This window comes from Mauremys mutica, chromosome 4, assembly GCF_020497125.1.
Source record: "Mauremys mutica isolate MM-2020 ecotype Southern chromosome 4, ASM2049712v1, whole genome shotgun sequence".
Classification (NCBI taxonomy): Eukaryota; Metazoa; Chordata; order Testudines; family Geoemydidae; genus Mauremys; species Mauremys mutica.
The window spans coordinates 121491874-121633508 of NC_059075.1; the positions used below are offsets into that span (position 1 = coordinate 121491874).

General features: G+C 48.5%; 5 protein-coding genes across 9 annotated transcripts in view; 1 reads left to right on the forward strand and 4 right to left on the reverse strand.

Moving 5' to 3' along the window:
* Nucleotides 1–11167: 11167 nt before the first annotated feature.
* Nucleotides 11168–28964, reverse strand: LOC123367951 (membrane-spanning 4-domains subfamily A member 12-like). Of its 2 annotated transcripts, none has more exons than XM_045012336.1 (6): nucleotides 28933–28964; nucleotides 18181–18300; nucleotides 16122–16178; nucleotides 14831–14962; nucleotides 13513–13623; nucleotides 11168–13165 (listed from the first exon to the last, which is right to left on the reverse strand). In XM_045012336.1, exons 2-6 carry the CDS (start codon nucleotides 18286–18288, stop codon nucleotides 13028–13030), a joined length of 546 nt encoding a protein of 181 aa, XP_044868271.1. In that variant the 5' UTR covers nucleotides 18289–18300; nucleotides 28933–28964; the 3' UTR covers nucleotides 11168–13027. The 2 variants fall into 2 exon arrangements, with proteins under 2 accessions (XP_044868271.1, XP_044868270.1); XM_045012335.1 differs by lacking the exon at nucleotides 28933–28964 and adding an exon at nucleotides 19837–20115.
* An 11839-nt stretch (nucleotides 28965–40803) lies between these two features.
* Nucleotides 40804–63191, reverse strand: LOC123368255 (B-lymphocyte antigen CD20-like). Its single transcript, XM_045012878.1, has 7 exons — nucleotides 62984–63191; nucleotides 55852–56004; nucleotides 54565–54684; nucleotides 46179–46241; nucleotides 42718–42939; nucleotides 42117–42191; nucleotides 40804–41985 (listed from the first exon to the last, which is right to left on the reverse strand). The coding sequence occupies exons 2-7, from the start codon at nucleotides 55954–55956 to the stop codon at nucleotides 41872–41874; spliced, it is 699 nt and encodes a 232-aa protein (XP_044868813.1). The 5' UTR covers nucleotides 55957–56004; nucleotides 62984–63191; the 3' UTR covers nucleotides 40804–41871.
* A 9660-nt stretch (nucleotides 63192–72851) lies between these two features.
* LOC123370061 (membrane-spanning 4-domains subfamily A member 4A-like) lies at nucleotides 72852–88120 on the reverse strand. 3 transcript variants are annotated; one of them, XM_045016274.1, is made up of 9 exons: nucleotides 85354–85481; nucleotides 85020–85033; nucleotides 76585–76708; nucleotides 76218–76328; nucleotides 75871–75927; nucleotides 75057–75212; nucleotides 74539–74661; nucleotides 74079–74161; nucleotides 72852–73314 (listed from the first exon to the last, which is right to left on the reverse strand). In XM_045016274.1, exons 3-9 carry the CDS (start codon nucleotides 76642–76644, stop codon nucleotides 73257–73259), a joined length of 648 nt encoding a protein of 215 aa, XP_044872209.1. In that variant the 5' UTR covers nucleotides 76645–76708; nucleotides 85020–85033; nucleotides 85354–85481; the 3' UTR covers nucleotides 72852–73256. The 3 variants fall into 3 exon arrangements, with proteins under 3 accessions (XP_044872209.1, XP_044872211.1, XP_044872210.1); XM_045016276.1 differs by lacking the exons at nucleotides 85020–85033; nucleotides 85354–85481 and adding an exon at nucleotides 87789–88120; XM_045016275.1 differs by lacking the exons at nucleotides 85020–85033; nucleotides 85354–85481 and adding an exon at nucleotides 83601–83951.
* A 2127-nt stretch (nucleotides 88121–90247) lies between these two features.
* LOC123370363 (membrane-spanning 4-domains subfamily A member 4A-like) lies at nucleotides 90248–108270 on the reverse strand. Of its 2 annotated transcripts, none has more exons than XM_045016883.1 (8): nucleotides 108157–108270; nucleotides 101572–101741; nucleotides 101062–101179; nucleotides 100371–100481; nucleotides 100061–100117; nucleotides 93358–93507; nucleotides 91757–91879; nucleotides 90248–91067 (listed from the first exon to the last, which is right to left on the reverse strand). In XM_045016883.1, the coding sequence occupies exons 3-8, from the start codon at nucleotides 101119–101121 to the stop codon at nucleotides 91020–91022; spliced, it is 549 nt and encodes a 182-aa protein (XP_044872818.1). In that variant the 5' UTR covers nucleotides 101122–101179; nucleotides 101572–101741; nucleotides 108157–108270; the 3' UTR covers nucleotides 90248–91019. The 2 variants fall into 2 exon arrangements, with proteins under 2 accessions (XP_044872818.1, XP_044872819.1); XM_045016884.1 differs by having other exon boundaries at nucleotides 101572–101861.
* A 30673-nt stretch (nucleotides 108271–138943) lies between these two features.
* The window catches only part of LOC123370310 (transcobalamin-1-like), a 3891-nt gene continuing 1199 nt past the window's right edge, over nucleotides 138944–141635 (forward strand). The window contains exon 1 of the mRNA XM_045016733.1: nucleotides 138944–139040. Coding sequence (XP_044872668.1) covers nucleotides 138962–139040 — 79 coding nt within the window. The 5' untranslated portion in view covers nucleotides 138944–138961. The remainder of the gene's footprint in view (nucleotides 139041–141635) is intronic.

The window sequence follows — 141635 nt, forward strand, 5'->3', positions numbered from 1 at the left end:
TATGTAACATCTTTGTGACATGTACTAGTAGTCCAGCCACAGAAGCTAGCTGGCTGCTGCTTTTCCCACTTAATAGATACAGTCCTGTAGCTCAAGTAGGGGCAGGTACTGCAATGCTGAAGGCCCCACATTCAGATCTTAATGATAACCCCATGGCTTCCAAGCTGATTTCAGCAGCTGAAAGTGAAACTGCCTCTGCATTTTTTTTGCCAGTAATAAAGATGCTGACAGCCAGTTTTTCCTGTTATTTACACTGCCACAACCCCATCGGCTTCAAATTCTTCCCTTAGCTATATTTGTGTGCCATTCCTGCCTTCAGGGATATGGCACCAGGGTAAGTGAAGACAGAATGTGAAGACAGCAAAGCGAAGTGAAGTGAAGACAGTCCCTGCAGTTGGGACTTAGGCCTTGTCTACACTACACAGTTTTGTCAGCAAAAGTCAACTTTTATAGACAAAACAGTGGAGGTGTACACACAACAATGCTCCTCCTGCTATGCTGACAAAACAAAACCCCCTTGACAAGCAGCATAGAGTTCTTCGTGATATAGTTAGAGCGATGCAGTGTCAGTATAGACAATGCACTTGCTTATGTTGCCCTAATTGGCCTCTAGGATGTGTCCCACAATGCCCATCAATGACCGTTCTGGTCAGTAGTTTGAGCTCCGCTGGCCTACAGGTACATAGGCATGCACACTCTCCTCCCTTTAAAGGCCCAGGAATTTTTGAAATTTGTCTTTCTGATTGCTTGATGTGGACTAAAAGAACAGGAGTACTTGTGACACCTTAGAGACTAGAATAGATATGTGGACAGAGCTGGCATCGGGCTTTGTTGCAAGGATAGGTTCCTGGGTTAGTGTTTATGTTGTATGGTGTGCGGTTGCTGGTGAGTATTTGCTTCAGGTTGGGAGGCTGTCTATAAGCGAGGACTGGCCTGTCTCCCAAGATCTGTGAGAGTGAGGGATCATCTTTAAGGATAGGTTGTAGATCTTTGATGATGCGCTGGAGAGGTTTTAGTTGGGGCCTGTAGGTGATGGCTAGTGGCATTCTGTTATTTTCTTTGTTGGGCCTGTCCTGTAGTAGGTGGCTTCTGGGTACTCTTCTGGCTCTGTCAGTCTGTTTTTTCACTTCAGCAGGTGGGTATTGTAGTTTTAAGAATGCTTGATAGAGATCTTGTAGGTGTTTATCTCTGTCTGAGGGATTGGAGCAAATACGGTTGTATCTTAGAGCTTGGCTGTAGACAATAGATTGTGTGGTGTGTCCTGGATGGAAGCTGGAGGCATGTAGGTAAGTATAGCGGTCAGTGGGTTTCCGGTATAGGGTGGTGTTTATGTGACCATCGCACATCATACAACATAAACACTAACCCAGGAACCTATCCTTGCAACAAAGCCCGATGCCAGCTCTGTCCACATATCTATTCAAATGACACCATAATAGGACCTAATCACATCAGCCACGCCATCAGGGGCTCGTTCACCTGCACATCTACCAACGTGATATATGCCATCATGTGCCAGCAATGCCCCCTCTGCAATGTACATTGGCCAAACCGGACAGTCTCTATGCAAAATAATAAATGGACACAAATCTGACATCAGGAATCATAACATTCAAAAACCAGTGGGAGAACACTTCAACCTCTCTAACCACTCAGTGACAGACTTGATGGTGGCAATTTTGCAACAAAAAAACTTCAAAAACAGACTCCAAAGAGAGACTGCTGAACTCGAATTAATATGCAAATTAGATACAATTAACTCAGGCTTAGACTGGGAATGGTTGGGTCATTACACTAATTGAATCTATTTCCCTATGTTAAGTTCTCCTCACACCTTCTATGGGTCATCTTAATTATCACTTCAAAAGTTTTTTTTCTCCTGCTGATGATAGCTCATCTCAATTGATTAGACTTTTCCTGTTGGTATGCATACTTCCACCTTTTCATGTTCTCTGTATGTATAAATATCTCCTGTCTGTGTGTTCCATTCTATGCATCCGAAGAAGTGAGCTGTAGCTCACGAAAGCTCATGCTGAAATAAATTTGTTAGTCTCTAAGGTGTAACAAGTACTCCTGTTCTTTTTGCGGATACAGACTAACACGGCTGCTACTCTGAAACCTGTCATTGATGTGGACGGTTCACACAGCATCTTCCCAGCTGACCATGCCGGCTTGCTGCTACAGACATGCCCCCTCATGGAGCTGTTGGATCTCCTGGGTCTGTGGGGAGAGAAGGCTGGGCAGTTGCAGCTTTGCTCAAGCTGTAGGAATTTTGATATTTACAGGCAGATTGTTTGTGTCCTGCAGAAGAGACATGAAAGGGGCACGCAGAAGTGCCGTGCTAAGATCAAGAAGCTGAGGTGGGCATATCAGAAGGCAAGGGAGGGCAACCAGTGCTCTGGTGCAGCGCTGAAGACATGCCACTTTTATGAGGAGCTGCATGTCATCCTCAGCAGTGACCCCACTGCCATGAGCACCTGGACACTTTGCGGGGACTGGAGGCAGCAGCCAGCACAGTCAATCCCGAGGATGAAGTGGTGAACAAAAAAGTGGACCTGGAGGAGGATGTGGGACATGTGACAGGGTTATCTGGCGACAGAGCCTGTTCAGCTGTGCAGTGAGGGCCTGGCAGAACAGTTTGTTAATGTACATCGGGCTGTCTCGGGAATGCTCCACAGAGATCTCTAGAAAACTTTCCTGTAGGCATTCTGCAATCCTCTGCCAAAGGTTCCTTGGCAGTGCTGCCTTGTTTCTCCCCCCGCTGTAGGAAACTTTGCTATGCCAACTGGCAATTATTTCTGCAGGGACCACAGCGGCACACAGGCAAGCAGCATAGTTTGAAGCCATACACATGCAGGAGATGCACCCTTGGATCCTGGGTTACTCTCAGGAGTGAGATATCAGGTTCAATTACCCCAGCCTGTGGAAAAGGGTGCCAATATTCAGAATATTCTCTCTAGGTGCATGTAGTGACCTTCTTTGCAAACCACCCAGACCCTTTGTCCCTTCTTGCCTATTGTCCCTTCCCCATTTGTCAACCTCCCACCCCTTGCCGAACTCACCATATTTGGGTCTTTCACCGAGCTGTGTGGTAGCAAAAGGAAAGTGAAAAAGAGGTGTGTGAGACTTTTGTGACTCACAGCTTTGAGTGCACTCACAATACTCTCGCTGTTCATTGTTTCTTTGGCTTCTGCAGATGTGCCCTGGAGGACCAATGCCTATACACCAGTGGAGCACCTCTGTCAGATAAGGATGCGAACCAGGACGAGTAAGGAGGATATGTTTAGAGCCATTCTGCAGTCAACAGATGCAACACATAGCAAAACAAGCATGTGGAGGGAGACAATTAATGAAAAACTCAGGCCTGACAGTCTGGAAAGGAGACATGGGCAGGAGCAGATAATAAAGCTACTGGAGGACCAGACAGAGATGCTCAAGTCCCTTATTGTGCTGCTGTCTGAGCATATCCGTGCATGACTCCCCCAGCAGCCAACCCAGAAAAGTGTTCCATGCCCTCCCCAAACTCCCCCAACACATTCCTCGCATATTCCGTCACAGTACTCCTTCAAATCCACCCCTAGAGACTGGTTTCATGATGAAAGCTGGAGTTACACACAGCTGTGAGAACCTGAACCAAGAGACCATTCCTCATTGCCATGTCCCCTGTTCGGGACAAAAAGTTTTATCCTCTAATTAGGTCTAGTCTTTTTTTTTTTAAAGAGTCTTTATTTGTGTCATCAACAATAGATGATCTGCACAGATTTGTCATCATCGGTTCGATGGACTACCAAGAAGATTTGTGTCATGCACACAGTAGTTGCTGGTAAAATTCAAAGACAGTGGTTATAGGCAGGAACATTTGTTCACTACAATTAAAGCTCAGGAAGCAAGAATTACATGGGTCATTTAAGGTAGCAAGTAAACATTGCTTGACAGAATGTATCACATACAGACACATTACTAGTGCTTATTGTCAAAATGCTCCTTCAGAGCCTCCCTGATTTTAATAGCCCCCTGCTCACCCCCTCTAATTGCCCTGGTATCTGGCTGCTCAAAACCAGCAGCGAGCTGATCAACCTCAGCACTCCATCCCTGGGTGAAATGTTCCCCCTTTGCTTTTCAAATATTATGCAGTGCACAGCAGGCTGCTATGACCATCAGAATATTTTCCTCATTGAGGTCTAGCTTGCCAAAAAGGCAGCGCCAGCAGCCTTTTAATCTGCCAAAGGCACATTCAATGGTCATTCAGCACCTGCTGAGCCTGTTGTTGAAATATTCCTTGCTGCTGTCTAGGTTTCCAGTGTAAGGCTTCACGAGCCATGGGAGCGGGGTCTCCCAGGATCACTATGGGCATTCGCACATGCCCCATGGGAATCTTCAGCTCTGGAAAGAAAGGCCTAGCATGCAGCTTTCTATACAGTCCAGTGTTCCTAAAGATGTGTGCATCATGCACCTTCTTTGACGAACCAACATTGATGTCAGTGAAACAGGCACAGTGATCCATTCGTGCCTGCATGGCCATGGAGAAGTAGCCCTTTTGTTTGATGTACTCTGTTGCAAAATGGTTTGGGGCCAAAATTGGGATACGAGTGCCATCTATGACCGCACTGCAGTCAGGGAATCACATTTCCGTGAAGCCATCAATAATTTCCTGCACATTACCCAGAGTCACAGTCCTTTATAGCAGGAAGCAATTATTGGCCCTGCACACTTGCATCACTGCAAGCCCCATAGTGGACTTTCCAATTCCAAATTGATTCATGACTGGCCAGTAGGAGTCTGGAGTTGCCAACGTCCCCATAGTGATTGTCTCTCACCTTTCAACTGTGAGAAAAGTTCTCATTCTGGTGTCCTTGTACTACAGAGCAGGGAGGAGCTCTGCATACAGTTCCAGGAAGGTGGCTTTGCACATCCGAAAGGTCTGCAGCTACTGCTCATCATCCCATACATGTATCATGATGTGATCCCACCATTCAGAGCTTGTTTCCCACACCCAGAACTGACGGGCATGTGCAGCTGCTCCGTGAATCCCAGCAGTAATCTTGAATTGTTTCTTTCCATTGCACAAAGCAGGGCAGGCACTACAGATTCACATTCTGTTTCCCACTCATGTTTCAGAGTAGAAAACACCCTATCACCTTTGGGGGAACACGTTTCACAAAGCAATCACTCTATGGCTATGTTTAGATGACTTCATTTACAGTAGTGCAGCTGCTGAATCTCTTCTGGTGAAGACATTCTAAACCAACAGAAGAGCTCTCCCATCGGCTTAATAACTCCTACCTCTGCAAGGGGCAGATTGCTATGTCTACACTGGCGCTTAGGTTGGTATAACTTACATGGCTCAGGGGTGTGGATTAATCACACCTCTGAGTGATGTAAGTTATATCTAAGTACTTTGTAGTGTAGCCATAACCTATATCTGACCTATCAGTCCTCACCCTCAAAGGAAATCTGCACATTGCCTTCAAAAGACAAACTTGGGAACTTAAATTCATAGCTCTGCTAGGCACTAAAAATCAGGAACTGAATAGAGACACTGGATTTATGGCTTATTACAACAACCTGCAACCTATTAATCCCCCTTTTTGTCTTATGATGCAGAGGTGTTAGCTGGCCATTCTGCCTTGAATGGTCCCTTGCAATATGCGCTAATTACTTATGCTAAACAATCTATTCCACCTTGCATTTTGCTGTGACACTGGGAGTACCTTGTGGAGACTTGAAGAAGAGCTCGGTGTGACTCAGAAGCTTGTCTCTCTCACCAACAGAAGTTGGTCCAATAAAAGATATTCCCTCCCACACCTTGTCCCTCTTTTAACATCAAGAGATTCAAAAGTGACTAGCCGTGTAGAGGCACCCAAATGGAAACCTCTTAAAAGACACTCACCCTTTTAAAATCAGGTCCCTTTAAAGGATTTCTCAAGGGGGGGCACCAAAAATCAGTAGGCACTTTCAAAAATCTTGGTTGTGGCCTAGTGTACTGGATTGGGACTTCAGGAAACCTGCGTTCTTTTCCCAGCTCTGGTGTGCTGGGCAACCTTGGCACGTCACTTCCCTTTGCTGTACCTCAGTTTCCCCAACTGTAAAATGGAGATAATGATACTGACCTCCTTGGTAAAGTGCTTTGAGATCTACTCCTGAAGAGTACTAGGTATTATTATTGACTAGACTTGCCCCGAGGAGTTCCTTACTCTGTAAGGAGTAAGCCCAGGTACTTGAGTCCTGAGCTGTCTACGCTGGAACATGATACCTGTCTGTCTAGTGGCTGTAAAGTCAGTGACATAATCATGCCAACACTAAGGTTGTTTACTATCACAGAGTACATATGTTGCCCTAAATCTAGTTGCTTATGTAACCGTACCACTCTCTTTCAAATGCCGACTTGCTGCTCAGCTGATAACACACACTGTGAGTTCTGTGGGTTTATTGTACTGATCTACTCTGCTGATTGCTACTGGCTCTCTGGTGCATTAGCCACTGGTTCAGCAGAGGTCCCCATGGGTATTTACAGGAGTCCGGAGCTTCCAGGATTCCTTGTTGTCATACTGAGTGAGAGCAGTTCAAAGGTCAGATCCTCAGTCAGTAGAAACAGGCATAGCTCCTTTGCAGCCATTTATATCAGCTGAGAAGCTGTGCCTATGTTTCTATATATAGCAACCCGCCTTCTGATATATCCTAGAAATCATATTTAATGCTGTAAGCAGGACTCATCCCTCTAGTGTCTCTGTGGCTGGGTGCAGTACTATAGTCCTTTCCCTGCTCCCGGTGTCCCTGTAGGTTGTCAACCTCACCTGGTAGGATTTCAGTGGCTCAGCCCTCTGTCCAGGTCACACAGCCAAAATGAACCCTTTCTGGGGTGGCAGAGTCCAGTAAATAATCTATCTGCTCTCACCAAAGTCTTCAGCCCTGGCTCTGAACCCTTTAAATTCCTCCCTTCGCTCTGGCTTCCAAACAAGTCCTGTCCATTTCTTGGGGCTTAGGTTAAGCTTGTCCCCTGCTTCTTGGGGTTTACACTACTTCGCTGGTGGGGGAACTGTTAAAGAGTCCTTCACTCTCATACTTCCCTGGTCCTTCTCGCATGAACAGAGAGCAACAATACCTGAAGTCCAAAGGTGCAAACAATTCAATGTTTATTGGGGTGAACTTCCAGCAAGCTTAAATTCAAATTCCTTTTCCTTATTTTAGAATTCCAACTTACTTCCTGCTTGCCCCTAATTTATATAGTAATATTCTCAGCTATACCTTTACCAATCATTCTACTAAAATGTACCTAACCAATCCTAATGTATTGTAACGTGATTAGCTAAACAATTATATCTCACCACCTTAATTAGTTTACACCCAGCAAAATTAATTATACAGCAGACAGAAACAAGTACAGAACCAGACAGAGACCATGCAAATAAACATACAAAACAATACAGAAGTGAGGATTTCACAACTACATTTATACAGACATAAGGGTTCTCCAGCTGTGTCTATTGATGTGAGTTCTTACCAGACAGAAAATTATCAAACTAATTTTCCTTTTACATGTTTTAGGCTCTTCCCTTTCTCTGGAGGTGATAGATCGAATCACCTTCCTAACAGCCCCAGATTGCCTTATTTTAATATAACTAGTTTGGAATGTGAGGATGTGATCATACATTTCCCAGTTTATGGCTGCTTAGCTGAAGAACCAGGCCTCAGACTGTCACAGTAAGAGAAGACCATTACACAGGCAGTGATTTTTTATTCTTTCTTTTATACTTCTATAATTAGCTAAGTGATAAGAATACACCTAAATTCTTAAAGTATAGGCCTTTGCAGATAGGCCTGAATATCTATATCCTAACACTCCACCCCTTTTTTTTTCTCTCTTTTTTCTTTTGGGATCCTCCTGCCTAGGTATCCCTGGAAAAGCATAGGACATATGGCGACACATTTCCTGATAGGGCCAGGCATCAAGGTGGAAGGTGTCAATAGTCCATTTGTCCCACTGCTCCTTGTGTAGTATAGTGCCCTGCACCTTCTCTCGTATGGGCATACCACACCTATTCCAATTAGTGTTCCAGACTTCCCATTATAGTGGGACTGAGAAGCTTGGGTCCGGGTTATCTAGTGCACTGAGGGGGAGGGCTTACTACATTATGTATAGGTTATAATTAGTGGCTATTCGCTAGGGGGTTATGGCCCCCTTAATCGTTTCCATATACAACGTAACACAAATACAGTTAACAATACACCAGCTGCTATGATAATCCACAGCAACACTGAGAGTCCTGACCACTGCAGTATGGTCCAACATCCTGGCCACCACCAAAAACACTGCTTCTCCTCCTTCAATAGGGTTAAAATTTTGTCAGCGACATCCTGTAGTGTGTATTGTAAGTGTGTCCAAATGTTGGCACTTGCAGCAAGTTGCTCTTGTAATTTTTGTGTGCTTTTGTCCATATTGTGTGTCCATTGAAAATCCACAGTGAAATTTGGTATTGTCCAAACCAGTTCAACTACTTGGTACGGCCTGGGGTAGTAGGTGCTGGTTTGATTGTTTACAATGATTAAGTCCACTGACTCATTGGTGCACCACAGTCCAGGTGGCAGTGTATAGAAGTTCATAATTTGGTCATATACTGGAAGGATTTTGCCTCCTAGTGTTGTATTGCAGGATTGCATACATTCCCAACAGAATACACCATACCCCATATACATTACCCCTAAAGGCCCCAACTTTGCAATAGGCCATTGATCCTGCTCCTCCATAGTCATAGGAGAGGGGCACATCCATATTCCTCCTCTGGATATACAACTGCTTAATGTGATGACAGTCCAATTTACCCCATTCCACCCCTATTTCCTAGTGGCTCCCAACGTGCTCCCCCCTTCCCTAGTTACTCCCATAGGGTTGAAGGGGACCACCTTATTTGCATTTCCTTCCCATGGTATCACAGTAACAATTACACAAGAACTCCTCCTACAGGTGGGGGATGTTATTTTCCAGGTAGATTGGGTATGTTTTTGCAATTGTGGATAAATATGGGCTAGCCTCACGATTTAATACCGAAAGCCATTGTTCTGACCAAGCATCTCTCATAATATCCATTAACATTATCAACTGAGCACTTTGAATACCCACACACACTTCTCCCCATGTTAATCTTCTGAAGCCATCCCCAACCCATGTCACCAGGTCCCCTGCCCAATGAGTTAACTGCAAGTTTACCTCTACTGCTGTTCTCCACCCTGTGGCAACTGCCGATAGTTGCTGTGCCATTAATTCATTAATTTGTTGTTGAAATTTTACATTTTGGCTTACTAATTGTTTGGTTACCCACTCGTCCCCCAGATTCCATAGTGTTCCCCGCTGCCCACAGTCCCCTTTTCCGACGATTCCGGGTGTGTCCCCTCACCCACCAATTAAATTGTTGTTTCAACTCTTTTATGTACATACTACAATTAGGATGAATTTGGTCCACCCACCATTCCTTGGGGCGTATCACCCATGTAATAGAGTGAAAGGACACATTAAAAAGTGCTGGTTGCACCTGCTCCCACAATGGCTCCCATACATTTGCTTGTCAGGGAATATGGCCTGCCCACTACTCCAGATCCCAACCCAGGGACCTGATAAACATCAGCCATATACTGCTGAATTCAGTTTGTGGTTGCTACTTCCCTAGAGTGAACACCTTTTCAAAAGACAAAAGTGGGACACATGCAGGAGCCCCGCCTCCCTTTGTGGCTCCACCCCTGCTCCTCCTCTTCCCCCTGAGGCCCTGCTCCCTAGCCAGGCCAGAAGCTGGAGCTGGGCATGGTAAGAGCCACCCAGGACGCCCCAGCTGCTGTGGAGAGCCCTGGACTCTCCACCTGCCCTCGGTGTGGGACTGGGGTGCCCGAGAGCAGCCCCCAGCCCATGTCCCTTCCCTTCCAGTGTCACTGCCCAGGGCAGCTGGAGGGTCCAGCACTCCTGGTCAGGTCCCTCTCTCCCTGCTAACCCAGCTATACAAGTGCAGCCACAGATAAACCCTGGCTAATTCTCAGGCACCTGTGGCCAGAGAGAAACATTTCCCTACTCCTCTGCTCCCAGCCAGCTTCCACACTGCCCTGCTAAGGGCCTGAAGGTCCTTTTACCTGAGCCTGATGGGCTCTGACTGGCTGCCACTAGCCCATGGAAGGTCACGTATCTGTAGTTTCCAAGATGTCTGCTCCAAACAGGCCTGCAGGAGCTCCTTTGCTGCTTCATTCCTCCCACTTTGCTGTTTCCTGGGGCAGGGTGTACCAGGACCATGAGGCCCCCTGTAGAGAGCCCTAAAGGCCAGGTGCACCCTGTCACAAACACCTTCATCTCAGTGAATAGGCTGCTCATACAACACTTACCCGCAATGCTCACCTTTAAGAAGTTTCCCTGTTGTCCTCTGGGTCAATACAGACAAATCTTTGAGGCTGGTTCCTGTGAAACACAGTCCAGAAAGTCTGGCACAGCTGGACTTCAGACTGCAAAGTCCTAGGGAGTAGCTATTCCAAAAGGCAGGTGGTATCAGGGACCACTGCCTTCTTGGGTCAGTCAATACTGGCACCATATTTGTGGTAATAGAAATAATGATAAATTCCAGAGGGGAGAAAGGCATTGGCTTTCTTTGTGCCATTCAATCCTTGGCTCTCTGCTAGAGTTGGGTGAAAATTTTCACACTAAACTATTTTTTGGTGACAAATGCAGATTTGGTAACACAAAAATAGTTCGTGAGTTCATGTCAACTTTGCCATATTGTTCATTTTGGGGAACCTCTCTCCCCAAATTTCTGAAAAAAAACCATCAACAACAAATTGTTTTGATGTTTTCTAAGTGTAACCTTTCAATGTTTTGACTTGAACCAACTTTTCATTTCAAAATTTTCTTTCATTTTGTTTTTTAAAAAAATCTAAAAATGATCAAAATCTAAATGAAATGTTACAGTTTTGTGAAAACAAAACATTTTGTTCAACCCTAAATATTGATTTTATCTTTGTGATTTGTGTTTTTGATTTGACCCCAAACAAAAATTTTTCTTGACTTTTTGAAATTGCCAACAAACGGAAAATTCCATAATTCACCCAGCTCTAATGTCTACAGAGACTGGCTGCAAGGGTGTATCTCACTGCAAGATGGCACAAAATACCCAGAGATCAGGATTTAAAGTTTTAAACAGGTGGTTTATTTAAAAAGTAAAATAAAAACAACCAGAAATACAACCAAACATAAAAAGATTGAGTCAGATGCAGGACATTTAGGCAAGTTTCAATATATCTTAAATGTTCCTATAAGTTACCAAACTTACAACTACAAGGGTACGTCTACACTGCGTAAAAAACCTACGGCACTGTGTCTCAGAGCCCGGGTCAGCTGACTTGGGTTCTCAGGGCTATGAAACTGCAGTGTAGATGCTCAAGCTTGGGATGGAGACCGGGCTCTGAGACCCTCCCCCTTTATGAGGTCTCAAAGCCCAGGCTCCAGCATGAACATCCACACTGCAATTTTATAGCCCTGCAGCCCAAGCCCCACAAGGCCTAGTTAGCTGAGCCAGGCCAGCCGCGGCAATGCTTAGGGTCTTTTATTGCAGGGTAGACGTAGCCGAAGGATGACTGTTATAAAGGTCACCTCACGCTAAGGATCCCTGATTTCCAGATAGGCTTTTTATAGCCGGAAGAAGTTTCCCATGATTGCCCTTAAAGGACCTGATGCAAGGTCTATAGAAGCCAGTGGGAGACTCCGTCACCCCACCCAATCCTCCCACCCACCTTTCCCCTATAAGGCTCTTCTCAAAAGAAGCCAATAAGCAATTAGAGAAAAATCACTCAGTCCACACGACAGGGGAGAAAAAAGCCATGCCCATCTGTTTGGGGACTGGCTACACCATGAGGAGAGAGAGACTGGTTATAAACCAATGGCTTCCTTCTTGCGGCAGCCATATTTGCCTGGGAGGCAATGACCCCTCTGTCTAGATAGGGTTCTCCAGCCTTTTAGCTGTGGAGGAACCGGGAGATGAGGAATTTCTCATTATGGCCTGGGCCCCTTACCCCCCTGCCCTGCTCTGCAGAGCAGTTGCCAACCCCTTGGGATGGTGTGTCATAGGAGTTGAGGCCATCATAGTGGGGTTTTTGTTACCTGGCGGCCTTACCTACTAAGAACTAGGCCTCATTTTGCATGGGACACCGGGCTGTCAGATGATAATGCTTTCCAGCCACTGCTGACCTGCGGCTAAATTAACATCAATGATCTGGAGGCTCCAAAGTCTGTGCCCTGCACCCACCCACAGTGAAGGCCTGTCTGGGTCGCTGCCTGGGGCAAAATCCATTGATGGAGAGAGAGGGGCCATAGTCACTCTGTAGCGATTGGACACTAGCTACCCTGTTCCAAAGCTGTTCAAAGCAGCAACACCCCGGCTGTTACCCCAGTGCAGCAGACCCCTGGATCAGGACTTTCCAGGGTGTGTGGCCAGGGGCAGCCAGGTACAAATTAGAGCATCCCTCAAGGCTGTTTTAACTAGATCAGGGTCAGGATTCCAAGCTGCCACTCCCTGTTTCTGTGCTGGGTTCTGTGCTGACGGAGGGCAGAATGGGGGCCTGGGAGAGCACAGCTAGATACACGGGTGATTGTCACATGTTTGTTTGGAGGTGCTCCTGCCCCGTGTTTCACTCTGGCCCCCTGCCTGCTCTCAGATCTCTCTCCCCAGGGGGCACTCATGCACAGCTGACGTGCTGCCCCTTTGACAGATTCATTGACCAATTCCCCATGCAGCCTACAAGGAGCACGGGCTAGATGTTACCTCTTGGTTCAAGGTAGAGTAGGCCAGGAAACATGCTTTAAAGTCTCATCTATGGGCAACACACAGGCCTGAGCCCATCCCAGAAGAAGGGGAGAGCAGGTCCCCCGGAATGCAAGACAGGGACCAGGGGTGGGAAGAACATTGGGCAGCAACTGAAGGAAATCTGTCATGCAAGCAGGGGGCCAGAATTTGCTCCTCAGAGAAGGAGCAGCTGCTGCTTCTGCTCTTGGGCCGACTTCTCCTCAGGTTCTTTCTTGGGCTCCCCACTCAGACTCGTCCTTCGGATCATAGGCCACATCATTGTAAGTTGGCGGATGAGGCAATTCTGCAGCGGGCACCATGAGGTCTGCCCTGATAGTGTTGGGCACAATCAGCATGGACTGGAAAACAGGGAAATCAGCCTCTCATTGGCATCATCATCACCACCACTATCACCTGCATGCAGTCTCGGAGGAACTGAGCCAATGCCCACCGAGGTCCATGGGCATCTCTCCAATGATTCCACTGGAGCATGTCCTGTTCACCAGCAGCATCCGCTACACCCACTGCCATCTTCCTGGCATCATCTGAATCATAGTGGCCACCATGCCCATGTTACCCAAGCCCCACTACTGCCTCCCTGAGATATGCTCTGCTAAACAGGGATGGGGTTAAATGGAAGCAAACCTCTCGCCATGCTTCCCAGACATGGAGCTGGCCAGCGTCCCCGTGGGATCAAAACACTCACCTCATGGGAGTTGAGGCGGGTTGCCCGGCACCAAAAGAGTGCGGTGGCGACTGCAATGCAGAACTCCAGAATGGTGAAGATCAGCAACACGATAGAGATCCCATTCCCGGCCTGCTCGAGAACAGAAAACCACAACAGTATAGCCATTAACACCATATACCCCCGACCAGGGCAGAGGCTGCGCTGTGCTACATACAACTCATGCCCTCTCCTGCCTCGAGCTGCCCCCCAGAGTCCATTCCTGAAGGCACAAAAATCCAGTTCCACTTCTTCTCCTCGTCTAATGGGGTATACCAAGATCCATTCCAGTGGGCTTCCCCAGTGTCAGCTCAGACTTTTCTATCTGCCAGGATGCTGCACCCCAAGGGCCAGATCTTCACTGGTATAAATCAGCTTTGAATTGGCTTCAATGGAGCAACACTGATTTACACCAGCTGAGGATCTGTCCCCAGTGTCATCCTCAATCCATGTTTGCAGGGTTATAGCTGTGTGGGCCCCAGGATATGGGTGAGGCAAAATCTTTTATTGGACTAACTTCTGCTGGTGAAAGAGCTAGACAGAGCTCTGCTTCAGACCAACAGAAGTTGGTCCAATAAAAGAAAGATTTTGCCTCACCCACCTTGTCTCTCTCTAATCCTCAATCCATATTATTTAGCATCTAGAATGTCCTGGGCACATCCCCTTCAGATTCTTGACTTAGACTTCAGCACTAACAAAGAGGACGCCCCATCTCTTCTCCAAAGGAATCTATCTCAGGGTTTACACCTTGCCCAGTGCATGATGGGGCAAGGACTTGGGAGTTTTGCTGGTGCTGTGTGAAGATTCAGGGAGTGCAGTTTAGGGTCCCACCTCAACAAAGCACTTTCATTCCAATGTTGACCTTTTTATACTTTTTTTCTTTAAAAAATATAAAAAACAATGAAGTTTGTTTTGAAATAGTCCTTTCAAAACGTTCTGTTCTGTACATGCTGAAATGGGACATTTCGACATTTTCAAAACTGCTTTCCCCCAATTTTTCTTCCTAAACAAAACATTGTCACTGCTGGCACGTTTTTAAATGTTTCAATTTTGACTAAAGCAGCATTTTTTGTCTAAAAAGGGGGTCACTCAAAATACCAACCAATGCCAATGTAATTTGTGCCATGCTCATCACCTTAGCATCTCAGCCCCTCGCCACTGTTCCCATACCTACCCAGAAGGCTAGATCCTCCTCTCTCTCCATCTCTCTTAGAGCAACAACAGATCTCCCCAAGATGTTCATTCCAAACCAAAGATCTGTGAATAGAAAGCTGCCGGCAGGATCTAGACAGTCGCTTACCATCACTAGATAGTTGTAGTAGTCATAGTTGGAGTGGTACAGTCCATTTATATTCAGGTCTATTATAAAAGCCACTATCCCAAGTAATGCAAAGATGGCACTGATGACATTCATGGTCTGGCTTCCTTTCACCTGGAACATACACACAGAGGGGGGAAGGCATATTGCTATGTGTGGATGAAATAAATAATCATCTGGAATCTGGTTAGTAACTTACAAGTTATCTTGCAAGTAACTTGAACCAATCCTCTAATCTGAAACCATGCATCTGTGTCTCCTGGCTTTGTCTGGACCCGGGGGGTAAAAATCCACATTCTGGAAACCCAGCCTCTGAAGCATTCCTGAGGGTTGACCTACAATAGGAAGCTCCAGAAATCACGAGACGATGTTCCCAGCCTGGGATCTTGCAGACCAAAGAGCTCAGTAAGATTAGATGTTAATATGGAGAATGAGAACATCCATAGCCACATTAGACAGGATTAAAATTAATTTAGACTAGGTATAAACTCTCTTACTACAGAGAACAAACCAGACATCAGCTATCTGTGGGTAGAAAGGAACTTTCCATAGGGGCAGGTTATGGGGTTTCTTGCACCTTCCTATGAAGCATCTGATATTGGCCACCACCAGAGACAGGGTTCTGGGCTAGATGGCCTTGGGTCTGATCCAGTGTGGCAGTTTCTGTGTTGCTCAAGTTTGGAGGAGCATCTGAACTTTGGGTGTATAGCTGGCCCTCATAAGGTTGGTCCATAATTTGGTTATAGCTCCTCATAACATGGCTGCAGCTATGCAACTGAGAACTGTTATGGATACAGAGGGGCCAATGAGTTCTATGTAGGCTCGTAACTGTAGGTTACGAGCCTACATAGAACTCATTGGCCCCTCTGTATCCATCTCCGTGTTGTATCCCTCTCCCTGGAATAGGTCTGAGATGATGGTTTTCATCATTCAGACAAACATCTCAGGACTTAAGAGTGAGGGCTTTTCTGATCTTCAGACAAACCTACCCACTGGACTGCAACATAACCTTCCTCTCCACTCCCTGAACTTTTAATGGAGGGCAAACCCACACCACATGCTACAGGGGGATGCCCTGAAATAGCATCAGATACTTCATGTGAACCCCACCCCTGCCCTGGAGAGGTTCCTCTCTCACACCAGAAACCACACCTCCTGGGGGAGAGGAGGAATTCAGCCTTTGTGTTCACCTGCTGCCTGGCATTCTGCTTTCACCCTGGTTAGAGTGGAGTTAAACTAAAGCCTCCAAAGGGAAGGCAGTGCTAGGACTTACCGCGCATTCGGTAGGGCTCTTCTCGGCTCCAATAGAGAGGCAGCCAGAAATGATGAACTGTGTGGGGAAGGGGAAATGAACATTGTCAGGTACACCTTGTTCATGGCTGGTTGCAGGGCTGCTACTAGCCGATCAGGCATCTTTACCAGATATGGCCTAGCTACAGAACTTCATTATATACACCAGATGCATATGTTGTAAGATCCTTTAATGCACTGTCAGGAATGGCTGCTGTGAGCTTAAGTAAGGCATGTCACCACAGCGCTACCTACTGGCGGAACAGTATAATACAGTTGAGCATGCCATTACTGTCTCATAGACTTTAAGGTCAGAAGAGACGATCATGATCACCTAGTCTGAACTCCTGCATATCGCAGGCTACAGAACCTCACCCAACCACTCCTGTCATAGACCCATAACCTCTGGCTGAGTTACTGAAGTCCTCAAATCATGATTTAAAGACTTCAAGTTACAGAGAACCCACCATTTACACTAGTTTAAACCTGCAAGTGACCCATGCCCCATGCTGCAGAAGAAGGCAAAAAACCACCAGGATCTTTGCCAATCTGACCCCAGGGAAAATTCCTTTCTGACCCCAAATATTAGACCCTGAGCATGTGGGCAAGACCCACCAGCCAGACACCTGGGAAAGAATTCTCTGTAGTAACTCAGAGCCCTCTCCACCTAGTGTCTGATCATCAGCTACTGGAGATATTTGCTGCTAGCAGTCATAGATCTGCTACATGCTGTTGTAGGCAGTCCCATCATACCATCCTCTCCATAAACTTATTAAGCTCAGTCTGGAAGCCAGTTAGGTCTTTTGCCCCCCACTACTCCCCTTGGAAGGTTGTTCCAGAAATTCACTCCTCTGATGGCTAGAAACCTTCCTGTAATTTCAAGCCTAAACTTGTTGATGGCCAGTTTATAGCCATATGTTCTTGTGTCCACATTGGCACTTAACTTAAATAACTCCTTTCCCTCCCTGTATTTATCCCTCTGATGTATTTATAGAGAGCAATCACATCTCCCCTCAGCCTTCATTTGGTTAGGCTAAACAAGCCAAGCTCTTTGAGTATCTTTTCATAAAGGAGATTTTCCATTCCTCAGAACATCCTAGTAGCCCTTCTCTGCACCTGTTCCAGTTTGAATTCATCTTTCTTAAACACGGAAGACCAGGACTGCACATAGTACTCCAGATGAGGTCTCATCAGAGCCTTGTATATTGGGTATTAACACTTCCCTGTCTCTACTGGAAATACCTTGCCTGATATGTCCTAGGACTGCATTAGCCTTTTTCACAGCCTCATATTATTAAGCTATGGGTCTCTTTCAACTTTGGGATAACGTCTGGTTCCCCTAAGGGATCCGTCTCTGATGGAAATGAGGCAGGAGCACGGACCCCTTCTCCCTGCTAGGGCAAACAGGATGGCAAGCTCAGGAAATAGAATTTACTTCTGCCAGAAAGCAGTTACCTCTCTGGACTCCTGCAATCAGGAATCTTTGCTCTTTGGCTGGAAGGTGGGGTTCTCCAGGTAAGTAGACCCTATACTTCCAGGCACAGGGCCACTAAGGCCCAGACCGTCAAAGGTAAGTGGCTGCTTGACTTCTGTGGAAATCAGTGAATTAAGTCCCTAAATAATCCTGAGGATCCAGGCCTGGGGCATGGACCATCTTTTTGTTTTGTGTCTGCACAGCACTTAGCACCATGGGGTCCTGGTCCAGGACTTGGAGCCCCAGGAGATAATCTGACATAAATAATAATAATCCATCTAATTCATCAGCATTCCGATCCTCTGCATGTGCCTCTAAAAGACATTGCAAGTGAGAGACAATACCCTCTGGGTAGGCCATGGGACAGTCATACAAACCCAGTCCTTGGTGGGTAGAGAGGAAAGAAAAATGGGCTGGTCATGTGATGCCAGTCTGAGGTGGGCTGAGAGGGGAGAACACAGGATGGTCATGGAAAGCCAGCCCAAGGAGAGAGGAGAGGGGAGAACATGGGATGGTCATGGGAAGCCAACCCAGCCTGGATTCATTCAGTTCTATTTATGCTACTCACAGACACTCCTCCCAGGAAGGGGATCTCTCCAATCACAAAGACAGAGGTGTAAACGTTGGTGATGGTCGTCAGGACAATCCCAAAGCCAATGTGCATGAAGCCCATCATGATCTGGATAGTCTGAGAGAATGATCACAGCAATAAAATGGGTCACAGTCACCCCTGCCATCACGTTGCTGACTTTATAGAGGGGTGCCCAGCAACTCTGCATTTCAAAAGCACTGTGCAAATGCAGCATGTGCTAGGTACAGGCCATTAAGGGCACTGTTGCAGCTTATCACTGAGTAGCTTGTGCTTTTTAGTTCTGAAAGTCAAGAGTTCAAACTCTGCAGTTGACTCAAGCAGGGGTCAGTGACACAAACATCAACTAACCCTCCCATATTCTCCCTGTTTGATAGATGTAGAAATTGAGGCAGAGCAGTGAAGTGACCTGCTGTAGCTCTTCCACTCAGCAGTGGTTGACTCCTAGCCACACTGAGCTCAGGACCATAGGCCAGAGCCAGAGGAGAACAAGAGAAGGGGGAAGGCTGGAATTGCTGTGTGATGAGTTCTGACATCCTCAGTAGTGTCTGGGAAGAGCATCATGAAAGGCCTTGAAGGCAGGACAGTGCAAGGGCTGGATTCCTTCTTCTGCCATATTCTGGGACTGTGGGTGGTCCCCATGTTCCCCCAGCATCTCCCCCTCCATGCATGGCCAGCACGCTTCCTTTTGGGGGTGCTCTTTACCCAGCCAGAGGAGAGCCCTGCAAAATATGCTCTTCACAGCCCCAAAGCAAAGCTCTGTAACCCCCTAGCTAGGACGCAGCTCTGCAGAAACCTCAGCCTCTGCCAGCAGGAGAATGGGCCTATGAATCTGTCATGTTTGGGAGCTGTGCTTTGCTCTGTGGAGCTCCCGGCAGGAGAGAACAGGCCCCAGGGGTTCTGTGGGGCTGCCAGCCTCTGCCCTCCCAAGCAGAGGGAGGGAGCAGGACTGGCCATGGAAGCCAAGGCAGAGCAGAGTGCCCCCAGGTGGGCAGGCCCTGGAACCCTCCCACTATGCCCGTGCCGGCTCTGGGACTCTGCTCTCCTGACACTGACCAGAGCCCCTGCTGCTGCCAGTGACATGCTCACCCTGGCCAGCTGCCAATCCCACGTCTGGCAGCACCTGGGGGTGCCAGCTGGAACAGGTGTCAGCCTAGGTCTGCCTGCCCCTCGGTCCGGCTCCCCCTGCACTCTCCACCAGCTGGAGAATCAGGCTTGCAGGCCCCTGAGCAAGAGGCAGGGTGACCAGATAGCAAGTGTGAAAAATCAGGATGGGGTGGGGGGTAATCTGCCCCTACATAAGACAAAGCCCCAGATATCCTGAGTGTCCCTATAAAACTGGGACATCTGGTCACCCTTGCGTGGGGGTCACCTTGCCACACAAGTGCCTCTCAAGGAAGAGCAGCCCAGGCAGGGGGCCCCCCGAGGGGCAGCTGCAGGGGGGCTTTGGCTGATGGATTTCCAGCCCAGGAGGAAGCGCTATGATCCTCGTCTGACAACCCGCATAGCACAGGCCAGGAGCGGGAGGCGCCCCACCACTCCCCGGCACTCGGAGGCGGCTCAGGCCCTGCCAGTCCCTGCACCCCCCTGCCCAGTGCAGCCCCCTCACTTTTGCCATCTCTCAGCCACACTCACCCCCATCACTCGGTTCTTCCCCTTGGGAATCGTCTCCGCCGTGTACATCACGGCGCGTCTCCCCAGCCGTATGGTCCCCTCCCCTGGCATGGACGCCACCGGGGTGTTCGCTCCCAGCCCTTCGGGGTCCCCGGCGGCTGGACCCGAAGCTGCATCAGCCCCCCACCCCCCCGTTCCCACGCCTGGCTGAGCCTGGACCACGAGCGCCGGCCCGGCTCCCCAGCACCAGCGCTCCTCGGTGGGAAGGAGCCGGGGCGATCCCATTGGCTGCCGCGCAGGATGAGCTCACGGAGACAGAAGTGCTGGAGGACGCGCACACAGCTGGGAAAGGCGCGCGCGGGGGGCGGAAATTCATTCACAAGCGCGAGCTCCAGCCCTGATTATGCAGGAGTAGCGACTGGGGTGGCAGCCCGGGGGCGGGGGGGGGAAGCTGCAGAGCCCCCTGGCTGTGGCTGCGGCTGCCAGCACTTCAATCCGTGCCCTGAGCCGAGGGAAGGAAACGCCAGTCCCGGGGCTGATGGGGTCGTGGGTCAGAAGCGGAGAGCGAGAATGGGAGGAACCGGTATTTACAGAGCCGACCAGCTGGAGCCTGAGGTTTCGGAGGAAAGTGAAAACTCTCGTTTGCAAGGAGCGAGAGCAGGGAAGTGTCTTCACGCAGAGGCGCACAGGCTCCGTGGGTCACCACTGTGCTCCCTGAAGGGCTAGATGTGAACACTCTGTTTCAATCTCTACAAGTGGTCATGGACAATCAGACAAAGGAAAAAGCCAGCCACAGCGCTCAATGGCCTCATGTAGCACAGAGTCCCACAGGCCCTGAGACTGCTTCCTTTCTTTTCTTGAAAATGACTCGGCCATTCATTTCATTGGGTGACTCCCTTGCTCAGTATATATGGTCAGATCTTGGAGGCAACAGACTTCCAGCAACTTGGTGGCCACTAAAATCCAGCCCCCAGAATGCCTATTTTCTGTTGCAGCAGAAAGAGCGCTCTGACACCTTAGTCTTAACTTAACCTCTACCCTCACCCTGAGGTCACTGCCTCAGCCCAGTATCCAGAATCTATATAACCATAGCAATCAGGATTTTCTGGTTCCCCCATTGTCCCCCAGATTAATTGTCCCCCATTGTCCTCCTGCCCATGGAAACCTACAACATTCCCTGCAATTCTGGAATGGAGCAGATGCAAACACAGACAAATATCAAGTTGAGCATAAGGCCTTGCTTTGCATCCTTATGCTGTGCCTGAGAGGTAGGGAAGCATTAGCCCTCCTTTTATAGGTGGGGCAATATGGAAAAACTTTCTAACTCTAAGGGTAGTTCAGCTCTGGAACAGGCTTCCAAGGGAGGCTGTGGCATCCCCATTGTTGGAGGTTTCTAAGAACAGGTGGGGCAAACACCTGTCAGGGATGGTTTAGGTTTACTGAGTCCTGCCTCAGCACAGGGGACTGGACTTGATATCCTCTCACGGTCCCTTCCAGCCATACGTTTCTCTGATTCTGTCATGGCCCTGCCCTGCCTCCCAGGGATACAGCGAGAATAAATACAATAAGATGGTGATGCACTTTGAGATCTCTGCCTGAAAAACGATAGCATTGCATTATACCAATAAAAAAGCCCAGATAGGACATAAGCACAGACAAGTTTGGTGTCATTCTTGCATGGAAACCCTAACTTGTGGGGAAACCAAGACAAGAACGGTAGTGCAGAGCCAAGGTTGGCCAGCAAAGGACTGCCACCCCCTTTTCCTTTCATCTATTAAGGCAAACCCAGGCCCCCTCTGCTGATCTGGCACTGCTCTCTCTCCAGGGCTTTAACCGATAGCCTCATCACACTATTTACAATGCTCTTACTCTGCTTGTCATGCTGGGTCTATTCCCGGCACCCTGCTAGCTGCAGGTGTCTCTTTGACAGGAGGCTCCCAGCACAGCCACCTGGATGGCTTTATTGCTTTCACAGCTGGAATCCCCTTTGGAGTGTTTTACCTGATTTTAGGAGGTTAATATTATTAATTTGGATAGTATGGCTTATAGACTCGCCAGTTAATCTGATCAGCAGATAATAAAAGGTTCTTGTCTCAGAATCAGGCTACACAGAGTTTGCAAGGACCCTTGGGATGTATGACAGGACACTCACACAGACACATGTAACCTTAACGACTTTTATTAAGATAAATGGAATAGTAATCAAATGGTAAAATAACCAGAGTTACAAATGCAATAATATTGTTCTAGAGATACATGTGAGATTATATACTAGAGACAGGGGCGGCTCTAGGAATTCCGCCACCCCAAGCAGGGCGGCGCGCCGCGGGGCGCGCTCTGGCTGTCGCCGGTCCCGCGGCTCCGGGGGACCTCCTGCAGACGTGCCTGCGGAGGGTCCACTGGTCCCGTGGCTCTGGTGGACCTCCCGCAGGCATGCCTGCGGAGGCTCCACCGGAGCCGTGGGACCAGCGGACCCTCCGCAGTCATGCCTGTGGGAGGTTCGGTGGGCCCGCGGCTCCGGTGGACCTCCCGCAGGCATGACTGCGGAAGGTCCGCCGGAGCCGCCTGCCACCCTGCCGGCAAAATGTCGCCCCAAGCATGCGCTTGGCGCGCTGGGGTCTAGAGCCAGCCCTGACTAGAGAGCTTTTGATTAATATACTCATCCTCTTCCTTGATAGCCTGGTGGTAAGACACAAAGGACCAGCCTTACCTCTGGCATGCCAAGAGAGTTCAGGTCCATGTTCTGCAATTCTTGAGCGGGAAGTGCAGAGCTTAGGAGATGCTGAAGAGCTATCAAAGCTAACTTAGTTTTACTTAACTGACTTAAAATTTACAATTAAGAACTAAGACTAATAACCAAAGAAGCCTGGAAACTTGAAGCCTAGAAATGCCAGAAGCTTCCTTGGCGTGGTGGGTTACTCCGCTTATAGAACTTGAGTACCTGACCCTTCCTATGTCCAAACTTAGTTTCATCATCCACAATCTGTTGGAGGTACACTTATCCCATAAGCTGGTATGTTTGTATGTATTGATGACATATACAAAAATATTAATGACATTGGCTCATTGTCACATTTGTTATTTCTGTCCTACTCGGTTATTTCGGTTCTTTCCCCGTGGTTTACCTGTTAAGTTTAAAAGGGTATGAACTTAAGAAGCCTCCTATGCCAACCTGCTTCCACATATCCTTTATCTATCTATGGTAAAGGTTGCAGCCATATGCTTTGGCTCATCACCACCTATCTAGGTGAAAGATTCCCCAGACATATGTATGCTAACTTTGCCTTAGCTTAACATACAGGATGTGGCCTGTAGGTCCCTTGTGTTACAGCCAAAATACTTTAATATAAACCTATAAATATATTATAATAAAACAAATAATCAAACCCATAAGAAAATAAGAAATCATAAGAAAAGATATATAGGCAAGCAAACAGGCTAGCCCTATAGGCTATAAGTGCGACCCACTTTCACCCCTCTTCTTCCAGCCCCAAAACTCCCCTCTCCCTGCCTCACACCAGAATTCCCCTTCTTTCCTGTCTGCACACCTGCTCCACAATCAGCGTTTCATTTTAATTTTAGCCACTTTTAAACATTTTGGATTGATTTCATTACAAAAGCAAAGGGCACAGACACAAAGTCATTTTGAATCAAAACACCAAATTTTTTCAGAATGTATTTTAGGTTTTTGTTGTCCCCCTCCCCCAACTGACACCATTTGACAAAACCAACATTAATTCCCAAAATGTTTTGGGGGTTGCTAAATCAGCATTTTTCACTGAAAAAAAGTTGCAGCCACAAAATGTCACCCTGTTCTAAATCACACTTGAGAATCAGCCTAAGCCCACTGGGGAAAGAGGGTGTTCTGATCTGTGATGGAGGGACTGATGCTGGTTTCTTGGTGAACTCCTGTTTCCCCTAAAGCTGTAGGTTGCTTCTCCAGTCCAACACAAGCTTGGACCTAATTACTAGAGAAGGGAGTGTCCATCACTACAGACTGAGAGGAGAGTTCAAGGCTTGGTCCATCCCAGGCGTTTCTGCTCACATTACCCAATGAGGGGGACCATGGAGCTCACCCCCCTGGATAGGGTGACAATAGCATGACCCTCATGGTGGATGGATCTTGCTAATGTATGGCAAAGAGCAACCAGGGATTGGGAATGTAACATTTCAAATGGGGGTGGGGCACTAATTGTAAAGCAACAGACCAAAACTATATACTTCCAAGAGCAAAAACTGAGTCAGACTCCAGCCATCTGCTCTGGTCTCAGTGGACAACCTATACATTGTTTCCCCATGAGGGACCAAATATGCAACAGCAACACTGCTGGGGACCTCTCTGCCTGACTATCCAACCCTGTTCTCCAGCCAGGCTTTTTATAGCCACTGGAGAGATCCCATGAGCACTTGCTCTTAAAGTGACAGTCTTTTATACACAGATTGTCTTCTTAACTATGAAGCAGTTGATACCCACATGATTTCCATTGGAGCCTTCTTTTTGAGTCAGCAGAGCAGAGTTCTGTTTGAGTCAAATGGAGGATCAATATCTAGGAGCTATCAGTAGAGGAATGCCCTTGCTAGCTGGATCAGTGGAGATTACAGAGAGAAGGGTGGAAATGAATGGATGGGTGCTGAGGGGGGAAGGGAGCATACAACTTGATCTTTCCCATGCTGGGGAAGGAGGACAGGGATGTGCCCAGATCTGTAAGGCACTCACTCATAGGTCCATAAAACCAGAAATAAAAGTCTAATAACATCCTATTAATTTGGTTCTGGAACTTCTATTTGACATCAGGCACTAAATCTGAACAGGGGCATCTCAGGAAGGGCTGGTGATATTTTTTGTCTGAAACTTTTTTAGGTGAAAAATGGAGATGGGGTGACCCTGAAACGCTTTATGAATTTGTGCTGGTTTTGCTGAACTGATTTGGCAAAACAACCAACCTCCCAACCCTAAAAATAGTCTGAAAAACTCAAGGTGTTTCATTGACATTTTTGAATTTTTTTTTTGCGCTTTGAAAGGTCTTTTCTTTTAGAAATTTACTTTAAAAAATTTTTTTTTTAAATTCCCCAAATCAAAATCTAACATTTTGTTTGACCCCAGACAATTTTTTTAAAACGTCTTGATTTGCTAAACATTTTATTTTTGGCTCGGCCCAATTATTCCCCCCAGACCCACCCACCCCATGGTATGGAATTACCAGGGAACTGAAAATTTGGTTATTCACCCAGCTCTAATCCCAGCGATAGACATTTCATGTGGAAACTGCTCATGGATAATACTTTTCCTAGATCTGTGCAAAAAAGCACTGTAGGAAAGCTGAAATGTGAAATTGGGGAGGGAGGCTCAATGACCTCAAATTTGTGCCACAATCTCTATCCTGGCTCTTGAACTGACATGCCAATGTTCAAGTCAATCTGGTGTAGAAGGTGGATTTTAGAAAGGTTTGCAGAGTGGATGATAAATAGAAACTCTGGTGCGGTCTTGGCTGTGGTGGCCTGTGATGAGTGGGTGGATGGGTACAGGGAGCTGGAATAGATGGAGAGTTTATTCTGTGGGGAAAGTTTCTGTAAATGTAAAACCAACAAGTAAATCCAGGATTGATTCCTCCCTTTTGGACAGTTCATCACTTCTGGATCCCTCTCTGTTGCAGCTGAAAAGAAACTCAAAAGGGGCTGGGTAAGTTACAGCATTTTCTCCTCTTGTGTGTTTCAGAGAGATATAAAGCCAGATCCTCAGCCGTGACTGAGGAAGGAAGATGCGTGCGCAAAACTGCCCTTGCCCCCAACCTGAGGTCACTTTGTTATTGGACAGTCCCTCTCCAGGCTGCTCCAGGCTTAAGGGGATATTCTGGCAGCTGTGGATTGCTGGATACAGACATGAGCCCTGACTGATCACTCTTCCTTGGGCCATGCCCCCTATGCCAGCAGATAGAGGGCATAACAGTAGCTATAGGATATCTAATTATTTCTCTATATGGATGTGATGGTGTCCACTCACCACAGCAGCATTTCCTGCTGGCTGTCATGGGGATTAGCTATGCCAGTTGGTGCACCCTCTCCTGGTGGTGCCTCTCCCATTGTCTTCTCCACCTGCAGACCTCCCTCAGTCCAAGTACCATTGCATCCTCTTTATGACTCGGCTGTGTCACAATTTGTATTTCCCCCTTCCAGGGTTAGGTATCACTGTCCATCAGTCAAGCCACCATGGCAAATGGGGGTGGGGGACTCAGGCCTGCCCACTACTCTGGGTCCCAGCACAGGGACCCTGTAGATAGAAGCCTCCTGCTGCATCTCTAACTTCGTTCAAAGCTGATCCAATTCCCTGGGCCACTTCCCTGCAGCCCCAGCACCTTCTTCACCCTCTTACCAGGCTTTCAGTAAGTCCCAGCAGCCAGCCAGGAGCTCCCTTTTGCTCCCCCAGTCCCTGCCAGCAACTGCGCTGTTCAAGGTGCTACCCTTGCTGCAGCCTGCTAGGAACACCATCCTCACTCCTTGGTTTCCCCATAGCAACTGCCACTGTTCTGCCCTGCAGCTGCTTTTGTACTAGCCTACTGGGCCCCGATTGGCTGCTCTGTGCTGTTTCTCTTCCATTGGCTGCTTTCTGCACAGCCTCTCTAGGCTGCTTGGAGGACTCACCTCCACTGCTCTTTTCTGGGATGGGATGTGGCAGGCCCACAAGGCCTCCACTAACCCCTTTCACTCCTGGGGCGGGGTGTAAACACCCATCACGGCATGGACAAATCTTTGCAGAGCTGGATCTGCAGGGTTTAGAGCTGCTTGTGCTGGTAGAACTTAGTGGTCTGCATGTGGCCCAGTTTTGGGGCCTTATAACTTAATTCTGCTCTGCTCAGAATGTTCCCCAGGGAGAGAGCAGTTTGGGGAGAGAAGCAGAGACCCTATCTGTCACAGCCTAACTGGACCCTGGATGCTGCTCCTGCTCTGATAGAAAGGGACCCCTGCTGACTAAACCTGGGATAGTATCCATGAGATCAGTTGGGTGGTGTTACAGGGTGGTGCCTGTAGGAGATAGTGTGTAGAGGTAGGACCAAAGCCTGAACACACAAACCCCAGCGGACTCTGGGGGAACTCAATAAAGAGCTTTCAGTTACTCTCTTTCTGCATTGGGGGCAGGAACCAAGTGGAGGAAGATCCCTGTGCCTAGGCCTACTTGGCTCTTGTTATAAGTTAGCGATGCCTCAGGGCTGCTCAAACTTAGCCTTTGTTTTCCATGGGGCCCCTGGGGGGTTTGAGAAGCAGAGAATAGCCAGAATGCAGTGTACTCAGGTCATGCAACTGATTCTACATCTTATGCCAGGGGCTGAAGTCAGGACTGGTGCAGCATATTTATGCCTAAACTGCACCAGCTGGGGATGCCCCCTGTGCAGCTGGTGTCCTGAGGGGACATTCCCACCCCATTCATGCTATCAGAGGCTTACGGGGTCTTAAACTCAGACTCATACTTTAAGGCCAGAAGGGACCATCATGATCATCTAGTCTGCCCTTCTTCATATTGCAGGCCACAGAACCTCACACACCCACTCCCGTAATAGACCCCTAACCTCTGGCTGAGTTACTGAACTCCTCAAATCATGATTTAAAGTCTTCAAGTTACAGAGAATCCACCATTTACACTAGTTTGAACCTGCAAGTGACCCATGCCCCATACTGCAGAGGAAGGTGACCTCTCCCTGCCCATCCCATGGTCTCTGTCAATCTAACCCAGAGGAAAATCCTTGGTGCAATAGCTAACAAAACCTTTTCTCTGAATTTGAACTTCACGACTCAGTCCAGTCAGAGCTTCACCTCTAAAGAAGCCCAGAAGGTACAGTCATGGTGCACAGCTGGAGCTCACGGCCTTTTTTAGCTCTAAAGACAGGAAAGATTGTAGAGTGGATGGAGGATGAGGACATGAACAGGAGTGACACTGAAGGGGTGTCTCTAAATGCAGGAAAATTCTCTTTTCTAAGCATAGCTCTGCCAAAATGAGTAATTAATCCCAGTTGCTCTGGGCATCCTTTAGCTATGATTTATATACTCAGAGAAATATTGGGCTGGAAGGAACCTCGAGAGGCCATCTTGTCCATCTCCCTGCAGTGAGGCAGGACCAAGTACACCTAGCCCATCCCTGACAGGCATTTGGCTGCCCATTTTAATGATATGGTCACCTTTGATGGCTCTGATTCACCGTACAAGCTTTGCAGGGACTGAACCAAGAACACCTCATCTAACATGTCCCATCAAGACTTTCCCCATGCAGCAAAGTCAGTCACATGCAACACAACCTTCCTAAGGTTCACAATTCTTCAGCATAGCAAGAAATCAGGCATAAAAATCTACACCTATGTCATTTTCACAACAGCATAATGATGAACCCTTGGGGCATATCGTCGTAAGCAAGGATCAAACCTACAGCCTCTATAACTTAAGTTTACTAGCTGAGCTGGAAGTCTCAGCTTTTCTAACTAAAGCTGTCAATTGCTAGCTGTGGCCTAGCCCCCACGAGAGAGGGGCAGAGGGTCACACTGAGCATGGGTTACAATAACCATACTAGTTTTTCCCTACAAACATAGAGGCACATGGGTAGCCCATGTAGCTAGATACAGATCAGTGGCAGCAGCTGCATGGTGCTCTGTGCATGCTAGAATAAGTGGGAGTCATTTACAACATTGCTAAGTGGGGGTACAATTTTTCCACATTGGAATGAACACATTTTATACAGGTGCAAATGACACAAGTTAACCTTTCTGCTCAATGTTTTCAGCAGCATCAGAATCTGGTTCAAATATCTAGGTATGTCTCTTAATACACACACCACTAGCTCAAGCCCCCACCCAGATTTTCTGGGATCATTACATACTTTTCCTGGATGCTTTCAATAGGCAGTACTGCTCTACTCACAAGCAACTGAGTCTCTACATGAAGCAAGGAGAACTTAATTTGGGGAATGGAACCTGCTCGACTTGGGAAAACATATTATATCTACATGAATGTTCAATAAAAGATCCCCCCCCCCACGATAACTTTGGCTGTAGGCCATTAACTCAGTTCTCCACCCACAGGTGTGAATATCCAACAGGCAAATGTCCTGTACCCCAGCCCTTCCCACTTTCCCACCTGCTGAACCCCACTCAAGGTTTGGAGTCAGCTGTTAGTGTAGTCCCGCAGTCCAGGCATCCACTCAGACAGTCCTGTCCCCAATCTCTTGGGGGAATGCTGTTTGATCCTCTCCTGAGACTCCACCCCCAACCCAGCTGTGATGACTTCAGCTTTATTTATTGGTTGGACAGAAAGAACCTCACCTCTCTTTCTGCAGCTTCCTTCATTAGTTTCAGCAATGAGCATTTTCTGTGTTGCCCCCCAAACAAGTACCTGCTGCTACATCCCCTCCAATAAAAAAATAAATAAATCCTCTCAACAACTAAGAATGTTCAGTGGTAGAAAAATTAGTAGCACATAGGATCTTTGAGCAAAATCCTCCATAGGATACATTCCTTGCCAAAAACCTTTCCTTTTTGCACTCAGTTCCATTATGCAACCAATTCTGAGTTTTTGTACAGTTATGGTGACTCCTGGACAGGGCCAGCTTAATCTGTTGTGGGCCTGGCACCAAACATATTTGTGGGCTCCCACGGGACACTACAGCAGGAGCACTGGAACCTCCCCCCACATCGCATCTTCCCCCCGTCCCGAGGCCTTGCCCCGCCTCTTGTTGCTTTTGCTCCTCCCCCCTCTCCATCGCTCAATGCTCTCCACCACCGTTCCCCCCACAGGGGTTTAAGCAAAGTGAATGAAGTCACTGTATGCTTTGCTTTATATGTCCATAGACTTCCTTTCTGACAAACAAAAATCTTCATCATGTGGATCAACTAGCCACTTCCAAGAAATGCAGGCATAAACATGCATGACATTTCCCTCCATATATGAGCCTAGTTTGGTCCTTCATAACCCCATACAATTTTTGACCACTCAGTGCATGGCACTTTCTAAAGCCAGACCTTAATTACATTTATTACTAAATAATGTCTTAACGTGATAAATAACAGTAGTGTTTAATGTCTTTGGCATCCAAAAATCAAAGACTTCTGGACATGGTAACAAATTCTTTATAATAGTAAAATTATAAACCAAAGCTATAGATTGTATATATACCAGAGCAGGATTAGAATTAAAATCCTTGAGATTTCAATATCTGCACAGAGTATAAAATGCACAATTTCCAGTAACAATAGAAAAGTTGTGTCTAATACTCTTCTCACCATGTTGCCTTCATCTATAACTATTCCTTAATTTCTGGGGGAGAGCCCAGGGCTGGGCTGGTAGGGGGCTGCAGGTCAGGACTGAGAGGCACTGGCAGAGATGTGCGGGGAGCCCAGGGCTGGGCTAGCAAGGAGCTGCCCAGTTTGGTCCCCGGGGAGAGGCAGGGGTCAAGAGCAAACAAAGTGGGGCGGGGAGGGTGCAGATAGTATCCCCCTCCCCCGGGGTGGCGTGGAGCCAGTACATACCTCTCTCCACAGAAGCCAGGTCCTTGGGAGCCAGTTCTCTCTCTCTCTCTCTCTCTCTCTAGCTGAGCTGTAGCTCCTCCAGGCAGCAGCAACTGCTCTTCAAGCCCTCTTGGCAGGGACACTGACTGTGGTTACTCCTGTAACCTGACTTGCAATGTCCAGACAGCAGTGCTTACCAGCACTGCCAGGTCCGCTGTTTGACTGGACTTTCCGGTAAAAACTGTACACCTGGCAGAGGTGCCAGACCAGGGGACTATGGCCTCATCACTTTTAAAGGGGAAAGTGATGGGATTCGGAGGGGACAGAGATGAGAGAGCAGAGAAGAGCGAGTGGCAGATGGAGCCTTGAGGGGGGAAGAGGCCAAGCGGGAGTGGAAAGAGGCAGATTGAGGGCGGGGCCATCGTCCAGGTACTAGGGCCCCTTCTGAGTGTGGGCCTGACACCACAGCGCCATTGTAAACCTGGTACTGCTCCTGGAGTGTCTGACTGAATTCTGGGTAGAAATCTTATGCAAATGAGCCAGCCCATTGGCCATCCTTTCCCCTGTTCACCAACAGATGGGAGTAGAGAGCTTCAGACCCTCTAGAACAGTGGTTCCCAAACTTTAACAGCTGTGAACCCCTTTCACTAGCATGTCAAGTCTCGTGAACCCCCTCTTAAAAATGAATATTTCCAGGGATTTTCTCCTATACCTGAGTGTGTGAGCCATTAGGGAATTTTTTCCCAAGAACCCCCTGTAACATTTTGCAAACCCCCAGGGGTTCACAAACCCCAGTTTGGGACCCACTGCTCTAGAACTTTAGGCTACTGGGCTTATGCAAAGAAGCAGGGAATTGGACTCTAAATACATAACAGGGAAACATGTTTAGTTGTGAGAATTTGCTGATGTATATAGGCCATCTAAGATTACAGTTTACTTGGCTTCACAGTGGTGTGATTATTTCCTGGGATTGCCTATAAGGAAGGCTGAGCTGCTGGTTGAAAAAAAAGGGCCAGTACTCACGCGGTAGAAATTGGCATTGCTTCTTTAACATCAATAGAACTATGCTGATTTTCACAAGCCAAGGATCTTTCCCATTATGGGGCTGACATAATTCTTAAAGCAGAGACTAAAGAGAAAATGGTAGCCAGTAAGGATCAAAAGAATCATTATGGCTAGCACTGTTCAAAATTTTGTCCAAAAAAGTTTTCCCCATCAGAAAAAGCTGGTGTGACTACATTGGTATTGGGGGGGGGGGGAGGTGTTTGTTTTTTTGGCAAAACCTTGTCTATTTTGATTAACTTTCCCAAGAAAATTATTTTCTACACAATTCTTTTTCATGTTGGAAAAGTTTTATTTCTGAAACACTTGAAATTTCAGTTTGGAAAGAAACTGTTTTGAAATGTTTCAGAGTGGTAGCCGTGTTAATCTGTATCAGCAAAAACAATGAGGAGTCCTCGTGGCACCTTAAAGACCACACCCTGCTACAAACCCCAGTGCCAACTCTGTCCACATATCTATACAAGGGACACCATCATAGGACCTAACCACATCAGCCACACCATCCAGGGCTCGTTCACCTGCACATCTACCAATGTGAAACATGCCATCATGTGCCAGCAATGCCCCTCTGCTATGTACATTGGCCAAACCGGACAGTCTCTACGAAAAAGAATAAATGGACACAAATCAGACATCAGGAATCATAACATTAAAAAACCAGTAGGTAAACACTTCAGTCTCTCTGGTCACTCGATAACCAACCTCAAAGTGGCAATTTTCCACCAAAAAAACTTCAGATGCAGACTCCAACATGAAGCTGCAGAACTGGAATTAATTTACAAACTGGACACCATCTGGGAGTGGTTGGGTCATTACAAAACCTAAACTTAATTTTCCCAACACTAAATTTCTCCCTACTGTTACTCAGGAGCGATGCCAGGGTTTTTGGCGCCATAGGCGGGGGTCCTTCCGCGCTCCCGGTCGTTGGCGGCAATTCTGCGCTGGGGGGGTCCTTCTGCGCTCCCGGTCTTCAGGGCACTTCGGTGGCGAGTCCCGGAGCGAGTGAAGGACCCGCCGCAGAATTGCCACCGAAGACCAGGAGCGTGGAAGGACACCCCCCCCCCCGCTGCGGGCAGCAAAATGCCGCCCCCCCAAATCCTGGTGCCCTAGGTGACCGCCTAGGGCGCCTAAATGGAAGCGCTGGCCCTGCTCATACCTTTCCTCCCTTGGTATCCTGCTGTTAATTGATTTATCTCGTTAGACTGACCTAACACTTGGTAAAGCAACCCCCATCCTTTCATGTATTTATACCTGCCCCTGTATTTTTCACTTCATGTATCTGATGAAGTGGGTTCTAGCCTATGAAAACTTATGCCTAAATAAATTTGTTAGTCTCTAAGGTACCACAAGGACTCCTCGTTGTTTTTGTGTATTTTGTTGCATTTTTTAAATCATTAAGGGCAGCTGCTAGCTAGTACTGATGGAAACATCTTATTTTCTAACAAAACATCTCCTGTTTGTGCATAAATGACACCTTGTAAGGTAAGGCAGGGTGTTACAGGTAGGGAAACTGAGGCTCAGATGCTAAATGACTTTTCCCAGGTCACACTTTGTGACAGAGCTGGGAATTAATTCCAAATCTTCCCAGTCATGTCTTCATCCTCAAGGGACTCTGGTACCTCCTCTTCTGCATTCCTATGCCAAGGAGATAAAATAAACTAGAAAAAGTGACTTAAGATCCCCTTTGAGTTTTTAATGGAACAAAAAACATGATTTCTAAAAACATTGGGATCCAGACACCACTAAACGGGGGGGGAGGACCTCAATGTAGATCACCTGCCAAAACCATCCCTCCAACACAGGAGCCTACCAGGCTGCCGACAATGTTAATTTATCAGCTACAACGCATCTGACTGAGTAAGGCAAACGGTGTGGGCAGTTATTACTGCAAGTGTTTAATGGGCGGGTGAGAGGGAAGGATATATAATGGAGGTAGGGAGTGATGGAGAAGAGGTAGCTGGGAGCACGTAGGGAGAAGGACTGGAGATTTCAAACTGTTCTTTTAGGGACCTTTCAGCTACTTTTAACTCATTTTTTATTGCAAACTCATTTAACTGGCAATCCATTCCTACTGTATTCTGAAGTCAATGGAATTGCCCACATGCATTAAGAGAGGCATCTTAGCAGGGCTGGTTGAAAATTTAATTGTTTATCGATGGAAAATTGGGGTTTTGATTAACCTAAATTGTTCATGAAAAGTGTTTTCTAGAAAAGCAAATTTCATTTTTTGATAAATAAAAAAAACCCCCAAACTGAAATATTTTGATTAAAATTCACCACTGTGGTACTTCCTGGGAGTTGTAGTTCAGTTTCCTTATATCCCCATTCTCCCCGATGGGCCAGGCTCCCCAGCTGGACTACATCTTCCATGATGCACTGTGTCCACTCACCAACAAAGGAGACCTGGAGTAAATGATACACCATGATTCACACTGTTGTGAGTACAGAATTTGGCTCATAACACTACCACCTAGTTCTTTTTACCCCAGATCTCAAAACCCTTTACAAAGGAGATTAATATCATGAGCCTCATTTTACAGTAATGGAAACTGAGACACAGGGAAGCAACATGACTTGCCCAAGGTCACCCAGCAAAGGCAGGATTAGAACTCAGGTCTCCTAGCCAGTGATCTAGCCATTAAACCACACTGCCACCTTGTTTCTATGCAGGAGTCAGGGCATGAGAAGCCCTTGCCTCCTTCACTGAGTGGCAGTGACTCCTGAAGAGCACATTAACTGGAAGCAGGGCTCACAGTTTTTTGCTGCAATCCTAAATTAGCAAAGTTTATATAGGCAGTGCAGCCCCCTCCCTTTAGGACTCTGAGAAAGGGTTGCCAAGCAGCACTTGCGCTGCTAGAAACAACTTCCACATATGCATGAATTATGCTTTTCAAATCTGTATGATTCAGCTAAATCAAAGCCAGTTTGCACCAGGATCTGAACTGTTTCGCTGACAGATGTCAGCTCCCCCTCCCTCCCACTTCAGCACTGAAGCACTCCAAAAAAAGTTCACAAAAGAGAATGGATAATGAATGATGTTTGTTTGGGTTTTGTTTTCTTTCTCCAGAAAAGCCAGTTTTGTTCAAATTTTGACTCTCTGGACATGGATCAGGGCTTGAAAACTTGACTCCAAAGCTTTTATCTTTCAGCCTGATCAGAAATACTGACAAGATGTTCTATTGGAAATGCTTAGGCAACCTTAGCTGTATTACTGCCACTGATGCTCCAACTATTGTAAAATGTCCATCTATGTCATAGAGTCTTAGCGTTTAAGGCCAGAAAAGACCACCAGATCATCTAGTCTGACCTCCTGTAGATCATAGGCCAATAATACCACCCAGCACCCACACACCAACTCCAACAACTAGGCCAAACAATTACAGCCCTCTGGACACTAAACTATTGTGTGCCACAGGCAGAGAACAGGAGCAACAGAAGTGTTGAATAAACATTTCTGTTCTGTATTTGAGACTAAACGCTAGTCTCATCATACGGTACCATTCCACTGGTATCTCTGGAGGGTGTTAAACAGCAACTACTAAAGTTAGACACTTTTAAATCAGCAGCTCCAGATAACTTTTATCCAAGGGTTTTTAAAGAGTTTACTGAGGAGCTCACTGCACAGTTAATATTGATTTTCAGTAATCCTGAATCACCAGGGACGTTCCAGAAGACTGGAAGAAAGCTAGTGTTGTGACAATAAAAAAAAAAAGAAAAGAAAAAAGAGTAAAGGGGATGACCCAAATAATTATAGGCCAGTCAACCTGGTATCGATCCCAGGGAAAAGAATGGAGTGGCTGATAGAGGACTTGATTAATAAAGAATTAAAAGAGGGTAGTATACTTAATGAAAACCAGTATGGGCTTATGGCAAGAAGATCCTGTCAAACTAATGTAATCTCATAAAAAAAATAAAGTTTGGTTGTTAAAAGTAATAGTGTTCAGAGCACCCCAAAGTGGGGACACCTTAGCCCCTGGCCTAAGTGAACATGACATGATTGGGGGTCAAGACCCCCAGGAATCGTGGGCCCAGCCTTGTCGAGAACTCTGCCACACTGGAGACTGGAAGAGGAATCCTCAAGGTCAGGCAGGCATCCGAGTAAAGGGAAATGGAGTGAGGACTCAGATCCTTCTGCTAACCAAATCCACTGAGGTAGTGGATAAGTCAGGAAAGTTCCCCCAATAGTGGGATCATTCCCCCTGCTTACATCTGGATGCTCTACAGGAGGAGAACAAGGCAATAATCAATGAAGAGACAGATCGTTGGTTTCTAAATCAAGCTCAGATATTTCTCAAAGACATGTGCTAGTTCCAACAGGAATTTATCCAGGGAAGTCTCTGGCCTGGATTATGCAGGAGGTCAGACTAGATAATCACAATGGTCCCTTCTGGCCTTAGAATCTATTTATATCCAGGGCTGAGTCCTGCATCTCCTGGGAGCTTAGAAACCCCCATCACAAGGCGCTTCTTCGGCTACCCAGTGAGCAGCCCTGCCTCACCTGTTTTCATAGTCTCTCAGTCAAATAGGCTGGTTTCCTTTCACCACATGTATATTTATTCTTCAGTTCCATAGGCACCGACTTCCTCACTTTCCCACGGGTGCTCAACTCCCACATCTGTCCCCAGCCCTGCCCCCACTCCACCCCTTCCATGAGGCCCCGCCCCTGCCCTGCCTCTTCCCACCCCTTCCCTGCCCCCATTCCAACTCCATCCCCACCCCAGCCCCGCCTCTTCCCCTGTGCACACCACATTTCCGCTTCTACCCTTGCACCTCCCGGAGCGTGCTAGCGTTGCCAAACAGCTGTTTGGCGGTGGTCGGGTGGGAAGCGCTGGGAGGTAGGCGGAGGAGCAGGGACACGGCACACTCAGGGGGGGAGGAGGAGGTGGGGGGGAGGGGAGCTTGGCTGTCAGTGGGTGCAGAGCACCTATTAATTTTTCCCCGTGTGTGCTCCCAAGCAAGACAGAACCTGACACAGGTACACAGCGGGAGAAGACTTACCTGCAGCCTTCTCTCCTCTTCCAACTCACCCTCTGAGATCCAGTGCTTTCCGTTACTCTCAGTTACATAGCCAACTGTCTCATTACTCCAGCAATTACCACCAGGTGTCAGCAATCTCCCCAACAGATGCCGGCTAATTGCTTCCAGTTAACTTCTTCATGCTGCAGTCACCTCAGCCACCAGGCTGCTACAGCCAACTCTCTGTCACCCCTCCCCCCGCCATGTAACAACTTCTGATGTTCTCAGTGGTGTCCAATGCCAGTAATAGTGCAGGACCTGGGAGCCTGCCCATCAGGCAAAATTCTTACCTGGTTTTGGTTTGAATTCCCTTCCTTAGCCTCCCTCACAGGGCATCCCTCTCAAAGCTGTAAAGGCCACTTGGCTCCCCTTCCCTGCAGTGTGCAATCATCATTCAAAGGTTCCCCACTTTTGAGCCTCTTCTGTGTTGTTCCTCAACTAACTTGAGAGCGTCACGTGTGATGCAAGAGTCTCCCTATAGATTTTGCCAGTGCAGGCCCTTCTCCTGAAAAATGGCTCATGCACATGGACTTGTGTTTGGGAATGGGAAGGGGAAACAGACTCACCAGTCATAACACTGATTCCTTCCCAAAGAGCTTCTCCATGTTGCAGAGAATATGGGCTGACCTGGCTGTTGAAATCTGGAGGAACGTCCATGACTATACCATTAGCAAACGTTGATAGTTCCATATGGACAGTATAGGATCTTCAAGAGATGAGGAGGATGAAGAGAAATTTGTTTACAAGCAGAGCGGTTCTCAATGACTGTGGGGCTTTTCCAGTCCCTCATTTGTGCATGGATTAGTGGAGTTCCTCTGGGTGGTATCTATTGATTCCTTCCCAGGGCAGTGGGGGTTGCCCTGGGTTCTACGCTTTGTGTCACCCTCTGGATCCTTTGTTTTAATCCTGTGACCTGCATTCCCATTCCTGTTTTTCCATTCGTTGCCCCCCTAATCAGTTAAATTCTGGGTTCTCTGGACCCTCCTTCATCTGGAGGGGTGGGCCTTTGGTTTTTCTCATGGGCTCCACCCACCATCCCAGGATTCAAATAGGTTCATGCTTTGCAAATGGGTTCTTTGTTTCCTTTCCCTTTGGAAAGGGGAGAAACAAACAGAAGTGAGTGAAGAGAGAGAGACAGAGAGAGAGAGGCAGAAGAAGAATGGAAGTAGAGAGAAAAATGGAAAGATAGAGAAGCTGGCAAAAGAAAACGAAGGAAGTATTTTTTCCTCCACAGAATAGCCAAATTATTTTTGCTAAAACTTTATACTAAAATTTACCTTTGGCCCAAAATATCAGCCTGAAAGATAAAAGTTTTGGAAAGTTATGACTGAAAACAGGGGATTTGAAAAATGGAAACAGTTAGGCAACCTAAACTAGAGGGATCACTAGTGTTCCACCTATAAAAGTATATGATCCTCAAAGCACAGACTAATGTAACAGCACAGGCACTGAAGGTATGTCTATATGCGACAAAAGCCCACGGTTGAGCCTGGGCTCATAGACTCATAGACTTTAAGGTCAGAAGGGACCATTATGATCATCTAGTCTGACCTCCTGCACAATGCAGGCCACAGAATCTCACCCACCCACTTCTGTAACAAACCCCTAACCTATGTCTGAGTTACTAAAGTCCTCAAATCATGGTTTAAAGACCTCATGGTGCAGAGAATCCTCCAGCAAGTGACCCGTGCCCCACTCTGCAGAGGCCCTGGAGGAAAATTCCTTCCCAACCCCAAATATGGCGATCAGTTAAACCCTGAGCATGTGGGCAAGACTCACCAGCCAGCACCCAGGAAAGAATTTCTGTAGTAACTCAGATCCCACCCCATCTAACATCCCATCACAGACCATTGGGCATATTTACCTGCTAATAATCAAAGTTCAATTAATTGCCAAAATTAGGCTATCCCATCATACCATCCCCTCCATAAACTTATCAAGCTTAGTCTTGAAGCCAGATATGTCTTTTGTCCCCACTACTCCCCTTGGAAGGCTGTTCCAGAACTTCTGTAGTGGGAGGCGGTGGCATAATTGTTTCATCCGGGGATGAGAATGAAATACAAGTGGGTGGCAGTGTATCACCTTCAGGGGCCTCTTCGGGCTCCTCTCTCTCTTCCTCCTGGACTTCTGATGGCGGTGGTCCTCTTGGTGATGGGGACTAACCCAGGGCTTGCAGAAATTTAACTTTGAGCCATTTGGGGTGAGGCACATTCTGAGTCCCCCCCCCACAGCAGCTCGCTCTTCACTTCCTCTCTCCCCACCACCATGACCCCAGGGGCTGGAGGAGTTCTGTGCCCCCAATGATCATTTGAGGCCCATCCTTGCACCGCCCCCCCCCGCTTTGTGTACGCCCCTGGCTTGAACCCAGGGTCCAGGACCCTGCAGGCCTGGACGGTCTGAGCTTGAGTTAAGCCAGGACCCAGGGTATGAGCCTTGTTGCTTTGCAGTGTAGCCACAGCCCTGCTTGAGTCGGGCCCCAGGAGTTGGCTGGAAGTATCCCACAATTCCATGGGACAACTTCCTTAGTCCTCTCTATCTCACAATCCGCAATCTTCTCTATTGAAAATAGAAGCAACCCCCACTTTTTCAAGGGCAGATCTCAGGTCAGCATTAACCCATTCCTTTCTGACCTCTGATCTGCAAGCACACTATGAGAGAGCCTCCTCAGTTTGCAATGAAGAGCGAACTGACCAAGCCTTTTGCAAAGCGAGCTGCTTCCTGATAACATGCAAGTCAGGCAGTAATGTTTTCCCACTGTGCACCACGATCCTAGGGCTAGAGTAGCCACATTTCAGAGTCAGGATGAGGGGTGCTAAGGACTCTGGGCATGATTACTTTGACTCAGGTTTGCACACTGCTGTGTGGACACCAGAGACCTAGGCTCAAGCACAGATTAGAAGCACCCCCCAACAGCCTCCCTATCAGCTCCCCCCAGCTCCCCCTAGCCAGGGCCGGCTTTAGGAAGTGCGGGGCCCAATTCGAATACTCAGTGGCAGTCCAGGTCTTCAGCAGCACTTTGGCGGCGGGTCCTTCACTTGCTCCGGGTCTTCCGTGGCACTGAAGGACCCGCCGCCGAAGTGCCGCCGAAGACCCAGACCACCGCCGGGTGAGTAAAAATTAAAAAGTTAGGCGCTCTTCTTTAGGGTGCAGGGCTCTCTTAGGTGCGGGGCCCAATTCGGGGGAATCGGCCTAAAGCTGGCCCTGCCCCATTGATCAGTGCCTCCCCCTCCCTCCCAGCACATTCCGCCCACCGTGATCAGCTGTTCTGCAGCATACAAGAGATGCTCAGGTGTGGGGGCCAGAGGGGAGGAGTGAGTGTGTGGTGTACTTGGGGAGGGGCAGGAAGAGGCAGGGCCTTGGGTAAAGGTGTGGAGTGGGGACAGGGCCTGGGGCAGAGCCAGGGGTTAAGCACCCCTTGACACATTAGAAAGTCAGCACCTATGATAACAAAGGACAGAATGCTTTCCTGTACTTTTAATCACACAGTTGTGATGCTGATTCTAGCTTTCTTAAAGGCCATTCACATGCCACAGGAAAAAACCCACTGCTTTCCAAGTTTTTTATTAGACAAATAACATGCTGATTGTGATCATTCCCTGCTCATCATTAAAGGCCCAATCCTTCAAAGTTCCCAGCAGCTCACAGGACTGGGTGCTGTGATTCCATGTGCCAGCCGGCATCATTAGACACAGAGCTAGTGTGTTTACATTGGAAACATGAAACCAGTTCTAAACCAATTCTCTCTGGAGTACATTTCTCCCCTTGCACCTGGGCAGTCTACCACTACAGCAGCTATACACATTTTAAGCAATAAGCAAAGCTGGTGGCTTCGAGTCCCTGATACAGAAGCAGGCCTTATCATCTTGATATGAAGGCTGGAGTTTTCATATGAGCTGAAGGCAGTTGGTGCTTAACTTCCTTGGGTTCCTTTGAAAAAGAATTCACAATCAAAAGGAACAAGGAAGGGATGATTAAAGATCTGGGTCTCTCAGATCAAGATTGTGGCTCCCTTACACAAGTGGCGAGTTGTTCCATTGGAACCAATAATACTACAATAAGTCTTCGTTAGTAGAAGGGGGGGGAGGAGTTTGGTGTATAGTTAATTTTCCAAAGAAAATCAGTTGCAGGTTGACTGAAACTGATGGCAAATTCGGGTTGAATTTGGCAGAGTTTTGGCTGAAAAAAATTGGGGCGGGGGTGGAAATGTTTCAAAGTTGAAACGTGTCAACATTTTATTTAGAAATTCAGCTAGATTTAACTAAAAAAAACCCCAAAACACCAACAACTAAGGGCAAAAGACCCCAAAACAAACATTTTGGATTGAACAAACATTTAATTTGACCCAAAACAAAGTTTTTGTTGGCGGTGGTGGCGGCGGCGGCGGCTTTGGTTTCTTGCTGAAATTAAAAAAAAAAAGAGAGATTGTCATTTTGGGTTGATCTGAAAACAAAAAGCTTGTCAGATTTTTTGGGCCAGCCACCAAATAAAAAAAAAGGCAATTAATCTCCCAGTTCTACTCACTAAATTAAAGGCTCCACAAACTGCCCCTAAGGGAAGCCAGACTTAAGGTAGTTTGGGTTATTTAATAGTTACTTTCCACATTTTCTAATGTTGGGTTTCCTGTAAATTTAACCTTAATATTGAATTGCCTGGCTTTTAGGTAACTAAGACACCTGTTGGGATTTTTACCCTTGTTTAACTGATACCTACCCTCAGCCTTTGCTGCCAAATTCAAGCTGATCTTCACCAGAACTCTCCAGGGTCCTTCTCTTAAATGAAGGCTATTTTTCAAGGAAATTTCATCTTTCTAATGCTACCCATTTGGGCAAGAGAACCATTCAAAAGAGTGGCATAAGAATTATTTTATAATTAAGGAATATCAGGTATTTGTCACTCTTACAGTCTGAGAGGTAGCGGAGCTACTTCCCCTTTTAAACTCCATGTACACCTAAAAACAGAAACCGGGGATTAGAAAATTTCAGCCTAACAGGGTGAAATTTGGGAGCAAAGGGAAAAAAAACCCAATAACTATCAATAGAGGTTGCTGCTGCTATAATAGGGCTCTTCTGTTCTTCTGTTCTCTTCTGTCTGGGAAACACAACAGCTCATCACCATGTGACATTTCAACACAGTCACAATGGCTTCCAGGATTTCTAAAGTTGCCGGGAAATCCATCCCATTTGGGAGATGAGAGGTAAGCCCACCACCCCCATACACTCAGATCAAGTGAGATTGTAAGAACCAACTCACGATCCCTTTTCAACCCATTATTGAAGAAGCTGGCATAAGAGTCATTTAGGAGGCGTTTTCCAAGAGGCTGGATAAAGCTAGTAAGTAATTATTGTCCATCTTCCCTTCTGCGTACTGTGAAAACACATGCGATCCCTGGACCAGACTCAAGAAGAGAGAGAAGGGCATCTTATCTGCAATGGGAGGGAGAGATTCAGGTACCCTGCATATACGCTGTTTACCCATGAAAGCTGCTTGGAGTTTGTTAGATGCTGCTGATAGACTGCTGCCATGGAGGACTGGTTCCATTGCTGAACTGTGGTTGTGGGGGTGACAGCAAAGGAAACACTTGCTCTGCCTTATGATCCTGTGACTTATCCTGGAAGAAAAGACAAAATCATTACCTGGTGGGTCTCCTTGCCACCATCTTCCTTCTCCATCCACTCCCTCAGCCCAGACAAAGAACCTCCACCCTGATACAGGCACTGACTTAATATCTTAAGTCCTCACCGAGTCAGAGGAGACAGCAGCTTTAGAAACAATGTTCTGGATTACAGAGAAGATCAGCATCAAGGCCAAGATGCCCTATGCCACACCGCCAAAAAGAGAGAGATACAATTAGTGACACTATCCTTTATGGATTAATAGGGCAAAATCTGGTGTCAGCTACACCAGTGTAAATCCAGAGTTAATTCCACTGAAGTCAATGCAGTTTGGCTTCAGAGGAGTTACACCAACATAACCAAGAGCAGAATTTAGCCCACAGAGAGAAAGTAACACAAGGGCCTGAATGGGGAGACCAAAACCAAAAACCTATCAGTTTGCATAAAACAAGACTTGAACCTTCTCTAATGTTTCAGAGAATTTGATGAGCATTTACTAAAATTATTTTCTAACAATGTTTCTCATGCTACCATGCATCCAAGTTCCAGGCAGTGCCTGTTGTCTTTAAACATCTCCCATGCTAATACTAAGGTCAAGGAGATTCCAATGAATGTGGATAACTCTCCAAACCCAAGCGTTGACCCTCCTTAGATGCTGAGCCATCACCAGTTCTAAATAGCTCAGAAGACACAGAATTCATAGCACCTTGTGGAACCTCAGCACTTACCGTATTGTAAGAACTGATGCTCTGACAGTAGTCCCAAGGGATGGGGCTTTCTTCACAGCGAAGAGGGAGAAGGAAGCTGACTAAGCGGATTTTATCCAAAATCGGGATGGAAACTTTATACTTGTTTAGAATGCAAATATTAATCAAATCAATTCCCAACATTATTCCTCCAGCTAATGAGGCAAGGAAGCTGATGGCATTCAACATATTGCTGCCTGCCTCCTGAAAGAGACATGCAGAGGGCATAAGTTAGGACAGTCATATCAATACCCAGACACATGGCCACTGAGTTTTGAGCCATGTACATACATAAGCACAGCAACCCATATTTGCAACATTCCAGCCTTCTTTTGCCCCGTTCCCTCTGACTTCATCCCTCCACACACAGATTAAGAGATCAACAAAATACACATATGGCAGAGAAACACTTCCTTTTAATAGACAGAGTGATTAGCAATACTCTATAGTTAAGGTTGCCTGAGTGTGAAAGGGCTTTTTCAGTTACTTAGAACTTTGTCAAACTTTTCACTTTCTAGGCTGCAATTTTCCATATTTGTTTTAAGCCCATGAATGAACTTTTGGGGAAAATGTGAACAAAAACAGTTCAGCAATTTTTTTTAAGTACTAAGAGAATGAAAAAAAAATACATCTTACCTTGGCCATCGGAAATAAATGATTAAATTGTTAAATGAAGGACAGAGAAGTCAGGAAATGGCAAAGTTAAGTGTGCTAATCACACCTGGATTCTGTCTCCTTAATGGGACATTTTACATAGTATCACAGGATTAGAGTTGTGCAAATCATGGATTTTTTGGTTCACTGGCAATTTTCAAAAATAAAAAAAATTGTTTTGGCATCAAATTGAAATAAAAAATTTTCAGCAAATCAAAAAAAATTCATTTCGAGCCAAATGAAACGTTTCATTACAATTGCAAACATTTTAACATTTTTTGAAAATTTAAAAATAAAATTCGAGGATAATTTGATTTGAAAAGTCAGTTCAAACCATTTAAAATATGTCAAAACATTTTTTTCTGAATTTTTTTGTTTGTTTTCTAAATAAACAATTCAGTGAAAACACTACAAACTGGCAAAACACCACAAACTGGTCAAGTTGTGTGTGTCTGCAATCACAGAGTTTGTGGAACGGGGTGGCACTCACCTCTTGCGAGTGCCCCCTCACTTGATGGTTTCTTTGGTGAGTCTTCAGTGACTCAGCCCTCTGGCCAAGACACACACACTGTCTGTAGGTGGGACATAACAAACCCCTTCCAGGGTATGCCCTCTTTCCTTCCCCCAGCCCTGGTATGGGGCCATAGCCCCAAGACTTCCTCTCTAGAGACACTGTCTTCCTGCAGCCCTCCCTGGGCTCAGTCCTTGTTCAGTCCCAGCAGCCAGCCAGCCACCCAGCCAGGAGCTCCTTCTTAGCACCCCCTGTTGCTTGCCGCACTGGCTGGTTTTTCAGCCAACCAGGAACACAGTTCCCTCTTTTCCAGCTCCAGGCAGCAACTGACTGACTCTGTCTCAACTGCTCCTTTTTTATAGAACTTCTGCCCCCTGATTGGCCACTCCTGCAGTCACTCTAGGCCACTTGGAGGACTTCTCTTCTGCTCCTGTCTGGGATGGGGTGTGGCAGGACCATGAGGCCTCCAGCAGGGGCCCTTTGGGCCTACTCCACCCCATCACAGCACTGAAGATTTACACCCCAGCTTGCTGTGCATTAACTCTCCATCTAGATAAGCCCTTAGAATTCCAGTATCAGACCCTAGTTGTAGGTGGCCATCTAGGTTGCCATCCCCAACTCTCCTGAGATTCCTTCCTCTTCCCCAGAGAAAATATGGCATAGATCCACTTCCTGGTCCCTAATGGGACGATTAATGCCTCCACAGGCAGGTAAATATCCACATCCTCTGGGCCCTCTCCTTTTAAAGGGAAGACTAATTCTGCAGATGAATTTAGACAGGGTCCACAAGGGATCCTCAAACAAATGAAGTCTGGGGGCGGGGGAGGGAATCTGATTGGTCTCTATAAATACATCAGGTTTGTAAACACCAAGGATGGAGATGAGATATTTACACTAAAGGACAATGTTGGCAAAAGAAGGAATGGGGATAAACAGGCCATGAATAAATTTAGGCTGGAAATGAGAAGAAAGTTTCAATTCATTCAGGGAGCAAGGGTCTGGAAAAGCCTCACGAAAGCAGGAGTGGGGGCTAACAACCCAACTAGTTTTAAGATGGAGCTTGGTATATTTATGTGTTGGATTCTATGATGGGGTTTCCTACCATGTCAGGTGCCTGGACTCGATTACCCAGGAGGTCCATTCCAGTCCTATCTCCTTTGTTCCTAAACAGCGGTTTTTGGGGAGTTATTTTAAATATCAGTCCGGAAGCTTTTTCCCAGACCCAAGTTGGGTCCACGGGGCCTAGCGGTTAGAATTCTCAGTTTTCACCTAGATGGCTGGGTCTTGACACCTGGTGTGGGGTGAAGATCCAAACCAAAATGACACAGCCTGCTCTGCTTCAGGAGGAAACAGCCTTCATCTCAGTTCATTGACTCCTGTCCAAGTCCCAAATGGAAACAAACAGAACCTTTTTCTCCAAGGATCAGATGGATCACTGCCCTCAGACCAGAAAGCTGTCATCTCATAACTGCTGCAGACTGGACATCTAGGAGGCTAATGAGCCCTAGCAGACTGATCTCTGTCAATTAACCCTTGCCTTCCCAGCCCTGAGTCCTATGGCTCTCTCATTCCCAGGTCTCTGAGGGATGGTATGTCCTGTCACACCCTGCCATATTAACCAAACAGTTCAGATGGTGTTCAGTGAATGAGGCAGGAGGTCCACTCATGGAAGAGTTAAGGATAAAGAAAAATATTGAGCAGAGCTGGCTCATTCACTGAGCCCCATCCAACCCATGCTCTGAAATCAGACTCGATCATGCAGAGAAAACAATCTACTGCAATAATGCAAATATACAAGGGGGCACCGTTAAAGTTGCGTGGGCAACCTTAACTTTGGCATTTTCTAGCTTTTGCATGCATGATGCCACATGTAATGCATATTTTTAAAGAATCATAGATTTGGGTTGGAAGAGACCTCAGGAGGTCATCTAGTCCAACTCCTTGCTCAAAGCAGGACCAACCCCAACGAAATCATCCCAGCCAGGGCTTTGTCAAGCTGGGCCTTTAAAACCTCTAAGGATAGAGATTCCATCACCTTCCTAGGTCACCCATTATAGGGAATTGTGTTTCAAGCAAACTCACATGCACTTCTGTAGCAACCCATCTTTCCTTGAGTGAGAGGGGAATTCGTTCAATTCTGAGTTTCACCATTACATGCCCCTCCCCATGGGACACCAGCTGTATCCTGGAGAGCATTCTTGACAGACAAGGGCTCTGATTTCTTCCCTTATTGTTAACCTGTAAGTATCTCCCAATAACAGGAAACTGCATAGCTCACCAGACCCTCTGTGATATTCTTTGCAGTTGCAGCTGCAGCTGAGAGGGACCCAGAAATGATGAACTGTAAATAAAAGAGGAAATGATCATTAATTAAGGTGAGGGTCACTTTAAAGTTTTAGATAAAGAGCTCCTCCCCCGACCCATCCATAGGTCTGAACATTCCATCCACCCACCCCATCCATCTACACCCACCAACTCCAAGCATACGTACCCATCCCTCTCACACCTATTCATAGCTTTCTCATCTGTCCATCTCATTGACTACATCCTTCCTGTGACAAATTAGCCCGATTAAAGTGCCCTTGGCTGGGACTAACGTGTCACTTCATCTACAGAAAGAAAGTTAAAATAAAACTATTTGGTCCTGTCCCTTGTATGTTGATTCAAGTGATCAGGGAGCAGCCTGTAGCCCCACTAGTGTGCCAGTGATCAGAAAGCAACCAGTGGCCCATGGCAAGACATATGACTGGGTCAAATCAAAACAAAAATAGGAATATCTTATGAAACATCTGTGTCACTGTTCTCTCTCTCTCTCTCTTTGCTAGAAGGATGTTGATACGAGAATGCATCTGTCCAGCGTATCTATAATTAAGGTTGGATTCAGTTTTGCACTTAAAGCATGGATTCAACTGCTTTGTTGTCGCTATCCAATATAGTATTTCTGTAACACACACTGAAGCCTGGTCTACACTAGGCGTTTAAATCGGTTTTAGGAGCGTAAAACTGATTTAACGCCACAACCGTCCACACTAGGAGGCACCTTATATCGATTTTAATGGCTCTTTAAATCAGTTTCTGTACTCCTCCCCGACGAGAGGAGTAGCGCTAATATCGGGATTAACATATCGGAATAGGGTTAGTGTGGCCGCAAATCGACGGTATTGGCCTCCGGGCGGTATCCCACAGTGCACCACTGACCGCTCTGGACAGCATTCTGAACTCGGATGCACTGGCCAGGTAGACAGGAAAAGCCCCGCGAACTTTTGAAATTCATTTCCTGCTTCCCCAGCGTGGAGAGCTCATCAGCACAGGTGACCACGCAGAGCTCATCAGCACAGGTAACAATGCAGTCTCCTGAGAATCGAAAAAGAGCCCCAGCATGGACTGCACGGGAGGTACTGGATCTGATCGCTATATGGGGAGAGGATTCAGTGCTAACAGAACTGTGTTCCAAAAGACGAAATGAAAAAGTATTTGAAAGAATTTCTAAGGCTATGACGGATAAAGGCCACAGCAGGGACTCAGTGCAGTGCAGAGTGAAAGTTAAGGAGCTCAGACAAGCCTACCAGAAAACCAAAGAAGCAAACGGAAGGTCCGGGGCAGGTCGAAAAACATGCCGCTTCTATGCTGAGCTGCATGCAATTTTAGGGGGCTGCGCCACAAGTACCCCACCCCTGATCGTGGATTCCGAGGTGGGGGTTGTAATCTCTGCCACGGCTGAGGATTATGCAGAAGGGGAAGATGAAGATGAAGAAGAGGAGGAAGACCTAGCAGAGAGCACACAGCACTCCGTGAGCCCCAGCAGCCAGGAGCTTTTTATCACCCTGACGGAATTACCCTCCTCCCAGCCCTCCCAAGCAAGTATCCCAGACAATGACGCCATAGAAGGGAGCTCTGGTGAGTGTACCTTTGTAAATAGCAAACATTGTTTTTTAAGCAAGCGTTTTTTAATGATTGATTTGCCCTGAGGACTTGGGATGCATTCACAGACAGTATAGTTACTTAGAAAAGTTTGTTAACATGTCCGGGGATTGAGAGGAAATCCTCCAGGGACATCTCGATGAAGCACTCCTGTAGGTACTCCAGAAGCCTTTGCAGAAGGTTTCTGGGCAAGGCAGCCTTGTTCCGCCCACCATGGTAGGACACTTTACCACGCCATGCATGTAGCAAGTAATCAGGTATCATTGTGTGGCAAAGCATAGCAGCGTATGGTCCCAGTGACTGCTGGCATTCAAGAAGCATCCGTTCTTTATCTTGTTGTGTTATCCTCAGCAAAGTGATATCGTTCAGGATAACCTGGTTAAAAATCAGGAATTTAATTAAGGGGGATGGCCATTTTCCTACTGGGTTCGTGGACTGCAGCAGCTTAAAAAAAATCCTTTCCTCCACGTAGCCAAGCGGGGGGAGGGGAGGAATGAAATGCCGATGATCTTTTTTGTGTTTGGTCAGCGGGGCTTCCCCAAGCTACCAGCCACGCAGTGGGTGGGGGGTGGGAAGGGTGTTGATTAGCAGGGAGCTAGCGTGGTATTAGCCATGCATTGGGGGGAGGGGTAAATCACTGCAGAAGCCGAAAGACAGTGGCTTACCATGGCCGCATGCAAGCTGAATTCTGATGCCTGGACCTGTGTCTGTGAGATCTGTAACTCCAGAGCTGCAGGCACTCACTATTAAGATGAAAAATGCGACCTTGTAGGGAAATCACATGTGCTGTGTAAGGTGAATAGAGCTGTTCACTGTGAAAGAGTATAACCATTGTTCTGTAAAATGTATCTTTCTAAATATTTATCTCCCTCATGCAGCTGCAAATTTTTCAACCATCCCTCCTCCATCCCAAAGGCTAGCACAGATAAGGCGGAGGAAAAAGAAGACGCAAGATGAAATGTTCTCGGATATTATGGAAGTTACACGCAATGAAAGAGCTCATCTGAATGAGTGGAAGGACGTGGTATCAAATTATAGGAAAGAGGCCAGTGAATGTGAGGACAGGAGGGACACCCGAGATGAGAGGTGGCGGCAGGAAGACCGGCAGGAAAATCAGCGGTGGCGGCAGGAAGATCAGCGGTGGCGGGATGCAACTCTGGGGCTGCTGCGTGATCAAACTGACATGCTCCGGCGTCTGGTGGAGCTTCAGGAACGGCAGCAGGATCACAGAGTGCCGCTGCAGCCCCTGTATAACCATCCTCAACCCTCACCATGTTCCATATCCTCCTCACCCAGACGTGTAAGAACGCGTGGGGGGAGGCTCCGTGCACCCGCCCACTCCACCCCCGTGGACAGCCCAACCAGAAGGCTGTCGTTAATGTGAAAATTTTTTAATGGCCTTCTCCATCCTTCCTATCCTCCTCCCAAACCACACCCTTACTTCTCTCCCTCTTTTTATAATAAATTAATAAAGAATTCATTATTTTTAAACGAGAGTGACTTTATTTGCATAAGTAAGCTGTACTCGAAGGGGGAGGGTGAGTTGCTTACAGGGAATGAGTCAATCAAGGGGGGTTGGGTGTTCATCAACAAACACAGCAGTCACACTGTACCCTGGCCATTGATGAAGTTCGTTTTCAAAGCTTCTCTGATGCGCACCGCTTCCTGGTGTGCTCTTCTAATCTCCCTGGTGTCTGGCTGCGCGTAATCAGCGGCCAGGTGATTTGCCTCAGCCTCCCACCCCACCATAAAGGTCTCCCCCTTACTCTCACAGAGATTGTGGAGAATACAGCAAGCAGCAATAACATAGGGGACATTGGTTTGGCTGAGGTCTGAGCGAGTCAGTAATGTCCACCAACGCGCCTTTAAACGGCCAAATGCACATTCCACCACCATTCTGCATTTGCTCAGCCTGTAATTGAACAGATCCTGACCACTGTCCAGGCTGCCTGTGTATGGCTTCATGAGCCATGGCATCAAGGGGTAGGCTGGGTCCCTCAGGATAACGACAGGCATTTCAACATCTCCAACTGTTATTTTCTGGTCTGGGAAGTAATTCCCTTGCTGCAGCCGTTTAAACAGAGTAGTGCTTCTGAATACGCGAGCGTCATGAACCCTCCCTGGCCATCCCACGTGGATGTTTGTGAAACGTCCCTTGTGATCCACCAGTGCTTGCAGCACCATTGAAAAGTACCCCTTGCGGTTTACGTACTGGGTGCCCTGGCGCTGCGGTGACAAGATAGGGATATGGGTTCCATCTATCGCCCCCCACAGTTAGGGAATCCCAGTGCAGCAAAGCCATCCACTATGGCCTGCACGTTTCCCAGAGTCACAACCTTTCGTAGCAGCAGCTTAGTGATTGCTTTGGCTACTTGCATCACAGCAGCCCCCACAGTAGATTTTCCAACTCCAAATTGATTCCCGACTGACCGGTAGCTGTCTGGCGTTGCAAGCTTCCACAGGGCTATCGCCACTCGCTTCTCAACTGTGAGGGCTGCTCTCATCTTGGTATTATGGCGTTTCAGGGCAGGGGCAAGCAAGTCACAAAGTTCCATGAAAGTGCCCTTACGCATGCGAAAGTTTCGCAGCCACTGGGAATCGTCCCACACCTGCAACACAATGCGGTCCCACCAGTCAGTGCTTGTTTCCCGGGCCCAAAATCGGCGTTCAATGGATAGAATCTGCCCCATTTCCATCAGGATCTCCAAAGCGCAGGGGCCCGCGGTTTGAGAGAATTCTGTGTCTACGTCCTCATCACTGTCATCGCCGCGCTGCCGTATCCGCCTCCTCCTCGCCTCGGTTTGAAGGTCCTGGTTCAGCATATACTGCACGAGAGTGCGCGAGGTGTTTAAAACATGCACGATTGCGGTATTGAGCTGAGCAGGGTCCATGCTTGCTGTGTTATGGCGTCCGCACAGTTCACCAAGCAAAAAAGGCGCGAAACGCTTGTCTGCTGCTTTCAGGGAGGGAGGGGTGAGGCTGTACCCAGAAACACCCGCGACAATGATTTTTGCCCCATCAGGCACTGGGATCACAACCCGGAAATTCCAAGGGGCGGGGGAGGCTGCGGGAACTATGGGATAGCTACGTGATAGCTACCCACAGTGCAACGCTCCAGAAATCGAAGCTAGCCTTGGACCGTGGATGCACACCACCGATTTAATGTGTTTAGTGTGGCCGCGCGCAATCGATTTTATACAATCTGATTGCTAAACCGGTTTATGTAAAATCGGAATAATCCCGTAGTGTAGATGTACCCTGAGTCTTTATCACTTTCCAGTGGCCGGTTCATATAAAAAGTTTTAGAGACTTACACAGCTTCCAGCTATAGAACTTAGTTCTTTAGAATAATCAGTAGAGGTTTTCAGTGTGTCCTGGTTCAAATCCCACTGCTAGCCCTAGCAGGGTTGGTTACATATCATTCTCCAAATTGCAGGGGTGGAGTAAAGACTGAATTTGCTGAAGATTTTCAACTAAAATCCACTATTTAGTTTCGCAGGGGAAAATAATTAAAAATAGAACCTTTAAGCCTCCCCATCCCCAGCATCTCACCTTCTTTTGGACCCTGTTTGCTAACAAGTGACTGTAGTTTTTTATCCCTGACACTCCCATATTGCTGAAACTCGCTGAAATTAGTGACAGTGTACATTTGAAGAAGTTAGGTTGCAGTTAAGCAAAGTTATGAAGGATCACTGTTTTTGCCATTGTTGCTGCAATTTTTCCTTACTCAAAATGACTGCCATTTTCCATGATTCGCAATGGGATTGAAGCTACTCATGCCCTCAATAAACATAGTCACTGGTGTATGCCTCTACTAAAGATGGCTGCCAAGGCCCATTGTTTCCCATTGGAACTGAAGCCATAGACTGCCCTCAAGGAAGATGGCTGCCATTCCACGAAAGCCTTGTCACATAAAAATGATGCTGCTTCTGTGAACACTAGGGTTGCTAGGTGTCCGGTTTTCGACCAGAATGCCCGGTCAAAAAGAGACCCTGGTGGTTCCAGTCAGCACTGCTGACCAAGCTGTTAAATGTCTGGTCAGTGGTGCAGCAGGGCTAAGGCAGGCTCCCTGCCTGCTGTGGCTCTGTGCAGCTCCCAGAAGCAGCAGTATGTCCCTGCACTGGCTCCTATGCATAGGGGTAGTGAGGGGGCTCCTCTGCATGCTGCCCCCACCTCAGGCACCAGCTCTTCAGCTCCCAATAGACAGGAATTGCAGCCAGTGGGAGTTGCAGGGGTGGTGCCTGCGGATGGGGCAGCACGCAAAGTGCCTGGCCTCACCTCTACGCAGAAGCCAGAGGGGGGACATGCTGCTGCTTCCAGGAGCCGCCTGAGGTAAGCACCACCTGGAGCCTGCACCCTTGACCCCCTCCCGCGCCCCTATCCCCTGTCCCAGCCCAGAGCCCCCTCCCTCACTCTGAATCGCTCAGCCCAGACCCCCCTCCTGCACCCCAACCCCCTCATCCCCAGAGTCTGCACCCCCAGCCAGAGCCCTCACCCCCCACACCTCCTTGTCCCAGCCCAGATTCCCCTCCTGCACCCCAAATCCCTCATCCCCACACCAGAACCTGCAACCCTAGCTGGAGCCCTCACCTCCCCTGCCCCAGACTGGTGAAAATGAACAAGTGAGTGAGGGTGGGGAGAGTGAGTGACAGAAGGAGGAAGGATGGGCTGAGTGGGGCAAGAGTGTTCAGTTAGAATATCAGGGTTTGAAGGGACCTCAGGAGCTCATCTAATCCAACCCCCTGCTGCAAGGCAGGACCGATACCCATTTATTTATTTATTTATTTAGCCCCATATCCCTAAATGGCCCCCTCAAGGATTGATCTCCCAACTCTGGGTTTAGCAGGCCAATGCTCAAACCACTGAGCTATCCCTCCCCTGGTTTTGTGTGAGTAGAAAGTTGGCAACCCTAATGAACACAACTTTCCATTGTTTCTAATAGGATTGAAGTCAGGGACTGTCCTCGAGGAAGATGGCTGTGCCATATGCTCTGTGTTTAGAAATCTGGACAGGAAACCATGAGGAGGTAGTCTACGCTGCGGGCTCCCACTCAATCAGTCAGAGAGAGTAGCAGCTATGGTTGCAGAGGAGCTACCGGCTTTGATACTAGGTGCTTTCTGGCCTCGTTAGTAGTTCTGTGGCTTTGCAACCCTTGGAGCTGTTGCACACAGAGCAGACACAGCACTTGACAGTCTACCCACACCTTGGGAAAGTGGGCAGAGTTATGCTGGAGGTAGGGGCAGCAGGCCTCTTCCTCGCATTTCCCTCACGATCACACACCACACTCAACCTACCAAATGCTGAGTATTTGCTAGAGATGCTGAGGTTTGGCCTCAGACTGAGGGGGATGAATGCACCGCCTGTAAAGTGTTTCCTTATCTCTTGAAGGCAGCCTGCCTCTATAAGTAGGCCCATGAGGTGTGGACATTAAATATGGTTAAGAGACAGGCCATATTCCCTGCCTTTAAGGGTTTGTATCTCTGCTGCCCCTGGCTTTTACACTAGGGGCACAAGTTACAGGGAGCTGTCAGGGATATGCTGCTGATCCCCCAGAGCAGTGTATAGCAGCTGGGGTCCTCAGGGACCATATATCAAGTGGGTGTTGGCAGAACACCCCTGCCTGACCCTCCTTAACCCTATCTTGCCTCTGCACTGAGGGATGTGGGGCAGAAGTCAGCTCTGCTTGTTGTCTGCCTGCTGGGGATTCCCCCATATCAGGGGTATTCCCAGCAGGGGAAGATTCTGTTCATAGAATCATAAATTCTATGAATCATCATAGAATATCATGGTTGGAAGAGACCTCAGGAGGTCATCTAGTGCAATCCCCTGCTTAGGACAGGACCAATCCCCAGACAGAATTTTGCCCCTGATTCCTAAATGCTCCCCTCAAGGATTGAACTCACAATCCTGGGTTTAGCAGGCCAATACTCAAACTACTGAGCTATCCCTCCCGCCTATTGCGCTGCCCAAGTGGTGTGATAGGAGAGTGCCAAATCTGTGTGGCAGTATTTATGGAAATCACATTTAGAATCCATGAAGCCACCCCTCCACTGCTTTTCTCAATACCACATTTATCCAGCCATCAATCTGTTGCCGGCCCAAAGGGCCCGAGGAGGCAGCAGGGGGTTGTTGCCCGGTGTGCGTCGCACTAATTAACACACCAGGGTGGAGAAGCAAACCAAGTTTATTTGAGATTTTAAATTAGGCACTAGGAGATACAGTATCTCAAATCTAGCGCAACAAAAACAAGCAATTTTTTTATATGTCAAGCTGTCTGTATAAGCTTTTTATTTTATTCCCCCTCTACCCCTTTTTTTTTAACAGCAGCTACATTAGGCATTACATTATAGCTTGTTAGAAAAGTTTTTATTCGCATGTTTATTTATTGGCCTTGTTAGCTTAGGCACATGAAGACTTTTTTTTTTTTTTGCCTTTTTACTATTTTTGCTAGTTTAAGCAGGACTGCAGCTGTCTGCTAGAAAAGCTGACTTTTACATATTCTGCTTTTAGGCTGTTAGCATGCAGGTTGGTTAAAGTTCACAAGATGGAGTTACTGTGGCTCACTTAGACCCAGAGCAGGGGGGCTTCATTGACACTCGTGGTCTTCCACCCCCCCAAGTTACCTGATAGCTACGCCCAGTGACACCAACAAATCCATAACTCCTCATCGTTCCTATCTCTAGAGCTAGTATCCATCTAGCCCCCCGTGTTTCAGCAATAATAATTCCGTATATTCCACTTACAAGTCCTGCTCCCCAGAACGGGTACCAGGAAGCCATGCACAGCGGGACAGATTCTTTTGAAGAGAAGAACAAGATGCCCCCAAGGCCAAGGTGTATTAAGGCGATGATGATCTGTATGGCCTGCAGGCAGAGACCAAGGTCAGTACAGTCAGTAAGGTTCTCCTAATGATAAGCACTTACCCACCGCCGAAGGTGCCCAAAGCATTACATGCTAATTAATGAGACACATTAATTACTTAAGCCTCACAACTCCGTATGGAGTTGGAAGGGGCTACCAGCTGCCATCATGGGCTCTTGGATCCTAACACAATCACAAACCTCATTACAGCTAATGGATGGGCCAAGCACATTCCTTCAGGCTAAACAGAAGGTGCACTCAAGCCTGTTTATGTAGTAAAGACAGCAGAAAACAATGGAGGCTACTGCCCAAGGCAATAGGTGCATGGCAGGTCAAAACTAAACCATGTGGGCTGTGGGATTTTCCTGGTTGCGAACGCAAGGGCTAGGAGATTGGTTGCAGCTCTCTGTGTTGGAGGCAGAGAAAAGCCAGGAGAAGCAGTTACAAGTGTGACCCTGAGAGGAAATAGAGACAGAGTTGTTTGGGCACAGAGCTTAGTGGAGAGGCAGACATTGGGGATTTCTGAGCCAGGAAGCTGCATGCTACTGTTTGGTTCTAATGTATTCAGGAAAGAGGACTTTGTGGACATTCTTTGTAAATAAACAAGAGCACACCAAAGAATATACCCAGCTTAGCATCAATTTCTCAACCTCATGGAAACAACTCTGCAACGCCCTGAATACCGGCTAACTGCTCATGCCAAAGGCTAACAGTATAGTTATTAAAGTGTGAGTATTATGTTATTAAAAGAGAGGGAAACTGAGGCACTACAGCAGTTAAGTGGCTTGCCCAGGACCTCACTGATTCAGAAATTGAGCATTATTCCCACACTCCCAGGGGGATTAGCAGCATTGCAGAATGAGTTGTCCAAGAGGTGTTTGGAAACCTCACCATAAAAAACCCACCACCTTATGCAATGTTCTTAACTAGTTTGAATTGTCTCTTCTCCAGGCAAGGTGTGGGTGCATATCATTAGTCTCTGCATTGGTGAAGATCAACCCCAACTTCCCCCCTCCTCAAGGCCATATCGTGCCCCCACCCCGTTGGCCCATGGGGTGGTAGTTCACATGAGGTTTGGCAGCCCCTTAGGGGAACAGCAGACATTCCTCCACAGTGAAATGGGTGCCCCATCTCCCATGCATGCACGTTTGAGAAGGTGGCAGATTTACCCCTAGCGCCTCATTCTTTCTTGGGAATTTCCTCTGAGTGTCATCAGGGCTGTATGGAGGGATGAGCAGAGTCACATTGTTAGCTGCAGTCCCGGGAAAGGCCATGGCATATCAATGGCTGCTGGAGAAAAACACAGCAGAGACACAGCTTATCTAGGGAAAGAGATCAAGAGAGGTTAATTTATGAGCAACAAGATCACTATTGGAATAATTGTTACATCACGTTGATTTGGCGTGGGCTGTTCATCTCCAGGGACATGGATCCCATGTCCAATCCTCTTGCAAGCTGGGGCACAGGGAGTGTTCTGTAGCACACTGGAAGGGCATGTCTCCACATCTTCCCCATGCCCCACCTTTCTGCAGGGGAACATAGGGTTACTACTGTATAAGGCCCCCTTTATAGCTGCCAATTCGGTTTAAGGGCTGTTCTTCAGCTTACACTAAATGGGAAATCCATCTAGGGACAGATTCTGATCTCGACTGCACCAGTGTAAATTCAGAGTCACTCTCTTAAGGCTGGTTGTTGGTGTAGCCAATGGCCCCCTTCCCCACTGGATTTCAGCTGGTGTAACGGAGAGCAGAACCTGGCTCTGACAGTCAGTGGCTACCCAAGGAGCATGTTTGTACTGAATGACTGCAAGATGGCTGGGTGAATGGGGAGGAGATCCCATCAAGCCAGTTGGCTTTATATGCCTGCAGCTGTATTTCTTCTTGCTCTGCCTTTTAGATTAAGACTTTTCAAAACTGATCTTCAGTTTTCCTTGGAGGGCCTAGACATCCAGAGCCAGAGCCTCAGCTGAAGTCACTGGAAGGAATTTTCCTCCAGGGCAGATTGGCAGAGGCCCTGGAGGTTTTTCGCCTTCCTCTGCAGCATGGGGCATGGGACACTTGCTGGAGGATTCTCTGCAGCTTGAGGTCTTCAAACCACAATTTGAGGGCTTCAATGACTCAGACATAGGTTAGAGGTTTGTTACAGGAGTGGATGGTTGGGATTCTGTGGCCTGCATTGTGCAGGAGGTCAGACTAGATGATCATAATGGTCCCTTCTGACCTTAAAGTCTATGAGTCTATGACATTAGAAGAGGCTCTGTTACCTAGCACCCCATCAAGAGTGGATATAGAAAGGAGTATATGTGAAGTAGGTATGTGTCTAAGGATATTTGTAATGTCTCATCCACTGGTGGACCCTTCCATTGCCTCAGTTTCCCCATTCTTCAGTCAAACCACCACAACTGGTGCATTTGAATTATGATCCCCTTCTCGGTCACAACATAAAATAACAGCTTAACTCAAAACCAACATCACAGTCCATTACATCCCTCCTTGGCTTCTAATTCCGTCTGAGGAATTTTGCTCCCACCCCATACACAGATAGCTCCAGACAGGCATTTCCTTCTGGCCTAGATAATCTCTTCCCTGCTCCCCTATGGTCCCCTGCAGGTCTCTCTCACTTCCCAGGCCCCGAGTCTCCCTTCCATTCCTTTGAGTCTCTTCCTCAGCCTGGCCTGTATGTCCCAATAGGCTTGCATCTGAATCACATGCTACCACCATGTGACCCCAGGACTTTTTCCCTTCACCTGGGGAGATGGGCTAAGCCTGGCCCAAGTGCAACTGAGCTCCGGCCCCCTTAAAGGGCCAGCTGCCCCTGTGACTGAGACTAAGGCCCAGATCCACAAAAGTATTTAGGCTCCTAACTTCCACCCTCCTAACTTCCACCCTAAATACTTTTGTGGAGCTGGGACTAACTCCCCACAGCCCTGCCCTTTGAGTTGCCATTCACATCCCTGCAAACTGAGTGTAAAACAGTGCCATTCTGCTGTGCGCACTCATTTTGCAGTGGTGTGTAAATGACAACACAAGGCACCGTGCAATGATGAATTAGACCCAAAGCCACTGAAGTTTGGGTGCTGTCAACCAGAGTAGCTCCAGGGAAGTCAGTGGTCCTATGCCAATTTACACCAGCCTTAGGCTCACTTCTCATATAACCATAGAATATCAGGGTTGGAAGAGACCTCAGGAGGTCATCTAGTCCAACCCCCTGCTCAAAGCAGGACCAACCCCAACTAAATCATCCCAGCCAGGGCTTTGTCAAGCTGAGCCTTAAAAACCTCTAAGGATGGAGATTCCACCACCTCCCTAGGTAACCCATTCCAGTGTTTCACCACCCTCCTAGTGAAACAGTGTTTCCTAATATCCAACCTAGACCTCCCCCACTGCAATTTGAGACCATTGCTCCTTGTTTTGTCATCTGCCACCACTGAGAACAGCCGATTTCCATCCTCCTTGGAACCCCCCTTCAGGGAGTTGAAGGCTTCTATCAAATCCCCCCTCATTCTTCTCTTCTGCAGACTAAATAACCCCAGCTCCCTCAGCCTCTCCTTGTAAGTCATGTGCTCCAGCCTCCTAATCATTTTTGTTGCCCTCCACTAGACTCTCTCCAATTTGTCCACTTTCCAATTTCCTTCTTTTCCAATTTCTCTCATTTACATGGGAACAAACCAGAAATAAACCAGGTGAAGTCAGTGTGTGCAAGAGAGGAGAATCAGGTCCTTGGTTTTTATCTGCCAGCACAAGATCCTCTCTATCTGTAGAGCTCATTGCTAGTCTGTGCAACTGGACCTACCTCATTCATTTCACAAATGCTTTCTTGCTCCTTTCACAAGCCCCTTCTGATATCTTTGCTACATCTGGAGCTTGCTGCTTTTGACCACAGCATCACCACAGCGCACTGAGAGTAGAGATGTTTTCCTTCCTGAGCAGCATTCAACACAAGCAGAGAGGAAGTAGCCAATGGTATTTCTTTGTTCTTACCAGCCTTAATAGAATGTACTGTTCTCTCTGGTCAGGAGAGGCCATGAAATATTTTAAAAAGCTGAGATTACAGAATAAAGGGGGAAGGGACCAAAACCACTCTTGTCTCGCCATCAGTTTCGTGCATCTCCCCTGTTCCACTAAATGGAGCTAGCTAATGTGGGCGAGGGGCATAGGTAGCAGTCATCTGATTTGTGGTGTCCTCTGTTGATTGAGTTCCCATGGGGAAGCATACACCCTAGGGGTCCTTCTGCCTCCCAGAGCAACTTCAGTATCCGTGGTGCCCGAAGGAGCCAGGCAAGGCACAGGCAATAAGATCTCCTGCCACACAGCATGGGGAGGGGGAAATTCATCAGGACCCACAGAAGAAAAGAGTCAGGGGAGTGAGTTTATATAGCAAACAGAAAATCAATCCTGCTGCCACTCCACACCTCCAATTCCCCCAGAACTTCAGAGCCTGCCCCTTCTACAAACCTTCACATTCACCTCTGCCTCTCTCCCCACTCATACTTTGGAAAGGGAAGCAACTCCATTTTCAGGGCATGCATTATTCGGGGCAGAGAGCTTTGCTCCCTGGGTAAGCGCACATGGTGCAAAGAGGCGTAATGTGGTCAGCCAGGCCCAACTCTACAGAGTGTAACTTGCCAATGTAACAAGCACGTTCATGGCTTCATCCTGCTTCTGCTGAAATCAGCTGGACTTCCACCATTGAGTGGAACCCTCCACTGCTCAAGAAATCATAAAAGTTTGTTCTTAGAATCATAGAATCATAGAATATCAGGGTTGGAAGGGACCTCAGGAGGTCATCTAGTCCAACCCCCTGCTCAAAGCAGGACCAATTCCCAACTAAATCATCCCAGCCAAGGCTTTGTCAAGCCTGACCTTAAAAACCTCTAAGGAAGGAGATTCCATCACCTCCCTAGGTAACCCACTCCAGTGCTTCACCACCCTCCTAGTGAAAAAGGTTTTCCTAATATCCAACCTAAACCTCCCCCACTGCAACTTGAGACCATTACTCCTTGTTCTGTCATCGGGTACCACTGAGAACAGTCTAGATCCATCCTCTTTGGAACCCCCTTTCAGGTAGTTGAAAGCAGCTATCAAATCCCCCCTCATTCTTCTCTTCTGCAGACTAAACAATCCCAGTTCCCTCAGCCTCTCCTCATAGGTCATGTGCTCTAACCCCCTAATCATTTTTGTTGCCCTCCGCTGGACTCTTTCCAATTTTCCCACATCCTTCTTGTAGTGTGGGGCCCAAAACTGGACACAGTGCTCCAGATGAGGCCTCACCAATGTTGAATAGAGGGCAATGATCACGTCCCTCGATCTGCTGGCAATGCCCCTACTTATACAGCCCAAAATGCCATTAGCCTTCTTGGCAACAAAGGCACACTGTTGACTCATATCCAGTTTCTCGTCCACTATAACCCCTAGGTCCTTTTCTGCAGAACTGCTGCCTAGCCATTCGGTCCCTAGTCTGTTACAGTGAATGGGATTCTTCCGTCCTAAGTGCAGGGCTCTGCACTTGTCCTTGTTGAACCTCATCAGGTTTCTTTTGGCCCAGTCCTCTAATTTGTCTAGGTCCCTCTGTATCCTATCCCTACCCTCCAGCATATCTACCACTCCTCCCAGTTTAGTGTCATCTGCAAACTTGTTGAGAGTGCAGTCCACACCATCCTCCAGATCATTAATGAAGATATTGAACAAAACCGGCCCCAGGACCGACCCTTGGGGCACTCCGCTTGAAACCAGCTGCCAACTAGACATGGAGCCATTGATCACTACCCACTGAGCCTGACGATCTAGCCAGCTTTCTATACACCTTATAGTCCATTCATCCAGCCCATACTTCTTTAACTTGCTGGCAAGAATACTGTGGGAGACCATATCAAAAGCTTTGCTAAAGTCAAGGAATAACACATCCACTGCTTTCCTCTCATTCACAGACCCAGTTATCTCCTAGAAGGCAATTAGGTTAGTCAGGCATGAGTTGCCCTTGTTGAGTCCATGCTGACTGTTCCTGATCACTTTCCTCTCCTCTAAGTGCTTCAGAATTGATTCCTTGAGGACCTGCTCCATGATTTTTCCAGGGACTGAGGTGAGGCTGGCTGGCCTGTAGTTCCCTGGATCCTCCTCCTTCCCTTTTTTAAAGATGGGCACTACATTAGCCTTTTTCCAGTCATCCAGGACCTCCCCCGATCGCCATGAGTTTTCAAAGATAATGGCCAATGGCTCTGCAATCACATCCGCCAACTCCTTTAGCACCCTCGGATGCAGCGCATCCGGCCCCATGGACTTGTGCTCATCCAGTTTTTCTAAATAGTCCTGAACCACTTCTTTCTCCACAGAAGGCTGGTCACCTTCTCCCCATACTGTGCTGGGGGGGAGGGATAGCTCAGTGGTTTGAGCATTGGCCTGCTAAACCCAGGGTTGTAAGTTCAATCTTTGAGGAGGCCACTTAGGGATCTGGGGCAAAAATTGGTCCTGCTAGTGAAGGCAGGGGGCTGGACTCAATGACCTTTCAAGGTCCCTTCCAGTTCTAGGAGATTGGTATATCTCCAATTAAAAAAAAAAAAAAAAAAAGCAGTCTGGGAGCAGACCTTGTTTGTGAAGACAGGCAAAAATATCAATGAGTACATTAGCTTTTTCCACATCCTCTGTTACTAGGTTGCCCCCCTCATTCAGTAAGGGGCCCACACTTTTCTTGACTTTCTTCTTCTTTCTAACATACCTGAAGAAACCTGACTCCCACCCCAGTGCAGTGCCAGGGAACTGATAGGGGGTGTACTCCCTATCCGCCCCCAATGTGATGCAATGCAAGGGAGCTGATGGGGAGGGGTATATTTCCACCCCCCGGCCTGGTGCAATACAAGGAAGCTGATGTGGGGATGTAGTCTCACCCCAGTGCAATGCAAGGGAGCTGATGGGGGGATATATATCCAGCCTCACCCTGGTGCAATGCAAGAGAGAAGGAAGGCTAGTCGTGGGGTGTGAAAGTGAGGCTAGATACCCTCTCCCAACACACACACTCCGCAGTGGAAAGTGCAGATTGTTCTGCACTTGCATGCATCCGACGAAGTAGGTATTCACCCATGAAAGCTCATGCTCCAATACGTCTGTTAGTCTATAAGGTGCCACAGGATTCTTTGCTGCTTTTACAGATCCAGACTAACACGGCTACCCCTCTGATACCTGAAGAAACCCTTCTTGTTACTCTTAACACCTCTTGCTAGCTGCAATTCCAAGTGTGATTTGGCCTTCCTGATTTCACTCCTGCATGCCTGAGCAATATTTTTATACTCCTCCCTGGTCATTTGTCCAAGCTTCCACTTCTTGTAAGCTTCTTTTTTGCGTTTAAGGTCAGCAAGGATTTCACTGTTAAGCCAAGCTGGTCGCCTGCCATATTTACTATTTTTTCTATGCATCAGGATAGTTTTTTCCTGCAACCTCAATAAGGATTCTTTAAAATACAGCCAGCTCTCCTGGACTCCTTTCCCCCTCATGTTATTCTCCCAGGGGATCCTGCCCATCAGTTCCCTGAGGGAGTCAAAGTCTGCTTTTCTGAAGTCCAGGGTCCATGCTTCAATGGTAACTCCTCTCAAATCACCAAGTGGCATAAGGCAATATCTACCTAAGGTCTTTAGCTTCCCAACACCCCTGTGAAGCAGGGCAGTGCTGTTGTCCCCATTTTACAGACAGGGAACTGGAGCACAGAGATATTCAGTGACTTGCCCAGCATCACACAAGAAGTCTGTAGAAAAGCAGGAAATTGAACCTAGGTGTCCTCAGTCCCAGATGAATGTGCTAACCACCGAACAATCCCATCTCTCCTAAATCATACATGGAATTCCATGTAATAACCCTGTGTTTACCTAGGTATTTCTACAGCACTTATACCATCAATGCAGTGAACTGTACTAAGAAGCATTGGATTGGGTTCTGATCTCATTTTAGCTGGAGTAAATCAGGAGTAACTTAAACAGATCACTCCAGATTTAAACCTATGCCATTAGGATCAGAATCTGACCCCAAATGTGCCATAAATCACATGCCCTTCAACCCCATTAATTCCAGGGACATTGCATATGAGGTAAGCTAGGGTGAAATTTGACACATTCTTGGTAATACATTAATTTCAGAACCACACTATCATTCACACTGAGAGTCAAAAATCCATTTCATCCATTCCTCAGAGCTTGGAGAAGAATCTCTGGGTCTCTTGACATTCCTGAGCTAACAAACTTTCATTAAAGCTTCTTGCAGGTAAGAGACTGTGAAATTATTGATACACATTAGCTAGTACATGAAATTAACAGGATACCTGTCCCTTCAACTGCCAATGCCGCCTTTGTCACGTTGCAATGAAGAGCTGGACAAGGTCCAAACGGAGATTCAAAAAGTCACTTCTTATTCCTTGTCTGAGTGAAGACAAACAGGAGAGTGTGGCTGGGACCTAGCTTTATCTCAGGCAGCAGAAATAGAGAGGGAAGACGCCTCCAAAGGAAACATAGGATTTATCTGCCTTTCTTTCAGGCTTCTTGCCTCTCCTCTTAGCTTCTTGTAGCCAACTGGGTGCTCAACTTGTGCTGCACAGTCACGTGGTTTCAGAATCCGATTAGAAACGAAACTTTCATTTCCTGCCAGAACAAAAGAAAAGGAACCAGACGTGGTGAAATGATGATTTTAGTGCCACGATGGGTGGCCGAGGGAAGCAGCCAAACAATCAAAGATCAGAGCATCTCTCTGCCCCAAGGGCTGTTCTTGGGCAACACTCCTAATCCCATTACAGCTGAATAGGAGTTTTGCCTTTGACTTCAATGAGACAGGACTCTTTAGCCCAGATCTTCAAAGGTGTTCAGATGCCCAACACTCACTGATGTCAGTGGAAGCTAGATGCCATTGAGGATCTGGGCCTCAGCGTTTAAAAGAAATCCACGGGCCAGATTTTCTATTAGTGTAAATGGGGGCGGGGGGAGGTTTATTGACTTCTCTGGAGTGTCATCTATTGGCATCAGCGGAGAAATTTTTCAATGCGTGTGTGTCACACACACACTCTCTCTCTCTCTCTCTCTCTCTCTCAGTGGCTCTTTGCAGGCAGGTACCCTGAGTTTTTCTGTTGCTGCGTCCCATTTGGTTGGAGCCATCTCCATCCAGCCATTCCCAAGACATGGCCGGTAAAGGCTTCTTTAGCGCAGCGGCTGTTGATCAGGGTGTGGCGAGAATGCTGCTGTCCATGCTCTCCGACAGGCTGGAGGGGTTGGATTGCTTCAGACTCAACCGGCTTTCAGCCAGCCACTGGTGGCCCCTGAGAAAGTTGTCCAAGAGTCATGATTGGCTGGGTTGGTCCTTGCCCATCAGTCAGTTGCCAGGGCAGCAGTGGACTGGGTGAGGGTTACATGACCTAGGTGAGGAAGTCACCAGCATCCCGTGGTATGAGTGTAGTTGCTGGGTCCAATGAAGCCTTTTTGTATTCCCTGTATCTGCCACCACTGGCTTTCACAGTGGCTGTTCTGCCATCATGGAGGGTTAACCTTCCCCAGCCATTGGACTTTCCTTGCTACCTGGTAGAAGAATCATAGATTATCATGGTTGGAAGAGACCTCAGGAGATCATCTAGTCCAATCCCCCTGCTCAAAGCAGAATCAACCCCAACTAACTGGTGTCTAGGTTGGCCTGTGGGAGCTGCTTGTCCAGTTTCTATGCAGATGCCCACGAACATTTCTAAGCAGTTTCACCAGCAAGAGGTTTCCCCACTGGATGGTCCATCCCTTGGCAAGCCTAGTCCTCTGCAGCCTGGGCCCAGCTAGCAGCACTTCCCGTCTGATGATGTATGACTTGTGGGGGTGGATTGTAGAGCTGGGAGTCTCTAGACATGGTAATAGCTGTCACCGCAAGCCATGGTCCCACCAGAGATAAATGCCACTGAAGGAAACTGCAGTCACGCCTTGAGCTGAAGGGAACGGTAGCTCCACAGGGCCTAGCAGTTCTCCGGAGCTCGTTATAGAAGCAGCGTCCATGTATCAGTCTAACAGTCGTCTGCCCTTGTAAAGAGGCTTTGCTTTAAAATATGTTAGGTCCCACTCAGAAACCTGTGACCATATTATCTCCCTCAGCCCTTAGCCAACCCCACCATAGCACCCCAGCCAAGTGCTAGACATGGACAGATGAATAAATACCAGGTGGGGTACGAATCAGAAGTACTGAGCCCCCCCACCATGCTCCCACTGATAAAAAAAGAGAGCAAGGTGCAGGCTAAGCACTTTGAAAATCTGGCCCAAAGGCTCAGATCCTCAAAGGTTTTAAGCCCCTAGAACCCATGGATTTAAATGGATCTGGGTCTAATTGTCTATGGGCCAGATCCCCCGCTGGTGTAAATCAGTGCTACTCCAGTGGAGTCGATGGCTTCGGTAAGCTGTGCTTTATGGCTTTAGTTTGGCTGTGGTACACTCCTTGCAGTGGTTTACCATAGACCCAGATAACTTAATCCCTTCCCCAGGGAAATCTGTCTCTATCTGGGCTATTTGATGAGTTGGCCTTGAACCCTGTAAAAGTCTGTATGTCCTGTGGAGACACAGGGGCTGTACCAACCTTCCCTGGGCTTTGCTGTGAGAAATCAGCCTGGGTTGGTGGTTTTCCTGCTCTTAATATGCTTCACAAATTGAAAAAACCTGAGTTTTGCAGCTGGCTGTGGTGGTTTCCACCACATCGAAACACAAACGCACAGACGTGACAACAACAAAGCGAATTCAAAGAATTGACGGGATATTGTGTCAGTTATGAAACAGACAATGTTCCAGCTGGGTCCTCGCTCCTCCCCTGGAGCTACTGCACGTCAGCTTTCACTAAGGGGCAAATCCTCGTGTGGTCTCAAGAGGTGTCATTTACTCCAGGGCAAGGAGGGCAGTTGCCCCCTCCAGACTGTGGTTTGCCTCGCCGCCCCAGACTTTTCTTATGTCTATGTGCTCCAGTTTTGCCCTCTCCCCACCCTGACTTTGCAGGATATAATATTATCACATATAAGATGATTGAATTTCCCCAGCTATATAATCAATCATAAAGTTTGCTTCAAAAACGTATAGAAGACGTGCAGTTTTTCAAACATTGTTCTTTTCTGATCTAGCCCTACAGAACACAGGTGGCTGCAATACGATGTAATCATGCAGCTGTCAACTCTTCACCATGCCAGTGGACATTCTTTACTCATCTATTGCCCCCTCTCCCCCACGAGTTTTTCTTAAATGACATCCCAGTGGTGTCACTTGTCATAGCGCATTGATCTCAAGCCAACAGAGCTATAACCATTGACAGCAGCTGAGGATCTAAGTATTTTTCTTGGAACCTTCTTGACTCTTTATCACTTAAATAAGTATATAACATTAGCTGAAAGCCCGGGCTGTAATTTACAGGCTGAGAACTTAAAAAATTGAAAGGTAACAGATTGCAAATCCCAGTGATGAATCAAGCTGGCAATATTCTGACCAAAAAGAGCTCTCGGCCACGCTTGTAGCCACTTCCATCACTTCACACTGACTCAACAGGCTTCCAAGTGACACATACAGTGACAATCCTGGAAGCTTAATAAATATATGGTTTGCAAATAAACACAGCAAGCCCGCTCTGCTGCAGTTTATGGGTTTGTAGTGTATAGGAATGGGATAACATCCCTTTAAATAGTTTGGAAGTCATCTAGTGAGCCTTGATGTCTTCTATGGAAGAAACCACCAGACCTCAACAGACCATATATATATATATATATATATATATAGCTAGCTAGGCCTTATGTGTTAGTGAAGAGTTATCTGGAACTCAGCTTTGCCTGTGCTGATTCCTGTTATTCTCAGCCCTGGTCTACACTACGAGTTTAGGTCAAATTTAGCCGTTTTAGATCTATTTAACCCTGCACCCGTCCACATGACGAAGCCATTTTTGTTGACTTAAAGGGGTCTTAAAATTGATTTCTGTACTCCTCCCCGATGAGGGGATTAGCACTGACATTGACGGGTCAAATTTGGGGGTCGTGTGGATGCAATTCGACAGTATTGGCCTCCGGGAGCTACCCCAGAGTGCTCCATTGTGACTGTTCTGGACAGCACTCTCAACTCAGATGCACTGGCCAGGTAGATAGGAAAAGCCCCGCAAACTTTTGAATTTTATTTCCTGTTTGGCCAGCATGGCAAGCTGATCAGCACAGGTGACCATGCAGAGCTCATCAGCAGAGGTGCCCATGGAGTCCCAGAACCACAAAAGAGCTCCAGCATGGACCATACGGGGGCTACTGAACCTGATCGCTGTATGGGGAGACAAATCCATGTTATCAGAACTCCGTTCCAAAAGACAAAATGCAAAAATATTTTTAAAAATCTCCAAGGGCATGAAGGACAGAGGCTATAACAGGGACCCGCAGCAGTGCTGCGTGAAACTCAAGGAGCTCAGGCAAGCCTACCAAAAAACCAAAGAGGCAAACGGTCGCTCCGGGTTAGACCCCCAGACATGCCGCTTCTATCATGAGCTGCATGCAGTTCTAGGGGGTGCCCCTACAACTACCCCACCCCTGTACGTGGACTCCTGCAAGGGAATCTCATGCAACAGGGATGAGGATTTAGGGGACGAGGAAGATGATGAGGAGGTTGAAGATCGTGAACAGCAGGCAAGTGGAGAAACCGTTCTCTCTGACAGCCAGGAACTATTTATCGCCCTGGAGACATTACCCTCCCAACCCGTGCTCCTGGACCTTGAAGGCAGAGAAGGCACCTCTGGTGAGTGTACCTTTGTAAATATAAAACATGGTTTAAAAGCAAGCATGTTTAATGATTAATTTGCCCTGAAGACTTGGGATGTATTCGCGGCCTGTAAAGCTATTGGAATGCAGTCAAGCAACATGCGTTCTTATCTCTCTGTGTTATCCTCAGGAGAGTATCATCATTCATGGTCACCTTGTTGAAATAGGGGAATTTTATTAAGGGGACATTCAGAGATGGCCGTTCCTGCTGGGCTGGGTGCCTGTGGCTGAAAAGAAATCATCCTCACTGTTAGCCATGTGGTGGGGGGAGGGGTAAAGCAATCATCCCAGAGAATTGGGTGTGGGGGGGGGGTTTGTTCGGTTTGTGCTGCATGTTAACCCAAAAACCACAGCCCCTCCTTTTAAATGGCCAACCCATTTTAAATAGTCAACCCAACTCTCCCTTTTTTCCTCCCGCAGCTGTAAATGTTTCAATGTTACCACTATCATCTCCATCCCAGAGGCTAGTGCAGATAAGAAGGTGAAAAAAACGCACTTGCGATGAAATGTTCTCTGAGCTCATGCAGTCCTCCCACACTGAAAGAGCCCAGCAGAATGCATGGAGGCAAACAATGTCAGAGTCCAGGAAAGCACAAAATGAACACGAGGACAGGAGGGATACGCAAGATGAGAGGTGGTGGGAACAAGAGGAGAGGTGGCGGGAGCAAGAGGAGCGGTGGCAGCAGTGTGATGAGAGGAGGCAGAATGCAATGCTGAGGCTACTGGAGGATCAAAGTGATATGCTCTGGCATATGGTTGAGGTGCAGGAAAGGCAGCAGGAGCACAGACCGCCGCTGCAGCCCCTGTGTAACCAACCGCCCTCTTCCCCAAGTTCCATAGCCTCCTCACCTCCAGATGCCCAAGAATGTAGGTGGGGCATCTCCGGGCACCCAATCAATCCACCCCAGAGGACTGCCCAAACAACAGAAAGCTGGCATTCAGTAAGTTTTGAAGTGCAGTGTGGCCTTGTCCTTCTCCTTCCCTCCTCCCCTCTTCCACCACCCAATCCAGTGCTTCCCTCCTCCACCACCCCTCCTGGGCTACCTTGGCAGTTATCCCCCTATTTCTGTGACTAATTAAAAAAGAATGCATGAATTTGAAACAACAATGACTTTATTGCCTCTGCAAGTGGTGATTCAAGGGGGAAGGGGAGGGCAGTTGGCTTACAGGGAAGTAAAGTGAACCAAGGGGGTGAGTTTTCATCAAGGAAAAACAAACAGAACTTTCACACCATAGCCTGGCCAGTCATGAAACTGGTTTTCAAAGCTTCTCTGTAGCGCAGCACACCCTGCTGTGCTCTTCTAACCACCCTGGTGTCGGGCTGTGTGTAATCAGTGGCCAGGCAACTTGCCTCAACCTCCCACCATAAACTCTCCCCCTTACACTCACAGATATTGTGGAGCACACAGCAAGCAGTAATAACGATGGGAATATTCATTTCGCTGAGGTCTATCTGAGTCAGTAAACTGTGCCAGCGCACTTTTAAACATCCAAATGCACATTCTACCACCATTCTGCACTTGCTCAGCCTATAGTTGAACAGCTCCTGACTACTGTCCAGGGTGCCTGTGTACGGCTTCATGAGCCATGGCATTAAGGGGTAGGCTGGGTCCCCAAGGATAACTATAGGCATTTCAACATCCCCAGCAGTTCTGGTCTGGAAAGTAAGTCCCTTCCTGCAGCTATTCAGACAGACCAGAGCTCCTGAAGATGCAAGCGTCATGTATCTTTCTGGCCATCCCCCGTTGATGTTGGTGATCCACCAGTGCTTGCAGCACCATTGAAAAGTACCCTTTGCGGTTTATGTACTGGCTGCCTTGGTGGTCCAGTACCAAGATAGGGATATGTGTTCCATCTATAGCAGTTAGTGGATGGCTTTGCTGCAATGGGATTCCCTATGACCTGCACATTTCCCAGAGTCACTACCCTTGATAGCAGCAGCTCAGTGATCGTGTTGGCTACTTGGATCCCAGCAACCCCCACAGTAGATTTGCCCACTCCAAACTGATGCCCGACTGACCAGTAGCTGTATGGCATGGCAAGCTTCCATAGGGCTATCACCACTCACTTATGAACTGTGATGGCTGCTCTCATCTTGGTATTCTTGCACTTCAGGGCAGGGGAAAGCAAGTCACAAAGTTCCATGAAAGTGCCCTTATGCATGCGAAAGTTTCACAGCCACTGGGAATCATCCCAGACCTGCAACACTATGCGGTCCCACCAGTCTCTGCTTGTTTCCTGGGCCCAGATTCGGCGTTCCATGGCATGAACCTGCCCCATTACCACCATGATGTCCAAATTGCCAGGGCCCGTGCTTTGAGAGAAGTCTGTGTCCATGTCCTCATCACTCTTGTCACCGTGCTGCCATTGCCTCCTCGCCTGCTTTTTCAGGTTCTGGTGCTGCATACACTGCAGGATAATGCGTATGGTGTTTACAGTGCTCATAACTGCCGCGGTGATCTGAGCGGGCTCCATGCTTGCCGTGGTATGGTGTCTGCAGGACAGCAGGAAGGCAGTGGAAGCGTGATGATGGTCTGCAGCCCTACTGCACCATCTGCTGCCAGAGCAGGAGAGCAGAGTGGCAGCGGCAACAGTCATTCGGTCATTCAACGACAATGGTTTGCAGCCCTATTGTACTGTCAGCTGCCAGAGCAGGACAGCAGAGTGGCAGCAGAAGCGTGATGATGGTTTGCAGCCATACTACAACATCTGCTGCCAGCAGCACCCAGAACACAACAGTGGCAGCCAAGCTGAGCGGGCTGCACACTTGCCATGGTATGGCGTCTGCGCGGAAAAAAGGTGCGAAACGATTGTCTGCCGTTGCTCTCACAGAGGGAGGGGCGACTGACGACATGTACCCAAAACCACTCGTGACAATGTTTTTTCCCCATCAGGCAGTGGTAGCTCAACCCAGAATTCCAATGGGTGGCAGAGACTGTGGGAACTGTGGGATAGCTACCCACAGTGCAACGCTCCGAAAGTTGACACTAGCCTCGGTACTGTGGACACACTCCACCAACTTAATGCGCTTAGTGGGGACACACACAATCGACTATACAAAATCGCTTCCTAAAAAATCGACTTCTATAAATTTGACCTAATTCTGTAGTGTAGACATACCCTTAGTGTTATGCAGAGAGCAAAGACACTGCTGCAGTCATGTTCTTCATTGCTCATAAGTATTTGGAGGCCATCATTTTATTCGGGAAAGCAGCTGCAAGTCCTGATAGCTTCACAGATTTTAGCCCAAATTAGAATTCATTCCTGAGATAAGTTATTGCTCTCTGTTACTGGTTATTCTCCTGCTTTAAAGGTTTTAACCATCCAGTCAAGGAGTAGCAGGTGACTAATCACACAGCACAAACTAGCAAACAGCGCAAAGTGAACAACCCCGTAAACTGAAATCTCTCTGCAGATAGTTGCAAAGAACAAACTTGTGAGGAAAAGTCACACATGATCCCCACCAGGGAGAATGACTCAATCAATCTGATAATTTACTCACAAACAGAGCAGTGCAAATAACGGGTTTTTCAGTTCACTGGCAATTCCTATGGGGGGGAAAAAGTCTAAAAAAATAGCTTGGTTTGGGTTGAACAGAAAAAGGAATTTTTGGCAAGTCAAACGTTAAAAATAAACCCATGTTTTGACACAATAAAATGTTTTGTTTTAATCCTGCCCATTTTAAATTTTTTAAAGGAAATTTTGAAACAAAAAGTTATTTTGAATCCCTCCCCCTCCCAAGTTTAGTTTTGAAAATGTGTAAACAAAATGTTGGGGGAGGGATGTTAGGTTTATTTCCAACACTTTCCAAACAATTTGGCAAAATGGACATGAATTCGCCTGTTGTTTTGGGGAATCTCCATTTTTCACCAGGGAAAAAAAAGGTTGCGGATAAGAAGTTTTGGCCAAAACCTTTCACCCATCCCTACTCACACTGGTAATTCCACCAACTCTATCTGGTTCCTTCTTATATGTGGATGTCTGAGACTTCTCTGCCCTTTTTCCTGCTGTCCCTGTAAGGCTCCACCTCCCCCCAGTAGGAGAAAGATGCAATGTCTCCTGTACACATTCTGAGTTCCTTGGAGGTGCTTGACCCCCTCTCTGTCCCAGACCCTGCCCCCCACTCAACCCCTTTTCCAAGCCCCTGCCCTACCTCTTCCCGCCCCTCCCCCACACGTGCATCTCCCTCATGCCTTCTCCCCACCGCCCCCAAAACTCCTGCATGCCGCTGAACAGCTGATCCTTGGCGGGCAGGAGGTGCTGGGGGATGGGGAGGAGCTGATCTGCGGGGCCTGCTGGTGGTGGCTGAGCACCCACTATTTTTTCCCATGGGTGCTCCAACCCCGGAGCACCCACGGAGTCAAGGCCTATGCTCATGTAATTTAGAGGAATCTAGGAAAGGAATCTCATCCCCAGCCTCCTTCAGCCTAATCATACCAAATTTGAGGCCTCATTGGCTAGTACCCCTACCTCCCATGCTCCTGGGATTACAAAGCCAATCAGCATAAAACTTCTGAAAGGCAGCAAGGTCTATTCTCGGGTTCTGTTGTGATACATGCAGTACAAACTCCTAGAGCAATTGGGTAGAAACAGTCATGACGGCACCTATTGTTATGACTGATATTCGGATGCTCCTATCAGGAGCCTCGATTGTGTCCGATTGAGGAAAACAATCAGAATTCTACTCTAGGCCTTAGAGGGCTGGGGTCATCTTTCCTTATGGTAAATTGCCCTTTGGCATTTGAGCATTGGGGTGTTACGTTGTGACTGGATGGAGGGCTGGCTGGTGGCTCAGGGCTGTGGGTGAACACCCCGTAAGGGCCTAGGAAGGAGCAGGCTTGTGAGTCCTTCTACATTCAGAACAGTTTGTGGAATTTAATTATTTTTAATTTTATCCTCCACCAAGCATGAAACGCCGCTGACTTTCAGATCCCAAAGTGTCAGCCATGCAGCCCGCTGGCTGCATGCAGCTGCCAGACATGGAATGCTACAAGGGAACCACAGATACCCAAGCCACTGCATAATCAACTGGACTGGCAGGAACAGGGCAGAAATTACTTTAGAGTCCTCCATGATTCAACTGAGGAGTGGGGATACCGGCAGGGCAGGCGACTGGAGCTGATGGGCTAACACTATGTTTTCACTCAGGAGTGAGAGATTTCAGGAGACTGTGGCTGCATACCCTCATGGCATAGACCACCAGCACCGCGGAGACTTGGCCTCTGTTTTCCTCCAGGCCTTCAGCTGATCCACCCAGCCTCCAACACCTTCCAGGCTGAGGTGAAGCAGACTGCTAGCTAGGTCACATCAATGTTCTGCCACTTCCAGGGCAACCAAAGTCCAAACTGAACACACAGAAACAAAAACTCTTCCCTTCCCACAGGGAAGCTGCAATAGGCAGCTGTCTCCCCCTCTTCCTGGCCTTCACCAGCTTTCTCTCTCTCAGTGAGTACTCCAGATCTGCTCTCCTACCCAACCAGGCTGCAACGGAGCTGGCTTCTCCCTTTTTAGCTCTTCCCTCAAAGCCTGACACCTGCTCATGTGTCATAGGGCAGGGCTGACTGGGTTCCTGTTAATCCTTTCCTGACCCCTGTGGGGTCTGTAAACCTCATCACAGAGACGAACAAACCAACCAAACCATGAGCAAGGTAAAACTAGTTTGTTTGTTTATTTTTTGAAGAAGGGGGTGTTCTATGCATTAAGAAACTATCTTGCAGGGAATGGCAGCACACCTCAATCAGCCGCAAAGCCATTCCTCTGGAGCAATAATGCATGTCATGATCCGTGCCTGCAGCTTCGCTGATAGACCCACCCATTAAAGCAGGAGGAGATGCCCCCGGTAGACTTCTTGTGGAAGATCAAATACCAGGGCTCTGTAATCGAGCAGAGAAAGGCATAACGAGAACTGATGGCTGTAAACTGAAGCCAGACAAATTAAATTAGAAATTAGGCACATATTTCTAATGGTGCACACAATTAACAGACCACCAAGGGAAGCGATGGATTCTCCATTTCTTGATGACTTCAGATCAAGACTGATGCCTTTGTGGAAGAGGCTTCAGTTGAACACAAGTTATCAGGCTCAGTGCAGGGGTAACTGAGTGACATGCGCTGACCTGTGTTATACAGAAGGTCAGAGTAGATGATTAATGGTGCCTTCTGGCCTTAGAATCTATGGCTCCATGAATCAGAGAGTTCCAGGTTTCAGGGAGATGCCTTCAGATAACAATTATACATAATGGATGAAGCTGGGTTCAGAGCTTGGTTGAGGGACTCCATAAACTGTGCCAGGCTCTGGGCCTCTCTCTAGCCCACTTCCTGTTAGCTAGCTGCAGGGCCCATCAGATGGCGCTATGCCATCCTCTCTCCATCCAGGATTTTGCAGGACAGGCCCTTGGCTTGCAGTACATTAATAGATTTTGGGGGGTGCTTGCGCCGTGGTGCAATGGTGAGGCAGCCCAGCAGGGGGCATGTGAGCAGCAACAACACACAATGGCAATTAGCAGGGGCTTTTCCACGAGGTGGGGGATGATGGAGGGAAGGCAGAGAGGGTGAAACAGAAACACCTCTCACTGAGGGACACAGCGTAGCTGCTTGCTGAGGGGGGCTGTTGGTCTCACCACCAGGGGACACTCACACTGTGGGTCCCTCTGATGCCACAGGCTCGGGCTCCGTGGCGGCCTCATGGGAAGCAGGTGGAGTCGTCAGGGTGGCAACCGGCTGGGAGTGAAACAAAAAGTCATGGAGTGAGTGTGGTGGCTCAGGAGGGGTAGCCCTGGCCGATCTCCCGCCAGCCATGGGCAGCTGCTCCCTGGCCTGTCAGTTCACTGCTTTACTATCTCCCTGCCCTTATCTAGGCACAGACATAAACACTTCATAGACACCCCATGGAGCATCTGCTCCCATCTGCCTCTCTGTCTTACCCCTTTGCTCCCCTTTCTTCTCTACTCAGCCATCCTCTGCCTGTCTCCCACGCTCTCGCCATCTCTGCTCATCCTCCCAGGGTCCATCCCTAGTTTCCTCCCTTCCCTTTCCCCCCAGCTCTCTGTATTAACCCCACTCCTCCCAACATCTCCCAGTAGCAGCGGGGTAGTTACCACATCATCGGCAGAGTTCTGGCGACACACCGCTTTGCATCCAAAGGCTGCCAGGGCAATAGAAACAAAGAATCCCAGCGAGGTTAAGATCAGGATGATGGCCCGCATGCCCGTGCAATAGTGCTGGGAAACAGAGCAGGAGATGGGGAATCACAAACAGGCCTCTGGACTCAGCATGGATCAGAGGAACTAACGACTGGACAGCCCTGTTTGTTCCATTGTCCATCCCCTGGTGGGAATGGGAAGGTGTGTTCCCTGCAGTCTATTCTCACGTCCTGTCCAGTTCCAGTGAGTCAAGCTCCAGGAAGCCGTCAACAGGAGGAGGAATTCCAGGAATTAATGACTCCCCCACCTACCCCAGGAGACAGTTCCCGGGGGACAGAGAAATGAAGCCCAGGCCTGAGTTCCTCAGGAGATCTATCCTCCAACTCCCATCCCTGATCCTCCCTGCCCCAATCTCAGCCAGCTGGTTGCCCCAACATTGCTCTTCTATAGCTCTCCATGGAGAAGGCACCCACCGAGATCTGGTACAGCTGCCTGCAGTGCAACCTGTTGTGGGAAGGACACCGAATGTACCGGTTACGGGGATCGTACACCAAGTCCACCAGGTAGAATAAGTTGATCACGCCCACCACCACCGTGCAGATGATGTAAATGACCAGGCAGGCTTTCACCTGGAAGATGAAGGGATAAGGTTGTCGCTGCTAGGAAGCACCAGGGTGCTGAAGAGTAGGAATGAGAGACTGCCAATGCTCCTGAACACATAACACTTATAAACCACAGCTTGCTCCCCTAGAGTCTTTCCAGTGTACAGAGGGGAGCTGCCCCATCAAGAGATCACCTCCTAGTAGAGCCCCTCTCTGGATCCATCTCACACTAACATATGGGCTTGGCCTCCTGTCCTGACTTGTCCTTCCCTCCCAACTAGATCTGCCTTGCCTCTCCTTAGGACTGGGCCAGGATCACCTCTTTCTTCCCTGGGGCTGCCCGGTCCTGGCTCTGTCCCCTCAATCTGCCTATGGCTTCATCTCCCCTTCATGCAGCTGGGCTTTGGGTACCACAGCTGCCCCTCAGAGCACCACTACCAATGGGGTTCATCTCAGCCACTGCTCCAGGCCCATCCCTCACAAGTTGCTTCCTCCTCTTCCCCCACCTTGCCCTCTGACAGAATTCCCCAGTGCAAGGCAGAGCTACCTCGGGCCTCACAGCCCCAACTGGCCCAGAGAGTACAGTCCCTCTTAGGAGGGTCACTTGTCTGGGGAGAGGAATGAGGAGGGATGTGACTGAGCGCTGATGCAGCCCTGGCCCAGGTTTTAACAAGAGGTTACTCACCAGGGCCAGGCTGTGTGTTGTGCCTGCAGCCAGAGTGATGATGCCGGCCAAGAGCAACTGGAGAGGAAGAGAGAATGAGAGAAAGTAATCAGAGGAATCAGCAGAGCTGGGGTGGGAAGGGATAGCAGGAGGCTGCAGGCTAGGGTTAAGGGGTATTGGCAGAACTGGGGGGGGGGAGAACCTGAGGCTGGGATAGCAAGAAGGCTGTGGGTTGGGATTAGAGGACATCAGTCAGGCTGGGGGTAGGGAGGGAACCCAGGGGTGAGACAGCAGGGGGCTGGGGGTTGGGACTGAGAGGCACCAGCAGAGCTGGGCATGGAGGCTCAGGAAATGGGTCGGTCACTTACCAGCACTGCCGAGTAAAAGTGGACGTGCAGCTCATCCCTATAGACGCAGGGGGAAATGGCCAAGAGGACACCAAAGGCCATTTGCAGTAGCCCCACCAACAGCAAGAGGGCCTACAAATGGGAAACAAACCCACCATCAGCATGCAGCTCTGGGCGGGGGCAGGTCAGCCAGCAGGGGGCAGAGACAGGCGCCATGTCCAATCACTGGCTAACAGGCACCAGGGCCTGTCTGACAAGAGGATCCCAAAGACCCCAGGTGCTGTGCAGGGCTGGCAGAGGGGGTGAGGCCAGAGCACCAAGGGATGAGCTGTGACATGGGGCAACAGGGGTGTGTGTGTGTGTCCGACCCTCCACACATGCTGCTCACCCCCAAGACTCTAGGCTGCCCCTGGAGGAACCGCTGCATCAGGGGTCCCGCTTCCGACATGGCAGAACCCAGCGTCTTGATATAGACCAAACTCCTCACAGGCTCTGGAGTGGGAAAGACAGCCCTGTGGGTGCAAGAGGGACTGGGTCATTGGGTGCACTGGAATGCTAAACTGCATTATACCATTCAGCTGCTAGGTGCCACCGTGTGGAATATATCTAACAGCCATTTCTGGCAGTGCACTAAAGGATCTTATAGCAAACACATGGCTTTATGAAAAAGGCTCTGCTGCCAGTCCATATCTGGCACAAGAGCCTGACTTGCTAATAGCAACTCATTAGCTTCGTGTGCACAAAACATACACAGGGCATGTAATGCTAGCAGGGACTTTGGAGTAACCAGTTGCCCATAGTGTTGTATGGGGAAAATCATTATGTAGTGAGCCTTATCACCTTGTACTTAGAGCCGAGCCAGCAATGCTTATCTGTACATTTCTCAGCCACAAGCTCAGGAAAGTGTTTACTGTTAGAGTAACTCCCCACTTAACATCCTCTCGCTTAACGTTGTTTTGATCTTACATCCTTGCTCCATTACAGAACATGCTCCATTTAAAGTTGTGCAATGCTTCACTATAACATCATTTGTCTGCTTGCTTTGTCCACAGCTGGCAGCCACCCCCACCCCCCCCATCAGCTCCCCTACGCCTCCCGCCCGCTGGCAGACCCCACAGATCAGTGTCTTCCCCCTCCTCCTCCCGCTCACAGCAATCAGCTGGCTTGCGGCGTTCAGGAGGGAGGGGGAGGAGCAAGGACACGGCCTGCAGTCTCCCCCTCCCTCCCCTGCCTCCCAAACACCGCAAACCAGCTGATTGCTGTGGGCAAGAGGCAGGGGAGAGAGGGAGGAGCCTGCATGCCGAGTCCTCATTCCTCCCCACTCCCTCCTGTCCCCTGAATGTCGCAAGCCAGCTGATTGCCGCAGGCAGGAGGTGCGCCATGTCCTCACTCCTCTCCCCTCCCTCCAGCTGATTGCTGTAGGCAGGAGGCAGTGGAGGAGCGAGGGGGGGTTGGGGGAAAGGGTGGAGTGGGCGGGCTGAGGGTTGAGCCCCACCCCTCTGGTGCTTGCAGCGTAGGGGAAGCTGCTGATGCTGCTGCATAATGTGCTTCTCCTAGCCTAAAGCACCTTCAGCCTCCTTGCCTGCCTCATTGTCTCCAGTGCCAGTGGGCTGTGCCTGTGTGGGGTAAGGCAGGGGCACCTCCCAACTATACTACTGTATGGCAAAAAAAAAATCCCTGGAACCTAACCCCCTCCCATTTACATTCATTCTTATGGGGAAATTGGATTCACTTAACATCATTTCCCTTAAAGTTGCATTTTTCAGGAACATAACCACAATGTTAAGTGAGGAGTTACTGTACTTAAGTCTCTGGTATCTTTTCTGGTGTTATAGCAGCAAGTTGGCAACAGCTATTCCACAGTGTCAGAACTAAACTGAAAGTAAGACTAGAAGAGAATGAATCTGGAAAACAATGAACCAATTAAAGTCTCCAGGAAAGTTTTCATCTGAAGGAAATGCAGCAGAAAACTGGGGAAAATGGAAGCAAAGACAGCACTGGGAGAGGCACAGACAAAAAAGACGAGTGTCTGCAAAGAGCATTAATTCTTCATGGGGCAGGTGAAGAAATGAGAGAAGTATTTAACAGTTTTTTAATTTGATGATACAGCAGATAAAAAGATATATAGGTCTTAAAGAGTAGGTTTGAGGCCTACTGTCCACTGCCAAGAAATATCCCATATGAGACTCGAACAGTTTTCACTAGACGTCTGACAGATAGGGTAAATATAGACCAGCATGCGAGTGATGAAAAACTGGCAGCACAATCCTCCAACTGTGGCGAAGTGTGTGACTCGCTCATTAGAGACCCCATTGTGTGTGGTATTGTATCTGACTGTGCGAGTGAGTTTAACCCTTGAATGTGTTGTGGATGTATGACATGCAGATGAAAAGGCTGCAACGACAAGTGTCTTGAGGCCATTTTCAGAAAACCTTTTCACAGTACTCCTTCAAGGATTCAAAGGTGGTTGCTACTACTCCAGAAATATCAACTGGAAGTTGGATACAGACCACGTAAAGAATTACTGTAGTAATTGCTGACACTTTATCCAGAGTCTACACATTGCATGATGAAGGAGTAAGTTCAGAGGAAGCTGATGTTGCACTACATCAGATTAGCTTTTATTTGCCTATTGCCAGACAGAAATTGAAAGAATTTCAAGCAGATACTGCAAATGATGTCGTTCTGCAAACTATTTGGCAAAGAGGGCCAGACAATAGATCTGTAGTACCAGAGGTTATTTGTGCTTATTGGTCACATAGAGAGGAATTAAGTGTGCAAAATGGGCTTGTCTTTAAAAGTGACAAAATTATAGTACTGAAAAGTCTCAGAAAAGAGATCTTGGCTATTATTCATGAGTGTCAACTAGGAGCAGAACTATATAAAAGGAGAACTCAAGATGCTGTCTATTTGCCAGGCAGGTGTAGTCAAACTGAGGACACAGTACGTGCTTGCAATGCATGTCAAACCTTCAGAAACATAAAATCGAAAGGAACCAATGCTACCACAAGAGGTCCCATACAGACCTTGGCAGGGACCTTGTGAGGCTGGCAGACTAGGTGCCAGCTAATGCTAAGGTCCGTAGGCCTCAAATAAACACTGACCAATGCATAGCTGGAAACCAGTCTGGCTCACCTGTGTGCTAGTGGTATTAAAATAGATGTTAAGTGTGTAGTGTTTAGACTTTATGAAATACTTGTAGGATGCTGCATGTGTTAATCTCACTGATAACATCTGATAAGGTAATAGTAAGCATTTGCATTATAAACCCCTGTAACTGTGTAACACACTGAACAGGAAAGACGCATTAACTAATGTCAAATGGTACAGACGGTGTTACATCCTGCCCACCAGAAGGCCTATTGAAACCAAATGAGTCATCGTGAAACACCAAAGAACAAAAGACTCTGTTAATTCCACACCCACGCCAAAAAAAAAAAAGTCACTATGAAGAGGAGACATGCACATGAACTCATCCCATCAGCTTGAACTCTCGGAGGAAGGGAATAAAAATCCCTAACAAGAAGAAAGTGGATCTCTCTGCTCCTTGGACTTTGGGAGGGTGAGATTTCTAAGCATGAGCAAGGAATCCCCAGCTGCTCTGCCTGGGTTAGCCCTAAAGGATATATAGAGCTTGCAAATTGCAGCAGCTGCCCTGCCATCACCTTCGGAAACCTAGGACTGTAACTTGTTCGTGTGTATGTGTTTACCTGCTTTAACCTTGTAAATAACTAATTTCTTTCTCTTCATTAATAAATCTTTAGATAGTTTATTATAGGATTGGCTCCAAGTGTTGTCTTTGGTGTGAGAGCCAAAGCACTGTTGACCTGGGGTAAGTGACCAGTCCTTTGGGATTAGGAGTAACCTGAATATTATTGTGATTTTTGGTGCAAGGGACCATCACAAAGGAAGGCTTCCCTAGGAGATAAGATAGACGCAGCCAAGGGGACTGTGACTCCTTGGGTAGGTGGTTACAGTGCCTAAGGAGTTTACCCTTGATATCTGGTTGGTGAAATCTCAGTATAGAGCTAACAACTAATATGGGGTTTGTGCCTTGCTTTTTAACAGCCTAGTCAGAGGTTGTTACTCATGCTCTTGAGCCACTTCAGGACAGGTTGACAGATCTGTTTGTGTTTCAAGGTGCAGATTATCTTATTCTGGTGGATTGTTATTTAAAATACTCAGCAGTCTGCTTGCCTCAGGACCACCAGTGCATCTGTCATTGATGCTGCATGTCTATATTTAGAAGGTATGGAGGCCCTGAAGAACTCATTAGTGACAATGAATCACACTTTTGCTCCAGAGGCTTCAAAACTTTTGTAAAGCAATGGGACTTGGTTCATAAAACATCAAGTCCATTGTTCCCACAATCAAATGAAATGGCTGAGAGAGCAGTTCAAATTTACAAAGGGTTCTTTAAAAAAAAAATCTAGCATGGATAACAGATCCATATCTTAGCCTGTTGGACTCATACACCTAGTAGCAGTAAAGGAGATTGAAGATCATCTACTCAACTCCTCATGGGAAGACATCCAAGGACCAGATGGCCAACTTCATCAAAGCTGTTGCAACCCAAGGTAATACAAGGAGACATACAAACTAGCCTAAAAGTGAGACAAGTGTAACTTTAGCACTCTCATGGCCAAGATGGAGTCTGCTCTACAGGCAGCTCTGTCCAAGAGAAGGCACGCACAGCAATGCAGCAGGAGAAATCCCTTCCACCCCAGGGGCACCTGTTCCAAATCCCGCAGAGTGAACACACACATCCACCCACCCACGAAAAGTACAATGGATACAAGAAAGGGAGATATTTATTTACAGAGGGATGAGAGGAGAAAAACAAGGGGAAAATATAGGTGGAGCAGTAGAACAGGATTGCATTCAAACCAAGGCCCCTTTGGCCCAGTGGTAGCACAGTCTGAAAGGGCAGACACCAAGCAATGTGTCTGCACACAGAGTTCAGGAGTCCTGAGCAAAGTTCCAGTCCAATGGTGAGTCTTGGGTGCTCCTGGTGATCTTTGGCACCAGTGAACCCCCCTCCCCCTCCTCCAAACAAACCCCCTCCGGTGCCCTTTTCTGCTGCTCTCTGCAAAGCCACACAAAGTGACCACCTCCCAACTTAATTATCTAGCAACTTCCCTCCTTGTTCCCAATGCACAGTCACAAGCCCCAATACTCACAGCCCCATACAGCTCTGGGCAGCCATGATACTGGGTCCAGTTCTGGCCTGGCCATCTCAGGCGATTCCTCCCTGGTACAGTGCTCCTCCTGGCTCCTGTCCTGGGGTGTACCCGATCAGCCACCCTGTCCTTCCCAGGCCTCAGGCAGGTTCTCTGCTGCTTCACTTTGTGAGGACCTGTGGGCTACTACCTCTCTCTCCCTCTCAGCTCCAGAGCCACCCCCTGGAGTTTCCCTCCCCCCCCCACAAAGTCTCCCTCTTGGAAAAAATGTAAAGGGGCCATGCTCTCTAAACCCCTAAGGGGTTACACCAGCAAAGCAGAAATTTTTTGACAAAAGGTGCAAAACCTTTATCACCACTGGAAAAAGGAGAAATGGTTTGTATTTGTGAAAAAAAGAGCACAGAAATCTGCCAAGGCGATTGACCAATACACTGCTCCAAGATCTTGTTAACACAGAGGAAGGAGATGTCTACAGAAGAAACAGAAATGATTTGATGGGCACTGAAAGAATTGGGCAGGAGGGGAATGAAAATATGGAACAAACAGAAATGATATCAACATCCAGCTCAGACATGCAGACAATACCAGACCAGTCTACTGAGTCTCAAGTGGTCAGTTTGAATATAGAAGAAAAAAATGGGAGTCTGATACTTCTGTTACTACCTCTAAAGGCAGAGCAATAAGAAAACCTGCTAGATACACACGTCTCCACTGCAATTAAAAAAAAAACCCAACAACAACAACGCAACAAGTCTGAGCCCAGATCATTGACTCAGGCTTGCAGGGTTCAGGCTGAAGGGCTATAAAATTGCAATATAGATGTTGGGGTTCAGGCAAGAGCCAGGGCTCTGAGAGCCACCCCTTGCAGGGTTTCAGGGCCCAGGCTCCAGCCCATGCCTAAATGTTTATGCTACAATTGTATGGCCCTGCAGCCCAAGCCCCCATGAGCCCAAGTCAACTAATCTGGGCCAACCCTGGGTCTTTTATTGCAGTGTAGATATACCCACAGAAACTAAAATTCCATTCAAGTTAATTTGAATGGGTTTTTTTTTGGTTTGTTTTTTAAAAAGGGCAAATGTAATGTTAGTAGGAACTTTGGAGTAGGAACCAAGTGTTGTATGGGGGGGAAATCATTATGCAGTGAGCCTTATGAGCAGAAGGACAGGGCTTGGAGCCAGGCAGACAAGCCGTCAATACCAATCTGTACAGTCCGCAGCTACAAGTTCAGAGAAGTGTTCACTGTTACTTAAAAGTCTCCAGTGTCTTTTCTTAAGTTATAGTAGCCACTTGGCAACGGCTATTACAGGGTATAAAAATATGAGGAGCTAATGGGCTCGTTACTCTAACGGAGAAAGAGAAAAAGAACCATTGCCTGCAAGCTGAAGCCAGACAAACTCAAAGTAGACACAAGAGACACATTTTTAACAGTGCAGGTGATTAACCATTGGAACAAGCTGCCAAGGGAAATGGTGGATTCTCCTTATCTTGATGGCTTCAAATCCAACCTGGAGGCTGTTCTGGAAGAAGCTTCAGCCAAACACAAGTTACTGAGCTCCACACAGGTGTAACTGAGTGACATTCTCTGGCCTGTCCCACCCAGGAGATCAGACCAGATGATCCAACAGTCCCTTCTGGCCTTTAAATCTAGGAATCCATGAAAAATGAGACAGGGTCGACCCAGCCAGAAACCTGAGAGCAATTGGAGAGCTTATACCACCTCCATGCAACCCATTTCCTGACAGAATCGCTCCCATGTCCTGCTAAAGGAGTTCCATGTCCTGACCCCATTAAGAGCCTATCTCCCTTGCCTCTTCACTCCCATGTTTCCACCCTCTCTATCCCGCTGTATTTTCCCCTTTGAAGTCATCCATTCTCTCTCTGTCCCCAGCCTGTGCAGCCCCTCCCTAGAGAGGCACCCCTGGGAGGATCAGCCTGGTCCCTGTGCTGGAAGCCCCAAGGGAGGGGGAACAGGCCTAGTCGCTAGCTAGGAGGCAAGTTGGAAGCAGAGGATAAGGACACAGATTTTGGGTTCCCAGGGTGGGAGACTCCTCTGGCCAGGAGGAAAGAGGGGCAGGGGTCCTGTCCTGCCCCAGAGGGTCCTTCACCCCACTCAGGCCAGCCAGCTCTTCTTCAAGTGATCCAGCCCCAAACCGCTCATCCCATCCAATGTCCTCATCATTGTCCCCTCACCCACCCAGCCCTGCATCTTCCACCCAGTACTCACCTGTGTTGCTCTATCCCAGCACAGGGGTGGGCTCTCAGCACAAGTGCTGTTCACCAGCTCCACACCTGTTTCTCCTGCCACTCGCCTGCCAGACCGATCTGATCCTCCTTGTTACCTCACAGCCAGGACACCCCCTCCAGGAAGTGTACCAACCTCCCACAGGGCTGCTGGACGCTTACCACAAACAAGGGACTTTCAACATCAGGCTTGGTCTGCTTCCCCACCCCCATCCTCGCTCAGGGATCTGTAGATACTTAGCACATCTGTCCTCCCCAGGAGTCATGGGAGTGACCCATCCACAGGCCCCATCTGGCCCATTCCTCCTTCAGGAGACTTCCTCCAGCCTTAGACCCAATACAGGGGCAGCTTTCCTGGTCCTGGAAAGGAGCATTAGGTGAAATATTTGGCCTGACCCTTTTTCTGGTGAAAAATGCAGATTCAGATCAACAAACATTTTGCAAATTTGTGTTGAATGCTCCAAATCAGAGGGGGGGGGGGGAACTGTAAAACTTTCTGAACAAAAATTGAAAAGTTTCAACTCAACATTTTCAAAACCAAACTTTTTGATTCAACACACCTTTTCATTTAAAAAATAATGGATTTTTTAAAAAAATAGGAAATCTTAAGAAATAATAGCTCCAAGATGAAACATTGGTTATATGAAACCTTCCATTTAACTCTAAATGATATTTTTTCTGACTTTGTAGTTTGCCAAAAAATGTTGAAATTATTTTTGTTGTGGTTCGATCCAAAGTGAATCCCTGGTACAGTCAGTGAACCAAAAAAAAAAGTTATTCACAGGTCTCTACTGGAAAGCCCTTTCCAGCCACAGATTTTGTAGGGGTGTAACCCCCCTCTCCAAAAGCACACGTGCCTGTTACATGCTCCCACTGATGGGTTAGGCTTTAATCTCACTTCTGCCCTGCGAGGCCCACTAGCCGAACTGAGCTGCACAGAGCCTATTGGGTTCTGCATCATCAGTAGGATTGGTAAGTGGCCATCACATGGCTAGAATGGGCCATCCCCAGGTTCCATAACACATAGCATTTGGCTTTCACTGGTAACTCTCTTCTTGTGATAGGGTTCATTAAGAACCTCTGAAACCTTACAACTCTGAGGGCTCAGTCAGCCTGGTTCCTGGCTCACTGCTTATTCCTGTTCATGTCACAATAGGTGTAAATATTTCTCCCTACCCTTGCAAAATACTCCTTTCCCTCCCCCCACCTCTCCTCTTGCTGGTCTTGGCTACAAGTGTAGCTCATACCCACTATGTACCACAATTGTGGGCTAACTGTGTGATTCTAACCAATCCCTCCCTAGCAACACCTCCTGGGGTGATATATTCTTTCATCAATGCCGTTTATTGCCCTCCTCCCCCCAGTGATGACCCACAGCTGTGTATAAATGTGCATGACTCACCACTGCAGCACCTCCTGCTGGTCATCTCCAGGAATTAGCTCTTTTCCAGCCTGGGTGCCCTCTGCAGGCCAGTGTCCTGCTTTTCCTGGCCCCCCATGTCCCTCCCAACCCCAGTGCCCTTTACCCTGGGGCTGCTCCCTGGCAATAACCCCACCAGTCTCTATGGGTATCCCCTCTTTGGGGAACCCCCAACCCTCTAATCCCTACCTTGCCTCACTCTGGGCTACTGGCAGTCATCACCAAGCCCCCGCTCCCAGGGGCAGACTGCAGTGTAAAAGCCACTCATCATAGGCAAGGGGGTTTGGGCCTGCTGCCTTCCTCTGCCACCTAGTACCTCTATGGGCCTTGGACTAGGCCCTGAAGCTTAGGAAGTTGCCAGCCTGGAGCTCCCCTGGCTCTCCCCAGCCCTGCTTCACTCCCAGTACCCTTTCTGCAAGGAGCCAGACCCTACTCTCTCCCAATCCAGAAAGAGACTCCTTTTAGGCTGCTGACTCACAGCCTTTTTATACAGGCCAACTGTGGCCTGATGGGGCATGGACCAGCTGTAGCCACTTCCCTCCAATCAGCCCAGTTTAGCAGCTCTCAGCCACAACCTTCTCCCAGGGCTGACTTTAACCTTTTTTCTGCTGGAGTGGGAGAGCTGCCCCACTATGCTGTGCCACTCAAGTTTATTGTGTATGCTGGTTGTGTTGATTTGTTTGTGGGTTGTGTTGTGCTAGAAGATTTGTGCTGATTTGTGCAGGTGATGAACGATGGGGGTGTGCTACAGTGAGAGGCTATACGTGTTTTGGGTTACTGTGTGTGCTAGTTGTGTTGTTATATGGATGTTTTTGAAGAACTGTGGCAGGTGGTCCAAGTAAGCCACCATCTATGCAACTAATGAAATTGTTGTATGCAAATTATCTGTAGAATAAGAGTGGTGGTTGGTTGAGTTGCCTCTGATATCACAGTGGTCTAGGACTCTTGGTATGGCATAGATACAGCTGTTTGTTATGTATATATTATTCTATTATCCCCTTGAATAAATCTATTTAATCTATTTTAGGGGTTTATCCTGCCACCTATCATTGTGGCATCTGAGTACTATCCACATGAAATAAATAATAAAGTCCCTAGCAGATTTCCTGGGGTCACTGCCACTTTTCTATTTTTACAGTAAAAAACTCTGTTTGGGACAGGGTTTTACTGTTTAGGGGTGTCAGGGACTTTAACCCCAACAGCGAAGTTCGTTGTCTGATCACAGAGAGACAGGCAACACCAGCAAGGTCCGATCAAAAAGCTCTTTATTGACAAGTGCACGCGTCAGTAAAGAGCAGCTCGTCTCCAGTGAGAACCAGCCTCTCTTTACAGCTTAGCATTAGCCTATATAGACAGTTTTATTACGTCATACATCACTCACTTGAGCAAAACCCACCCCCCTTTGTGGTCTAGGACTCTTAAAACTAGACACTTTTAATATACACACATGCCTAGACTTTATGTCTACAACTTTAGATTATTAATTATTTCTTAACAAACACCAAAGTTAGGAATACAGGGGAGTTTTAAACAAATCTATAACTCAACCAGGGAGTTAGAATCTGAACTGTGAGATACTAGAGTTTCTTATCAGTTCTTCTAACACTGTTTTAACATAACACAGCTGGTACTATGCCAGGAATGCAATCCCTGGTTTTTCTCACTCTTTCCAGGGCTTTGTGAAACAATGCTGCTTCTCAGTACTTTTCCACTCTGGGATTACCCAGAAACCTCTGTTAGCCTGACTTCAGTCAGGTTGGCATAACTGGTTTTGTGCTACATCTTTATTCAGGCCTAACAGGGGGAGAGGGGATGGAAAGAGAAGGAACTGTTTGAGTTGGGACCATCACTCAGGGTGGAATAGTTTCCCCAAAGAAGAATGTTTTGCAACATTTCCTAAAGAGTCAGACTCTAGCTTATCTTGATCTCTTCTGGATGATAGCTCCATAGCCAGATCATAGAATATTGGGGTTGGAAGGGACCTCAGGAGATCATCTAGTCCAACCCCCTACTCAAAGCAGGACCCATTCCCCCCCCCTTTTTTTTAAACCCCAGATCCCTAAATGGCCCCCTCAAGGATTGAACCAACAACCCTGGGTTTAGCCAGCTAATGCTCAAACTACTGAGCTATCCCACCCCCTTGACTGACAATGCTTTGTGCCCGGCTGTCACAGGCTGCTCCCTGGGCTATGAGCTCTGCATTGTACTGCTACCACACTTTTTTTTTTGGCCAGTTCTATCCCCCCTGCAAAAAAAATCATGTTTTCTAGCCACAAGGTTATTCAGTGCCACTAATTCCCCAGGAGAATTCCATTATCTTCTACAATAGATCTATCTTAAAGTTTTATGCTACCACTCATCACCCTGGTATCTGGTTACTTTCCATGTAAAATCAACTGCAATAGAGAAACAGAGTTTGGCACTTCTCCCCTGAGAGGGTCCAAACTCTGCTTGGGATAGGGGAGTTTTGATTGTTGGACAAGCATCATTCTTATGGTGGTGTAGAAGACTTGACTCACAGCAGGTGTGCCCCCTCATCAGTGGGCATGGCGTAGCAGCTCTTTTGCTTCTAGAACCCCCTGTCCATGATTGCTTCAGTCTCACTGTGGTCCATATCTTCTCACAACTCAATCAGGCTACATTTTTGTTACCCAAAAAGTGGTGGAACTAAGTTCAACAAATAATATTCCCACTCCTTGTGTTTGGGGTGGGTCCCATGGTCCTTATATCAGAGCTCTCAAAAGTCCTTACCTTCTAATGTCAGGGGATATTACACAATCTTCATCCTATAACCCACCCACAGTCTACTCCATCAGCCTCCTTGCTGCTACCTGCCTGAAGTTCTTCCTACAGAAGCCTCCTCCTCCCCCTTTTAAAGTTCACCCTTCTCTCAGGACCTTCCCCCACCAAAACATCAAACTGAAATACAAATGTAAACCTGCTTCTGCCCTTCCTAGGCTTGACCTTGTGCCCCTTCCTCTTTGAAATGCCCCAGGGTTCTCTCCCTAGAAGTTCAAAGCTTGCCCTATTATCCCCACCACAGTCTGCTTCTGCTAACCTCCTACCAGACTTCTCTAACTCAGAAAAGGATCCCAGTACTGCCTCACTCTCCCCCTGGGCTTCCCCCTTGACCCTCCTGATCTCCCTAGTTATCCATCCCCAAAGAGGGACTGTACTATTTGTTCCCTCTGCCCCAACAGCCTCTGCCTAATCTGTGCTTCCTTTCTTTATAGTCACCACTTTGCAGCTTCATCTCCAGCTGGGCTTCATCTTTAATTAGGCCTGTAGGGGCAGCCAGATGAGTTAATTGGCCTCATGCCAATTAACCCTTTCAAAACCAGTATAGGGTATTTATCCCTTCACAGCTGGAAAAGCTTTTCTGAGGAGGAAGGTTTTGGAGTGATCCCCTGTGGGAGTTGGTTCTGTAGCCAGCCCTCCTCTCCCCCAAACAGAGCATGCTTTATATCCATCTCTCCTTGCCTTGGTACAAGCCTGCCTCCCCTTGGTACAGAGCTACACCGGAGCAGCTCCCAGCCCCTGGGAGCGGGGAAGATCAGGGGAGAGGCAGGCATGTGGTCAGAGTGCACCCCCTGATGGATATTCTCAGCTGCCTAGGGCCATGGAAGCAAAGCATAAGTTCAGGAGTCTTAGAGCTGCCCTAACATACACTGAGTACTAAGCAGGGCCCTATATAGCCTCAGAATGATACAGGGAAAGCAATGATCCCAGATGTTTTCATCCTTTGACCACAAGGGGCAGGGTAAAATCTAGGCCATGTTGCTCATACCCATTTCTTTTGCAAAGAGTTTGAGAGATGGATCCCGATTGTCATAGTGTCCACAATAACTGTGTTGGCTGCATGCCAGTTGCAGAATACTGCTGTCTGTCCATGTCATTTCCTGTCTTGCTGACTGCAGCTTCATGCACGTGAAGAAAGATGAGAGATTCTGAATTCTCTTCTCATTAAAGTATAGCAGGGTAGCAGCCACATACCTTACTCAGGGTCGGGACTCTGTAGTGCTAGGCGGCAGATAGGTACAGATGAAGAGACAATGCATGCCTGGGGAGCTTGCAGACTAAAACTTTGGCACTTCCTGACTGAATGCAAAACTCAGTATCTGTAATATGCCATTGGTACAGATGCATAATTTTACCATGACAAGATAGTATCAGTCACAGCCCAGTCTCACTTAAAAAAAAAAAAAGCGCATTTAATACTGTGCTCATGCAACAAAAAAATAAGGTCAGCTTCCAGGCATCAACAGTTGGTTAGGTTGCTTTGATCTAGTCCTCTCAGAAACAGGACTAAATCAAAGTGAACTAACAACATGCTAATGCACAGCCACAGGGTCCATATTAATGGCAAAATTTATGGGTTCTGTGACAGGGGTAACCACAATGACAGGATTCTATCCTTCACCATTGGCTTTCCATATGAAGGGTATATATTACAGCTGGTTAGGAATTTTCAAGGGGGTTTTGACAGAAAACAGTTTCTACAAAATCTAAATTATCTGTGGAAAAGTTTTGATTTCTGCTGAATTTTTTCAGTTCTGTCAGAAAAATCAAAATGAAAGATTTAATTTTGGACCATTTCAACCCTAATCAACACATTTCAGGTCATTGAACTGAAGCAAAGTTTTGTTTTGAGACAGTTTGACATTAAATTAGGTCTGCCTATGGCACTACTGTGCCTCATTCTCCAATTCTCCTCCATGGGCCAGGTACCTTGGACTGACTACATCTCCCATGTTGCAACTCAGCCTCCCCTCTAACCAAGCTGCATGATGCATCTTGGGAAGTGTAGTCCAGCAAGGGAACAAAGCCCATAAAGAAGAATTAGGGCATCCTGCATCCAAACTATAACTCCCATGAGGCACTACAGCATCTAAGGCAGATGCTGTAAACACTGAAGTATCTCAAAACATTTCAATAGCAAATGGCAAAAGGAAGTGTTTAGACATTTCTGAATTAAAATTTTTCAGAACTTTGTGTTCAGTGAACAATTAATATTTTGTCCTGATTTGGATGGAAACAAGCATCAAACTGTCAGAAATTCCTACTGGATGGAAATTCCAGTGTTTGCTCAACTCTAGTGTATAGAACCATTCTGAAATCAGGATTGTGGCATCCATCGGGATGGGAGACGCTGCATCCATGGAAGATCTTTTTCCTGATACACCAGAAATAGAAGAAATTCTGGGGTTTAATGAAATGTTTAATTTGTTTTAAAAAAATGAAAGCCAGAGACATTTTAGATCAGCAATAACCCAGGTCAAGTTGATGCCTGTGTCTGTCCCTGAAGACACACTCACCAAGTACCACCACCCCTATTATCCCTGCATACACCCACTTTTGATGGTGCTGTCCTATATGAACAGGTCCCATATGGGGGATAATGCACTATCATGTGATGTGGTGACAAAACAGGTCAAATTCAGTCCAGGTGTAAATGGGTGCAGACTCCCTTTGAAGTCAGTGTAGGGGCATCTCCCTAGGCCAGGGCTGCAAATGGCCCAGTGGCTTTGTTCTGGTGGATAACCCCATCCTTTCTCATTCCTTTGGAGCTGAGTGGCTCAGGGGCCCAGGGGCATGAAAGTGTTCTGATCTGTTTGGTCAGTGGCCTGTATTTTTTCCTAGCTGGGTACAGTTTTTAATTGTACCCAGGTGGGGAAATAGAGGCCATTTATTGACCAGGGGAGAATCCAGGCTATTTGCCAGCTGGGTGGAGAAGCCAGTAGGAATAGTCACTGGGGCAGGGGTTGGTGGGGAATCTGCCAGTCTCTACTAGGGAAAAGGTCTGCCTGGCTGTGCCCCTTGGCACAGAATCCTGCACTGCTTGGGTACTTGGCCCCACCCCTTGCCATGGGTTATTGCTCACAAGTGAAGCAGCACTTGCTCGGGGCAGGGGAACCACTGGCATCTCCATGGGGGAGCTGTCTGGTGGCGTCACTCAGGCTGGTAGCACGAAGAGCGCCCTTCTCACTCAGGATCTGCTTTTACCTCATGAGAGCTAAGGGCAACAATGGGCTGGAAAAGAAATGAAACACAGCATGCTGAGCAATCCACACATACAGCAGTGATGAAACCCAACCCCCAGGCTGCCATCCTGCTTCTTCCCAGCACCCACCTATCCTGATTGCCCTGCTATAAAAAGGCACTGTAACTAGGAACTTCACCCCAGGCCTCTCTCCATTCTCACCCACTGTCTGTGTAATGCAGGGGTCGGCAACCTTTCAGAAGTGATGTGCCAAGTCTTCATTTATTCACTCTGATTTAAGGTTTCGCGTGCCAGTAATACATTTTAACATTTTTAGAAGGTCTCTTTCTATGTCTATAATATATAACCAAACTATTGTTGTATGTAAAGTAAATAAGGTTTTTAAAATGTTTAAGAAGCTTCATCTAAAATTAAATTAAAATGCAGAGACCCCTGGACCGGTGGCCAGGACCCGTGCAGGGTGAGTGCCACTGAAAATCAGCTCACGTGCCGCCTTTGGCATGCGTGTGTAATGATATAATTTATGTGTAGCATATTATTCAGTTCCTGTTCTGTATAAAGTTCCAAGCAAGGTGTAGCCTGCAGTCAACAAGAGAGACAAAGCTGGAACTGGAGCTGCGTGTGTCTGTAGTTATAGCTATTTTGTTAAAATAAAGATCCCCATTTTCCTATTCTATCTCTCTTCCCCTTCTCCCCTATTCAACTGCTGTTTAATTACCACATCATCTTCAGAGTTCTGGTAACAGACAGCTTTGCATCCAAACACTGCCAGAGAAACAGTGAGGCACAACCCCAGAGTCGCTGTGAACAGTGCAATGCCCCGCATGCCTGTGCAGTAGATCTAGAGAACAGACCAGGGACAGAGAGTTACAGACAATTCCCTGGAAACCAGCATAGAAACTATAGCTACCCAACTACATCTATCCCCACAGGGAATCTGTGGGGGATGGTCCCTTATACTGCTGCAATATCTTCTTAAGAGCTTCATCCAGCCCCCTTGTAAGTGATGCCGGGGACTATAGGAAATGTGCACCATAGGAATTCTATACTGTGTTAATAGTCATCATTCATTTATTAGTTATGCAGCACCTAATATGTGCTGGACACTTTACCGGACTATGATTATGATTTAATATTACAGTAGGACCTATAAGCTTGGGATCCCATTGTGCTAAGAGTAGATTGTAAGAGATTATGTGTGTCCCAGAGATCTTACAGTCTAAATAGTCAAGACAGGCAAAAGCTGGGAGACTGGAAGGACTGTTATCCCCATTTTATAGATGGGGAACTGAGGCACTGAGAGATGCAGTGACTTGTCCAAGGTCATACAGAAAGTTTGTGGCAGACTGAGGAACTCAACCCAGAACTCCTGGCTTCCAGGTCAGTGCCTTAACCACAAGGCTTCTTCAATCCAGCTCCCCTGAGTCCCAGGCTGCCCTAACTTAGACATGCAGTTTCAGAGGCACATTGCATAAAGTCAGCAGAATTGTTTGAAAAGACCGAATGATCAGACAAATAAAAGTCAATTTGATTTCTAGTAACCTCCAATCCAAACGCCAACCATCCTATTCATGTTGGGGGCACTGAGGGACTATCCTACAGATTTTCCAACACAAACTAGGGTGGGGTGGGAGGAAAAGGAAAATTGAGCAGGATTTTGAAAACAAAACCCCCACAATTCCACACAGTTATCCAGTGGCTTTAGTGATGGGGAGTGCCTATCTTGGGACACTGGACCGCTGGGACGGCTTCCCACGGGCTGAAATCTCCACTACTTGGAGTCCTTAAATCGAGACTGGATCTTTTTTAGAATAGATGCTGCAATTCAACCCACAAGGTATTGTTCAGCTGGGCAGGAATTATTGGGGAAAGTCCAATTATTGGGAGAGGAAGGGTGGTCCAATCATCCCTGGCTCTGCCATCCATGTCCTTTGTGAGCTATGGCAAGTCACTTAGGCCCAGATCCTCATGAGTATTTAGGCGTGATGATAGTTAGCCTTTCCCATCTGTAAGATGGAGATAATAGCACAGCCCTGCCTCCCAGGATCCATACATTAAAGCATGTACGGTGTTCAGATCCTACAGTAATGGGGTGAGAAAAGAACCTAAGACATGACATTCTCTGACCCATGCTATGCGGGAGGTCAGACTAGATGATCACAATAGTCCACTCTGGTCTTCAGCAACTGAGGGGGTGGAATGGAAGCCCAGGCATAAAGGATGGATGCTGAATCCTCCAGGATCATATACCTCCCCCAGAAAACAGTCAATGGCCTCCCAAAACAAGGCAGGGCTGGATATGGGATTGGGGGGACCCACCAGGATCTGATCGTGCACACGGCAGTTCTGGAGCTGGTCCTGGAGATCACAGGCAAAACTGAGATAAGAGAGCAGGTCCCTCAGGTAGAGGAAGTTGATCACCATGACAACAGCTGCAGCAATGATCTGGATCACCAGACAGGCCTTCATCTGGAAGACAGCAGAGCTATGAACAATGTTGCTGTCAAGGCTGATTCCCCACTCTGACAGAACGTGGGGGCCCCGAAAGGATTCTAAAAATTAACACTGGCCACTCCAGGCTTGTATTAAACTCCCAAGGTTACAGCTTCTCTCTGACCTTGGATTGGTAGATGCTGCCACCTCCCAAATCCCAAACCCCTTGGAACCCAGGAAGGAGCACTTGGGAATTCCTTCCTATGGAGTACCCTCAAGCCTTTTCACCTCCCCTCCAGGGAAGAGCTGAGAAAGGAAAACAAAGAAATCAGCTGTTGCCACCAGCCAACTAAAAAATATGTGCACGAATCTCTTAAGACACAAAAATCCAAACCCTGTCTTAAAAATTGTAAATTTCATTAAAAACAAAAAGAAAGAAAATACATTTGAAAAAACTAAGACTATTGCTAGATTTTTAAAAGATCAATTTAAAAAATTAAGCACCCCAAATAATTTTTGGGGGGTTCAGCTTAAAGGTTACAAGCAACAAAAGCATCTGGGGTTAGCACAGAGGAGTCCACAAGCCGTAAGAAATAAACAAAATTAACCTAATTGCGTCTTTCTAGACATTTTCTGATCCTCTTACATATCTGGGTTCCAAATAAGCAATTCTAGGTATGATTTTGATGATTTTCATACCTGGCCTTCAGCTTTTCACAGCATATCTGCTTCTCTGTTTCCCTCTTCTTCAGAGAACCACAACAGACAAAAACAGAAATTTTTTTCCCCCATTTTTTAAAAAATTCTAGCCATCCCATTGGCTCTTTTGGTTAGGTGCCCACTCACTTCCCTTTACCTATGCATGCAGTCAGACTTTTTAACCCTTTACAGGTAAAGTAAGTAGAGAACAGCTACCAAGAGGGATTCTATAGCTAACTGGCTGGCTGGGTGTCCACAAAAGGAAGCTACCCCCCTCTCATTTATCACACACACACCCAAATCACAGATGGTGCTGGCCAGCCTGGTTCAGGTCAGGTCCACACCAGCTAGGATTTCTTCCTGGATGTTTAGGAAACAGAGTTAATAAGATATATGCATCTTTAATGTTACTAATTACATGAAGAACTGAATAGTATTTTTCACATTTCAAGGACTACAATGACACAGAATACAAGGACATTTTTACCCAGCTGGTTCTGGGAAACCTTCCTGGGAGAGTGCATCAGCCACTTTGTTAGAGGCTCGTGAAAGGTGTTGTATTTTAAAATCAAAGTCTTGAAGAGCTAAACTCCACCGAAGAAGTTTTTTGTTAGTCTTTTTGACTGTGTGAAGCCACTTCAGTGCAGCATGGTCAGTCTGCAGGTGGAACTGCCATCCCCAAATGTATGGGCGTAGCTTCTCCAGAGCATACACAATGCATAACATTCTTTTTCTGAGACTGACCAGTGACTTTTCCTTTTAGAAAGTTTTTTGCTGAGAAACACTACAGGATGGAATTGTTGATCTGGTCCTTCCTGCATTGAAACTGCTCCTACACCATGCTCAGACGCATCTGTGGTTACGAAGAAAGGTTGGTCGAAGTCCGGGGCCCTTAGTACAGGATCAGACGTAAGGGCCTCCTTAAGCTGGTTAAAGGCTTTCTGACACTTCTCAGTCCACTGAACTACATTTGGTTGTTTTTTCCTGGTTACGTCTGTCAGTGGGGTAGCAATTTGGCTGTAGTGTGGTGCAAATCATCCATAATACCTGGCTAAGCCCAAGGAGGATTGGACCTGCTTCTTTGACTTAGGGACTGGCCAATTTTGGATAGCATTTACTTTGGCCTGTAGGGGATCGATAGTACCTTGACCCACCTGGTGTCCAAGGTACATTATCCTGTTTAGGCCTATTTGACACTTCTTGGCCTTAACGGTTAATCCTGCCTCCCTTATGTGCTGGAAGACAGCTTGGAGGTGCTCCAGGTGTTCTGTCCATGAATCCGAGAATATGGCCACATTGTCAAGGTAGGCGACTGCAAATTCCCCAAATCCAGCCAGAAGGTTATCTACCAATCTCTGGAAGGTGACGGGTGCATTTCGCAGTCCGAAAGGGAGCACATTAAATTAATACAGCCCCACATGGGTGATGAACACCTTTCTTTGGCTAGGTCATCTAGCAGCACTTGCCAGTACCCCTTGGTTAACTCTAAGGTGGAGATGAATTCAGCATGTCCCAGTTTCTCCAATAGCTCATCTGTGAGTGGCATGGGATAGTTGTCTGGGCAAGTTACAGCATTTAGCTTACGGTAGTCCACACAAAAGTGGATTTCCTCATCTGGTTTGGGCATCAGAACCATTGAAGAGGCCTATGCACTCTCAGAGGGGCAGATTACACCCATCTGTAACATGTCCTTGATCTCCCTTTCTATCGCAGTTTTGGCTTGAGGAGCCATCCAGTAGGGTTGGGCTTCAATTGGGTGAGCATTACCTGTGTAATGGAGTGGTATGCCCGTTCTGGCCGTCCTGGGGTGGCTGAAAACACTGGCATGAAACTGGTGCACAGCTCCTGGATTTGCTGTTGCTGCTTATGTCCAAGGGTGATGGAAAGGCTCACCTCTTCCACGCCACCATTGCTTTTTCCTTTATAGTAGACTCCTTCAGGCCACTCAGCGTCATCTCTCCCCTGGGCTGTAAACTGGAGAACCTTGATTTCTTGGGAATAAAAGGGCTTTAGAGAATGAACATAGTATACTTTAGGTTTTAGGATAGGGTCTGGGAATGCTATGAAGTAATTAACAGCTCTCAGGTGCTTTTGGACCATAAATGGCCCCTCCCATGATGCTTCCATCTTATTGGCCTGGAGTGCTTTTAGGACCATGACTTGGTCACCTACTCTGAAGGAACGCTCTCTGGCATGTTTGTCATACCAGGCCTTTTGCTCCTGTTGAGCATCCTGTAGGTTTTCTTGAACAATGGCTAGAGAGTCCTTGAAGGTGTTTTTCAGGTTGGTTACAAAGTCCAAAATATTCGTTCCTGGAGCAGATGTAACCCCTTCCCATTGATGCTTCATCAACTGTAATGGCCCCTTAACTTTGTGGCCATAAATGAGTTCAAAAAGGGTAAAAACCCCAAACTGGGATGTGGTACAGGCCTGTAGGCAAAAAGCAACTGCTGCAACACTAGGTCCCAATTACTGGAGTGCTCATTCACAAATATACGTATCATGGCCCCTAAAGTCCCATAAAACTTCTCCACTAGGCCATTTGGTTGATGGTGGTAAGGGGTGACAACCAAGTGGTTCATCCCATGAGCTTCCCAAGGACGTTTCATGGTCCCTGCCAGAAAGTTAGTTCCCGAATCCATAAGGATTTCTGAGGGTCAAACTACCCTGGAAAAAATTTCTGCCAATGCCTGGCTCACGCTTTTAGCACTGGTGTTGCTTAGAGCTACTGCTTCCAGCCAACGGGTGGCAAACTCCATGAAAGTCAGTATGTACTGCTTTCCTCTGGGTGTCTTCTTAGGGAAAAGACCCAGAATATCCACAGCTACATGCTGAAAGGGAACCTCAATTATGGGGGGAGTGGCTGGAGAGGGGTCTTGACCTGGTCTTGGGGTTTTCCCACCCTCTGGCACACCTCACAAGACCGGACATAGGTAGAAATGTCCTTGGACATTCCCTCCTAGTGAAATGACTTCCCCAAATGGTTTTTGGTCCTGTTCACCACAGCATGACCACTAGGGCAATCATGGGGCTAGGCTCAAGAGCTTTTTTCCTATACTTAATTGGAACTATCAACTGTCTCTGAGGATGCCAGTCCTCCTTGTGCCCACCAGAAAGGGTTTTCTTGTATAAGAGTCTTCCTTCTATAACAAACCTGGACCTATTGGAAGAGCTGAGAGGAGGTGGGTTGCTCTGTGCTGCCATCCAAGCTCCCCTGAGTCTCTCATCCACTTTCTGCTCTGCCTGGAACTGCTCCCTGGATGCTGGAGACATTAGTTCCTTGCTGGGTTGTGGACTTGGGCTTGGTCCCACTGGAAGCAATGCAGGTGATGGGAGTGTCTCTGTTGACTGTGAACTGCTTTCCACTGGTGCACTAGGTTGTATTTCAGGCTCCGGTTGAGCTTCTTGCACCGGTGTAGTTGCTGCCACAGGTGCAGACTTTCTAGCACCCTTTGGTGCTGGCTCCCCTGACTCTGGTGGGGTTGCATGCACAGGCTCTGGTGCTGACTGTTCCGCCAGTTCTGATCCTTGGGCTGATTCTGGCTCGGTCCCAGGAACTGGATCTACAATTGCTGTCAGACTCTAGACTGGTTTCACCACCTCTGGCTGGGTCCCTGTAGGAGGCTCAGGAATGGATTTAGGTGTGGAGGCCCGTTTAGCCTGGCTGTGGGTGACCATCCCCACCCTTTTTGTTAGCCTCACATGGTTGGCTAAGTCTTCTCCCAGCAGCATGGGAATTGGATAATTGTCATAGACTGCAAAAGTCCATATTCCTGACCAGCCCTTGTACTGGACAGGCAACCTGGCTGAAGACAAGTTAAAAAGAGTTGGCCTTAAAGGGTTGCACCATCACCTGGGCCTCTGGGTCAATGAATTTGGGGTGGAGAGCTGCCACCTGTGCTCCAGTGTGTCTCCATGCAGCAATCTTCCTCCCACCCACACTCACAGTTTCCCTTCGCTCTGGGGTATTTGAAAGGTATCTGGGCCTGAAGGCTCTCGGTGGGACTCCGGGGTGATGAGTTGCAGTCAGCTAGTGCTCTTGGGGCAGTTGGCCTTCCCATGCCCCAGCTCCTTACATTTAAAGCATCACCCAGCTGTGGGCTGGGGTGAGGTGGGTGGTTGGAGAGTGGGGTGGTGGGACGAGAGGGCATCTGGGGTCTCCCTGGATTTGTGGAGGGCTCCTCCTTGCAAGGTGGGGCTTTGGGCTGACCCCGATGGTGGGGTGTTGTCTAGGTTTGCCCCTTTTGGTGTCCACAGCGACTGCTACTAGCTTTCTTCTTCTCCGCCACCTCCATCCATTTGGCCCCGATCTCCCCCGCCTCGATTACAGTTTTGAGCTTCCCTTTCTATTTCGTCAAGAACACCCTCTAAGAACTGCTCCATTTGTACTAGGAGATACAGATCTTGCAGAGATTTAACATTTGCCCCTGATATGCAGGCATCCCAATTTTTTACAATGTGGTAGGCGTCAGGAAAATGCCACATTTGGTTTCTAGCTTAGGGCTCTGAACTGCTGATGGGCATGCTCAGGTGTTAGCCTCATGCTAATTCTGGCCTTTTGTTTAAAAAGTTCATACTCGTTCATGTTTTCTTTAGGCATTTCAGCTGCCACCTCTGCTAAGGGTCCACTGTGTTGTGGCCTCAGCTCCACCATACAGTGGTTTGTAGGGATGTTGTACCCACGGCAGGCCCTTTCAAAATTTTCTAAGAAGGCCTCTGTATCATCGCTTACCTTGTATGTGGGGAATTTCTTGGAATGGGGAGCAGTACCTGGAGAAGGACTGTTAGGGTTACCTGGTGGACCCAGCTTAGCCCTTTCCAGCTCTAAGCGCTTCAGCTCTAACTCTGCCTCCAAGCACTTCGTTTCCAAGCATTTCACCTCTCTTTTCTCCTCCACTTCCAACTCCAAATGCTTTGCCTCTCTTTTTTGCTTCACTCCAAGCGCATCATCTATAGGACGAAATTCCTGTCTTCCACAGTCAGAACTCAGTCTGGCTTAAGGGCATCCCTTCATCTTGTCACTTGGATCTTGGTTGGGGGAGGGCTGACCCTTCCCTCCTGGGAAGTTCCCAGTCCCCCATCCCCTCCCTGCATTTCTCTCATGGAGCTGGATGTCTGGGCTTGATCTGGGTCTGTTTTCTCCATGGCGTGCTGCTTTGGGAAGACTGGTTTTCCTAAGGTTTCGGTGCCTGACCTCAACCTCATGCACAGGCTGCCCTACTCTAGCCTAGTTATTTTGTTGCCACAAAGCTAGAAAAAAAATAAACTGCTTGTTGGACTCCCTGGCTTTGCAGGCTGAACCCTTTGTGTGCCTGTTCCCCCTCAGGCAGCAAAGAAAAATAAAAAACCTCTCTGACTTTCAAGCAGCCAAAAGGAAAAATGTGTCCTTTTAAAATCCTGAAGTCTGTGCTTCTGGTTCAAAATGATCCCACCGCTGCCCCCATATCAAGGTTGATTCCCCACTCTGGCACTCTGAGTGCAGAAGGTGGGGGCCTGCAAGGATTCTAAAAATTAATACTGGCCACACCAGGCTTGTATTAAACTCCCAAGGTTACGGCTTCTCTCTGACCTTGGATGGGTAGATGCTGTCACCACCCAAATGCAAAACCCCTTGGAACCCAGGAAGGTCCAAAAGTTCTAGCCGTCCCATTGGCTCTTTTGGTCAGGTGCCCATTCACTTCCCTTTACCTATGCATGCAGTCAGACATTTTAACCCTTTACAGGTAAAGCAAGTAGAGAACTGCTACCAAAAGGGATTCTCTAGTTAACTGACTGGATGGGTGTCCACAAAAGGAAGCTCCCCCTCCCCCCATGTTTATCACAGCTGCTATGGATTAACATGGTGTCCACGGGAGTGGGGTGGTGGGGGGAAACAAAATTGGTCACTCACCAGGGCCATGCTAGGTGCTCTGTCAACAGCGATGGCAATGATGCCAGCCAAGGATAACTATAAGGAAAGAGTCAGAGCACAAGGAGTAACAGTCAGGGCTTTGGAGAAGAGACGGCTACTCAGCACTAGGAAAGCAGGGCTGGCACTGCAGGGCCTCAGCAGAGCTGCAGGAGGGGCAGGGTTGGGATTGAGAGGCACCGGAGTTCTGCATGTGAGGAGCCCAGGGCAGGGGGGCTATAGGTCAGGGTTGAAGGGCACTGGCAGAGGTGGGTGGGCCAGCATGGGTAGCTGAGACAACTCATTCTCTTACCAGGATTCCTGGGAAGAAGTGGATGCCGACACTATCCGTGTAAGCGCAGTTGTCGATGACGAAGAGGGTTCCGAAGGCCACCTGCAGCAGCCCCACCACCATTAGCACTGCCTGGCAACGAGAGATGCTGCAGCCATTGGCAAGGGGGCGGGGAGCATCGCAGTCACTAAGGATGCCAGTCAGATACCAATGTGCAGGGATGCCATCCCTTGGAATGCAGGGAGCACAAGCCAGCCTTGCTGAACCAGGCATCTGGGCCAGGGTGGGGGGCTGTGTGCTGATAAACCACATGGGCATTTACTTGCCCCAACTCTTCTGAGTTTCAAGCCTTATCAGAAGGGAGCCCAAGTAGCCCTATGGGCCAGTGCAGAGCCCTGAGACCCAGAGCACTGAAGACCCTTAGATGGGTGATTGGAGTCCTGGCAGCAGAGGAGCAGGCCCGGGAGAAGATTGGCCTCTCCTTTTAACCAGAGCAGGTAGTGGCACTGCTGGATCCCCACCCACCTTCTCCCCATCCCCCAGGGTGCCACCCTCATCTCTAGGGGGTGGCAAAGGAGCTGGGCCCCCATTGCCCACAGAGCCAGGTCTGGGGGCTCTGCCCCAGCTGTGGGTGGAGGGAACATCAGGGAGGCCAAGGCAGGAGACATGGGAAGGAAGCCCCAGCTCTGTGTCTCCCCGGGAAAGGCCTCACCCCAAAGACTCTGGGCTGCACCCTGAGGAAGCTGTGCAGCAGGGATTCCAGCTCCGACATGGTGGCCCCCAGGTGTGGTGACACAGAACAACCCCCTCGTGGACTCCTGAAAACGAGCCTGCGAAGAGAGTAATGGGGTAGTGTCAATCTGAGGAGAACATGGAGAAGAGTCATCTCCCCCACCCCAGCCCATGCAGCCCCCTCATGAGAGAGGCACCCCCAGGAGTATCTGCCTGGTCCCCGTGGGTGAAGCCCCAAGGGAGGACAAACAGGCTGCTCTCTAGCTAGGAGACAAGTTGGAAGCAGAGGGGACTGTGATAGGGGCACAGATTTAGGGGTCCCAGGATGAGAGACTCCTCTGGCCAGGGGTCCTGTCCTGTCACAGAGGGTCCTTCACCCCACTCAGGCCAGTCACCCCTTCTTCTAGTGATCCAGCCCCCAAACCCCTTATCCTATCCACTGCCCTCTCCACTGACACCCCCTCACCCATATCTCCCTCCCCACACTCACCTGGGTCTCTCTGTCCTGGCACAGAGGTGGGCTCCAGGCTCCCAGCGTGGGTGCTAATCACCAGCTTTATGCCTGGTTCTCCTGCTGCTCCCCCCAGATCGAGCTGATCCTCTGTGTCTCCTTGGAGGCCTGCCAGGAAGTGTCCCAACCTCCTGTGGGGCCGCCGGATGCTTACCACAGAGAAGGAGCTTTCAACACAACTCAGCACATGCTTCCCTGCACAGTCACCATGCTCCTGCTCTCCTCCTGCATGGGGAGCCTGAGGCAGGAAGGGGCCTGTCAGCTCCCACCTAGCCCAGGAAAGATCACAGTGGCTCAGGCACCAAGGGGCATCTGGGGGCCAACCACGCATCTGCCTGTGTGGCTGGGTGGCTCCAGGGGATGGGAATGAGTGGCTGCAGGTGGCTGAGGGGATCTGCAGTTCTGGAGATGTGACTATGTTGGGGAGGCCACCAGGGAAAGAGATGTATACCAAGATGGCCACACCAAGGAGGTCACCCCTCTCCCCAACCCACTCCACTCCACTACCCTTCAGCACTCAGGGAGAGATTATCACAACCACCAGCCATTCCTGGAGAGCTGCCCCCCCCCATCTCCTCCAGGAGGTACACACATCTCCCCCTACCTCATCTCTAGCTCTCCCAATTGACCCCATACAACACTCTGTCTCCCCACTGAGGCAAGTACTCCACTCCCCACATACAGCCTTCACCCCCTGGGACAGTTATTCAGGCAGTCGCACCCAGGGTGATAATTATCTACTGAGGGGGCAGGGGCTGGCATTGTGCCCATGCCACAGCACCTCCCCTCCACAAGTAGCCTAATCACAGGGCCATTTCCTGTGTCTGCCCCCACCCAACACACCTCCCAGATAGACAAACACCTTGGCCCCAGGCAGCCTCCTCACTTCCCAATAGACAGCAACATTTCTCTCTGCCCATCCAAGAGCCGCCCCCACAAACCTGTTACAATCCCAGCCTTTGCCCCCTCCAGGCCAGGCAGAGGACTCAGCTGGGGAAAGCTGCTGCAAGTGCCTGTTGATTTACAAGGCTTCTCTCTGGAGGCAACCCCATCAGCCATGTACAGCCAGTAAACCTTGTGGCTTTGGTTTTGTGGCCAGACTATCAATTCTGCTAATGCACAGCTACCTCCCTGCACCCCACCAGCAACCATCACCCCACCCCCCGCCCAATCCTAGAACAATCAGTGCTGGGGCCTGGAGTGGGGATGGATGGATCACAGCCCCATATACTGTAATGTCTGCAGTGACTGTATAAGAGAGAGAGAAACACCAACTCTCACAGTTACTGCCAGCACCACTCACCTAGAATAGATTCCAAGGCACCATGAGCCCCCACCGAACCCTGCACCCCCTGCCCTGAGCCCCCTCCCACAGTCTGCACACCTCCTGCACCCTTGCCCTGAGCCCCCTCCTGCACTCTGCACCCCTCCTGCACCCCAACCCCCTTCCTTGAGCCCCCCATACATCCCACACCCCTCCTCTGCTCCAATCCCTTGCTGAGCCCCTTCCTGCACACCACACCCTCTCCCACACCCCCTCACGCACCCCCAACTCTCTGCCCTGGCCCTGCATACAATTTCCCCACCCAGATGGGGCCATAAGCCCAAAAAGTTTGCCCACCCCTGTCTTAGCCAAAGCTGTAGCAGGCACAAGCGCTAGTTGGCCTACCTACCACTAGAGGGGCACAGAATGTTCCACTATGCAGCTATCGTTTATACTAAATAGATTGAGCTCCTCCAGTCTATCCTTATACCACTTTTCCAATCCTTTAACTATCCTCATGGTTCTTTCATGAAACCCCTCCAATGTGTCAACACTTTTCTAGGGCTGCATTTAGGGTTTGAGCACCAGTGCCTGTTTGAAATCAGCATCCATGCCCGGAGACAGCAGGGTTCTGAGAGAGCAGATTTAAATTAGACTGGATTGAAGAGAGAGATTCAAAAAGCTGGGACCATTCAGCTTGGAAAATATACGATTAAGGGGGTATATGATTGAGTTCTACAAAATCATGACTGCTGTGGAGAAAGTGAATAAGGAAGTGTCATTTACCCCTTCACATGACAGAGGAAGGGGGGGTCACCCTGTGAAATTAATAGGCAGCAGCCTTAAAACATAGGGAAGTACTTCTTCACACAACACACAGTGAACCTGTGGAACTCATTGCCAGGAGATATTGTGAAGGTCAAAAGTATAACTGAGTTAAAAACAATTAGATAAATTCATGGAGGTTCATCAATGGCTATTAGCCAAGATGGTCAGACAACCCCATGCTCTGGGTGTCCCTAAGCCTCTGACTGCTATGAGCAGGGACTGGCCAAGAGGAGGTGATCACTCGATAAGTTGCCCCATTCTATCCGTTCCCTCTGAAGCATCTGGGACCAGCCACCGTCGAAAGACGGGATATCAGGCTCAATGGACCATTGGTCTGATAGAGTATGGCCATTTTGTGAAGAACCATCATTTTTCACAAGAGTGAGTGAGATTCTTTGTTTTAACAAAAAATGTTCCTTAAAATATTTTAAAGTGAAAGATTTTGATTTAGTTTTTGAAAGCAAGTATTTTTAGAAGGCTCCTTTCTGGAGCAGTTTGTTTAAGCTGTTTCCAGCCTTCCATCCCCCTTCACCTCGCCCCAAAAAAGTAGACAGAACAAAGTGAGGGAAATGAAAACTCCACACTGCCTCCCCTGCCTCCAAAATAATCTGAAAGTTTTTGCTTTTCCAAAACCTAAAACAAAAAATTCAATTTCACCACAAGCTCGTTTGCTAGTTGTCAACAAGTAAATATTTGTGGTGGAGAATAATGTCAACAAACCCCCATTTCCCCAGGAGCATTTTGATCAATTCTAGTTTAAACCCACTTGGAAAAATGGCCACCCCCACCATAGCCCCCCACAACATTTGGTTACAAAGAAATTAAATTCCAGGAGTCACTTCTCATAGGTCTTCATGAGGGTTGAGGCAGCAGTTGTGGTACAAAAGAAGCAAGGAATTCATGTGGAAATGCAGAGTTAAGACAACACTGTTTTCTCCACTACTCATGGGCTTTGCCTTCAGAGTGCTTTGATTCTCTCAAAACTATCATGAGAATCATAGAATATCAGGGCTGAAAGGGACCTCAGGAGGTCATCTAGTCCAACCCCCCTGCTCAAAGCAGGACCAATTCCCAACTAAATCATCCCAGCCAGGGCTTTGTCAAGCCTGACCTTAAAAACCTCTAAGGAAGGAGATTCCACCACCTCCCTAGGTAACCCATTCCTGTGCTTCACCACCCTCCCAGTGAAAAAGGTTTTCCTAATACCCAACCTAAACCTCCCCCACTGCAACTTGAGACTATTACTCCTTGTTCTGTCAACTGCTACCACTAAGAACAGTCTAGATCCATCCTCTTTGGAACCCACTTTCAGGTAGTTGAAAGCAGCTATCAAATCCCCCATCATTCTTCTCTTCTCTTCTCTTCTGCGGACTAAATAATCCCAGTTCCCTCAGCCTCTCCTCATAAATCATGTGCTCCAGCCCCCTAATCATTTTTGTTGCCTTCTGCTGGACTCTTTCCAAGTTTTCCACATCCTTCTTGTAGTTTGGGGCCCAAAACTGGACACAGTACTCCAGATTGGCCTCACCAATGTCAAATAGAGGGGAATGATCACGTCCATCGATCTGCTGTCAATGTCTATACTTATACAGCCCAAAATGCCATTAGCCTTCTTGGCAACGAGGGCACACTGTCGACTCATATCCAGTTTCTCGTCCACTGTAACCCCTAGGTCCTTTTCTGCAGAACTGCTGCCTCGCCATTCAGTCCATAGTCTGTAGCAGTGCATGGGATTCTTCCGTCCTAAGTGCAGGACTCTGCACTTGTCCTTGTTGAACCTCATCACATTTCTTTTGGCCCAATCCTCTAATTTGTCTAGGTCCCTCTGTATCCTATCCCTACCCTCCAGTGTATCTACCACTCCTCTCAGTTTAGTGTCAACTGCAAACTTGCTGAGGGTGCAGTCCACACCATCCTCTAGATCATTAATGAAGATATTGAACAAAATTGGCCCCAGGACCAACCCTTGGGGCACTCCGCTTGATACTGGCTGCCAACTAGACATGGAGCCATTGATCACTACCCGTTGAGCCAGATGATCTAGCTAGCTTTCTATCCACCTTATAGTCCATTCATCCAGCCCATACTTCTTTAACTTGCCGGCAAGCATACTGTGGGAGACTGTATCAAAATCTTTGCTAAAGTCAAGTAATAACACGTCCACTGCTTTCCCCTCATCCACAGAGCCAGTTATCTCATCATAGAAGGCAATCAGGTTAGTCAGGCATGAGTTGCCCTTGGTGAATCCATGCCGACTGTTCCTGATCACTTTCCTCTCATCTAAGTGCTTCAGAATTGTTTCCTTGAGGACCTGCTCCATGATTTTTCCAGGGACTGAGGTGAGGCTGACTGGCCTGTAGTTCCCCGGATCCTCCTTCTTCCCTTTTTAAAAGATGGGCACTACATTAACCTTTTTCCAGTCATCTGGGACCTCCCCAATCGCCATGAGTTTTCAAAGATAATGGCCAATGTCTCTGCAATCACATCCGCCAACTCCTTTAGCACCCTCAGATGCAGCGCATCTGGCCCCGTGGACTTGTGCTCATCCAGCTTTTCTAAATAGTCCTGAACCACTTCTTTCTCCACAGAGGGCTGGTCCCCACCTCCCCATGCTGTGCTTCCCAGTGCAGCAGTCTGGGAGCTGACCTTGTTCATGAAGACAGAGGCAAAAAAAGCACTGAATACATTAGCTTTTTCCACATCCTCTGTCACTAGGTTGCCTCTCTCATTCAGTGAGGGGCCCACACTTTACTTTACTTTCTTCTTGTTGCTAACATACCTGAAGAAACCCTTCTTGTTACTCTTAACACCTCTTGCTAGCTGCAACTCCAAGTATGATTTGGCCTTCCCGATTTCACTCCTGCATGCCTTAGCAATATTCTTATACTCTTCCCTGGTCATTTGTCCAAGCTTCCACTTCTTGTAAGCTTCTTTTTTGTGTTGAAGAACAGCAAGGATTTCACTGTTAAGCCAAACTGGTCGCCTGCCATATTTGCTATTCTTTCCACACATTGTGATGGTTTGTTCCTGTAACCTCAATAAGGATTCTTTAAAATACAGCCAGCTCTCCTGGACTCCTTTCCCCCTCATGTTATTCTCCCAGGGGATCCTGCCCATCAGTTCCGTGAGGGAGTCAAAGTCTGCTTTTCTGAAGTCCAGGGTCCATATTCTGCTGCTCTCTTTTCTTCCTTGTGTCAAGATCCTGAACTCGACCATCTCATGGTCACTGCCTCCCAGGTTCCCATCCACTTTTGCTTTCCCTACTAGTTCTTTCCTGTTTGTGAGCAGCAGGTCAAGAGCAGCTCTGCCCCTAGTTGGTTCCTCCAGCACTTGCACCAGGAAATTGTCCCCTACCCTTTCCAAAAACTTCCTGGATTGTCTGTGCACCGCTGTATTGCTCTCCCAGCAGATATCAGGGTGATTGAAGTCTCCCATGAGAACCAGGGCCTGCGATCTAGTAACTTCTGCTAGTTGCTGAAAGAAAGCCTCGTCCACCTCATCCCCCTGGTCTGGTGGTCTATAGCAGACTCCCACCATGACATCACCCTTCTTCCTCACATTTCTAAACTTAATGCAGAGACTCTTAGGTTTTTCTGCAGTTTCATACTGGAGCTCTGAGCAGTCATACTGCTCTCTTACATACAATGCAACTCCCCCTACTTTTCTGCCCTGCCTGTCCTTCCTGAACAGTTTATATCCATCCATGACAGTAATCCAGTCATGTGAGTTATCCCACCAAGTCTCTCTTATTCCAATCAGATCATAATTCCTTGACTGTGCCAGGACTTCCAGTTCTTTCTGCTTGTTTCCCAGGCTTCTTGCATTTGTGTATAGGCACTTAAGATAACTCACTGATTGCCCTGCTTTCTCAGTATGAGGCAGGAGTCCTCCCCTCTTGTGCTCTTGTGCTTCCTCCCGGTATCCCATTTCCCCCACTTACCTCAGGGCTTTGGTCTCCTTCCCCGGTGAACCTGACATTAAGCCAGGCCAGAGCAGAGCTGTGGTGAAGAGGCCAGCTGAGACATTCATGAGTCCTAGTGCATTAGGGCTTCAGTCTCTATCACTTTACCTCACCATGTACACCAGTGGAGTGTGTGCATGGCACTAGCAAATCAGCATTGCACTGGTGCAGGTGACAGGCAGGTCACATGGACATCAGGCCCCACCAAGGCTCTGCTCAGTTGTGTGTCCCTGCAGCTGAGCTATGAGTATTAAAGACCTGGCCAGCTCTGGTTGACTGAATACCCAACCTTGGTGTGACAGACCCAGCAACAACATCCCACCCTCAGCAGGACAATCCAGGACTCCTGACTTCCTGGCCATTAGCAAAGCTCAGTGGGGCAGCCCTGCAATGCCAAGGCCACCCTCGGCAGGAGGGTGAACAAGTCCAGGTAATGGGGAAAGACTTTGCTCCTTGAAGCAACTTGGGACAGGTCTCAGCACCCAGCACTGTGTGAAGGATGCTCACTCACCTGGGGTAGAAGCAGACTATGGGGAGGGAGATGGCACTGGCTCGGATCACGCCCCTCACAGCAGAAGGTCTGTAGAGGAGGAAGTTTCTGCAGTGGATAGTGTCAGGGAGGAGCTATGCGGAGCAAACACAGCCAAGGGTCAGTATCCCTCAAGGCTACCCAGCTGCAACCTGCTCCATCCACCCAGCAGCACAGCATCCTGTCCAGCCATAGCCCAGGAGGTTGGCTACTGTGATCAACCAAAAGTCTGGGGGTGGGGTGGGGGGAAAGAGACACACACGATTAAGAGACACCTCAGGGCACCAGGTTTGGCCCCTCCAGCCACTGACATTCAGGGGTCGGGAATGGAGAGGGGGAAATAGTAAATAGATTCCAGTTAGAGGGAGAAGAGAATTAATTCTTCACTGCTATAGCATCATCAGCCCGGCTTGATCCAACAACAGGGCTTGGACCTAGCGCCAGGACTCCTAAGAGCAGGAGCTGCTACCACAAGAGCTAGAGGAATCCATCTCCTAGCCAGGAGCTGTAGCAGAGTCAAGCCTCGGTGGATCAGCCACTAGAAGGGACATGCAGGGCCCTTAAGAAGGGGTTACAATGGTACCTTCCAAATGAGTGCATCATCCCATGTGAACAACAATTAAGACCCAGAGCCTCTCACCACTGGTGAAGGCAGTTAGTCTGTCATTTTCCAGCTGAGGGAAATGGAGACACAGAGATAGGAGAGTCCCTTCCCATAGGGGCACAGAGAGTATGTGAGGCACCCGGGATACTGCTTCCAGCTCCACAACTTCTCAGGCCTGTAACTTCCCACCTTAGATCAGCCCATGCACCACCTCCTCCTGCAAATGCAGGAACCTGTGGGCATCTGAGGAAGGCAGGAGTTACCCAAGCAATTTCACAAGCCAGCGTTCACAGATCTGCTTCAGCCCTTGTGCGGCACCAGCCCATCAGCAGTGTTACTGCAGCACTGACTAAGCTCTCCACTGTCTCTGCAGCACACTTGAGTCTGTGCACCCTTCCCCTGATAATAGAGAGCCCGAGTCTGGAGCACTAGGCCTGGTACGAGACAAGGCTGTGAACCAAAGTCACATCATGTATTAAAACAGATGCTTACAAGTTCACTGTCCAGTGCAGGAATTTGGCAAAATTGTTGCTAGTGTATTAAGCACTAGATATTTACATAAATCTATTCCAGCTAGTATAGATACATCCCAATCTAGTACAAGACAGTTAGACACAAAACAACAAATAGGGATGTTTTGTCCAAGATATCACAACAAGAGGAACAGATGTCCTCATGAAACACGTAAGGTGATACGTAAGTTATTTATCTCAGTTGTTTGTCTCAGTCTATAAATGTTGGGGTACCTCACCTTAACCCTTTGTCTGGCCTATGGCGCAGCAGAAAGTCCCACTGCTGACTGAGCTGGTCTATTGTAATGGGCATACATGTGTTAGTGTACCTGTAGAATCTGTGAGGTGCTAGTACTGTATGTGACTGGGATGGACAACAATGAGAATGCCACACTCAGAGCAGACTGCAAGAATCAGAGCAATTCTATAATTAGGTTAATCAAGCCAGTAACAAAAGAGCTTCTGCAGTACAACCCTGGTTAGAAGCCAAACAGTCCAAAACAAACAAGTCTAATATAGTGAGAGGTTATTGAAAACCCAGTTCACCATATGTGAGGTTCTTACTGATCCCAAAGGATCAGACACTTACCCCCAGGTCAATCTGGATCTCAAGTCTTACCCAAATACCACCCTGTCAGCCAATCCTTAGTAATCTATGTAAAGATTTATTACTAAAAAGAAGAATGTGATAAATGGTTAATAGATCATATCCATACAAATGATTAAAAGTCTCCTTCTATCAAGTTTGTAGCAGTGATGGACTAAACTGCTGGCTCGCAAAAGTCACTCTGGTAACTTCCAAAAGATTGGAAGGTCCTTAGTCCATAGTTCAAGATGGTCCTTTTTGTTGTAAATCCACAGTCCAGAGAATCAGAGCAGGAAAGAGGCAAAATTAAGATGTCTCAGGGGTCTTTTATATCCTTTGCCATGTGCTTGGAAATGTATTGTCCTAAACAAAGCCCACAGTTCTTGTATGTGGAAAGTTACTGGCCCAAGATGGACTCTAGGGTCACATGAGTGTATCACCTGCCCCTACATGTTTTGCTGAATCACAAGGGGTGGCCATTGGCTCCTTGCTGGCTGAGGTATCCACAGGAAGATCTACTGGGCAGATGAGATTCTCCAATGACCCATTGTGAGAGTAGAGTGCCTTTAATGAGCCATCAAGACATAATTGTCTAGCCCTGACTTAAATCTATCTGGGGGGGAGGGGAGGTGTCAACCAGGAATACAACATGTGTTTAAAATACAAGTACATGGCCAATATCCATAACTTCAGATACAAAGATGATATATGCATATAAATAAGGTAATCATACTTAGCAATTCATAACTTTTCTATTGATACTCTACATGACATACACAATTACTTGGTACAAGGTTTATGGTAACAGTAATATAAACAGTCACCTTTCTTATACACAGCATCACACTGTGCTTCATTGACAATAAACATGGCAGAGCACCTCCTCCACCAAACGGAGTTTGTGGTCTTTCTGGGTATTACTGTAGAGGTCTGCTGTGTCAGCTACCTGCACAGAGCTGGGACAGCGCATGGAGAGAACACAACTGACAACACCCCGCACTTTAGCTGTAGTCAGGAAACGAGATGCTATGGCCTGGGTTACCCATCCAATACCAAAAAGCCTCTCCCCCAGGGTTCCTTCCACCAAGGGCTTGCTCCAAGATAGACCCCTTATTAGTCCTCTTCTGCATGGGACAGGGTGTATCCAGTTTTAAGAAGAGCCTCCTTGCAGTGTCCAGCAGTGGAGTGGGTGAATGTAGAGGGCTGGATTTTAATTACCCAGGATAAAGGGGAAGTTGGGGAGGCTGAAGATTGAAACCAGCCTTTCCTCAGCAGGAAGAAAGACTGACACCCACCCACCTACCCAGCCCCCATTGGTCTCTGCTCTCACTTCCATGGTGGCCCCGCATGCCAATAGCAGATATTCTAGCTGGAATCTATCTGGCCCAACAGCTGTCATGGCACAGCCAGCCCCCAGTGTCAGCTCCCTGGAAGCGAGGGTCATGCCATTCTCAAAGAGATCTGCCTGCACCGTGATCTGGAGCTGTGAGCTGCGCACACCATCGACACTGCAGACAGGGCGCACAGAGATTACCAGACTCACAGCCACAGCATCCTCCAGACATAAACCCAGAGATCCTATCTTGGGATTTACACCACTCCCAGGACACAGGAGTTCAGGGAAACCCAGGCAGCCCAGACATGGTCAGTGATGCTGGATATCTACGTACATCACTACAAGGCTCGGGGCCATAATTATATTTGATCTAGTAGCTGTGACCCCAGCATGCTCCTTCTACTCCATTCCAAACATCTCCCAGGGTCCAGCTACCAGATCTGTGCTAGCAGGAGAGGGGATCTCCCCACCACCCCAACAGATCATCCCCTGGTTGAAGAAAGGGTGAGTGTCAGTGATGTTGTTAGAGGATCCATGATGGACAGTGACGTGACCCTTCCACCTCATTGCACTACACCAGACAGTCCTTGGAGACCTATGGCAACTACTGAGTCCCTGGAGCCCCTAGGCTATGTCTGCAGTGCAATTAGTAACCCACAGCTGGCTCATGTCAGCGAGCTTGAGCTTGGTCAGTAAAACTGCAGTGTAGACATTCAGGCTCAGGATAGAACATCATGTTCTGGAGCCAACCTCCAGATGTCTCTGTACATTTTCGGTGGCAGTCTTCCTGGGTCAGTGAAAGCAGTGCTGGGTTTCGTTCTTTGAACGAGCAGTTCTGATAACCCAAGAACCACTCATACCCATCCTGCCTGGGACAAAGGCAAGGCATTGGGGTTCAACTGATATATCACTGAAGATCCCAGCCATATCTCATCACCTTTCTGCAGCTCGATAGCAGTTTCCCCAACCCCCATCACCAACAGGCTGGAGTGTAGACTGTTAAACATCTGGCTTAACCAGCAGCAAGCAGCAGCCTCCACTGTTTTACTAAACAGGAGAGTGGCCATTTAACCCCTAGGGAAATTGCACGAGGAGGGAGTTTTACATGGACTGATAGATGGCACAGAGCCACTTCCACATTCAGCATCTGCAGGGAGACTGAGGTTTCCCACGTAGGCCAGGGATACGTGAAGCTTTGTAGGCACCCTGCCAGGAGATAAGTCACTGAGCAGGTGCCCAGAATACATTCCTATCAAGAAACCCCAGGCTCTACTTTCCCAGAACATAGAGTTACAAGGAGATATGCAATAAACAGGACTTGGATCCAGCTCTGCCCCACAGCAACCCTTCCTTGAGGCCAGAGCAGGAAGGCCCCACAAAGCTAAAGGATAAACCACAGCAAGAGGCTCAGTTTGCACCCAGCCAGCACCCCTCATTCCCCCCACTTTACCCAAAGCATTTTGACCCCAAGCACCAGTGACTAAGAGGAGCAAAGCCCAGCAACCCACAGGAGCTCCCATCTTCCACCCGCCCACCCCTTTCAGGAAACAGCCACATGAGGAGAAGCTGCCCACATTGACTCATTTTATAATGGGGGCAGCAGCACTCAGGTGTCTGCGATTTCTCCATTACCAGCTGGGCCACAGCTCCAGTACCATCCTCTGCAGCCTTAATGGGGTAGGTGAGAGTAGCTGGCCAAAGCCAGGCAGGCTCCAGCTAGTAGATGTGTGCAACCCTGAGCCCTTGGGGTTATAGGGTCAGCTCCCAGGGGTGGTAACTGCCCCTTTCCTAGTAAGCGTATATTGAAAACCACCTCCCACTTCTGTAAGAGACTTTATGTCTGTTTACAACCCATTTGTGATAAGAGCCAGTTTGTTTGTAAAGTTTCTGCCCATTGTTTCCCTGTATCCCTTCAACACTGGGGGATGAAACCCTCATACACAGGCAAGACCACAACACCCCACCTCCCAGGCAAGGATCTCCTAGTGCTACGCACAGATGGATGAACTAACTCTCCCCTCATCTCAATTGGTGAGTGAGGAAGGGATGACTACCCCCATTATACTGATGGGAAACTGAGGCACAGAAGATTCAAGGGCTAATTTTTCACATACTCACTAGTTTTGGGTGCCTAATTTGAGACTCTTGGAGTTGCTATTCAGAGGTGCTGGGCAGCCCTGGGTTCAGCTGAAATCAATTGAGTCCTGGACCCCAGAACCACTCACCTCAATCCCATCCTGAGCCACCACCCAGTTCTGCCGATGCCTGTCAGACGTGACCCTAGACTCCCACTATCCTATCCCTGGGACCCCTGCCACACACAGCTCTGGTGATGAGCCTCTATTTCAACCCACAGTTCCCTGTCCTCCCAGTCCTGGCCTCGCAGCTCTGCCCATGTCCCTCAGTCCCAAACTCCAATACTCTGGTATCCTAGCCCTGCGCTCCCTCCACCCACTGTTCGACTGATACCCTTCAGTTGCAACCCACAATCCCCTGCTAGCCTAGCCCTGAGCTCCCCACGACAGCTTTGGTAATGCCAGTCAATCCCACCTATAGCCACAACCACCTGCACACAATGACCTTGGAAAACAGATAGGGATAAAACCAAGATGCCCAAATTCCCTCTCCCTTACACTGGTGCACAACTTCACTGGGGTGGCCCATGGTGTCCGAGTGTCCATGCAGAGGTGTTAACCAACTGTGGTCTCACAGTCATATGGCCCCGCAGTGAGATGTGATCCAGGGCCCTGAGACACCAAGTCAACTGGGGAAGTGGGAGTATGGATTGTGACAGAGAGAATTCCATCTAGGTCCCTGGTGCCAATTGGCTCCTTGCAGCACCCAGAGGCTATGGGGAGGGATTAGTGGTCTGACAGCCCCGGCCGGCTCTGTCTGTGCCAGACTCTGAGACACAGAACTGCCCATATTACTGGGCATTCCTCAATGTCTCCCATCTGCTATGGGAAAGCAGCAGGGTGAGGCAAGCCAGGGGAGGAGGGCAGGGCACCCTAGTGTCCCCGCCTCCTTCCAGCTGATAAATACCAGGTCCTAGTCCAGGTCCCAGCACTGCCAGGAAGTGACTGGAGACAGAGGGATGATGAAGACTTTGGTGATCACATTAGCAGGGCTCCTGCTCTTGTACCTCACCCCTGGGGGGCTGTGCCAGGGCTGTGGTGAGTCAAATGGCCCTATGCCATGTACCCCTCCCCTCTGTAGTGTGATTTCTGGGGTGGCAGGGGGAAGGGAGAGAACCCCTGCATGCTCCATGGGGTAGAGTGCCCCTCTCCCCCTGCCCCAGCTCAGTAGCATGGGAGAGACCCAGCAATGCCAGCATCACTTTAGAGGCGGGCAGGGGAATGGAGTTCAGAGTCAGACCAGCTTAGCTCATAGTGATTTAAAGAGACACCCCTTCCCCCCCACCTCCCGGAAACAGGGTTGAGTCTATAGGTACATCTATACTGCCTGCTTTTGTGGGAATGTAGGGTATGTACATGAGTAGTCCCCACTTGCACAGGTATAAATAGCAGTGTAGCTGATGAGGCATGGCTCAGTAGGGAGGCCACTTGTCTGGTATTAAACCGGCCAGTCCTCTTTTTCAGAGGTTTTCCCTATCTGTATGGGGACAAAACTGAACGTAGCCCTGTCCAGTATCCGATGGGAAACACCACTCTACCCATCCAGTTCTTAAAAATGGTGCCTTCCCCCCCCCCCGCCAAAGAGCAGGACATTGCATGCGCTGGCACACTGACAGAGGCATGCCCCTGCCATTCCCCAAAGTACTGGAATGTCCGATATTCCAGGAACGGGTGAGTGTCCAGCTTGTGGCTTGAGTGAGTACAGTAAAGGCACACCCGAAGGGAGTGGGTATGTACAGGAGTGGCGTCAGGGTTTTTGGCGCCCTAGGCGGGGGTCCTTCCGCGCTCCTGGTCGTTGGCGGCAATTCTGAGGCGGGTGGGTCCTTCCGCGCTCCCGGTCTTCGGGGCACTTCGGCGGCGGGTCCCGGAGCGAGTGAAGGACCCTCCGCAGAATTTGCCGCCAAAGACCTGGAGCGTGGAAGGACCCCCCGCCACCGAATTGCTGCCGAGGGCGGCAAGATGCTGCTCCCCCAAATCCTGGTGCACTAGGCGACTGCCTAGGTCGCCTAAATGGAAGCACCGGCCCTGGGTATGTACCCACATGCACACCCTACCTGGCTCTTTACTTGCTCTAGCCATGCGTCCCCATCTAGGCTGGTATGTTTAACAGTGCCATGTCCCACTGCATTAACACTGCTAAAGCCTTTCCCCACCACAGGCATAGACTCTTGCAGCAGGGAAAGGCTCCGCCAGCTCCCCCTTAACACAGCCTTCCCACCCCTCCCCCCGCAGTGAAAGGCTCCACCAGTGGGGAGCTGCTGGAGCCTTCCCCTTGCACATGTAGCTGCACACCACAGCATGTGCACAACCTGCTTTTCACTGTGGCACCAGCTATACCTGCTCTCCCTGCTGCTGACACTGACGTGCAGTGTGGATGTTGCCCAAACACAGTGACTCCCTGGAAGCTGGGCCATCCAGTTCTCCTGGTGACTCAGGAGGCATTTCCCTTCCTGACACAAAATCTGAACCACAATAGCCTCATTGTCCCTACCATCCAGGCCATGGCAGCCTCTCACCACCCCTGTCTCCTGCCTCTTTCACCCGGCCTGGAAAATTTCACACATGGCATTGGCGGGGGGGATGGGCAGCGATCAAGGATGCAGGTGTCTCTGGGCTAATAAATAGGTGACCTGCAGCATGGGACTGTGCCAGCACCGGGCACTGGAAATGCTGGCTGGCTCAGGTGCCAGAGTCACACCCCATCTACCTGGGGGGCTGCAGAGATGGTGACCTCCCTTTACCAGGTGGAAACAGCCTGTGCAGCGCATCTCTGCATAGCTGGAATGCCAGTGAGGGTTGCGGGGTGGGAGGTGTCAGGCAAAGGGGTTGTGTCTCAGAGCCCCGGCTCCAGCCCAAGCCTGAAGGTCTACACTGCTATTTTTAACTCCCCAGTGCAAGTCCAGATCAGTTGACCCAGGCTCTGAGACGTGCTGTCACAGGGTTTTTGGTTTGCTTGTTTTTTTCTTGTGTAGATGTAACCTGTGTCTCAGTCCCATCTATTCAATGTGCTTAATAGCACTGCCTTGCCTCATTGGGTGGTTGTTAAGGATGGTGATGGGGCCATCTAAAGTACCTAAGGTAGTCAGAAGCACATGTAGCAAGGCTGGTGGGTAGGGGGCGGTGTTTTCCTGTTCCATGAGAATTTTCTACTTTTCAAAGCATGAGGCCAAAAAGTCAAAAATGTCAAAATTTTTCACAAACTGAAAATCCAAAAAAACAAACCAAAACAAAACCCACAATTTGGGTCAATCAAAATGTGTCCTTTCTATAACTTTGAAATGTTTCAACTTCACAGTTTTCTCACTTTTTTCTGTGTAAATTTACTAAAATTTCTGAACAAAATGTTGCTTCGATTGAAAAACCAAAGCTTTCCAATATGGACATTTTTTTAACCAAACATTTTTCATGGTGAGAGTTTCTTCCAATCGAGCACTGCTTCCTGAACAGTTCTGACACTGAATCAGCCTTTTTGAGTGAAAAATGTGTTTGTTGAAAAATTCCAGGCCAGCTGTATATTTAGCCTGTCTCCCCTTCTAGTGGCTGGATGACCTAGAGATTTATGGATCTCCTCTAGTGCTCAAGCTCCTTGGCTTTTAGCTCAAGCAGTAGAGAGTCATAGCTTCAGAGGCCCTGTCTTCAACCCCAGCTAACCTCCTGGCCACAGAGCCATCACCCAGATCCTCTCTGTCTTTGCTTCTCCCTTTGCAATCCTGTACCTCCACCCAATTCCTGGTAGGATCTGTGGATCTCCCCTTGACTCCAATGGTACAGGAGTCCCTGCAGTGGGAGACTCACCCTCCTCCAAGGTATAAGTGGCTGGTCTTCACCCTCTCTCCTACTCACACAGATAACCTCCCCCTCTCCACTTCCACAGCTGCTCCACGCACCCATCTTCAACCCCACATTGGTGTCACCTACACTGTTGTGGATGGCGTGAACCAATCCTTTAATGACTCCATCTGTGTCATCGTGCCCCGGGACTCCTTCTTCTTCAATGTGATGGATGTCGCCCAGAAGAGAGACCCCACAAGATTCAGGTACCTGCTCGGCCTGGCAACCCAGCATTCATCGCTGGTGCCAGTGGCCCTGGCAGAGAGCAGGCTAGACGACAGCATGGCACTACTAGGGCAACAGAGATGGAAAAATTGGAGGGGTTTCCTAGGATCATGGGGGGGAAATGCCCCTGCTACCCCACCCTGCATGACTCCCACAGCCGGTAGTTTGCTGGGGGCAAGTTAAAGTATTGGGGGATCAAGGTTGGTTCCTCCGCATCACTCATTTGGACACAGTCTCCTTGGGATGGGGAGATCAGAACTCACGCAGAGGCCAATTCGGCTGCTTCTCAATCCCCCTGCCCCCAACCTTTATGGCAGGGGGTTCAGTCTTATGGTGGCCTGGGTTGCATGTCCCTGTGGAGTGGGGGTTGGGGAGGCTATGAGGCAGTGGTAACCAGGCCTCCTGCGGGACTCACTTTATCTCTCCGTAGCTTCACGTACACACTGAGTGTGTGGGGCGCATACATCACCTCCGTGCGGGGGCTGGAGGCTGATAACAACCAGCGCACCTACTGGCAGCTCCTGAGCAACGGCATTCCGCTGAAACTAGGTGTGACGGCAAGGGAGAGTGGGGGCAGGGGGAAGTGTGAGGGGGAGAGGGTTGTGTGGGGAGGGGAACAGGGGGGTGAGAGGTACAAGAGAATGTAGGGATGAGAACCAGGAGAAGACAGACTGACCCAGGGAGGGGCTAGCATGGAGCTGGGTGGCCAGTGCTGAGGGGCCGCTGACCCCATTTGCGTCCCTTACCTTCCCTTTCCTCTCCTCATGTTTCAGGTGCTGGGTGCTATGCCGTCTCCCATGGGGAGAGGCTGGAGGTCAGGTTCTCCACATACTGAGCTCCAGGGCACTGGCCAGCCTGAGGACAATGGGTGCTCATGAAGGTGAAACTTGTCCTGGCCTTTCTCCTGTGAGGGATGCTAGCGTTCAGCAGCCCCACCCATTCCCCCAGAGCAGGTCTCTCTCTCTTGGTGGGATGGACCCTTGGGGATGACTGTGGGTTGTATTCCCAAACTCTGCCTGTCTCTGTCCCTCACTCCTGAAATAAACCCTCTGCAACAGCCGTCTGCACCATGTGAGTTATTCCAGGCAAAGAGAAACTGGGAATGTGGGTAATGGGGCCTCTGGAGGGCATCCTCCATCTGGAAACACAGCACAGCAGCAAGGCTGCATCACAGCAGAGTCACAGACCTCCACCATAATTAAGGGCTTACCCTGGAGCCCCCTTTTAATGTATGGCACCGGCCAATGGGGCACTGGGTAGTCAGTCCCCAGGCCTGGAATCTCCCTTGTTGTGGCACTAGCTGTAGCATCGTTATTGGGAGGTCGTTGGGGCTCTTGGTGTAGCAGGGCAGGCTGGAGGGCACTGCTCGTGGAGAATGGGCGGCTAACAGTATTAACAGCCCAGTTAAACCCTCCTTCTGCCTGGATTCCCAGCAGCAGCGCTACCTGGGCTCCTTGCCTCACCCACTCTGGGTCATGCTATGTCCAAGCCCCCCACCAGTGGCTGGGGTCAATGGGAGGGTGATGACTTTCCTTCAGGTGCCAGCCTGCGGACGTAGTCCTTTAGCCCTAGCAGTGGTGGTCCCAGCTTTTAGTGCTGAGGGTTCCAGATTCGAAACATGTCTGGTCAGCAACAAGTGCCACTGGGGGGTTCTCCTCCTGGTTCTGGGTGGAAACTGCCCTGGGACTGCAGGGAAAAGGGCTAGCGCTGTGGGACACACCCACTGTGATGCCCACCAAGCTCCCACAGAGAGAACCCAGAGGTATTAGAGTCCTGGATCAGGGACTTGGGTCAGAGGAGGCTCCCACACTGTGGGCTGTGTCTTTGGAGATTGCTCTTTCTGTGGGCACCTCCCCTTCCAGCACCCCACTCCTGCCATCATGACCTACTATGAGATTACTGCCTACGGAGATGGGGAAAAAAAATATGGGGAGAGGGGTAAGGAAAGCAATAGGACTTGGAGCAAATCAAAGCCCCTTTGACCCTGGCCTGTTTTGACTGGATGCACCAGGGCTAGAGATTAATGCTCTGTGCACCCCACACAGGGCCTTGCAATCCCATAGAGCACAACAGTCCTGATGGCCTGCAAAGTCTTGGTGTTTTAATGCTTAACCTGGTGGCAGCTGCCTCTCTGGCTTCTGCAGCTGCAAGAGCTCCCCCTACTGCCAATGGTGGGGTGTGGCATCTTTTTCCTAGCAAAGGACAAAACAAGCCCATAAGCAGAATGCCTTTTAAAATGAAACCTATGGAGGCTGGCTCAGAACTCCCCCTCAGTCACTCTTTGATGCAGAGCAATGCTAAGTAAAGCAAGGACACCACCTACACTATAAACACAACATAGGGAGGATTGGACCAGATGGGGAATCCTCACAGCTGTGTGTGAGCTCCTTCTACCTTTGGGAAATGTGATGCAGCAGCAGCCCCTTGGGATCCAGACACCACAGTGATCAGCATGCAAGAAATGCACAGTTAGGCACAGCAGGGGAGGGAGTGTTGAAAGGCACCTGTAAGGGGTTTTTACTGGATCCAAAACTCCTATGGGCAGCTAATCATCAACAGGAACTGTTACCCGGTGTCCCTCTGCTTTGGCTGAAGTGGGTTTCAGCAGCCTGGGTTCTTAGCTACTAAGTGGTGGTGCCTCTCTCTGACTGTGTAAGGGGCTCAGGAACTCTGCCATTCCCCATAGTTTCAACTATCCCTAGCCTGGCACTTACCCCTAGGACTAGCTAGATACTGTATACATACACTCTGATACCTTTGTAATGCATGAACCAGCAACCAACACTTTATTTACTAAGGAAATATAGAGGAAGCATATCAAGGAAAGGGGAAGATGGATGTGGAGTGGGTACATCAGTAACACCACACAACCCCCAGGGTGGATTTCCCTGGATTTACAAGTCTGGTTTACTCCGCACTAGTGGGCTCTGTAACAGAGAAACCCATGTACCTTGATGAGGTGTTGCAGGCCTGTTGGTGCTAGGGTGACCAGATCACCCAGGTTAAATATCGGGACGCGGGGGGACGGGGCGGGGCGGGGGCAGAGGGGGAAAAAATGGCGGCAGAGCAAAAAAAAAAAAATCTCCCACCCCCGATTCCTCCTCCCTCTGCAAGCGCTGGAGGGAGGCCCGGGAGACTCAGGGGAGCGCGGGGCCGGGGTGAGTGTGAGTCCAGCCTGGCCCCGAGCAGGCAGGACTCAGGCGCGGTATCTGGAGGGAGAGTACGGGGTGGCCTGCGGGGCCAGGCAGCGGCTGTTCTCCCCACCTGGGCAGCAGGACTCGGGAGCAGCCGCTGCTGCAGCTCCCACTGCCGCGGGGGGAGGAAGCGGCCGCTGGCCAAGCTCGGCAGCTGCGGGTCTGGCTCCCACGAACCCCCTGAGCCCGGGCCTGCTGCGGGGACCCAGTGCGCACGCTGCGCATACCGAGCCCCTGGCCACTCGCATCTGGGCTGGCTGCCCAGCTGGTGCAATCCTGGGGGCGGCCTCGGAGTGGGGGCAGCAGGCCCCAGCCCCCCCCCATCCCGCTCGGGTCCTGCAGGGGAACGAACGGGACTGGGCTGCCGATGCCTCCGCCACGGGATTGCACCAGCTGGGCAGCCAGCCCAGACGTGACTGGCCAGGGGCTGAGCGCAGTGTGCGCGCTGCCCCGCAGCAGGCCCGGGCTCGGGGGGTTCGGGCCCGGGCACCAAAGCCGCAGCCGCCGAGCGCCACGTGCTTGGCCACTTCCTCCCCCCGCAGCAGTGGGAGCTGCAGCAGCGGCTGCTCCCGAGTCCCCTGCCCAGGTGGGGAGAACAGCCGCCACCTAGCCCCACGGGCCGCCCCCCTACTCTCCCTCCAGGTACCGTGCCCGAGTCCTGCCTGCTTGGGGCCAGGCCAGACTCACACTCACCCCGGCCCCGCACTCCCCTGAGTCTCCTGGGCATGGCATGCTTGGAAAGAGGCGGGGATTTGGGGAGGGAGACAATGGGGCAGTGAGGGGACGGGGATGGGGGCGAGGATTTGGGGAAGGATCCAATGGGGGCAGGAGGGGGCGGAGTCGGGGCAGGGGAGGGCGCGAGCCCTTCGGGCTCCGGAGCCTTTGCTTGTTTGTCCAGTGTCCCGACCTAACATTGGTCGGGACGCGGGAGAAACAAGCAAATATTGGGACAGTCCCGATAAAATCGGGATGTCTGGTCACCCTAGTTGGTGAGGTGCTGAGGGCCCCGATTTGTTCAGGGGCCCAAACTTTCAGCAGCAACACCAGGCATTACTCAGTGGCACCATGGCACAGGGCGCTTCCTCACTGTTTCCAAGACCTGTTTTCTGAACTACTCTGAGAAAGAGCAGTTCAGAAAACACCTTTCAGGTGTTCAGTTCAGGCAACACCCCAGCCAGAGAGAGGTGGCAGTGGGAGGGCCAACATTCCCCTCAGGTGGGCCCAGGGAGAGCCCAGGCTCCGCTGAGGCACAGCAGTTTCCTCTCATCCCCTCCTTGAGTGGCTTAGTCACTCTTCCAGCCCCCAAGGCTAACCCAATCACAGGCTCAATCCCCTTGGTGAGGTGAGCACTCTTCCCCATCTCTCATCTCCCCATCAAACTTGGCTCCCTTTTCCATCAGTCCCATTAACTTGGGTTACACATTCTACCAAGTCACCCCTGTGATGAAGTGGGGGATTTCCTTGGGTTTTTTTCCAATGGTTTGCATGCAGAGGGGGGTGGGACTCAGTTTCCCTGGGTATTACTGGTTTAATGAGGTGATGGAAGAGCGAGTTTGTTGTTACAGAGGACCAGGGCTGGACTTACCATCAGGCAAACTGAGGCAGCCACCTCAGGTGCCAGACTGTGTGTGTGGGCGAGGGGAGGGGCACAAGGATCCAAAGTGTAGAAAATTGTGTCTGCTGCTGGTGCATATGTATTCTCTCTGCTCTAGATGCACAGAGATGGTGGAGTGCTGTGCTGGAGGAAGGAGGGCACAAGAGACATAACAGGCAGGCAGGAGAAAAAGTGAGAGGGAATAACAGAAAGCAGCAGGAGCTGCAGGAAGAAAGAGGAGGAGGAGCCTCTTATGTACCTCTCGAGCACCCCCAGGAGCCTGGACTGATTAACACCAGCTTCTCAGGGAGCTTCCAGTCTCCTGCTGCCTCCCTGAACCCACTTGAGGAGAACAGGCCGTCAACTGAAGTAATAGGAGCCAGTTATGCCCTTAAGACGCTGATATCTTCCCTCACTCAGGCCCTGCTACCAGCCTGCTTATTTGTCCCCTTCAACTGAGTGTTGAGAGCCACTATAGCTGGCACAGAACAGCAGCCATGAGTGAAAGAAGAAAACGCCCCTTTGGGGCAGCATTCAGAAAAAGCAAGCAAGCAAAGGAAGCTTTTGTATCTAAACAGGAAGGAGCTCTCCTGAGATACATAGACACAAATGTTCATGGTGAGCCTTGAGCATGTGAGCATGTGAGTGGTGAGGAGATGCCTGATCTTCCAGTTAGTCAGAGTGCAGGTGACCTGCCAGCTACTGCAGCATCCATATCTCCATCTCAAATAGATGTAACCATGCACATTCCTGAAGAAAAGTGTAGATCAGAGAAGAGTGTGGTGGAGGCACAAGAAATAGCTGCTGCTGAGTTCCCACTTAAGCAGTAGTCTGAGGGACTTCCTTGTACTGTGTGGGCCACAGAAGGGAAAAGCTTCATGTTCCCCAAAGACAATGAAAATAGAAGTTTCCATCCAACACATGACTGGCATGAAATCCCCAATGGTGTCAAAGGGGAGAGGCCATGGCTTAGGTACTCAAAAACCCAGAATGCTGCATACTGTTTCTGTTGCAAACTCTTCCAGTCTAATGTTCCAGCCACATTTGGGTTTTACAGGAACAAAGGACTGGAAAAATCTGGCTAGAAATCTGGCATGCCATGAGAAGACAGCAAATCACCAGAGAGCATTCCATAGGTGGAAAGAGCTTGAGATGAGACTAAGGTTAAAGGCTACCATAGATGATCAGCATCAAGAGAAGATTGCATCAGAGTCTCTTTACTGGCAACATGTTCTGAAAAGGCTCATTGCCATTGTGAGAATGCTTGCTACCCAAATCCTAGTGTAACACTTCTGCCCGTCAGAGTTGGCAGCAACCAGGGCCAGGTTCAGTATCTAGGGGTTCCATTTCAATAACACAATGCAAAACCTGCTCGAGCCCCATCCCAGGTCACTGAGTGGGGGCAATTACAAACCCCCTCCCCCCGGCGCCTCTAAGAGGTAATACTTCCCCTCTCGCAAGCACGGAATTTGAGTGTAACAAAAGCCTTTTAATAAAGGAGGGAAACAATGCAGCATTATGTTGGGGAAACACCACAAACAGGATTCATAACACAAATCATGAGCAAAAGATCCACCCCAAGTAAGTTTGGCAGTGTCCTTTTCCCCTCTGGTTTCTTAAGTCCAGCAACCCAACAGTCACCCCACCCAGAGTTTCTGACCTTGGTCAGTGCAGCTGCAGAGTTCAGAAGTTCCTCTGCAATTTACTTCCCAGCCTGGGTGGAAGTGGGGGGTGCATCTTACATGCTCTGCTGCTGGGGTTGATGGTCAATTGCCACGTCTCTCTGTGGGGTTCTGCTGCAGTCTTCACTGCCAGCTTCCCTGCTATCCATTCCGCTATCCATGCCTTTCCACTAGCCACTCACCAACTTGTCTTTGCCCCCCCAACTTAATACAGCTCTCAGCAATCTCAGCTTTTTAGTGACTTCAGCTCATAATGATTTTAGTTGGTAGTAGGGGAGTCTCACTGCTAGTGCACCACTAGCTGAAAGTAGGGCTAATGCATAGATCAGGATAACAGTGATTTCTGCTCTGTAGTAGCATATAACAAGATTCCTCATAGAGTCAAAAATAGCTCTCTTATTGCACACTGAAGAGAGAAGAAATAAATAGTGTTTATTGCACACACAGAGACAGCAAGCACAAGAGATAAAAATCTATCTCCTACCTCTCTGTCAGATCACCAGGGTTTGAAACCCATGTCCCTTGCCTAGTGAGTGCTACTTAGATGAGAGCGAGTCCCTCCATCATAAAATGTCAAGGACAGTTCTAATGTCCTTGATTCACATAACCAGGATAACAACGCTTTATTACTCTTTCCCCCAGTAACAGAGACTGGGGATCCCACAGCAGGCAAAGTGACCATTTGGGCAGGCAGTCCATCATGCTAGGCAGGGTGGGTGTACACATGCAAACAAAAATCAGCCCCTGAAGTCCTTTTCCACAGCTCACCACCAGATGTCAGGGGAGAGCTCATTCTGGCTGGTTACATCAGCACTGCCTAGCACTTCAGATCAGCTGTATGTGCCAGACAATGGAAACTTCCTTAAAATTGTGGAGCTGATGACAGAGTTTGATGCTGTACTCCAGGAGCATCTAAAAAGGGTTACCACCTAAGAAATGTACACAGACCACAACCTTGGAAAAACAATTCAAAATGAGATCATACAGTTACTGGCAATAAAAGTCAAATACAAGATTGTGGCAGATCTGAAGTCAGCAAGATATTACTCTGTTATTCTGGACTGCACACCTGACATCAGCCATACAGAACAAATGACTTTAATGGTGCATTTTGTAACAACAACAGAAACTAGTGAAAATGTCCTTGCAATGGTGACTGTCAGAGAGCATTTTCTAGAATTTATTGACATTGATGATACTACAGGAGCTGATATGACAAATGTGCTTCTTAAAAGCTGGAAGATATGGGAATTGCGATAGCTGACATGAGAGGTCAGGGCTACAATAATGGTGCCAACATGAGAGGAAAGAACAGAGGAGTGCAGGCCCAGATCCGAGGGTTAAACCCTCGAGCCTTTTTTGTCCCATGAAGTTCTCATTCATTGAACTTGGTGCTCAGAGATGCAGCATCAGCTTCTAGTGAGGCTGCTGAATTTTTAAATGTACTTCAAAGCATCTATGTATTTTTCTCTGCATCAACTCATCGATGGCAAATTTTGAAGCAACATCTGGGAACATCCTCCCTGACACTGAAACCACTGAGTGCCACATGATGGGAAAGTCGAGTGGAGGCGATAAAGCCTATCAAACACCAAATTGGGAAGATAGATGATGCCGTAGCTGAGCCTGAGAAGGAGCCAGAATTTACCAATGTACATTGCCAAAGAGCCACAGTAATACATCAGCAGCTCCCCCATCAGCTCCCCCACCCTGTTCCCAGCGCCTCCCACCCACCGGTAGCCCTGCCGATCAGCACCTCCCTGCACCTCCCAATCAGCTGTTTCATGGCATGCACGAGGTTCAGAGGGGGAGGAGCAAGGGCACTGCAGGCTATGGGGAGGGGGGCGGGAAGGGGTGGGGTGGGGTGGAGTGGGAGCAGGGCCTGTGGCAGAGCCAGGGGTTGAGCAGAGAGCAACCCTCAGCACATTGGAAAGTTGGCACCTGTAGCTCCAGCCCCAGAGTCGGTACCTATACAAGGAGCCGCATATTAACTTCTGAAGAGCCGCATGTGGCTCCGGAGCCACAGGCTGGCCACCCCTGCTCTACAGATTTGACAGGGCCTTGTCAGGCCAGAAGGGATCTAGCTAGCAGGCCTGTAATACCCAGAGCCCTTGTTGTTGTAGGTTCATCTCCCAGGAGTGGTGATGTGCCCCCTTCCCAGTGAAGGTAAATTAAAAGCCACCCATCCACTTCCATAAGAGACTTTATGTCTGTTCACAACCCCTTTGTGATAAGAGAGGGGTGGGGTTTTGGGTTTGTTGCAAAATTTCCACCCACTGTTTCCCTGTATCCCTTCCAGCACTTGGGGATGAAATCCTCATACACGGGCAAGACCACAACACCCCCTCTCCTAGGCAGGGATCTCCTAGTGTTACGAAGAGATGAATGAACTTACTCTTCCCCTCCCACTCCCATTTGGTGAGTGAGGAAGGGATGATCACCCTCATTGTACTAATGGAAAACTGAGACACAGAACAGTCAAGGGCTAATTTTTCAAGCACCCACTAGATTTGGGTGTCTAATCTGAGACTCCAGGGGCCTGCTATTCACAGGTGCTGGACAGCTCAGGCTTCAGTTGAAATCACTGGAGTCCTGGACCACAAAACCATTCACCCCATTCCCATACTGAGCTCCCACCCAGCTCTGGCAATTCCTGTTAATCCTGATTCTACACCCCTGCTATCCCTGTGTAGCTGGTAACTGTTTGTATTGTAGGCCTCATTCAACAAGAAGCACCAAATTAGCCACCACAAGAGAAACCTTCAGTATTGTCTCTGTACATTTTCGGTGGCAGTCTTCCTGCTTCCTGGGTCAGTGAAAGCAGTGCTGGGTTTCGTTCTTTGAGCGAGCAGCTCTGATAACCTAAAAACCACTAACCATCCTGCCTGGGACAAGGCATTGGGGTTTAGTTGATATATCACTGCAGACTCCCACCATATCTCATCACCTTTCTGCAGCTCGATAGCAGTTTCTCATCCTAAACAAAACAGGTTTGGGGTTTTTTTTTTGAAGCATCAACCACCCCCAAAATTATCAGATGGGATGGGGAAAAATGTTGATTTTGCAAAACTAATAATAATAATCAGAAGAAGCAGTCTTGCCTTTCTCCTACCAACTGTAAATGGAATTTATCAGCCTGGATGTCTATGACAGTGAGTGCAGGTGTAAAGTCCAGGTGCCGTCTGTGCATTAGGGTGGAGTTGAAGGCCCAAGGAGGAGACATTCCTAGTCCTAGAACAGAGAGGAGACAGTCACTACCTCTTCCACACACCCAGGATCTCCCGTTGTCTGGTGGTACATGGCACTCTCCTCTGGGGGTATTCTGGTAGTCATTGTGTAGCCCCTCCCGCTTCTTCCCCTTCCCCCCCCATAGTTGTAAAGTTAATCCCAGCAGGACACTCCAGTTACACATCATAGCATCTAACATAGGGAAAAATATGTTAAGTATCCTAACACCTTCTTGTCAACTGTCTAAAATGGGCCATCTTGATTATCGTTACAGAAAGTTTTTTTCCTCCTGCTGATAATAGCTCATCTTAATTAATTAGCCTCTTACAGAGAACATGAAAAAGTGGAAGTAGCCATACCATCTGTATGTATATCTTTATCTCTATCTATCTTCTTACCATATGTTCCAGTCTATGCAATTGATGAAGTGAGCTGTAGCCCACAAAAGCTTATGCTCAAATAAATTCGTTAGTCTAAGGTGCCACAAGCACTCCTGTTCTTTTTACGTGTATTAGAGTTGCCCAGCTCTTTGACTTGACACTCTGCCTTTGTGTAATAGACTGATATACCAGGGTACAGTCCAGTGTTATAGAGGGTGGACAATTTGAGTTTACTCTGTATAAGCTTTATACAGAGTGAAATGGATTTATTGGTGGTTTGGATCCCACTGGGAGCTGGGTGTCTGATGCTAGAGACAGGAGCACTTGCTAAGCCGTTTTCAGTTAAGTCTGCAGCTTTGGGGGCGTGGGTAAGATCCTGGGTCTGTTGCAGCAGATTAGTGTATCTGGCTCAGCAAGGCAGCGTTCTGGAGGCTCAAATTGGCAGGGAAAATGGGCTCAGTGGTGGTCTCAGCACATCAGGTGACAGTCCCAAGGGGGTATCTGTGACTGAACCCATCACAGGGGTGACTGGGTCTGTGATGGAATATATCATTTGGTTCACACTCTACACACTAATGAAATTATGCTTAGAAGGCATACCTTGTGAAAACATTTAAATTCCTCATTTGTTGATCAATGAAAAATCATGGCAATCGGGGGAGGTCCCAGATGACTGGAAAAAAGCTAATGTAGTGCCCATCTTTAAAAAAGGGAAGAAGGAAGATCCAGGGAACTACAGGCCAGTCAGTCTCACCTCAGTCCCTGGAAAAATCATAGAATCATAGAATCTCAGGGTTGGAAGGGACCGTAGGAGGTCATCTAGTCCAACCCCCTGCTCATGGAACAGGGCCTCAAGGAATCAATTCTGAACCACTTAAAGGAGGGGAAAGTGATCAGGAACAGTCAGCATGGATTCACCAAGGGCAAGTCATGCCTGACTAACCTAATTGCCTTCTATGATGAGATAACCGGTTCTGTGGATGAGGGGAAAGCAGTGGATGTGCTATTTCTGGACTTTAGCAAAGCTTTTGATACAGTCTCCCACAGTATTCTTGCCGGATCAGACCAGGAAATGCAAGCTAGCATGGATAAATTCGCAGCAGCATGCGATAACTTCGGCCTCCTCATCAACATAAAGAAAACCGAAGTGATGCACCAGCCAGCTCCGAAAGCCCAACACCAAGAGCCCACCATCATAGTGAAGGGACAAAAGCTGCAAGCAGTGGACCAATTTACATACCTTGGCAGCACCCTTTCTCGCGCAGTGACAATTGACATCGAGGTCAACTGCAGAATCGCTAAGGCAAGTTCTGCATTTGGCAGACTGTTGACCAACGTGTGGGACCGCCGTGGAATAAGCCTTGCTACAAAGCTTAAAGTCTACTGAGCAGTAGTGCTAACTACCCTGATGTATGCCAGTGAGACTTGGACTATATACAGGAAGCACGCTAGGCAACTGAACCACTTCCACATGACTTGCCTCCGCAGACTTCTGAGGATCCGGTGGCAGGATAAGGTGCCAGATACAGAAGTCCTCTCCAGAGCAGGCCTGCCGTCAATTTATACTCCGCTTATGAAAGCCCAGACACGCTGGACAGGCCATGTTGTAAGGATGCCAGACCACCGCATCCCCAAACAGCTCTTTTATGGTGAGCTGTCTCAAGGAAAGTGATCACACAGGGGACAAAAGAAGCGATACAAAGATACGCTGAAAGCCTCTCTTAAGTCCCTGGATATTGACATCACCTCCTGGGAAACCCTGGCACAAGACCGATCGACATGGCGTACGCTGATCCATCAAGGCTACCAGACATCTGAAGCCAGAAGGATAACTATAGCACAAGAGAAGCGAGCACTCCGTAAAGCCAGAGCTGTAAATGTAGTAACAGTGGTGCCCATACATGTCTGCCCGACATGTGGCAGAACATTTCGTTCCCGTATTGGCCTTATCAGCCACCTGCGGACGCACTGTGGACAGCTCACAACCTGCTAGATGTCAAGGTCTTCTTCGAAAACGATGGACGAACATCATATTCTTGCCAGCAAGTTAAAGAAGTATGGGCTGGATGAATGGACGGTAAGGTGGATAGAAAACTGGCTAGATGGTCGGGCTCAACGGGTAGTGATCAATGGTTCCATATCTAGTTGGCAGCCGGTATCAAGTGGAGTGCCCCAAGGGTCGGTGCTGGGGCCGGTTTTATTCAATATCTTCACTAACGATCTGGAGGATAGTGTGGACTGCACCCTTAGCAAGTTTGCAGATGACACTAAACTGGGAGGAGTGGTTGATACGCTGGAGGGTAGGGATAGGATACAGAGGGACCTAGACAAATTAGAGGATTGGGCCAAAAGAAATATGATGAGGTTCAACAAGGACAAGTGCAGAGTCCTGCACTTAGGACGGAAGAATCCCATGCACTGCTACAGACTAAGGACCGAATGGCTGGGCAGCAGTTCTTCAGAAAAGGACCTAGGGGTTACGGTGGACAAAAAGCTGAATATGAGTCAACAGTGTGCCCTTGTTGCCAAGAAGACTAATGGCATTTTGGGTTGTATAAGTAGGGGCATTTCCAGCAGATCAAGGGATGTGATCATTCCCCTCTATTCAGCACTGGTGAGGCCTCATTTGGAGTACTGTGTCCAGTTTTGGGCCCCACACTACAAGAAGGATGTGGATAAATTGGAGAGAGTCCAGCGGAGGGCAACAAAAATGATTAGGGGGCTGGAGCACATGACTTATGAGGAGAGGCTGAGGGAACTGGGATTGTTTAGTCTGCAGAAGAGAAGAATGAGGGGGGATTTGATAGCTGCTTTCAACTACCTGAAAGGGGGTTCCAAAGAGGATGGATCTAGACTGTTCTCAGTGGTAGAAGATGACAGAACAAGGAGTAATGGTCTCAAGTTGCAGAGCGGGAGGTTTAGGTTGGACAATAGGAAAAACTTTTTCACTAGTAGGGTGGTGAAGAACTGGAATGGGTTACCTAGGGAGGTGGTGGAATCTCCTTCCTTAGAGGTTTTTAAGGTCAGGCTTGACAAAGCCCTGGCTGGGATGATTTAGTTGGGTTTGGTCCTGCTTTGAGCAGGGGGTTGGACTAGATGACCTCCTGAGGTCCCTTCCAACCCTGAGATTCTATGATTCTATGATAATGGAAAACTGAGACACAGAACAGTCAAGGGCTAATTTTTCAAGGACCCACTAGATTTGGGTGTCTAATCTGAGACTCCGGGGGCCTGCTATTCAGAGGTGCTGGACAGCTCAGGCTTCAGTTGAAATCACTGGAGTCCTGGACCACCGAACCGCCCACCCCATTCCCATACTGAGCCGTGTAGCAAGGCCGTGGGACACCCCACCGCCCCGCTGAGGGACAAACCTCCCCCAACCCTGCTGTGGGAGGAGCCACTGGGTCCTGCGCCCACCCCTCAGAGGTCACGGTGCAGACCCGGAAGTATAAAAGCTGGCCTGCAGAACTCAGTAGGGGCCTAGCCACCGCAGGGACCAGACGCCTGCGGCCGCGCCCACCGGGGCACACGCGTGCCCAGCCGAGCCTGCCCCGCACTCGCTACCCGGAGGAGAACCGGTCGAGCCTGCCCCGCGCCAGCTACCCCGAGGAAGACTGGCCGGGACCACCCCATGCCGGCTACCCCGAGGAGCCGAGCCTGCCTCTCGCCCGCTACTCCGAGGACCCGCTGGGCCTACCCAAGAACACTTACCCCGAGGAGCCGATGGTGGTTGAGACCGCCGGTGACACCACAATGACACAGGTACTCGACAAGGGGGAGAGCAGAAGTAGCCCGGGGGTAGCCGACCCCAGTGTGGCTGCAGCACTACCAGAACCAATGTCAGTGTGTTGCGGCCTGGATCCCCCCCTGACCCAGCAGCAGGCTGCCTGCCGCTGTTAGGGCCCCGGGCTGGGACGCAGAGGAGTGGGTGGGCCTGCGTCCCCCCTACCACCCCACTGACGGGTGGCAGTGTTGCTGGCTCAAAGAGCCCGAGGCGGAGCAACAGCAGGTTCGTTGCCCGGTGTGTGTCGCACTAATTATCACACCAGGGTGGAGAAGCAAAACCAGGTTTATTTGAGCCCAAAGAAAGGTGCCAGGGAGAAAAGCATTCTCAAATCTTGCACACCCGCGCGCAGGCGGGATCCCAGCATTTATACCCCCCTTGTTTGTGTAAGCCTTTTGTTCGGTTTTCCCCCTCACCCTTCCCTTCCCAGCAGCAGCTACATTAGGCATTACATTTCAGCGTGTTAGAAAAGTTCTCATCCACAAGCTTATCTGTTGGCCTTCACAGAACAAACGCATACAGATTTTCCTCCCCCCTCTCCCCCTCCTCCCCGCCGCTTTTGCTGTTTTAAACTCCTACATTTGCAAGCTGAGATTGCTGACAGTTACACATTTTGCTTGCAGTCTGTTAGCATCTTAGGCTGGTTAAAGTTCACAGCATGGAAGACCTCTGGTTCACTCAGGCCTTCAGTCACAACTTTGGTTTACTCAGGTCTAGTGGCACCAACAATTCCCCCCTTTGAGAATACTCAACAAACTTTTGGCGAGTTTTCTCAAACTTTAAAAACAAAAAACAATGAAGCTTTACAGATATATGTACAACTGCTCTTTTGAGCTTAGTCACCCCCAACCCAGGAATGAATGCATGGACAAAAGAGTGGAATGTTCATTTAACAACTAAGGGATTGGGACACTGACTATAAATCAGGTAGGTATACCAAGTGGTTTAATTTCCCAGATGTCTTGGTGAATAATGTAGTCCCACATGCATCCTCCCCATGGACCCAGCAGGATTCGGTATGTGGGAGCCCACACCCACCCTAACCGGTCCATATGCTTGGAAGGAGCACTGTGAATGTCCCCACTTCCATCCAGAAAGTGTCCAAGTATGTCTCCATGACCACAGATCAGATGGTACTCCTGATGCATCTGTAAGGGCAGTGGGCCAAGTCTGGTCTAGATCCCACTGCAATGCCTTCCCAGCCTCAGTGATATGCAATACCATCTCTGTCAGTAACTTCTGGGTCATAGAACTAAGGGCTGAAATGACATGTAACTCACCAACTCCAGCCTGTACTTAAGATAGCTGAGTTTCAAGAATAAGGCTAGTAGCCTTTTCTAGTTGGCCCAATTTCTTATCATGTTCTTGTCTTTTAAGATATTGGCCCTAGCCCACAGGGATCTGCTCAATCCTCTTTCTTTCCAGAGCAAATAACCCAGGCCCTCTGTTGTGCTAATCTAATGGCAGCCCCTTGTGAGCAATCTGGGTATGCAGAAGTGATTTGAAAACTGGATAAGGGCAATGTCATTTAAAATCCAATTAGGGAGGGCAATACATACTGAAGGATTTATCCAAAACACAGGGCACAGCCTGTAGATTAAACCCCAAAATCCAATTAATACCACATTCCCAAGCATGGGTCCCATAAATTTCTTCTTGCCAGTACACAATTCTTTGTTTCTTCAGCAGGGTCAGTTCTCAATGTCCTTTTAGTCAGGAATTCCTGGACTTTGGCAATGTCAGTGGAGTGAGTGTTCCTTCTTCTTTCCCAAAACAATTGTGGTTTAGCATCCTGCAGGGGAGAGGTTGCCAGCACATATCACCCTGTAATAGCTTTGCTTTTTCTAGAAAAGTCTAAAGGCACAGTTGGTCTGTCAGTGGACAAGGGAGAGGTTGCCAGTACGTCACCTTGTCCTTTTTCCCTGCTGTCCAGAAGCACAGTAGAGCTAGAAGAAGAAATAGGCTAATCATCAATAGGAAAATTCTTCTGATGTGGAGGGGTCTTTTTGCAGTGAGAATCCTGGGTCCAAGCAGTCAGTCTTTGGCACTTCACAGCAGTGTTGGTAGACAGCAGGACTTGGAAAGGGCCTTTCCAGCGTGGAGCCAAGGCAGTCTTTCGTTGATGGATCTTTATGTAGACCCAGTCTTCTGATTCCAAGGAGTGGTAGGGGTGCTAGGATCTTTGGGTTGTTTCTTCTTTACCTGTGAGAAAAAAAACCTAACACATTGCATTAGTGTCTTTGCAGATTTTACAAATTTTATAGTTGCATGGGCAAATTTAAGTCCCCCCTTTTTCTGGTTTTTAGCCAAGTAATGGTTCTTATACTTATTAGTGCCAAAGGAAGGGCATCTGGCCACTTTAAGTTTGTCTCAGCACAAATCTTGGCCAGTTTATTTTTAGCATGTTAACTATTCTTTTTTTTTCTCAGTTAACTCATTCTTTTTCCTTTTCCCATTTTTTTTTAACCTATAAAGGAAACTTTTACTTATACACCTTTTGTTAACAATAAACACATACACAGTACATTAGTTTTATTTAATGTATGCCACATATACCCTTTCACTAAAATAACCTTATTACAGAGCTTTAGAACAACAAGCCAGGACAAGCACACCCACTTTGATGAGTTCACTTAATATAACCTCTAGTCCAATAGCTTTCCACCATCCCCAGTCCTCTGGCTAAAAGTCTGAGGTAGCCAGAAGGATCCCATGTACAATATGGGGAGTGGGTTAACTTTCCATGTCCTTGCTTTTAAAGACTGTTAGTATGCAAATTTTAATAACCATTCTAAATTAAAAGATTTGGCTAATAAAGTTTCTTTCTCTTACTTAAGAAAATGTATAAGACTTTAGTATATCACATTTTTCTGATATATCCAAACACTTTGTATTCTAAATTGAACAAAACAAGTATCTGCATTTCAATTTAACACTGCCACTTGATTTTAAATTAGACCATCCCATAAAAATATTAAACAGAACAATTCTGGCCACGAGACAAACACCACAAGACAGAACATAGAACACAAAACATAATTGTTACTCTGTCAGTAAATGCATGATATGTTGAATGCTGTTCAGTTGGCATTAGTTTTCTTTGATTATCTGAAAGACAAAACAAAAGTCTACCCCTTCTGGGCAGTCAATCATTACTTAAAATATACAAATACTCTTGTTAATTTTAGGCAAAACAGGAGAATTACCCCATATTTTCTTTGCCTGAATTTATTTACAAACATTTGAAAGACACCAAAAACTTTTCTCTTTAGCATTTTTACAAAGTTCAACTGCTGTTCCCTCCAGCAACTAAAGAGTTAACTTTTCACTTTCCCTTAAAAATCACTTGCTCTCCCCTTAAATCACTTGCTTTTTCCTTCAGCAGCCACTTACCAATTCAAATCACCATTCCAAATATCCTTCTGAGTATTTGAAATTTCCATGCTTATACTCACTTACTCCTTCTTTCCACTACACCCTCAAAAGTTTCCAACCTGTTTTCCCATCTCTCTGTTGCCTGCCCGCCTGGGCCCGATCCTGCTTTTCTCGCTGAATCGTCCCTATCCTGGACACAAACTTATTTCACTACCAGTTTAGCTAGGAGGGTGGGCTTCACAACTAGCCCCCACCCTTCTGGTCTTTTCCCTAAAACATTTTTACTCCCAAAACTACTCGAGTCCTCCCTAGTAAGGCTTGCCACCTGGGCAAAAATACATGGCCATTGGGTAAAGGCCATTTACTTAACACACAATCCAAACTCCTTTGGGGGTCTACCCAGAGACCCACCCATTTGTCTACTGACACTTAAACAGAAAAGAAAATTACACAGAGAGCAGAGAAAATTACAGTCTAAGCCAGATTTTTCCACTTCTATTACATTGTCCGTTACAGGGGGGACGGGACAGAAAGATCTCAATACAACCTCAGAGCTTCATCGCACACATGGCTTCCACCCTGAGGAATTACGAACGAGAAGTTCAGTTCCGCCCACACACCTAACGCCCAAATGAACAGAGCAGAAAAACAACAGTAACCGGTTAAACAGAACAGAGCCAAAACTAGATAGTATTTCCTTATTCTATTAGGGCTCACCTTTAACCATACAATCCTTATCATATAACACCAACAATACCAAACAAAGCAAACATAAAATAACAAGGGTAAAACAGATAGATGGTGTAAATTCTGCAGGGCTCCCCCATTCTCTATTGCTCACCAAACTGTGACAAATTTCTGTTACTAATTATTCCTCATGTCAGGTGATCAAACTGACACTGCATATAATCAAATTTTAAAGCTTCATTAAAAATAATAAAACAACAATGGAGAGTGTTGGGAACACTCCCACATCACTCAGGAAAAAATATGAATGCTCCAAGCCTTAAGCCACTTTAATACTTACACATATCCAGACTGGCCACATCTGTGTATAATGTTCAGAGAAGGGAAATAGGTGGACGGGAGATTATCCTGTATACAGCTTGTCCAGAATTTCCAACATGCTTCCACTCTTGGGATGGCTGTTCTTTTACACCCTGGACTCTCCTGCGGCGTCTCTTTCAGAGATTCCAGTTCAGGTCAGCTGCCCTATGGCTTTTCCAGTGTCACCGAGCCATACCAGCTACAGGGTTGCAGAAGCACACTGTTGGATCTCACTGGAGAATTAAGCTTTGCAAATGCAATCTCAGTTCTGTAACTTGTACTGCCTTTGGTTTGCCTCTGTCTCTATTTTCCACAACCAGCTGGGGCTGAAAGCAGTTTTACTTAGCATAGTCTGTGCTGGTTCTTGACCTTGAACATAAAGCAACTTTTCATCTCTGGGACAAGCTGAATTTCAAATTAACCCGTTCCTAGACAAATTGCTCACACTGTGTCAGAGGCTTTTCTTTGTGATTAAAAGCTCCTCTGAGATATATGATCTTATCTAGATTAAAGATACCCTCTAATGGGCACTGTTTAGATGGATTTTCACACATGTGAAGATTCCAATTCTCTAAATACCTGCAGGTTTTAGGACCATAATGTACGTACATGTACTATGCTGGGGTACCCTTTGGGGGTGAGGTAGAATTTTTAGACTGTCCTTTACCCATTTTCCACTTACACACACAGAGAGGGTGCCCTGTCCGCGCTAGCGGCTCATAAACTAAGAATCTCTCCCTACAGAACATTCACACAGGAGAGACTAACGAGGATGACTGACTCTCCTACACCTCCTTTCAGCAAAGAGCGTCGGCTAGTCTCTGGTTGCATCCAGTGAGATGATCAGACTGTCAGTAGCCCACACGGAAAGGAAGGGGGGGAGGGAAGATGGGTTCACACATTCCTAGACCCAGGCAGCTTCCTCGCCGGACGATGCCAGGCTGAGTCAGCCCACCGTGGGTCGGATCTCCTAAAGATCCACTAGTTACTGGGCTTGCGTTAGAATACTCCTGATCATTAGCAATCGCTTCACAGGGCAGTCTGGGCGTCTTCCAGTAACGAACACTCACACAGGTATACACACACACACACACACCAAGGCCATTGTTTAGACAGACATTCCCACGGACAGTTCTCCTCCCAGTGCAGCTCTGGGGCATATGATGAGGGATTTTTTTCCAAGAGCTCTCTATACAAACAGCTTCAGAAGCTACCCATTCGCTGACAAAACAGAAATAATTGAAGGATCATGTTGTAATTAAGTGATCCTTCTGGTGGCCACCTTTCCTGGCTCTCTAACTGATACTGAGGCCAGTCTACTGTATAAAATCTTTTCAGTTTACTTTTAGTCAATGGATCTGATTCAAACACTTTCCAATTCGCCAGAATGCACTCTAAGGGTGTACACCGTGCCCTGCCTATACTCTGTCCCTGCCCCATACCACGGGCTTGCCCTTGACCCACTATAGAACACTCTCTTGTCTAGTGGGAATTACAACGGCTGGGCGTCCCCAGCCTCAAGCAAAAGTCCACACCACTGGACTGTTCCTACCTTATCCACAGGACCGGTTCCTCACCGTCGCCCGCAGCTGCTTCTCCACTATCTGAGTGCGTTGCACCGTTGTGTCCTCCAAGGTCAGCCTGACGCGTCTCTGCCGAGGCCCCCGGTAAAGGCACCGGTGCGCGCTGGGCATCGGCTGTGACCATCGTCCACCGGCCATTGGAGGAGTCCGGGCAAGGCACAATTTTGCCTCGAGCCCACCCAGGGACGCCAAAACTGTTGCCGGCTCAAAGAGCCCGAGGCGGAGCAACAGCAGGTTCGTTGCCCGGTGTGCGTCACACTAATTATCACACCAGGGTGGAGAAGCAAAACCAGGTTTATTTGAGCCCAAAGAAAGGTGCCAGGGAGAAAAGCATTCCCAAATCTTGCACACCCGCGCGCAGGCGGGATCCCAGCATTTATACCCCCCTTGTTTGTGTAAGCCTTTTGTTCGGTTTTCCCCCTCACCCCTCCCTTCCCAGCAGCAGCTACATTAGGCATTACATTTCAGCGTGTTAGAAAAGTTCTCATCCACAGGCTTATCTGTTGGCCTTCACAGAACAAACGCATACAGATTTTCCTCCCCCCTCTCCCCCTCCTCCCCGCCGCTTTTGCTGTTTTAAACTCCTACATTTGCAAGCTGAGATTGCTGACAGTTACACAGTTGCTTGCAGTCTGTTAGCATCTTAGGCTGGTTAAAGTTCACAGCATGGAAGACCTCTGGTTCACTCAGGCCTTCAGTCACAACTTTGGTTTACTCAGGTCTAGTGGCACCAACAGCAGTCTCCCCCTCACCCCAACTCTCAGGCATAGGAGCCTGGGCTTCTTGGGCTTACTGAGCTGTTTGCTCAGCCCTGCCTGAGGGTCTGAGCCTGGAACTGTTTGCTGCCCCGCCCTGACCAAGGGCCTGGGCTTATGTATTAAAACTGTTGCTGCTCAGCCCTGCCTGAGGGCCTGAGCGCATTGACTCGCTGGTTGTTGCCCTGCCCTGCCCGAGGGCCGGGCCTAAGGCTATTCGTAGCGAGGCCGTGGGACACCCAACCGCCCCGCTGAGGGACAAACCGCGGCCGAGCCACATTACAAGCCCCCATCCAGTTCTGGCAATTCATGTTAATCCTGATTCTACACCCCTGCTATCCCTGTGTAGTGCTTCCCCCCCCCTCAGCTCTGCCAATTTCTCTCACTCCTGCCTACAGCCAGGACCACCTGCACACAATGACCTGGGAAATCAGGAAGGGATAAAGCCAAGAAGCCCAAATTTCCTCTCCCTTACACTGGTGCACAACTTCACTGGGGTGGCCTATGGTGTCCGAGTGTCCATGCAGAAATGTTAGCCAGCTGTGGTCTCACAGTCCTACGGCCCCCCAGTGAGATATGACCCAGGGCCCTGTGACACCAAGTCAACTGGGGAAGTGGGAATATGGATTGTGACGGGGAGAATTCCATCTAGGTCTCTGGTGCCAGTTGGCTCCTTGCAGCACCCAGAGAACATAGGGAGGGAGTAGTGGTCTGACAGCCCTGGATATCTCTATCTGTGCCAGTCTCTGGGGCACAGACCTGCCCATACTGCTGGGCATTGCTTAATGTCTCCCATCTGCTGTGGAGAAGCAGCTGGGTGAGGCAAGCCAAGGGAGGAGGGCAAGGCACCCTAGTGTCCCCGCCTCCTTCCAGCTGATAAATACCAGGTCCTAGTCCAGGTCCCAGCACAGCCAGGGAGTGACTGGAGACAGAGGGATGAGGAGGACTTTGGTGATCACGCTAGCAGGTCTCCTGCTCCTGTACCTTGCCCCTGGGGGGCTGTGCCAGGGCTGTGGTGAGTCAAATGGCCCTGTGCCATGTACCCCTCCTCTCTGTGGTGTGACTTCTGGGGTGGCAGGGGGAAGGGAGAGAACCCAGAAAGTGATGGGCCCTCTGCAGGATGTCAATAATCCTTACTCTGCAGAGTTCCTCATATGCATGGGGAAACTGGGTGATCCAGCTGCGGTGTGAACCCTGGAGTCTGGACTCCTCCTTCCAGAGCAAACTGCCCCCTGCATGCTCCATAGGGTAAAGTGCCCCTCTCCCCATGCCCCAGCTCAGTAGCATGGGAGAGACCCAGCAATGCCAGCATCACTTTAGGGGCGGACAGGGGGATGGAGTTCAGAGTCAGACCAGCTTAGCTCATAGTGATTTAAAGAGACAAGCCCTCCAACCCAGGAAACAGGGTTGAGTCTATAGGTGCATCTACACTGCCTGCTTTTGGGGGAATGTAGAGTATGTACATGAGTGGTCCCCACTAGCACAGGTATAAATAGCAGTGTAGCTGATGAGACATGGCTCAGTAGGGAGGCCACTTGTCTGGTATTAAACCGGCCAGTCCTCTTTTTCAGAGGTTTTCCCTATCTGTATGGGGACAAAACTGAACGTAGTTCTGTCCAGTATCCGATGGGAAACACCACTCTACCCATCCAGTTCTTAAAAATGGTGCCTCCCCCCCCCCCTGCCATAGAGCAGGACATTGCATGCGCTGGCACACTGACAGAGGCATGCCCCTGCCATTCCCCAAAGTACCGGAATGTCCGATATTCCAGGAACAGGTGAGTGTCCAGCTTGTGGCTTGAGTGAGTACAGTAAAGGCACACCCGAAGGGAGTGGGTATGTACCCACATGCACACCCTACCTGGCTCTTTACTTGCCCTAGCCACGCGTCTCCATATACGCTGGTATGTTTAACAGTGCTGTGTCCCACTGCACCAGTACTGCTAAAGCCTTTCCCTACCACAGGCATAGACTCCTGCAGCAGGGAAAGGCTCTGCCAGCTCCCTCTTACCAGAGCCTTCCCCCCCAGCAGTGAAAGGCTCCACCAGTGGGGAGCTGCTGGAGCCTTCCCCTCACACATGTAGCTGCACACCACAGCGTGTGCACAACCTGCTTTTCACTGTGGCACCAGCTACACCTGCCCTCTTGCTGCTGACACTGGTGTGCAGTGTGGATGGTGCCCAAACACAGTGACTCCCTGGAAGCTGGGCCGTCTAGTTCTCCTGGTGACTCAGGAGGCGTTTCCCTTCCTGACCCACCGTCTGAACCATAATAGCCTCATTGTCCCTACCATCCAGGCCATGGCGGCCTCTCGCCTCCCCTGTCTCCTGCCTCTTAACCCGGCCTAGGAAATTTCACACACTCTGTGCGGGTGGGAGGAGGGGGCAGGGAATCAAAGATGCAGCTTTCTCTGGGCTAATACATAGGTGACCTGCAGCATGGGACTGTGCCAGCATTGGGCACTAGAGACGCTGGCTGGCTCAGGTGCCAGAGTCACGCCCCATCTACCCGGGGGGCTGCAGAGACTGTGCCTTCCCTTCACCATGTGGAAACAGCCTGTGCAGAGCATCTCTGCATAGCTGAAATGCCAGTGAGGAATGTGGGGTGGGAGGTGTCAGGCAAAGGGGTTGTGTCTCAGAGCCCCGGCTCCAGCCCAAGCCTGAATGTCTACACTGCTATTTTTAACTCCCCAGTGCAAGTCCAGATCAGTTGACCCAGTCTCTGAGACGTGCTGTCACAGGGTTTTTGGTTTGCTTGTTTTTTTCTTGTGTAGATGTACCCTGTGTCTTTCTGTGTCTCAGTCCCATCTGCACAATGTGCTTAATAGTACTGCGCTGCCTCATTCTGGGGTTGTTAAGGATGGTGATGGGGCCATCTAAAGTACCTCAGGTAGACAGAAGCACATGTAGCAAGGCTGGCAGTGGGGTGAGGGTTGGGGATTGTTTTCCTGTTCCAGGAGAATTTTCTACATTTCAAAAAAATTTTCCTGTCCTGCATGATGCCAAAAAGTCAAAAAAACTCAAAAAATTTCATGAACTGAAAATCCAGAAAAAAACAAACCAAAGCAAAGCAAATCCAACAATTTTGGTCAATTAAAATGTGTCATTTTGATAACTTTGAAATGTTTCAACTTCACACTTTTTTCCCTTTTTTCTGTGTAAATTTACTAAAATTTCTGAACGAAAAGTCGCTTCAATTGGAAAACCAAAGCTTTCCAATATGGATATTTTTTTAACCAAACATTTTTCAAGGTGATTGTTTCTTCCAACCTATCACTGCTTCCTGAACAGTTCTGACACTGAATCAGCCTTTTTCAGTTAAAAAATTTGGTCGTTGAAAAATTCCAGGCCAGCTGTATATTTAGCCCTGTGTCTCCTTCTAGTGGCTGGATGACCTAGAGATTTATGGATCTCCTCTAGTGCTCAAGCTCCTTGGCTTTTAGCTCAAGCAGTGGAGAGTCATAGCTTCAGAGGCCCTGTCTTCAACCCCAGCTAACCTCCTGGCCACAGAGCCATCACCCAGATCCTCTCTGTCTTTGCTTCTCCCTTTGCAATCCTGTACCTCCACCCAATTCCTGGTAGGATCTGTGGATCTCCCCTTGACTCCAATG

Excerpts from the sequence above, each read along its gene's own strand:
- LOC123367951 (XM_045012335.1), bottom strand. The coding sequence starts at position 20,100 with ATGGGATCGCCCCGGCTCCTTCCCACCGAGGAGCGCTGGTGCTGGGGA. Across the intron at positions 18,301-19,836 it reads GGAAGAACCGAGTGATGGGG|ACTATCCAGATCATGATGGG; the intron begins GTGAGTGTGGCT and ends TCATTCTCTCAG. Across the intron at positions 14,963-16,121 it reads AGAGCCCTACCGAATGCGCG|GTGAAAGGAAGCCAGACCAT; the intron begins GTAAGTCCTAGC and ends TGTATGTTCCAG.
- LOC123368255 (XM_045012878.1), bottom strand. The coding sequence starts at position 55,956 with ATGGCCTTTCCCGGGACTGCAGCTAACAATGTGACTCTGCTCATCCCT. Across the intron at positions 46,242-54,564 it reads CGTTCTGGGGAGCAGGACTT|TTCATCATTTCTGGGTCCCT; the intron begins GTAAGTGGAATA and ends TTTTATTTACAG. Across the intron at positions 42,192-42,717 it reads GCATCAGTTCTTACAATACG|GGCATCTTGGCCTTGATGCT; the intron begins GTAAGTGCTGAG and ends GGTGTGGCATAG.
- LOC123370061 (XM_045016276.1), bottom strand. The coding sequence starts at position 76,644 with ATGTCGGAAGCGGGACCCCTGATGCAGCGGTTCCTCCAGGGGCAGCCT. Across the intron at positions 76,329-76,584 it reads GGCAGCCTAGAGTCTTGGGG|GCCCTCTTGCTGTTGGTGGG; the intron begins GTGAGCAGCATG and ends TCCCATTTGTAG. Across the intron at positions 74,662-75,056 it reads GGCAGCTGTACCAGATCTCG|CACTATTGCACGGGCATGCG; the intron begins GTGGGTGCCTTC and ends TCTGTTTCCCAG.
- LOC123370363 (XM_045016883.1), bottom strand. The coding sequence starts at position 101,121 with ATGTCGGAGCTGGAATCCCTGCTGCACAGCTTCCTCAGGGTGCAGCCC. Across the intron at positions 100,482-101,061 it reads TGCAGCCCAGAGTCTTTGGG|GCAGTGCTAATGGTGGTGGG; the intron begins GTGAGGCCTTTC and ends TCTCGTTGCCAG. Across the intron at positions 100,118-100,370 it reads ACTTCTTCCCAGGAATCCTG|TTATCCTTGGCTGGCATCAT; the intron begins GTAAGAGAATGA and ends CTTTCCTTATAG.